Source organism: Nomascus leucogenys, chromosome X (genome assembly GCF_006542625.1).
Source record: "Nomascus leucogenys isolate Asia chromosome X, Asia_NLE_v1, whole genome shotgun sequence".
Taxonomy (NCBI): domain Eukaryota; kingdom Metazoa; phylum Chordata; class Mammalia; order Primates; family Hylobatidae; genus Nomascus; species Nomascus leucogenys.
In genome coordinates this window covers 94,205,743-94,349,921 of record NC_044406.1, presented here as the reverse complement: position 1 = coordinate 94,349,921, position 144,179 = coordinate 94,205,743, and the positions used below count along the sequence as shown (strand labels likewise).

Here is a 144,179-nt window from a genome sequence, read left to right as displayed (position 1 = left end):
GCTGGGATTATAGGCATGAGCCACCACACGCAGCTTAGCTATAAATGTAAGCATTGTGCACTTTCTGCTTTTTTAAAGGCATGTAGCATTCTAGGAAGATAGAGTAGTTCCTTGTGGTGAGTTCCTTGGGTTTACACTTTCTTTTTTTGGGTGTGCTTTTTGCCTCCTATATCCCTGACTTGGAGCTGAAGAAGCTGACAACATGGAAATGCCAATGGGTTTAGACCAAAACAAAGTCTTCTCTGTCTCAGCGAAGGACCAGAAAAAGGGCAGCCTAGAAAGACAGAAAGTTTTAAATGCTGATCACTCCATTGTAGCTACACATCACAAGGAAAATTGTGCCCACCCCCCCACCCCACCCCACCCCACCCCACCCCACACCAGCAAAGCCTGAGTGGAGAGCAGGGACTTCGTGTAATGAGACACCCACCTGCAGCCCCTGCTAGGGTAGGTGTCAGAGAAGTCCAAGTAGGAAGCTGGGACTTTCTTCCCCGCTGAAAGGTAACAATATCCTGCCTCCAGTGGTGTCAGTGGAGACCACGTGGAGAGGCTGGACTTCCACCCCTACTAGGCTGTAATAAGGTGAGCCTCCCCTTCCTTGCTGGGGTGGTGTCAGAAGATCTAGAGGAATGTTGATTTGACCACCACCTAGCAGTAAGAAGGTCACCAGGTTATGGGTGAGGCTTCTTACACACATCTCCCAAATTTTCTGTGATGCTGTTGTAAAATATCTATAATTGTTAAAAGACTCATTTTTTTTCCTTTAGACTCTAGAGTCTTTTTTTAAAGAAGGAGACTGGGTCTCATTGTGTTGCCCAGGCTGGATTTGAACTCCTGGGCTCAAGCAGTCCTTCCATCTTAGCCTCCCAAGTAGCTGGGATTACAGGCACTAGAGCCTTCTTTGTTGGCTTCTATTTTTCTCCTTTAGATATCTCATAACCCAAATTTATATCTTCTGCATTTAATACACTTAATTTCTTCATTGTTCCCTAGCTTTCCTTCCATTCCATAACCTCTCCCACAGTGTCCTTGTCCTCTTAAGACAAACACCCAGGATATTTAAGGCTGGCCTAGTTTACAGCCCCATTGCTTCAACTTCTTGACTATCTGAAGATGGCATTTGGGCAAAAACATATTGATGATCAAAACCTCTGCTAGCTACCATGGCTGCCTGTTCAGTCCTCCTGGTGAGGTCCCTCAGGCACCTTAAACTTAGCAGTTCCTAAACTTCAGCCTCATCTCCTGTGCTGCTCAGTACCAGCATCCACCAGTCACTCAGGCCAGAAAAATGGAAGTTGTCCTTGACTCCTCCCTCTCCTCCAATCCCTACATTGAAACATCACCAACTTCTGTTGAATTTTCCTCCAAAATATATTGTAAATTGTTCTTCTGTCCCACCAGCACTTTTCTCACCTCAGCCACCTTCCTCTCCCACTTGGGCAATGCACAGCTTCCTAACCAAACTCCTTCCTCTACATTTGCCCCTTCCCAACCCATTCTTCACATTACTGCCAGTCTATTTTAAAATCGAAATCTCATCCTGTTGATGCCCTGTTTAAAATGCTCAATGGCTCCTCTTCACTCCTAGGATAAAATTCAAACTCCCTAATGTGTCTTACAAGTAGGGTTCCTGTATAATTTACCACCGAAATCAGGACCCTTTTGAGAGTGAAGGGGGTTGCTGGTAATAAGTATGCAGGGACAACAGACATATGTACACTCTCCTTATACAGTCCCTTATGATCTAGTCTCACCAGCTCACCCCTCATCACAGCTCTTCATCCTACCGGAAAAACACACACACACACACACACACACACACACACACACACACACGCGCCACTTCCTTTGGGGTGTCCAGGTAAACGTGCTATTCTGCCTGCCTGAAACACCCTTCTCTTCACTCGCTCTTTGGCCAACTTCTAGTCAACTACTTCAAAAGTCAAAGTATTTTTCTCCAGGAAGTCTTTCCTGACTCCCAAGGCTGGCTTAGGTGCCCCCCTGCAACCCCCGCACTCCCATAGCATTTTGTTCTTCCCTCATCATAGTACTTATCACACCACATTGTAATTACCCATTTCCCTATCTGTTTCTTCCTCTACATCAAGTGCATCTCAGGGTCAAGGACCATGTTAGGCCACTTCTGCATTCCTAGCGTCTAGCACAGTGCTTGGTGTGTGAAAATGCACTGAGCTATGCCCTTAGGGCGTGCACACATTCCTGTCTGCTGAATGAGTGTGGACTGGGCACGGTGTTGTCCCCTGGTTGCGGAGGACATACAGGGGAAGAGCGGGCCAGGAAGACCGACAGGTGCTTCGGCTGCCGCTCCTCCCACTGCTGGAGCCCCCAGTCCTGTTGCCCTGGGTGCCCCTTCCCTCCATCCTCTCTACTAGGCGCCCCCTAGTGGCAGATGGGCAGGAGTGGCAGGCCCTGTGAACCAGGTGGCGGCGGCAGGAAAGGAAGCGAGTGTGTACGTGGAGGGGGTGTCCTCAGCCAGGAGGCAGCTGTGCAGCCAGTCCTAGGAAAAGCCGGGATGAGGTTTTAGCCAGGGAAGCCCTCCCGTCACCGTGCTCCTTCTCTGCCTCACTGCAGCCCCTCCCACACCACAAAGTCCCCGCCCATTGTTATCATTAGAGGCTCTACCCCAAGAATTTTGAGGGCGATGACTAAAATTGGGCTGTGTGGCTCCAGGCTGCTTACAAGCGGGAAAATCTCTGCTCAGCATATTGCCCAGGAGGAATGGATTGGTCAGACCTGGCTGGCCTGTTTTATCTTCAAACCCTGAATCAGAGCCACACCATGAGTGAGCTCATGGCAACTCTATGGGTGAAGCACCAAGAACCCAGCCGCAGCAGTTAGTGGAAACGCCAGAGGGGGGAGGGGTGGGGACTTGGCTAAGAAGATAAAATCTTGAGCCAGTCAGAAAACAACAACAACAAAAAACACAATGGGGCTGAGGGAATAAGGCCTATTGTCACCCTGTACAGTTTCAGCTATTTCTGCTTCAAAATGAGCTTCCCCTTATTTTTTATAGTTGGCAGCTGAGCTATTGGAGGAATGAATATATTGGGGAAGAAAAGCTCAGGAAAGGGGAAAGATGGGGAGAGAAGTCTGACTGTCAGTGGAGAGTCTCTGGTTTTCCTTAGGGCACGGGGTGGGGGGACAGTAGACCAAGGAGTGGGCATACAGTAGCCCATGAGCAGTGAGGACTAGGGAAGGAGGAGCCACACCCACAGGGGCAGGTTTCTGAGTCACAGGCTCATTCCTGCCTCAGCCTCCCAAAGTGCTGGGATTACAGGTGTGAGCCACCGCACTCACGCACTATTTATTTCCTGGCTCCTAGAACTGAACACTTATTTTAAAAAATAACTTTATAGGACAGGCACGGTGGCTCACGCCTGTAATCCCAGCACTTTGGGAGGCTGAGGCAGGTGGATCACTTGAGGTCAGGAGTTCAAGACGAGCCTGACCAACATGGTGAATCCCCATCTCTACTAAAAATACAAAAATTAGCCAGGTGTGGTGGCGGGCACCTGTAATCCCAGCTTCTCAGGAGGCTGAGGCACAAGAATGGCTTGAACCTGGGAGGCGGAGGTTGCAGCAAGCCGAGGTTGCACCACTGCACTCCAGGCTGGGCTAAAGTGAGACTCTGTCTTAAACCCACACTTTAAAACTTTATAGCAACAAATAGCAGTTGAAGAGTTGTGAAGAGTCAAGTAAATGTTATAAACACAAAAAGAAATGCTCGAGCCAAGATTTTACACAGTATCAAGCTTTATCTGCCATAATTTGAAGCACAATTTGCTTTATTCTTAAACAAGGAGTCTCAGAGTGGTAAAAAAAAAAAAATCTGCAAGAGAAAAACAAGCCTCCAAACACAGTGGAGGCAAAGCAGAGGGAGAATCTCTGGCTGTAGCACTCTTGCTTTTTAAACCACCCCTGCCAAGACAGAAGCCACTTGTTTCAAACAGCAGCATCCATTCTATGTCATACCCCCTCACCTCCCTGCATTCTCAGGACCAGAGAAAAAGCTCAGCAACTCCCTAAGTTGGTGCCTCTATAAAAGATTTTTTTCATCTAAGTTGGGGCTGCTAGTCCTGGTCTTCTTTCCAGATTTGGATACCAAGTGTTTTCTGCTAAAAGTGTTAACTTGTATATTAATCGCATGTAGCCCTTAACAACCTGAAGGCATTAAAATCATAAAAAGCCTGAAATCCCAGAAAAGCATCATTTTCCTATTGCCATGCCCTCCTGCCATCTCATCCTTACTAGTTCTCAGTGTGGGGGAGAACAAAGAGACCTCTAGAAGGGAATCTGGTTATTGGAGGCACCTCCCTTACAAAAAACTTGAAGTGAGGCTGAGGAGAGGAAGCTTTGCATTACTGCCCTGGGGACCACCACTCATAGAGATGTTGAGTAAACATTCTATGTGTGAAAAGCAGCCATTACATTAGGTCAGGAAACAGAGCCAGCCTCCTACCCTTGCTTTAGTCTGTACCTCCATTCTTCAGACAGGTGTTCAAGGGCAATCATGTCGCTATCACAACTAGAGTTTCTTGTCAACTGTGCTCGCTGCAACTCCACTTAGCTTTGGTGCTGCCTCCTCCTCATGCCCTGGCAGGTCTGCTCCTGCTACTATTCCCCACAGTCAAGAACTGCTTTGAGGCTAGGCACCGTGGCTCACGCCTGTAATCCCAGCACTTTGGGAGGCCGAGGCAGGTGGATCACCTGAGGTCGAGAGTCCGAGACCAGCCTGGACAACATGGTAAAACCCCATCTCTACTAAAAATACAAAAATTAGCCAGCTACTTGGGAGGCTGAGACAGGAAAATCACATGAACCCGGGAGGTGGAGGTTGGAGTGAGCCGAGATCATGCCACTGCACTCCAGCCTGAGCAACAGAGCGATTCTCAAAAAACAAAAACAAAAACAAAAAACAGAACTGCTTTGAAAGGGATCAAAGTTGGGGACTGGGCCTTTTTTGAATAATCTCAAAACCTCATCCTAGGAAATGAATGACCCAAAGGGGCCCACAAGAGAGATCTTAATGTCAAAATATTCTGTAACAATGAGACCTGACCCACTGATCCAATACTTTAGGAAATAGCATGATGAGCAAGTGAAGGCATTGGTGCTTCACATCAGCTTCTCCCAGAGCAAAGATCTGAGATTAAAGAGGTCTAGAGGGTTAGAGGCACACATTTCACAGTATACTTTAGTCCCTCTTGAATCACTTTTATCAAAGAGCTAGCTGTAAAATAGATATCCCGATATCCAACAAAAGCAAAAACAAAATAAAAAAAGTAGACCTGGGCTTCACAAATAAGGAAGCACTCTTCATGAAGCTCTGTAGCCATGTAGCTTCCCAAAGTAAAAGAGCACCCTTATTTGATGATGGGCCAAGAAACTCACTTAAGGCCGCCATGGTGGCTCATGCCTGTAATCCGAGCACCTTGCGAGGCCAAGGTGGGCGGATCACTTGAGGCCAGGAGTTTGAGACCAGCCTGAGCAACATGGCAAAACCCTGTCTCTACTAAAAATACAAAAATTAGCTAGGCGTGATGGTGCACACCTGTAATTCCAGATAACCTGTAATCCCTCTGGAGGCTGAGGCAGGAGAATCACTTGAACCCAGGAGGTGGAGGTTGCAGTGAGCCAAGATCGAGCCACTGCACTCCAGCCTGGGTGACATAGCAAGAGAAAGATGAAAGACAGACAGACAGAAAGAGAGAGAGAGAGAGAGAAAGAGAAGGAAGGAAAGAAAAAGGAAGAAAGAGAGATAAAGGGAAAGAAAGAAAAAAGAGAAAGGAAAGAAAGAAGGAAACTTAAAATTTTGGAATGCATAATAATTCATCCTTAAATTTTGCACATTGACCTTCTCAAAATAGTTATTATTTAGAACGGATGAAAGTAAATGCCCAGCCAGGCACGCTGGCTCACGCCTGTAATTCCAGCACTTTGGGAGGCTGAGGCGGGCAGATCACCTGAGGTCAGGAGTTCAAGACCAGCCTGACCAACATGGTGAAACCCCATCTCTACTAAAAATATAAAATTAGCTGGGCATGGTGGCACATGCCTGTAAATTCTAGCTATTCAGGAGGCTGAGCAGGAGAATTGCTTGAACCTGGGAGGCAGAGGCTGCAGTGAGCCAAGATTGCGCCATTGCACTCCAGCCTGGGCAACAAGAATGAAACTCCATCTCAAAAAAAAAAAAAAAAAAAAGAAAGTGCAAACATATGTCAATTACTGATGAATGGAGGGAAATGATCACATTTGGCAAAATTAGTTCAAAATGAATAAATCACAGAAACTCTCCTCCCATAAGGAAATACCTAATTTGGATCTTCAGGAATAAGAACCAGAGATCCACCAGACATTATACATGCTATAATTTAGGTATACTGCACAGAATTACACTCTTATCACATTCTCAGTAAACTCCAGACAGCTTAGTCTTACAGTGAATAAAACTGCTGCCAATGTCTTCTCTTGGTTTAACAATGAAGCTAACGTAGTTTGGAAACAAATAAGAGCTATCATTGGACAGCAAGACATCTATCTAAACCAAACCTTTAGCAGAGAGATCAGTACAGATTATGATACAGACCCCAAATCACACAGGTACACACACTTTATTAGTTTCCTCTACAAGAGACAATAACATCAATCTTTTTTAACAGGAATCTCAGTTCGAGAGGCCAAATAGATCCAAAGAAGGAAGATGAAAATTAAATACTTAAATTAATCAAAAGGCACTACGATACCACCTAAAACCTACTGCCTCAGTGGCAGTAGGCTAAGGAAGAAAAAGCTACAGCACATCATCTAATGTGAATGTTAGCAATTACATAGCAGGAAGCATGTTTGCTTTCCAGAAGACTATGGTACAATGTTCATTTGGGCCCAAGAGGATATTTGGCCAGGAAAGGATCAAGATAGATGAAGGTAAAGCCAAATTGAAAGGGATAGGTACAAAGGAGAATCCAAGCTACATAGTCAAGCAGATGGTGATGGATCAGGCTTCTTCCTCCCAAGAAACATTTGCTGCACTGTGCTGCCTCCCCCCTCAACCACCCTCCACCCCCCACCCAATGTCTGCTCAAGCCGAGCTGCCTGCTCCTGCCTTACAGGGTGCTCAGCTACCAGGACTAGGTTTGGGGTTGCCCAGGGCTCTTGCTATAATTTAGCATAGACCTTGGGGAGAACTGTTCACACATGGGTTGCCTTTGTTGCTAGTTGTTCTCAACAAAGAAAACCCTGAAGCATTCACATGCAAAGTAGTCTGAGCTTCCCCAGTCACAGTCAAACACCCTCATACAACATCCTCAAAAGTCTGAAATCTTGCAGCAGCTGAGCTATAGTTAAAGCTGCAAGGCTCACAGAATTATTAAGGAAGCCAGAATGAGATAATGCAGGTAGGAAGTCCCAGCAGTTAATCTCAATCCGTCTTTCCCCAGTTCGGATAAGCTCTAATATACCTGATGTGGGATGTAGAAAGCTACACTGGAGCAAGCCGGGTCTTCTGCTGAATTTGTCATCAAATACCAAGGGGAAACAAGGGTGGGGTGGATTTTATTCTCAAAAAGCCTCTGAAGTTACTCTATTATAAAGGGACATGGCTGAATAGGTAAGAAACGGATTCTCCATTGTGAGTTCTCCTGATGGCTTCTGCAAGGATCATAGAGATGTCAATCACCTAGAAAGGCAAAGGAAATCATGTTACTATCATATGGTCAGAGATGACTGGCCAATTTGCAGACACTGATGAGCAGCCAGGCAAGTGCCCTTCCTCTTAAAACTGCAACACTGTGCTGTTTCCCTGTCATGAGGCTGCACTCAGCTATTCTTCATAACATTTTTAAGATAGCCACTTAGGGCTGGGCACGGTGGCTCACACCTGTTAATCCTGGCACTTTGGGAGGCCAAGGCGGGCAGATCACTTGAGGCCAGGAGTTGGACACCAGCCTGGCCAACATGATGAAACCCCATCTCTACTAAAAATACAAAAATTAACCAAGCATGGTGTGGCGCATGCCTGTAATCCCAGCTACTCGGGAGGCTGAGGCATGAGAATTGCTTGAACCCGGGAGGTGGAGGTTGTGGTGAGCCAAGATCATGCCACTGCACTCCGGCCTGGGTGACAGAGCGAGACTCTGTCTCAAAACAACAAAACAAAACAAAACAGCCACTTAGGAAAGAGTCGAAATGCTAATTGAGAAAAAACACTGACTCTGGTTCATCAAAATGGCTGGGCACTGTGGCTCACACCTGTAATCCCAGCACTACGGGAGGTCAAGGTGGGAGGATCACTTGAGCCCAGGAGTTTGAGACCAGCCTGGGCAATATGGTGAAACTCTGTCTCTACAATAAAACAAAAATTAGCCAGGCGTGGTGGTGGTGTATGCCTGTAGTCCCAGCTACTTGGGAGGCTAAGGTAGGAGGATTGCTTGAGCCTGGGAGTTTGAGGCTGCGGTTGAGTCAAGATCAGGCCACTGCACTCCAGCTTAGGCAACAGAGTGAGACCCTGTCTAAAAAAAAATGGTGGTGGGTTCGCATTTAAAAATCCTTCCGAATAGGCTGGGCGTGGTGGCTCACGCCTGTAATCCCAGCAGTTTGGGAGACCGAGGTGGACGGATCACCTGAGGTCAGGAGTTCGAGACCAGCCTGGGCAACATGGAGAAACCCCATCTCTACTGAAAATACAAAATCAGTCAGGCATGGTGGCGCATGCCTGTAATCCCAGCTACTCAGGAGGCTGAGGCAGGAGACTCACTTAAACCCGGGAGGCAGAGGTTGCGGTGAGCCAAGATCGCACCATTGCACTCTAGCCTAGGCAACAAGAGTGAAACTCCATCTCAAAAACAAAAAACAAACAAACAAAAAAACCTTATGAATGAAAAAAAAAAAAGACTAAGTTGAAAAAAAATCCTTAAGAATGATATCACCTGTAATCTCAGCACTTTGGGAGGCTGACACAGGAGGATAGCTTGAGGCTAGGAGTTTGAGACCAGCCTGGGCAACATAGGGAGACCCCGTCTCTACACATAATATCAAAAAAATTAGCTGGGCATGGTGGTGCATGCCTGTGATCCCAGCTACTTGGGAGGCTGAGACAGGATGATTGCCTGAGCCTGCAAAGTTGAGGCTGCAGTGAGCTTTGATTGCGCACCCCAGCCTGGGCAACAGAGCAAGATCCTATCTCAAAAAAAAGAATGACGATAATCCTCCAATTACACATATTAATTTCAAAAAGCTCATAGATTAATGTGAACATTTTTAATTAAGCAAGGCCTTGTTCTTTTAGTGCAAGAGCACTCAAACTTTAGTGTCTAACAATTACTTGGGGAATTACTTTAAAATACTGGTTCCGGCCGGGCGCGGTGGCTCAAGCCTGTAATCCCAGCACTTTGGGAGGCCGAGGCGGGCGGATCACGAGGTCAGGAGATCGAGACCATCCTGGCTAACACGGTGAAACCTCGTCTCTACTAAAAATACAAAAAATTAGCCGGGCGTGTTGGCGGGCGCCTGTAGTCCCAGCTACTCGGGAGGCTGAGGCAGGAGAATGGCGTGAACCCCGGGAGGCGGAGCTTGCAGTGAGCCGAGATTGCGCCACTGCACTCCAGCCTGGGGGACAGAGCAAGACTCCGTCTCAAAAAATAAAAAAAAATAAAAAAAAAAATAAAATACTGGTTCCAGGACCTCTGGTTTTATAGGTCTTAGATGGAGCAAAGGAATCTACATTTTAATAAGAACCTTAAGTCCAGAGCACACTGAGAAACACTAAACTTGGTAGAAGTGTACAATCAGTTTAAAGGTTTCACATTATATCTATAGGGGCCGATAGTTAAGAGTTAGATAAACACATACTGTAAAGTATGGACTTGAAAACTTTAATTTGCATCAGAATCACTGGGAGAGCCTGTTAAAATGTTAAATCTTAGGCTCCATCTTCTAGAGACTCTGAGGTCTAGCAATTTAAACTTTTAAACAGGTGATTTTCCCAAGGCTTGTCAGTTTGAAAAGAAAAAAAAAAAAGGAAAAGAAACAGGTGATTTTTAACTTTTGGATCACAAATTCTGATGACAAGACTAAATCCTTCAGACCAAAGAAAGGTATCTTCAGAATCCAGAGACCTAATTCAACGTAAGTAAGCACCTCCTAAACACTTAGAAAAGTCTTGTTTTGCACAAATCTCATCCTCACCTGTATTTTGGAGCAATGCTTCATCTTGTCCTCCTGAGGTATGGTATTGGTGACTACTACTGCCTCAAAGCATGCGTTGTTGATGCGAGAAATAGCAGGACCGGAGAAGATTCCATGAGTCAAGATGGCATAAACTCTGGTGGCTCCAGCTGAGAGAAGTCTAGAGGGAAAAAATGTTGATTTGGATTCATCTTACTTGTCATTGCAGAATTTTAGTCAGGGAGGAGTATATTAGCCTGCTTAGGCTTCCACAACAAAATACCATATGAAAAAAAAAATAAAAAAAATTATAATGCACAGTGGGTTAGGGGAAAATGTTTTTTCAGGAAAAGAAAATACCATAGAATGGATGGCTTAAATAACAGAAACAAACTTTTCACAGTTCTGGAGGCTTAAAGTCCAAGATCAAGGTGCAGACAAAGTAGGTGTCATGCTGAGGCCTCTTCTCTTGTAGGTGGCCACCACCTTGCTGTGTGCTCAGATGACCTCTTTGTGTGCGAGTGTGAGTGTGTGTGTGCGCGCATGCGTGCGCATGGGGAAACGCTGGCCAGTTCTCCAGCATTCTCTTCTTGTAAGGGCATTCATCCCATTGTAAGGGCTCTGCCCTAGTGACCTCATCTAATCCTAAATACGTGCCCCTCAAGGTAACTCCAAATACCATCACATTGGGGTTAGGCCTTAACATTATATGAATCTGGGGAGGACACAATTCAGTCCATATCGAGAAAGAACTGCACTAAGAACTTATCTGAATAGGTCTGAATTAGTGTAAAAGGACTCTGGCACAGACTGCTGCACTTAACAAAATCCACTTCCTCTTCTTTCTGGGCATATAGCTGAACTACATTTCCCAGCCTCCCTCATATAGTTTAGTGTGGCCATGTGGCTTAATTCTGGCTATTAAAATGTGGGCAGACACAACGTACATCAGTTTTTGGTTGGACTTAACAAAAATCATCCAGGGGTGATCCTCTGTGTCCTTTTCCTTTTCTGGCTGGCCAAAATTGAAATGTCTTCCAAGGTAATCTTGGAAACCCCATGTTAAAGATACAGCATCAAAGACTGAAAGAATCTGAGCTCCTAACTATTGCTTAGAAAAAATGAGTCCAACAAGAACACTTGCATTGGAGTGTGCCATGGACAAGAAGGAAACTATCATGTTAGGGAGTTGATCTGTTATAGCGACTAGTATTCCCTTACTTGTACAAGGATGAAATGGGTTTTATGAATGTTTACTCCAGGATCCCAAACCAAGAATCATTCAGCACCCCAATTTTTTTTTTAGCACCTATTATGTGCCAGGCACTGTGCAAGGCACAGACACAAGAAAGTTTAAAAAAACCATTCTCAGGGCTGGGTGCTGTGGCTCACAGCTGAAATCCCAGCACTTTGGGAGGCTGAGGTGGGAGAATTGCTTGAGCCCAGGAGTTCAAAGACAGCCTGGGCAACATAGTGGGACTCCGTCTCTAAAAAAAAAAAAATAATAATAATAAATAATTACCCAGGTGTGGTGGCACTTGCCTGTAGTCCCAGCTACTCGGGAGTCTGGGACAGGAGGATTTCTTGAGCCCGAGATTTCAAGACTGCAGTGAGCCGTAATTGTACTACTGCACTCCAGCCTGGGTAACAGAGTGAGACCATGTCTCAAAATAAAAATAGAAGTAAAAATACCATTCTAAGAAACAATGCTGCTCATAGTGGCTTGGATTGTTAGTAATGAGGGGCCACTTAAAATCTTAAAGAGTGATGGGATCGAGCTTCAGTTGCAGGAAGATTAGCAAGCATGGAGAGATGGAGTGGGGAGGTGAGAGAACGGTGACTGGCAGTGGAGAACAGAGTGGGGAGGCAATTTAGAACACTGCAGGCAAGAGATGACAAGTAATATAAACATTAACCTATCACGGGATTAGAGTGAAAAAAAGAAGTAATAATGAACAGTAGCAGAAGCAGCCAGTAAAACAGACAGTCGAGAAGTAAGATCAAGGGTTCCAGCTTAGGTAAAATAAAAATATGAGCATACACGCCTGTCTGCTCAGGATTTTTATTTTAACTCGTTAAAACAAAAAACAATCGCATGTAGCATACTCAGGGTGATCAAAAAACTTCGGTAATCAGGCGATGGTTGTCTAACTGTGAATATAGTTAATGTCATTGAATTGTACACTTAAAATAGTTAAAATGGCAAATTGTGTTATATGTAGCTTAGTACAATATAAATTTAAAAAAATAAGAAAATCTGAAAAAAATAAGAGTACTCAACAATTTCTATGTATTATAATTTAAGCCTTGGGTGATAAAAATCTCACAAAGTTACCTATCCCCTCAATTTGGTTCCAAAAGGAATCAGCAGGCTGAAGACATTCAGACAGCAATTGCTAGCTTTTTCCTTCTAACTACCAGCCCCATCAATCCACACTTACTTGTCAGCTGCATGGCAGATTGTGCCACAAGTGTCAGCCATGTCATCCACAAGGATGGCCACCCGATCCTTCACATCTCCCACAAGCACCATGCGGTCCACTTCATTGGCCTTCTTCCGTTCTTTGTGAATCAAGGCAAAGTCCACATTCAGCCTGTCTGCAATGGAGGTCACTCTGCAAAACAGAGGGTGTTCATATGTATGTGCGGCTTCTAAGACAAAAGAAATGGACTAAAGAGGCCAGGGGCGGTGGCTCACGCCTGTAATCCCAGCACTTTGGGAGGCCGAGGTGAGCGGATCACAAGGTCAGGAGATAGAGACCATCCTGGCTAACACAGTGAAACCCTATCTCTACTAAAAATACAAAAAATTAGCCGGGCATGGTGGCGGGTGCCTGTAGTCCCAGCTACTCGGGAGGCTGAGGCAGGAGAATGGCGTGAACCCGGGAGCTGGAGCTTGCAGTGAGCTGAGATCGCGCCACTGCACTCCAGCCTGGGTGACAGAGCGAGACTCTGTCTCAAAACAAAAAAAAAGAAAAAAAGAAATGGACTAAAGAATGGGCTTGTTTTGGGGAGGAGAATACTCCTTGAAACCAATACTTCCCAGGGCTGGAAGAAAGAAAGCAACTATCATTGACTGACTTCTCAAAGGCAAATATCACAAACTGGGTTTTATAAACCAATGCCTCCATATCTCAACAGAAGCTTATGAATGTACTGATCAAACTTAGATGAGTATTCATTCTGGGTAGAGGACAGACACCCTCACCAGTCCTGGGAAGCAGTATAACGCTGACACGCACATTTATTTAATGGATTGGCAGCAGAAGGAATGAGGAAAGAATTAACTAATGCCAGGAGTACACAGACTGTCCCAGTTCCCATCATGGAAGACCCGTGACTGGGGATGTGGTGAGAAGATAACCTGACTGGCAGGAGAGGAGCAGCATCCAGCCTGTTCCAATGCCTGTGCCCTCATCACTTCCCTCAGTGCTGTTGGCAAAACATCTATCAACTGTCACTGTCAACTGTACCTGGACACCAAGCTTGGGAGTTTCTTTCACAGTTGCTAGACAGAAAGTTATACCAATTACCCGGACAAGCTGGGCATCTCACCATTCGGTCTAAAGTATCTTCTAATCAAAGAGAATTCTTATTTTTCTTATTACAAGAGAAAATAAACCAGACTAGGTGGGATAGAAGACAAATTTGTCTTTTGACAAAGTACCACATAATTCAAACAAAAATCTATTCAGTGTAAATGACAGTGAGCTGCCCCAGTGGCATGTCTGTCCGTGCTCCACTGTGCCATCTCCATCATGTGTGAAGCAGCCCGTGCTTGGGGATTTGTCCTGTTTTTTAATGTAGAACTGAACAAACTATAGCATTTTGTCCTGTTTCTCTTGTGACTATGGTCACATGAGTTTTTGCTGGATAAGTGAGAACCTGTGACCACATAATAAGGTTTGAACCATAATCTAGGTAACATTTGTACCTTGATCTAAACCAACCATACCCTGTACTCTCCATTACTGCTGCATAAGCACATAACATCAATGGTAACCAATTTGCTTGGAATGATTACTTATCCAAGGCAAATGCATGATCAATTAGTTCAAGTATCCCAAACCAAACATACTCAAAGGCCAACAAATTCAGTGACCAACAAAGCATAAAAAGGGCTAGAAAAAGTAACTCTCTACACCTTTTGAGGAGAGAACTACTGTACAAATGAATATCACACAGGGATCTCTACCTACTCCCCAAACCCTGCCAAGGCAGAAGTGATAGACACTCAACTGGAAAATACTCCATTACTATAAGACAATGATAATGAAAAAAAAAATCAGGTAGCAATAAGTTGTCTACTAAAGGCAGTTTTCCTATACCCACCTTTGGAAAGAAAATCCTGCCTATTTCAAATGTGACTATTTTCTAAGTCCCATAGAAAGATATGAAAATAATGACCAACAAATTAAATATGACAACTACTAGTTGGGGGGATGTTTCTTAGGCTGTCTCTAGCATTACAGATGGTAACTAGCAATTACATGGGACTCACCAACCCATATATCTGGCTGGATAACAGAACTCAAGTTCTCAGCTTATCAGTTCTGTTGAAGTTACTGAAATAAAAGAGGTTGTTGAGAAACAGTCATTGAAGATTTGAATGGCTTTTAGAAAGTTCTGAATTAGCTCTTCCTAATCATCTGTGTTTTGTAGCTCTTCATTCTATTTCCACAATAAGAAGAACATGTGTCACACTTTTGAATGCATGACTAACGAGTAATCCACTAAGGAAATCAAGAGCTCTTACTCTGCACCATGTGAGCTGCAAAGCACTGTTAACTGGCAATCCCTGGCAATCAGTTTGTTTAAAATGTTAAGATCTTGGCTTTAAATAAAAATGTCACACTTTACTTTCCTTCCTGCTTAATATTTTAATCCCAAGGATCAAAATGATCTAACCAACAGCACTGTAAGAGGAGTGTAAAAGCGAATTTGTCCACCAATATGTGGTTCAATAGCAGCTGCTATTCATTAGAAAACCACATTTTCTACCCTTCCCAAAAGGTTTATAGCTGTATTGCTAGCTCTGTAGCGCCTAGTTACTCGAAAGTTATAGTCAAATCCATAATATGATGATTTAGGACCCCTTTTCTGTCTTGTCTTCCGAGTAGTAACTGAAGACAGTAAAAGAGGAGAGGGTAAAACTATATTCAACCCATGTGCTAGCTACTTACACCCATTCAAAAATACTTAAAAACTGCCACTTGGATAGAAAAACTTCACTTTGTGACACAACCATCTGAAAGATTTTCCCAGTACATTGGGAACAATACTAATTTCAACCATACCTCTTAGCTCCACCAGCATCAGGTGAGACAATAGTGCAGTTCCTCCACTCAGAGATATTCTCCCTTATCCACTTTAGGACAGCCGGCTCTGCATACAAATTGTCTACTGGGATATCAAAAAAGCCCTGTAGAAAGAAGCTGGATCAGTTTTGCTTCACTTTTCTTCTCTTCCATTTATAAGTGCCAAACACAAAGTAGTAACTTGCTCAGAGAATGTCTTACTGCAACATTCAAACTGATGGGAAGGCAGGCCCAGTGTGGTAGATTATAAAAGCCTCCTTGAATCTGGGCTATGTGAGAGAGCCCAGCCAAGATCAGCAAAGCCAGCCCTCAGTCAACCCACAACTGAACATAGGAACGTAAGTGAGCCCTTGTAAAGAACGGCTAAGTTCAGACAAAACCATTAAGAACTGCCCAGTCAACATGCAGACTCAGTGAGTTAGTAAATACTGCTTTATGCCACTACATGTTGGACCGATTTGTTAAGGAGTAAAAGCTAATGGATGAACCAGTTAGAGGTGCTATGGTATATAAACTTAATGGAAGCTACTTATGATAAATAGTCACAATGAATAATTAGAAATCAGGAGATCTGTGTTCTAATTCTAGTTGATACAAATTAGTTGTATTTCTCAATTAAGTCATTCCTTTCCATAAAAGGAGTACAGTCCCTGTCCAATGTACTTCACTGAATTCCCACAAGCTTGAAATGATAATGATTTGAAAAATCTCCTTGAAAAAATATAAAATAAAGGTGGTATTCCACCCCCCTTACTTTGGGTTTATGCTGGAAAGTAGCTCCAATATCTGTGGCTCTAAATTTAAGACCATGAGGCCAGGCATGGTGGCTCATGCCTGTAATCGCAGCACTTTGGGAGGCTGCGGCGGGCAGATCACTTGAGGTCAGGAGTTCGAGACCAGCCTGGCCAACATGGTGAAACCCCATCTCTACTAAAAGTACAAAAAAGTTAGCTGGGCCTGGTGTTGGGTGCCTGTAATCCCAGCTACTTGGGAGGCTGAGGCAGGAGAACCGCTTGAACTGAGGCAGAGGTTGCAGTGAGCCAAGATCGTGCCACTGTACTCCATGAATATTCAAGGGGAATAAGAATGATAATAACAGCTCCTATCTATGAGTATCTGTCATGGGCCAGGCATTATAATATGAATTTAATGTTTTACACTCACAATAATGAAAAAGTATATGTTCAGAGAAATTAAGTAACCTTCCCAAGCTTACAAAGCTAGTAAATACCAGAGCCTTTATTCAAAGTGGTTCTGATCCCAAGGCCTATGCTCTTCCCATAAAACTAGACTGCCTCCCTATCTAACCACCTGAAATGACTAAGATCATGAAGTATGCTTAAGGTGAACACATTTAAAATGTTGTTGATATCTAGTTTATTTCAGATGTACTTGGGCATAATTTTTGGCTTCTCTGCGGTCTTCAGCATCATCAGTCCTTTCCTCCCACCTTTCAAACACCAGTATTTAACTTCCACTGATACCTGAATTTGAGAAGCATGTAGGTCCATGGTGATAATATGATCTGCGCCTGCTACAGATAGCATATTTGCAACAAGCTTGGCTGAGATTGGCGCCCGGCTCTAAATAGAGGGGAGGAAAGAAAAGAAAACCAAAAAGCCAATTTGAAAAACAATTCATTTACTCAAGAAACTATTTATTGTGTACCTACTATGTTAAAGGCACTATGGTACCCAGAAATTCATAGAAGGAGACATGGCCATTGACTTTAAGTGGATCATAATTCAGAACAAATATTAAGTGGAACATCACTATTCCAAATCAGGATACACTTATCAATAAAGAAAATACCTTCCTAACTTTTGTTTTCTTAATGTACACATTTTCATCCTATTCAAGTGTTTCCAATGCTCAATTATTCAAACTAGGCAGACTTTAAAAAATAATTTTATTAAAATCTCTTTCAACACATACATATGTAAACCTTTAACACCTAACATGTCAAGGTTTGAAGATACATCACAGAATAGATATTATAGTTTCCTTTGTAAATCACATCACTACTTACTCATCTGGAAGTCAACTTTCCAACAACTATGAACTCCTCAAATAAAACATACTTGCTGCACTGTAAAATAGCAAAGTCCATGCCTTTTTTTTTTTTTATAGAGACAGAGTCTTGCTCTATCGTCCAAGCTGGAGTACAGTGGCATGATCTCAGCTCACTGCAACCTCCGCCTCCCGGTTTCAAGCAATTCTCCTGCCTCTGCCTCCCAAGTAGCTGGGACTACAGGCACGCAGCGCCACGCCTGGCTAATTTCTTTTGTATTTTAGTAGAGACAGGGTTTCACAGTGTTGCCCAGGCTGGTCTCAAAACTCCTGAGCTCAGGCAATCCTCCCGCCCCGGCCTCCCAAAGTGCTAGGATTACAGGCGTGAGCCACCGCACCTGGCCCATGCCGTTTACTTTATACTCTGTTGGAATAAAAATATCTGACCTTCTTCGAGGCATTGTGTGTAAAATTGGGCATTAATTACAATAGACTTGCAAAGTTTTATGTATATGCCTTATCCTCTAATATACCACGATAAGGTGAGAGATATATATAGTTTATCTATCTATCTATCTATCTATCTATCTATCTATCTATCATCTATCAGATCAAATATTCATATAACAGACTTCAAGTTTTATGAAGAGGTCACAACTAGGATCCCAGTCTTACACTCTGAGAGGATCTACCATAATTTTAAAAATATACTCCAGTACTCCAGAGGAGTTGGTGCTTAGTCTTACTGATACAATTAAAAATACCAGTGAGCTAACTGAAAGTTATATATGTATCACTGTAATAAAATACAGACTACAAATGTGTTGCTTTATACAAACCAATTATATTTCTATTGTTTTGAAGATAGGGTAATACCTAAGAAAAGGGGATTTTTTTAAATTCCCCCTAAATATATATTTGATAATTTTGGAATTTATTTGTGATTTGGGGCAAGTGCTCCTGCTTCCTCTGCTCAAAAAAATAAGATTCTGCTCCTACCTTATCTTTCTTATCCTGCCGGGCATAAGGGAAGCATGGGATGACTGCAGTAACCCGGCTGGCTGAAGCAATCTTGCAGGCATTAATCATGATCAAAAGCTCCATTAAATTGTCATTGATTTCGCCACAACCACTCTGAACGATGTAGACATCCTCTCCACGTACACTTTCACCAATTTCCACACTACGATGAGGAAAGAAAGACAACATGAAATAGATTTTAAACCACTGTACTGTCAGCCCTCCATATCCATAGGTTCCACATCTATGGATTCAACCAAGTGTGGATTGAAAATATTTAGAGAAAAAATTGCACCTGTATTGAACATGTACAGATTTTTTTCTTTGTCATTATTTTCTAAATACAGTATAACAACTATTTACATAGTATTTATATTGTATTAAGTATTATAAGTAATCTAGAGATGATTTAAAGTATATGGCAGGGCTGGGCGCAGTGGCTCACGCCTATAATCCCAGCACTTTGGCAGGCCAAGGTGGGTGGATCACTTGAAGTCAGGAGTTCGAGACCAGCCTGGCCAACATGGCGAAACCATGTATCTCTACTAAAAATACAAAAATTAGAAGGGCATGGTGGCAGGCGCCTGTAGTCCCAGCTACTCGGGAGGCTGAGGCACGAGAATTGCTGGAACTCAGGAGGCGGAGGTTGCAGTGAGCTGAGATCACACCACTGCACTCCAGCCTGGGTGACAGAGTGAGACTCTGTGTCAAAAATAAAATAAAATAAAATAAAATAAAATATATGGGAGGGCCTGGCATGGTGGCTCAGCACTTTGGGGAGGGGGGGCAGGGTAGAAGGAGGATCATTTGAGCCCAGGAGTTCGAAACCAGCCTGGGTAATACAGTGAGACCCAATCTCTACAAAAAATAAATAAATAAATAAAAATAAAGTATAAGGGAGCATGCGCATAGATTATTTCATATGGCCGGACGTGATGGCTCATGCCTATAATCCCAGCACTTTGGGAGGCTGAGGTGGGCGGATCACCTGAGGTCAGGAGTTTAAGACCAGCCTGGTCAACATGGTAAAACCCCATTTCTACTGAAAATAAAAAAAATTAGGGTATGGTGGCTCATGCCTGTAATCCCAGCACTTTAGGAGGCCGAGATGGGTGGATCACCTGAGGTCAGGAGTTTAAGACCAGCCTGGCCAACATAGTGAAACCCCATCTCTACTAAAAGTATAAAAATTAGCCGTGCATGGTGGCACATGCCTGTAGTCCCAGCTACTCGGGAGGTTGAGGCAGGAGAATCACTTGAACCCAGGAGGCAGAGGTTGCAGTGAGCCGAGATCATGCCACTGCACTCCAGCCTGGGCAAGAGAGTGAGACTCCGTCTCAAAAAAAAAAAAATTAGCTGGGCGTGGTGGCAGGTGCCTGTAGTCCCAGCTACTCAGGAGGCTGAGGCAGGAAAATTGCTTGAACCTGGGAGGCAGAGATTACAGTGAGCAGAGATCGTGCCTCTGCACTCTAGCCTGGGTGACAAAGCAAGACTCCATATCAAATATATATATATATATATATATATATATATATATATATATATTTTTTTATATTTATATTACACTATTTCATATCTGCAGATTTGGTCTTGGGACAAATCCCCTGTGGATATTGAGGGATGACTTTACTATACTTCTATAGACAATAAGGTCTAAGAAGAACAGCTTCCCTACTAGTATGCTGTGAATGGTTACAGCTACATGTGGATATTGATCACCCAGGCTTCAGGAGATCCTCTGAAGGAGCCTCTATACCAGAAGCAGTTCACTGCCTCAGTTTACTCCAGTGCACTATACAAATATTGCCATTTTCTATGGTAATATTTTCTAATATTGCCATGTGACAGACATGAAAAAGATGCATGAAATGGTTGGCACGTGTTAGTCTAAAGTACTTACAAATAACCGGACCATAATTTTAGCAGGTGGCCTGTATCTCATTTCATATAGGTACATGTGATGTACATAAAATTTGATGCATTACCTATTACTGTTACAGAGTCCATAAATAGCAAAAGAAGTAGAAATATCATAAGGAGTGAATCACTACTGTTCTATAATGACACTTTAACAGAAGACAGTACCACCTCTACCATATTGGCAATTTACCCAGTAAATATTAAATGTTCATATGCTCATCACTGTACTAGGTGCTAGGGAAACAATGGTGAATAAAATGTGGTCCTTGCCCTCATTCTGTTAACTGTACTCTGGTCCAGTTACTAAGTAACTCCATAGGAATTTACTCTAAGTATGAAGTAGGGCTATATTTTACCACAAAAGTTTCAATGCCCATACTTGGGTCTCTACCAAGTAAAACCTATCATCTAGAAAAAAAAAATCACCTCTTCCTGTTCGCCAGGTTTAAAAAAAAAAGAAAATAATTTAAAAATTTTTAAAAATCACCTTAGTGATACCTCAAACAACACTATATTCCCAATTAATCCTCTAGGTGAAGTAGAGGCATATGTGTGTATATACACAAGTAGATCAGAATGGCTGACAATACCTATTGAACAAGAGAAAACTTCAGTTCAAATCAAAAGGCAATAGAGTCATTAAATAAAAGATCCATACTTCTATCTCACTCTAAGCACTATCTTCTGTGTGGCTTCAGGAACTACCTACTGTCCTATTTCTGTCAAGATCACTTTTACCCACCCTTCTCTCCCCAAACAAAACTTCAAGGAGAACTCCAAAAGGGACTTATATGAAAACTGGCAGAGGCAATTCTATTGCCAGAAGAAGCTGACATAGGAGATAATTACTTATTTATTCCTTTCTAACCCAAGATGAAAGGGAGCTGGGAGTGGTGGCACATGCCTGTAATCCCAGCTACTCAGGAGGCTGAAGCAGGAGGTCTGCTTGAGCCCAGGAGTTCAAGTCTAGCCTGGACAACACAGGAAGACCCTCATCTCAAAAGCAAGAAAAGACAAATGGGGTTAGTTTATATTGTAAAGCAAGAAAAATAAAAGCAAGTGAAAAAAAAATCAAACTAGAAACCAATTAAAATCAGGGAAGCTGAGATTCCTGGCAGCCAGAGCAAAAAAGAAAATGCACTAGTTTAGGATAAACCTTTTTTAAGACTGGACGCAGTGGCTCATGCCTGTAATCCCAGCACTTTGGGAGGCCAAGGCAGGCAGACTGCCTGAGCTCCCCATTTCGAGACCAACCTTGGCAACATGGCGAAACCCCGTCTCTACCAAAAAACACAAAAATTAGGCATGGGGACATGCATCTGTAGTCCCAGCTACTCGGGGGGCTGAGGCAGGAGAATCGCTTGAACCTGGGAGGCGGAGGTTGCAGTATGCGGAGATGAAGCCGCTGCACTCCAGCCTGGGTGACAGAGCAGGACTCCGTCTCAAAACAAAACAAACAGGCAGTGGTCATTTCAAGGGACTTTTGGGACGTTTTCAGTTTTTTTTTTTTTTTTTTTTTGAGACAGAGTCTTGCTCTGTCGCCAGGCTGGAGTGCAGTGGGACAATCTTGGCTCACTGCGACCTCCACCTCCCGGGTTCAAGTGATTCTCCTGCCCCAGCCTCCCGAGTAGCTGGGACTACAGGCACATGCCACCATGCCCAGCTAATTTTTTGTATTTTTAGTAGAGACAGGGTTTCACCATGTTGGCCAGGATGGTCTCGATCTCTTGACCTCGTGATCTGCCCGCCTTGACCTCCCAAAGTGCTGGGATTACAGGTGTGAGCCACCATGCCCGGCCCAGATCTTTCTTTACTACTAGCTCTACCCTTTGCGAGATTTCAAGCTAAAAGAGTCACTTTTAGGTTTTATGTTAAACAACTCTGTGGTTGGGAGGCAGAGGCAGGAGGATCGCTTGAGCCCAAGAGTTTGAGACCAGCCTGGGTAACATAAAGAGACCTCTTCTCTACAAAACAATTTAAAAATTAGTCAGGCATGGTGGCAAGTGCCTGTGATCGCAGCTACTGGGGAGACTGAGGTGAGAGGATTGCTTCAGCCCAGGAGTTAGGAGCCATGTTCATGCCACTGCACTCCAGCCTGGGTGACAGAGTGAGACTCTGTCTCAAAAAAAAAAAAAAAAAAAACTCAGAAAATTTTAATCCTGCTCACATTCATCCTCCATATATCAGCTCCTTGACCAAAATATCCATTTCCCTGGAGGAGAATGAAAGTCAGGCAGGCATATTGATTTCCAATCATGTATCAGAAGCCTATGGCTCTTGTTTCAGTCAAGAACACAGAATATCATCTGTGCTCCAGACATTCACTTGCCAGAGTCAGGATGTTTGCTTAAAAGTTGGAGAACAAATGAACAAATGTAGTTTGACAATTGATATCAGACAGTAAAAGGGACAAGCTATTCCGCTATGTTTTTAAAGCTTTATCATTATCAAGTAAGACCAGAAAACAACATTCTTAGACCACAGCGGCTTATCTCCCTTTACAAATGCCTCAAGTATCAGTCAATATAAAAAATACCCACAAAATTGCTATATTGTGCATGATGTTATTCGATATCACTATTTAGAGGTCTCACCCATAAAATTCTTAGGATTTTTGCCTGGAAGTTTCTAAATAACTTTATGAAAATAAAAACACATAATCCATTGCATATGCCTTTATCCCTCTGGCTGTCAGGAAGCCAAGGGATACAGTTAAAAAAAAGTAACACTAGGCTGGGGCGGTGGCTCACGCCTGTAATCCCAGCACTTTAGGAGGCCGAGGTGGGCAGATCACCTGAGGTCAGGAGATCAAGACCATCCTGGTTAACATGGTGAAACCCCGTCTCTACTAAAAATACAAAAAAAAAAAAAATTAGCCATTAGCTGGGCGTGGTGGTGGGCACCTGTAGTCCCAGCTACTCGGGAGGCTGAGGCAGGAGAATGGCGTGAACCCGAGAGGCAGAGTTTGCAGTGAGCCAAGATTGCGCCACTGCACTCCAGCCTGGGAGACAGAGCAAGACTCCGTCTCAAAAAATAAATAAATAAAATAAAAAGTAACATTAAACTTTAGAAATTGTTTTATGCCAAATAGTTGCCACAATTACTGTAGTCCACAGTTCTATAAGGCTTCTGATACCTACCTTAACAAATGGTTTGTACTTGTGACTATCAAACATATTTCAAATCCTTTCTTGAAAGCAGGTGAGATATTATTTAAAAATTAAATTATCACTGCTAATTAAAACATCAAAGGGCATCTGATAAATATATAGCTTTAGTAGAGGTGATTATTTTATTTTTTTAATTTTATTTTTTTTTTTTGAGACGGAATCTCACTCTGACACCCAGGCTGGAGTGCAATGGTGTGATCTCTGCTCACTGCAACCTCTGCCTCCCGGGTTCAAGCGGTTCTCCTGCCTCAGCCACCCAAGTAGCTGGGACTACAGATGTGTGCCACCACGCCCAGCTAATTTTTGTATTTTTAGTAGAGACGGGGTTTTGCCACATTGGCCAGGCTGGTCTCGAACTCCTAACCTCAGATGATCCGCCTGCCTCGGCCTCCCAAAGTGCTGGAATTACAGGCATGAGCCACCACACCCAGCCAAGGTGATTATTTTAAAAATATACATATTCTAACATCACATAAGGCTTGAATAATAATTTTTTATAAATCACTTATCAAACAAAAAATAAAAATAAATAAAAATCACTTATCAGCATACCACCCAATACAGTCGCGAGTACCATTTTTGTTATTATATCACTTAATAATCAACCAACAGCTCAGCTATTTCTCAAAGCCAAACTTTCTTTTTTTTTTGAGACGGAGTCTCACTCTGTCGCCCAGGCTGGAGTGCAGTGGCTTGATCTTGGCTCACTGCAAGCTCCGCCTCCCGGGTTCACACCATTCTCCTGTCTCAGCCTCCCGAGTAGCTGGGACTACAGGCGCCTGCCACCATGCCCAGCTAATTTTTTGTATTTTTAGTACAGACGGGGTTTCACCGTGTTAGCCAGGATGGTCTCCATCTCCCGACCTCGTGATCCACCAGCCTCGGTCTCCCAAAGTGCTGGGATTACAGGTGTGAGCCACCATGCCCGGCTCAAACTTTTTAAAATTAAAAGCTACTTTCAGCATAGAAGGGTGTTTGTTATAAGGCATGTATCTAATAACTTGAAAAGGTTATTTAACTGTTTAAAAAATGTGGGGCTTTTGAAAAGATCTTACAAAAATGAAATAAAAGCAGAGAAACTTAGAAAGAAAATACATAAATAAAACAAGGTGGTGCAAGTAAACTAGGTGATACTGCCTTGTTTTAATGTGTATAATTCTAATTTCACTTATTAAGACCAATCTTTCCCTATAGTAGTACTATAACATACAGACTTTGACCAAGTCTTAAAAAGTCCGTGAATTGCACTCCCATTATACAGCTTGGTTCAACAAGTCCTCTAAAAATCTTAACCTTATTCTTATGGTTTCTTCTAAGTTATGGCAGTGATTGAGAAGAACACTTGTGCCTAAAGCCTGTTTGCTCCTAACATAATCTATTAGGTGGAAAAACCTAGTTCAGCAATTTAGAGAGTAATACTCCTTGTTCTCTCCCTCTAGTTAATGGAGTGTTCTCCAAATGGCTTTGGGCCAATCATTCTCTCAGCTGTTTTGGTGAGGCCAGAAGACTGGCTATGTCTATCCAATGAGTGAGAAAACTAGCTTCTCTTTTCCCTTTCCTTTAAGGTCAGGCCTAAGTGTATCCAATTGAAATGGAATGCAGGAAACACCAAAAGTGAATCTAAAAGGTGGAGAGTATTCTTAAAATCTGAAGAATTTAGATTATGGAGATATTGGCATGTGCAAAATACATAGGATTAACTAACCACAACCAGAAGATACAGTTCTCAGGAAAACTCTAGGCAACCAAAGTTCAAGTCTTCCTCCTCGCAGCTCGTACAGAATAACCAAATAAACCAAAGTTATTTACAAATATTGAAGAGAATAGTCAAAATTTGAAAGTATCTAAAAGTTTTTAAAGCCAGGCGAGAGATCTTGTCAGCAAAAATTTAAAGGAACAATAATACCCAGAGCTGGGCAAGTTACTCTGCATCTTACTGTAGTTCCCTTCTCCGTAAAATAGGGATAGTAAGAGTTATTCCTCATAGCAGTTTTGAGGGGATTAAATACAATGTATACTAAATGCTTAGCATGGAAACTAGCACATCTTAGGCATTCACTATACATTAAATATTATGGCCGGGCACGGTAGCTCACATCTATAATCCCAGCACTTTGGGAGGCCAAGGTTGGGGTGATCACCTGAGGTCAGCAGTTTGAAACCAGCCTGGCCAACATGGTGAAACCCCGTCTCTACTAAAAATACAAAATATTAGTCAGGCGTGGTGGCACATGCCTGTAATCCCAGCTACTCGGGAGGCTGAGGCAGGAGAACTGCTTGAACCTGGGTGGCGGAGATTGCAGTGAGCTGAGATCGAACCACTGCACTCCTGGGCAACAAGAGTGAAACTCCACCTCAAAAAATAAATACATAAATAAATATTATTAATATTGTATTATTGCTGATGAGACAGATTGGTTCAACTTTTCTGGGGAATAATTTGGCAATAGGTATCCAAAGCCTGAAAAATGGTATCTACCCTTTAACTTAATAATTACCTTTCTAGGGATTTATTCTAAGGAAATAATCAGAAATGGTCAAAGATTTATGTTCATGGATTTTCATATAAAAGCATTAGATCAAAAACTGGAAATGTCCAATAAGAATTTGGTTATATAAAATTATGGCATAACCATAAGGTAAGACTATATAGCTATTTAAAATCACATAAACTAGGCCACCTCAGTGGTGCATGCCTGTATTCTCAACTACTTGAGAGGCAGAGGCAGGCAGATCACTTGAGCCTGCGAGTTTGAGGGTGCAGTGTGCTATGATTGTGCCTGTGAGTAGCTATTGGACTCCAGCCTGGGCAACATAGTGAGACCTCATCTCTAAAAAATAAATTGAAATATTTAATAATAAAAAAAGAAAATCATATATACTAAATATTAAAGGGAGAAACTGTTCAAAATATATTGCTAAGTGAAGAGAGCTATAAATGTGTTAAACATTCTTGAAAAAGTATATCTTACACAAATATCTGGGAGGTCAGAAATGATAATGTGACATTTATGTCAGGTGGTGGAATTAAGAGGCATATCTTCTCCCTTCCATGTTCTACATTTTCCACATTTTCTGCAATATTATCACCACCCCTTCTTGTCAACATTTACTGTTGTACTTATTATGTTTTGGACAAGATCCTAAGAACTTTACTTCTATCTCATTTAATCCTCCTAACAACTGTACGGGTAGGTACTACTTTACAGATTAGATTATTGGGGCAAAGAAAGGTTAAGGATTCAGATCCAAGTTCTCTGATTTCAGCACTTTAACACCCACCCGCGTGTGTGTGTGTGTGTGTGTGTGTGTGTGTGTGTGTGTTTCCTAAATAACTAGACAGCCAAGGATGATCCTTATGTTAGAACAAAAGCTACTCTGCTCAAGAGAGCATCAACCAAGAGTCACCTGGGGGAGCAGTTATAGGGGGCAGTTACCATTTCTTCAGTGTAGGAAAAACAAAGATAGGGGGAACTCCACAAAAAAAAAATATGTGATTATGTTCAATGAAGATTTCAGAATATCTAGGAAACAAGAAGCTAATGATTAAGCCAGAAACAAGAAAATCTAACCAGTCAGCAATTATCCATGTTGGACTTAATAGAAATCAATCAGTAGAAAACTAAGTTGTCCTCCCCCTCTCCTCTCCTAATATAGACTTAGGTTCTGGGGTACTGCATTCTGCAGAGGGCAGAAGGATTAACACAAGGAGAAAATAAAGCTTTCATGCCTTCACATTTTTCCTAGACGCAAAGGAAAAGGATTAAATATCCACAGGGGCCAAAGAAAACCTCTAAATGAAAAACATTCTTGTCCCCTAACTATATTGCCAATCACAAAGTCTAGTCCTGTTTGTATTCTTTATTAAGGCCCACGAGCCATAATGGTTTGGAAAAATCTAAAGACAGCAGTTTGTAAGCCTCTTTTAACTAAGGTATTGCCTGGTTACAGATGGCAATGTTTACACTACCATTTGCATCACAATCAGTAGCACAATAATTCGGTTAGAAGCTGTTCATTATCGATGACATTACTTTATCAGCTGGGTCTAAAACAGATAAGGCGAGTTAAACTTGGAAATCAGTCCAAAGAAAGCAAAAAAGTAAGCAAAAACATTCAGGAAAAAATATTCGAAATATTCTTATCTGATTATTAGGTGAAAACTTTCCCCTTAACAGATCTGTAAGATTGTGGGCAGGGCTCTGATCTAATCGACAGGCTAACAATAAAATACAAATTACACCTATCAGAAACTAAAGATCCCACACTTAGGTGGAAGGGGCACTGAAATAATCAGGTAACCAAGTCATCTCTAAAACAGTCCCATGGTGCCGGTAGAGGGTGTAAGTCGGAGTCGAGGAAGCAAGTTTTACGGCAAGGCAATGGAAAAAATGCAAGTTGCAATGCACTGTCCAATCCTGGTCTTCCACTACATTACCTGTCTTCAATTATCTTTAACATTCAGGTATAAAATTGTTTCCTAAATTCCCTACACAGAGCTTAAAGAAGGAGCCAAGTCCAGGATGGACTCGGTTACTGAAAAATACGCTTTTGTATTATCTGTACCACTAGCTGCACTGGGGAAGGTCAAACATTCCAGAATTGAGATTTCCAAGATTTTTTGGATGGCTCAAGCTGAGATGCTGGCTATCAAGGATGCAGAGTCAACGCATCAATTTAACAAATCAACTAGATTTATGGCTCCAATTACTCAGGTAGATGATTCATAAGATGAGAAAAGCCAACGCTTGCTGATCTAAGGGAAGTCGTAATAATTTTGGCGCCTGCAGTACACAATGTCGGTTTCCCTCAACACCAAGCCGAATGGACCAACACCATTTCGAATTAAAAAGCTGCTTATTGGACTCTAGGAAAAGAAAGACCAGGAGAGCTCAGTACGCAGGTAGGCTCTCTAAATACAAGCTAGTCTAAGAGCTGAAGCAACCCAGTCCAGCCTGGGTGGCTCAACAGCAAAGCCAAGCCACGTGTCCCTACCGCCCTGGCTAAGCGTCGGTCCCCTCTCGTCGCTCTATGCAGCCACTATCTATTGGGTCCCCCAGCCCTTGCCCTCAAATGCAGAAGCTTTGCCTCACACTCCATCTTTTGACTCCACCCCACCGCACGGTAAGAATGAACGTGACCCTCCCGCGAGAGGTAAAATAACGGAAACAGCCCGTGGGGTAGGCTAGTCACAGAGCTGCACCCTCTCCCCCCATCCCCCAGTCTGAGCTCAAGCGGCGACCCCATCCCTCCTATCCTCCGCTGCCTGGGCAGGTGAGGTCTAGTCGGGGTCCCAACTTGGTCCTTACCAGGTCTCCTGGTTGCTGAATTTCTTAGTCACCACCTTGCCTAGCTCCAGGCCCAGGCGGTCAGCAATTTTCTGAGATAAGTCCTGGTGGGAGCTGCCGCTGAAGATTTTGATATTCGGCATCCTGGCCAACTACCCTAAGCACTCCGCTAAGCGATCACGGCTGCTGCAGAGACCGGAACCTAAGTCGGCCAGAGACTCAATACTAAGCGCTTTGCGTTGCTACTCCGCCATCTTACATTCCCGCCCGGCGCGCGGCTCTAAATTACCCAGACCGGCGGAGGTGGGGTCAGCGGCGAAGTCCACACCCCGCTGGCAACGATTAGCTAAGAGGGAGCGAAGGGCGGGGTTTGGTCCTCGCTGTAGCTCTGCCTCCTTCCGATTCTCTCAGGTATTGGCTGAAGAGCATGAACGGGGGCGAGACTAACCCATAGCCCGGCCCCCTGTAGCTAGGCGGTCGGGGACAGGAGACGTTCGACTAGGGGTGGAGGGATGCTGGTGACGTCTGGGGCCAGATCGTTCCCGCTAGCGGGAAATCAACCATGCCTGCTTTTTTATTTCCCCTCCCTCAGCGCAGGAAAGTAAGTCTGGCTCTGGTTTACAGTTTCCGTTAAGAAAATCTGTTTATCAGGATGACAGCCACGAGTTTGCATGTTTCTGAACACATTTTTTATCTCTTTATAAGGATGGGGCTGAATTAAAACACTTTTACATCACAGAGGTGCATGCAAAGAGTTTGCTTGCCCATTGTAATTGCAGTGTCGCCTTTGCCTGCAAGACAGTTTCCAAGGGGGAAGTGACTGAAGGCATGCCACCTGAATCATCCAAGAGGCACTGCAAGAGAAAGTTGTTTTGTTTCTAGTGCAGCAACCAAGTATGTTGACACAAGTGAAGGAGGATGGATTTTCCAAACTATCTGGACAATAAAGATTTAACTTTTATAGCCCTTGGAAAGGAAAGAAAGTATAGTGTTCTATGGGACTTCAGATAAAGAGCCCTGAAGGGATTTGAAAAAACCTGGGTTTTTGTCCTGTCTGCCACATGTAAGCCTCAATGTCATCATCTACATGTTGCTAATGTGGCCTTTTACACCATGTTTTATTATTTTTATAGTGATACTTGTTAATTGGACCTAAGTGAGCCGTTATTCTTGCACCACGTTTCCATTAAGCATATTTCAAGCATGGGTTAGGAGAAGATAAAAATCATACAATTCTGGAATCAAAAGTGACCATAGTGCTCATAACTACCAAATGTAAAAATAGAAGGGACCTCAGAGATCATATAGTCGTTTTACATATGATAAAACTGAGATGGAGGTGGGAGAGGGATTTATCTAAGTGGCAAAGGCAGAGAATACTCAAAGCAGCATCCTGTCTTTGTCTTACTGCCATTTTCAGCAGTGTCCATGGAGGACTTCTCTTTCTGACCTTTTGTTGCACTTTTACAAGCTCAGAAATTTAATGTAGGCCCATGTATATAGGAATACTTGGAGAAGGAAGTAAACTGCAAGGCAGAATATTAGTAGTCTTCCATCATACGTCATTCATCAAATATTTACTGAGTGTTCTATTGCATACAAGGCAGTGTGCTAGGCATTGAGGGGACTACAAAGTATTTGCCTCAAGGGATTCATTCATTCAATAAATATTTAGTGAACATTCTTTATGTGCTAGGCCCTGTGTATTGACACAAGAATACATTAGTAAACAATTAAAAATACCTTGCTCTCATGGAGTTTACATTCTCAAACAATAAACATGTAAATAAGCAAAATAGATAGTATGTCAAATGGCAATAAGTGCTGTGGAAAAAAAATCAGGCAAGGAAAGTGGGATAATGTGCCAGAGTGTAGAGGAGAGGAGTACAATTTTAAGTAGGGTGGTCAGAGAAGACCTGTCTTGGAAGGTAACGTTTGGGCAAAGACCTGAAGGAGGAAAAAAAAACCAAAAAAATGAGCCATGTTGATATCTCGATAAGCAAAGAGAACAGCAAGGGCAAATACCCTAAGGCAGATGTATCTCGCTTGTTTGAGGAATACCAATGCGGGGCGAGTGTTGTGTGGCGGAGGTGGAATGTATCTATAAGAGAAAAGGAGGAAAGTGAGGTCAATGAGATAAGAGTGATTGGAGGCCGGCCGGGCACGGTGGCTCACGCCTGTAATCCCAGCACTCAGGGAGGCTGAGGCGGGTGGATCATTTGAGCTCAGGAGTTCAAGACTAGCCTGGGCAACATGGCGAAACCTCGTCTCTACAAAAAATACAAAAATTAGCCGGGCGTGATGGTGGGCACCTGTAGTCCCACTGAGGCAAGAGAAATCACTTGAACTTGGGAGGCAGAGGTTGCAGCAGTGAGCGGAGATCGCACCACTGCACTCCAGCCTGGGCGACAGAGTGAGATTCTGTCTAAACAAAACAAAACAAAACAAAACAAAACAGTGACTGGGGGACTCAGGTGGGCGCGATAGCTCATGTCTGTAATCGCAGTACTTTGGGAGAACGAGGCGGGTGGATCACTCGAGCTCAGGATTTGCAGACCAGCCTGGGCAACATGGCAAAACCTTATCTCTACAAAAAATACAAAAATTAGCTGGGAATGGTGGCAAGCACCTGTAGTCCCAGCTTCTGGGGAGGCTGAGGTGAGAGGATCACTTGAGCCTGGGAGGCAGAGATCGCAGTAAGCCGAGATTGCACCACTGCCCTCCAGCCTGGGTGACAGAGAGAGACCCTGTCTCCAAAAAAAAAAAAAACAAAAAAGTGATTGTGGGGAGAGTGCTGATCATGCAAAACCTTATAGGTTATTTTAGTGATTTTTGCTTTAACTGAGTAAGAATTTTTAGCAAAGAGTGACATAATCTAACTTCCCTTTTAAAAAGATCACCCCAGCTACTGAGAACAGAGTGTAGGAGGCAAGATAGGAAGCAGGAAGACCGATTAGGAGTTAACTTCCAAAGAAAGTTGATAAGACATTTATACAAATAATTACAAAGCACAGACAATGTAATATACTACCATAGAGAAGCCTGTGCTTGGATAATGTGGAGGCTGCTGTAACAAGGAGTCTCTAAAATATAGCGGCTTTAGTAAGACGAATTATTTCTCTCTTGCATAACAGGCTGGCTGGTCTAAGCCAGTGGGATGATTCTGCTCCATGCTAGGTCGTGGACACATCCACATTCTAGCTCAGAGAAGAGGTCTAGGCAAGGGATTTTCTTTTAAGCAAGTGAGATGAAATTTGTCCATCCCACTTTCTGTCACATCCCTTTGGCAAGAGCTCAGTCACAATTCGCACCTAACTGCAAGAAAGACTAGGAAATGTTTTGTTAGGTGGCCCTGTTCCCAGAAAGAAGAGAGAATGAATTTTGGGTATGCAACTAGAAGTCTCCCATAAGGCCCAAACAAAATGCTCTGCAGGTACAGAGGTAGAAGATATCACCTCTGCATGGAGTATCCTGGGAAATATTCTTGGAGGTAGAAGCACACGAACTAGGCCTTGATTGATGAGTAGGGTTTTGACAGGCAATGATTGAGAGGAGGTGGATCTCCCAGGCAGGAAGAAAAGATGAGGAAGCAGAGAGAGGTTTTGAAGAAGAGAAAATGGTTTAGTTTTGCTGGAATATCAAGTACCATATTGGGACTTCATTCCGCAGGCAATAGGAAGCCATTGACTGTTCTGGAGTAAGAGCATGACACGATCATAACTGTGCTTTAGGTAAACTTTTCTGTGTAGGGTGAAGAATAGGGAAGAGATTGGAGGCAGGCAAACCAGATTGGGAGAGCAAGTTAGTAATGTTACTAACTATGCCAGTAGCTGTAGGGTTTAAGAAGAAGAATGATAAAGACATTGTGAATCTCAACCTTTTAGAGATTATGGACCCCTTTGAGAATTTTATGACCACTATAGATCCTCTCTCCAGACACAAGTATTCCTCATTTTATCGCACTTTGCTTTATTGTGCTTTGCAGATACTGCGTTTTTACAACTTGAAGGTTTATGGCAACCCTCTATTGAGCAAGTCTATTGATGCCATTTTTCCAAGAGCATGTGTTCATTTTGTGATTCTTTGTCACATTTTGGTAATTCTTGCAATATTTCAAGCTTTATTATTATTATTTTATATCTGTTATGGTGATCTATGATCAGTGGTCTTTGATGCTACTATTGTGATCGTTTTGGGGTGCCATGAACCATGCCTATATAAGACAGGGAACTTAATTGATAAATGTGTGTGTTCTGTGTTCTGACTGTTCCACTGACCAGCCGTTCCTCCATTTCCCTTTCTCTGCTCATGCCTTCTTATTCTCTGAGGGACAACACTATTGAAATTAGGCCAGTTAATAACCCTGCTATGCCCTCTAAGAGTTCAAGTGAAAGGAAGTGTTGCACATCTCTTACTTTAAATCAAAAGCTAAAAATGATTAAGCTGAGTGAGGAAGACATGTCAAAAGCTGAGATAGGCTGAAAGCTAGGTCTCTTGTGCCAGTCAACCAAGTTGTGAATGCAAAGGAAAAGTTCTTGAAGGAAATGAATGGTGCTACTCCAGTGAACACATGAATGATAAGAAAGCAAAACAGCTCTATTGACAATATGCAGAAAGTTTGAGTGGTCTGAATAGGTCAACCCAGCTACAAAATTCTCTTAAGCCAAAGCCTAATCCAGAGCAAGGCCCTAACTCCCTTCATTTCTATGAAGGCTGAGAGATGTGAAGAAGCTGCAGAAGAAAAGTATGAAGTTAGCAGAGGTTAGTTTATGAGGTTTAAGAAAAGAAGCCATCTCGCCTGTAACCCCAGTACTTTGGGAGGCCAAGGTGGGCGGATCACAAGGTCAGGAGATCGAGACCATCCTGGCTAACACGGTGAAACCCCGTCTCTACTAAAAATACAAAAAATTAGCCGGGCGTGGTAGCGGGCACCTGTAGTCCCAGCTACTTGGGAGGCTGAGGCAGGAGAATGGTGTGAACCTGGGAGGCGGAGCTTGCAGTGAGCCGAGATCATGCCACTGCACTCCAGCCTGGGTGATAGAGCGAGACTGTGTCAAAAAAGAAAGAAAGAAAGAAAGAAAGAAAGAAAGAAAGAAAGAAAGAAAGAAAGAAAGAAAGAAAGAAACAGAGAGAGAGAGAGAGAGAAAGGAAGGAAGGAAGGAAGGAAGGAAGGAAGGAAGGAAGGAAGGCAGGCAGGCAGGCAGGCAGGCAGGCATCTCCGTAACATAAATGTGCAAGGTGAAGCAGCAAGTGCTGATGTAGAAGCTGCAGCAAGTTACCCAGAAGATCTAGCTAAGATTATTGATAAAGATGGCTATACTAAACAACAGATTCTCAATGTAGATGGTAAAACGTTCTATTGGAAGAAAATGCCATCTAAGACTTTCACAACTAGAGAGGTCAATACCTGGCTTCAAAGCTCCAAAGGACAGATTGACTCTCTTGTTAGAGGCTAATGCAGCCATTGACTGCATCAGCCAATGCTCATGTATCATTCTGAAAATTCTAAGGCCCTAAATAATTAGGCTAAATTCTACTCTGCCTGTGCTCTATAAATGGAACAACAAAGCCTGGATGATAGTACATCTGTTTATAGCATGTTTTACTGAATATTTTAAGCCCATTGTTGAGACCTACAGCTAAAAACAAGAGAGATTCCTTTCAAAATATTACTGCTCATTGTCAATGCACCTGGTCACCTGAGAGCTCTGATGGAGATGTACAAGGAGATTAAAATTGTTTTCATGCCTGCCAACACAACAACCATTCTGAAGCTCATGAATCAAGGAGTCATTTTGACTTTCAAATCTTATTTTTTAAGAAATATATTTTGTAAGTCTGCCATAGATAGTGATTCCTCTGACGGATCTGAGCTAAGTAAATTGCAAATCTTCTGGAAAGGATTCACCATTTTATTTCATTTTATTTTTGTGATTGAAAACAACAACTATTTTATTTATTCACAATTCTGCGGTCAGGAATTTGGGCAGGGCTCAGCTGAAATGTTCTTATGCTTCATGTGGTGCCAGTTGGGATATCCTATAAGGTTGCAGTCAGGGTCAGCTTCACAGGCATGCAACCTGTGTAGCTGCAGAGAGCCCCACACTCAGAGGGACCTTGCAGTTAGTTTAATGCTCTGCTGTTGCCATCTTAAAATTCTAAATAACTTTTGAACAATGGATCTTTCATTTCTATTTTGCACTGGGCTCCACAAATTATGTAGCTGGTGTTGGTTATAATCAGATGGTGGCTGGGGCTGGAATATCCAGGATAGCTTCATTCACAAATCTAGGGTCTTAGCAGAGTTGGCTGGGAGGCTGGGACCTCTCTGTCTCTCTCTCTACATGACTAGCTTGGGCTTCCCCACATGGCAACTGGATAAAAATATTCATAAGCCTTCTATGTTATGAGTTTTTTCTTGTTGTCACCTCCTCCTTTTTCCAGGGTACATGCTGCTGCTGGATTAACCCCATAGAAAGTTTCAGTTCATATAGGGACACCAGATTCACCATTTTAGATACCATTAAGATTCATGATTCATGGGAGGAGGGCAAAATATTAACAGGAGTTTGGAGGAAGTTGATTCCGGCTCTCCCAGATGACTTTAAGGAGTTCAAGACTTTAGTGGAGGAAGTAACTGCAGATGTGGTGGAAATAGCAAGAGAACTAGAATTAGAAGTGGAAACTGAAGATGTGACTAAATTGCTGCAATCCCATGATAAAATTTGAATGCATGAGCAGTCATCTCTCTCTCTCTCTTTTTTTTTCCTTTGCTTATGGATGAGCAAACAAAGTGGTTTCTTGAAGTGGAATCTACTTCTGGTGAAGATGCTGTAGGCATTGTTGAAATGACAACAAAAGATTTAGAACATTACATAAACAGTGGCAGGGTTTGAGAGGATTGCGTCCAACTTTGAAAGAAGTTCTGCTGTGGCTAAAATGTTATCAAACAGCATTTTATGCTACAGATAAATCTTTTGTGAAAGGAAGTCAATCAATGTGGCAAATTTAATTGTTGTATTTTTAGAAAATTTTTATAGCCAACCTACCCTTTAGCAACTGCCACCCTAATCAGTCAGCAGCCCTCAATGTTGAGGCAAGATCCTCCACCAGCAGAAAAGATTACTACTTGCTAAAGGCTTAGATGATCATTAGCATTTTTTAGCAATAAAGTTTTTTTGTTTGTTTGTTTTTGGTTTTGGCTTTTTTTTTTTTTTGAGACAGAGTCTCACTCTGTCACCCAGGCTGGAGTGCAGTGGCATGATCTTGGCTCACTACAACTTCCGCCTCCTGGGTTCAAGCGATTGTCATGCCTTAGCCACTTGGGTGGCTGGGATTACAGGCGCGCACCACCATTGGCTCATTTTTGTATTTTTAGTAGAGACAGAGTTTCGCCATGTTGACCAGGCTGGTCTCAAATTCCTGGCCTTAAGTGATCTGCCCACCTTGGCTTCCCAAAATGCTAGGATTACAGGCATGAGCCACCATGGCCAGCCTACCATAAAGTATTTTTTAATTCAGGTATTGATATGGTTTGGATATGTGTTTCCTCAAAATCACATGTTAAAATATAATCCCCAGTTGGAAATTGTTCTGGTGAGAGATGTTTGGGTCATTGGGGTAGATCCCTCGTGAATGGCTTAGTGCTGTACTTGCAATAGTGATTGAGTTCTTTATTCTGAGTTCATGGGAGATCTGGTTGTTTTAGAGTGTGGCACTTTTCCCCTTTGTTCCCTTGCTTCTGCTCTTGCCATGTGACATGCTGGCTCCCTGTCACCTTCTGTCATGATTGGAAGCTTCCTGAGGTCCTCACCAGGAGCAGATGCCAGCACCACACTTCCTATAAAGCCTGCAGAGCTGTGAGCCAATTAAACCTCTTTTTCTTTATAAATTACTGAGACTCAGGTATTTATAGTAATGCAAAAAAACAGCCTAATATAGGCACGTACTTGCTATTTTAGACATAACGCTATTGCACACTTAACAGACTACAATATAGTGTAAATGTAATTTCTATATGCACTGGGAAATCAAAAAAATTCATGTGATTTGCTTTATTGCAATGTTTGATTTACTGTGGTGGTTTGGAACTGAGCCCACAATATCTCCAAGGTATGCCTGTAAATTATTATAGAAGCTTGAACTCATTAGTTTAAAACTAAACACAGGCCGGATGCGGTGGCTCACTCCTGTAATGCCAGCACTTTGGGAGGCCAAGGTGGGCGGATCACAAGGTCAGAAGTTCGAGAGCAGCCTGGCCAACATGGTGAAACCCTGTCTCTACTAAAAATACAAAAATTAGCCAGGCATGGTGACATGCACCTGTAATCCTAGCTACTTGGGAGGCTGAGGCAGAAAAATTGCTTGAATCTGGGAGGCAGAGGTTCCAGTGAGCTGAGATTGCATCACTGCACTCCAACCTGGGTGACAGAGCAAGATTCCGTCTGGGCGGTGGGGTGGATTAGGAACTAAACATTCCATTAGGGCAAAAACTAAGTGCTGTAATCTGATTGGCTAACTGTAGAATGTAAACGTGTGTGGAAAGAATGTTATCTTTGCTCCTTATTTCTCTCTAGAAAGATAAGCACAATCAGGGTATGTGGACAAGGAATTACCCTGTGAGAGATTTAATTTTTTATTTTTATCTATCTATCTATCTATCTATCTATCTATCTATCTATCTATCTATCTATTTATTTTGAGACAGAGTCTGGCTCTTGTCACCCAGGCTGGAGTGTAGTGGTGCAATCTCGGCTCACTGCAACCCCAGTCCGCCTCCCAGGTTCAAGCGATTCTCCTGCCTCAGTCTCCTGAGTAGCTGAAATTACAGGCACCCATCACCATGCCCGGCTAATTTTTTGTAGTTTTAGTAGAGACGGGGTTTTGTCATGTTGGTCAGGCTGGTCTCGAACTCCTGACCTCAAGTGATCCACCCATCTCAGCCTCCCAAAGTGCTAGGATTGCAGACATGAGCCACCTCGCCCGGCAAGAGATTTAATTTAAATCTCTTTGAGGAGATTTGAATTAAAATACTTCAGGAAAAAAAAATGTCCTCAGCCAGGCGTGGTGGCTCATGCCTGTAATCCCGGCACTTTGGGAGGCTGAGGCAGGTGGATCACCTAAGGTTAGGAGTTCGAGACCAGCCTTGTCAACATGGTGAAACCCCGTCTCTACTAAAAAAAAAAAAAAATACAGAATTAGCCGAGTGTGGTGGTGCATGCCTGTAATCTCAGCTACTTGGGAGGCTGAGGCAGTAGAATTCCTTGAACCCAGGAGGTGGAGGTTGTAGTGAGCTGAGATTGTGCCACTGCACTCCAGCCTGGGCAACAAGAGCTAAACTCCGTCTCAAAAAAAAAAAAAGAAAGAAAGAAAGAAAAAGAAAAGACGGCTGAGCACAGTGGCTCACGCCTGTAATCCCAGCACCTTGGGAGGCCAAGGGGGGTGGATCACGAGGTCAGGAGATCGAGACCATCCTGGCTAACACGGTGAAACCCTGTCTCTACTAAAAATACAAAAAATTAGCCAGGCGTGGTGGCAGGCACCTGTAGTCCCTGCTACTTGGGAGGCTGAGGCAGGAGAATGGTGTGAACCTGGGAGGTGGAGCGTGCAGTGAGCTGAGATTGCACCACTGCACTCCAGCCTGGGCCACAGAGCGAGACTCCATCTCAAAAAAAAAAGAAAAAAGAAAGAAAGAAAAAGAAAAAAACCTCAAACTTTTAGGGACGGATGAACATGGACAAATTAGACCGTCAGAATAGGGACAATGTATGTGTCAGGTAGGCATTAAGCTCGTAAGAGGTTTTTAAAAACTGGCTAAGTTACATGTAAATCATGGCGAGTTCTGTAAATTTGATATACTGTCATTCAGAAGAAATGTGCTGAGTATCTATATACCAGGGCCTCTGGAGGGTGCACCTACAGAGAATTAACACTACACTATCTTTTCCCTTGAGTGAAGCAGGCAAGACAGATACTTACAGAAATAAGGTTAATAATGGGGGCGTGAGAAACATGATCATATTGAAAGAATCTGGGAAGGGTCTTGCAGAAAATGGGTGAGGTAAGACCAAAGATATTAACCTGAGGGTACAGAGCAGGGAGAAGAGCTTTAACAAAGGCCATGGGCAGGTGAATGTATGTGTGGGGTGAGGCGAGGAAGGGTGTGTTCAGAGCTCAGGCAAGAAAGGCAGCTAGAAGCCTGTGATGGTCAGATTTTTTTTTTTTTTAAGACGGGCTTACTATATTGCCCAGGCTGGTCTTGAACTCCTGGGCTCAAGTGATCCTCCTGCTTCGACCTCCCAAGTAACTGGGACTACAGTCATGTGCTGTTGCACCCAGCTGATGGTGAATTTTGTGTGTCAACTTGAGTAGGCTGTGGTCCCAGTTATTGAATCAAACACTGGTCTAGGCGTTGCTGTAAAGGTATTTTGTAAATGTGATTAGCATTCATAATGGGTCGACTTTAAGTACAGGAGATTTTCCTAGTTAGTCTGGGTGAGCCTGATCCAATCAATTGAAAAGCCTTAAGAGTGGAACTGAGGTTTCTGTAAGGAAAAATAAATTTCATGTGTGGACTGCAGCTTCAGCTACTGCCCAAAATTCCAGCCTGCCCTTCCTGATGGCCTGCCCCATGGATTTCAGACTAGCCTAGCCAGGCCCCACAATGATGTAAGCCAAATCCTTACAATAAATTTCTTAATATATGTCTCATACTGGTTCTCCTTCTCTCTCTCTCTCTCTTTTTTTTTTTTTTTTTTGAGATGGATTTTCACTCGCTCTTGTTGCCCAGGCTGGAGTGCAATGGCACGGTCTCGGCTGACTGCAACCTCTGCCTCCTGGTTTCAAGCGATTCTCCTGCTTCAGCCTCCCAAGTAGCTGGGATTAGAGGCGTGTATTTTTGGTAGAGACGGGGCTTCATCTTGTTGGTCAGGCTGGTCTCAAACTCCTGACCTCAGGTGATCCACCCACCTCCGCCTCCCAAAGTGCTGGGATTACAGGTGTGAGCCACTGTGCCCAGCCTGGTTCTCTTTCTGTAGTTGACCCTGACTGATATAAAACCAGATTGTGGAGGGCTTTGAATGCCAGTTTGAAAGTGCTGAGTGCAGTCCGGATGAGGGGAGCTCTGATCTAAGACCTAGAAGGAAAGGGAAGGGAAGAGCATTGATAATTCTAAAAAATGCTGAGGGATGCCCTCTTGCCCATATTTCATATTTCCAACTAACTCCAAAGCTCAGGGCCTCTGGGAAAATTATGTAAACACCCTTCTCAGTGGAAGGGCTCCCACCCTCTCCTCACCCCGTGGGGTGTTTCGGTCTGGCTGGCTGTACCTCCCTTTGAGATTCCAGGCATTATAGGAGAGTCTAAATTCATCTACTTGTTCCAGTCAGTCATTTCTTCTGCAGGCATTTCTTTTTGTTGCTGTTTATTTACTTTTTTTTTTTTTTTTTTTTTTTTTGCTGGGACATGATATTTATGTATTTATTTATTTATATGACAAGGTCTCACTCTGTTGCCCAGGCTGGAGTGCAGGGGTGCCATCTCAGCTCACTGCAACCTCCGTCTCCTGGGCTCAAGCAATCCTCCCACCTCAGCCTCCCAAGTGGCTGGGACTACACACGTGCACCACCACACCCAGGTAAAATTTTATTTATTTATTTGTAGAGACGGGGTCTCACCATGTTGCCCAGGCTGGTCTCAAACTCCTGGCCTCAAGTGATCCACCCACCTCAGCCCCCCAGAGTGTTAGGATTACAGTTGTGAGCCACCGCACCCGGCATTCTGCAGGTATTTCTTTTTTTTCTTTTCTTTTTTTTTTTTTTGAGACCAAGTCTTGCTCTGTCACCCAGGCCGGAGTGCAGTGGCGCGATCTCGGCTCACTGCAAGCCCTGCCTCCCGGGTTCACGCCATTCTCCTGCCTCAGCCTCCCGAGTAGCTGGGACTACAGGCGCCCGCCACCACGCCCGGCGAATTTTTTTGTATTTTTAGTAGAGACGGGGTTTCACTGTGTTAGCCAGGATAGTCTCGATCTCCTGACCTCGTGATCTGCCCGCCTCGGCCTCCCAAAGTGCTGGGATTACAGGCGTGAGCCACCGCACCTGGCCTTCTGCAGGCATTTCTTGGGCAGCAACTGTGGACAAAGTACTGTACAGTGCTCAGCTTCCAGATTACAGAAATGAATAAAATGTGGCCCTTACCTCCAAGAAGCTTTACAAACAGACTTGTCGAGCACTAACTTTAACAGCAGACAGAGAGAAAGAAGCCCCCTCCTCTCCTCCCTGCAGGACCAAATCATCATTTTCTGAGCCTGCCACTTTGATCCCTAGCACAGTGGGCTTCTTGCAGCCCAGTGGAAGATTTGACTAGCTGGGCTTCCTTTTCATCTTCAAGCAACCTGGCCCACTCCTGGGTATTAGCATTTCTTTCAGGGTATTTTCTCTTTTCTATCTCCTATGTCTGCTCCAATTTTTCCCTCTCGAAGCTAGTGTGACCTGCTCTCATTGTTCATATTCCCTCCTTGGCCTTGTCAGCCAACCCCCAATTCAATGCCAAGTGGTGAGCTTTCAAAGGCCACTACAAAGTCTATCACACATATAGAGACTGCCCATGCTGCAGCCCATGCCAGCCTCACCACCTCTCAGGAGTTGGCCCTTCTATTGGGGCACAGACTCCCCATCTTTTTTTTTTTTTTTTTTGAGACAAAGTCTTGCTCTGTCACCCGGGCTGGAGTGCAATGGCGGGATCTCGGCTCACTGCAACCTCTGCCTCCTGGGTTCAAGCGATTCTCCTGCCTCAGCCTCCCGAGTAGGTGAGACTACAGGCACGTGCCACCACACCCAGCTAATTTTTTGTATCTTTAGTAGAGACAGGGTTTCACTGTGTTAGCCAGGATGGTCTCGATCTCCTGACAGACTCCCAATCTTACATTCTCTGAGTCTTCAGCAAGAATGCAGGCTGTCTGAGGGCAGAGGCTATATAGCTCTTACAGTCTCTAGCATAGATCAGCCTCAGAGAGGATGCATTTTAAACACTTAAGGATTTGAATTGAAAATCTGGATTGACACTGACAGATATCTCAGGAAGTGACTTTATTTATTTATTTATTTATTTATTTATTTATTTATTTATTTGAGACAGAGTATGGCTCTGTCGCCCAGGCTGGAGTTCAGTGGCACAATCTCAGCTCACTGCAACCTCTGCCTCCCAGGTTCAAGCGATTCTCATGCATCAGCCTCCTGAGTAGCTGGGACTACAGGCACGTGCCACCACACCTGGGTACTTTTTGTATTTTTGTTTTAGTAGAGACGGGGTTTCACCAGGGGTGACGGGGTTGACCAGGCTAATCTCGAACTCCTGACCTTAAGTGATCAGCCCGCTTCAGCCTCCCAAAGTGCTGGGATTACAGGCGTGAGCCACCATGCCCTGCCAGGAGGTGACTATTAATGGCTTCTCCAAAGACTTCAACATAGGAGTCCTCTGAAAGAGCAGAGGACTTATACATGTAAATCATAGTTTTATTAATATAAGTCTATCTTAAAATGAGTCCTGTTCTGGAAGATTTTTCTCATAAAATGAAGCTGGCTTGTTTTACCTTAGATAGGATTTGGCTGAAACCTTTAGATGTGCCTCACTCTTCAAGGGTTCCCGCGAGTTGGTTTCTTGTGAATGTAGGTGTTATTGTACAAGGTCAGTATGACAGGGAGCTAGAATCATGTAGGGATTTAAAATATGGGAGGTTTCAGTCCTTCTTGACAGAAGGTGATTAGATAAAAACAGCAGGGCCAAGTGAGCTTTGTAGTTTGTTCTGGTGCTTAAGTTTTATGAACTGGGGAGTTCTGCCAGTTTAATTACTGACTTGGGGAATGTTGGGTGATGCTGGAAGTACTTGCCTTTGTTTAAAAATGCTTAAGTGAAAGTATGATGAGAAAAGGTGCTTTTTAAAAGCTAATAGACCCTTTAGTTCAGCCCATTCATTTTATATAGTAAGAAATTGATAGCCAGAGAGTGGAAGTGAATGCCCAAGGTCACACAGCTAGTTTTTGGAAGAGCTGCAAGTCGAATCAAAGTCTTCTGGCTCATGGTGTAGGGCTTTCGCTTGCAGCTTTGTTACAGAGCCAAGCTAATATGGGCTCAGGGCTGCAGGAACTGCAAATCAAATAAAAGTCTCTTTCATTGTTCAGCAGGAGAAAATCTGTCCAGTTTCTTCTTGGTTCCTTGAGTCTTTTCAGGTCCCTGGAGGCATTGTACATTCTTGCTGCGCCAGGTTAGGAAAGGGGCAGGGATGCTTATCTTTGCTGCCTTGCTTTACTAACAATTCTGTCCTTGGTGACCAAGGCCATATCGGCTTTTTTTGTCTATAAGTCAAACTAGGAAGCAGGAATTGCATTTACTTCCAAGAAACTGCAAACGGCTTGCCCATACTGCAGATTTATTCTCAAATTTATATGAGTGAATCAGGGAGGGGCAGTTGCGATCCTTAGTTTATAAGGGAGCAGGCTGAGGGATTGAGTGATTAGGGCTCTAGAGAAGGCAGAGAGAACAGATGTTACCTCAGTGGCTTGGGCACTCCCTACTGTCATAATCACATAATTGAGAGAAGAGATTTCTGACAGCCACATTACCAAGGTAACACAGGATGCATATCAATTTAAAAAATCATGACCGGGCGTGGTGGCTCACGCCTGTAATCCCAGCACTTTGGGAGGCTGAAGCGGGCAGATCACCTGAAGTTAGGGGTTCGAGACCAGCCTGGCCAACATGGTGAAATCCCGTCTCTACTAAAAATACAAAAGTTAGCTGTGTGTGGTGGTGGGCTCCTGTAATCCCAGCTACTTGGGAGGCTAAGGCAGGAGAATTGCTTGAACCCAGGAGGTGGTGGTTGCAGTGAGCAGAGATCGTGCCATTGAGAGAAAGAACTGCACTCCAGTCTGGGTAAAAAGAGCAAAACTCTGTTTCAAAAATTTTTTTCTTTTAATGCAAAAATTCGCTGGGTGTGGTGGTGCGTACCTGTAGTACCTGCTACTTGGAAGACTGAGGCAGGAGAATCACTTGCACCTGGGAGGCGGAGGTTGCAGTGAGCTGAGATCGTGCCACTGCACTCCAGCCTGGGCAACAGAGCCAGACTCCATCTCAAAAAAAAAAAATTAGATTCATTGCATTCTGCATTGGATATGAGTATATCTGACATTGCAGGAAGCCCTTATGCCCAGCACAAAGTGCTTTATTCAGTTAATCAGATGGCTGAAGTTCATTATGTTGCCCTGGCAGAGAAAATGGGGAGATGTAGTTCAAAAGATACAAAGTAGCAAATATGTAGGATGTAGGATGTAGGATGAAGTCTAGAGATCTAATGTACAACATGTAACATGTCTATGAGACCAGTTTTTGCTTGGGGAGAGGAAGAGAAAAAGGTAGGTTTTTGTTGTTGTTGTTGTTTGTTTTTGTTTTTTGAGACAGAATCTCACTTTGTCACCCAGGCTGGAGTGCAGTGGCACGATCTCGGCTCACTGCAATCTCTGTTGCCCAGGTTCAAGCGATTCTCCTGCCTCAGTCTCCTGAGTAGCTGGAATTACAGGCATGCACCACCATGCCCAGCTAATTTTTGTCTTTTTAGTAGAGACAGCGTTTTGCCATGTTGTCCAGGCCGCTCTCGAACTCCTGACCTCAGATGATCCATCGGCCTCGGCCTGCCAAAGTGCTGGGATTACAGGTGTGAGCCACCGTGCCTGGCATGACTATTCTTTAAAAAAAAAAAACAAAAAACCCAAAACCAAAACCAAAACCCTTTCCTATTAAGCCTAAATGTTGAGGAAAAATTAGACATTCAAGCTTCCTTTATTACAGCTGCTTTTAGCAAGGAGGATGAGGATGGAGGAAGAGCAGGAAGATGTCAGAGAAACATGTGAGGGGTATTGGCCAAAGGCCAAGATGAGCTTTGTGTTCACCAGACTGTGTCCACTGAGGACAGGGATTCTCCATTGAGGAAGTGAGCTGGCTTCGCAATTTCGAAAAAAAGGCCCAGGGAAAAAGAGGTCTTGCATGTCCTTTTTGAGGGAAACTGACTGAAAATGGCTTTGCCTGAGAGCAATGGATATTTGGAGAAAACAGTCCCCCAAAGCTCTGCTAGCCAAGTTTCTACTTCCAGGCCTTTGGTGCAAGCTTAATTAGTTTCTGTGGACCAGCTGCAAATGGGGCAGTTCGATTTGCAATTGTTAAGCTTGTACAGCTAAGACTCAGGATTTTTACAGCTGCGTTTTCAGCACCACCTCATTAATCCTCACAGCCATAGAGGGAGGCTGAAGACTCAGTCATCTTCATTTTAGAGGAGAGGCCCAAAGAGATAAAATGACGTATACCCCATCATATGGCAAGTCAGTGGCTGGGCTGAAAAATAGAAGTGAGCCCTGATTCTAGGGTGAGCTGCTCAGCCTAGCCCACACAGCTTCCCTGCTTTGCTTGCTCATTGCAGATGCAGAAATCTCCGGCTGGTTCCCCTCAGTCTGGGCTTGGGGCTGACCTGCTGCTAAAGTGTGTGATAGGCAACAGTTGGGGGGCAGGGGCAGGGAAGGGGAGGGAGCCTTTGATAATGCTGCCCCATCTCCTCTTGGTGTCCCTTTCTGACACCCTGTCACTTCAGGTCTTTCTCTTTTTTTTAGATACAGGATCTTGCTCTATCACCTAGGCTGGAGCGCAGTGGCAGTGTGACTTCCTGGGCTCAAAGGATCCTCCCACCTGAGTCTCTTGAGTAGCTAGGACAACAGGCATGTGCTACCATGTCTGGCTAATTTTCTTTAAAGAGATGGGGTCTTGCTATGTTGCTCAGGTCTCCAACTCCTAGGCTCAAGCGATCCTCCTGCCTTACCTCCCAAAGTGTTGGGAAAACAGGCATGAGCCACCTTACCTGGCCTTTCCAGGTCTCATATCCCCGAACAAGCACTTGACCCCTACCCTGTGCCCAGATCCATGGAAATAGACGGGTCCCAGCTATCCTCCCCTTGAGGCTTATGCAACCAGCTGGCTCATCTGATGGGCCCCAAGTGTGTCAATACTTCCATCCAGGCATGTCTATTAGTCGAAGAGAGTGAACTTGGATGCTAGGTAGATGGCTATGGGAATGTCACCGAAAGTATCAGACACAAGACTCAAATGTCTTTGAAATGGTATGTATCTTTAAAAGGCATTCATGTTTGCATTCCTCACATGATACTTTTAGATAAAAATATTTAATGTGGGCCAGGCGTGGTGGCTCACGTTGGTAATCCCAGGACTTTGAGAGGCCGAGGTGGGCAGATCACCTGAGGTCGGGAGTTCGAGACCAGCCTGACCAACATGGAGAAACCCTCTCTCTACTGAAAATACAAAATTAGCTGGGCATGGTGGTGCATGCCTGGAATCCCAGCTATTCGGGAGGCTGAGGCAGGAGAATTGCTTGAACCCGGGAGGTGGAGGTTGCAGTGAGCTGAGATCATGCCATTGCACTCCAGCCTGGGCAGTGAGAGTGAAACTCTGTCTCAAAATAAATAAATAATAATAATAATGTGTCATCAGAATGATAACTTTCCTCCAAAATCTTGGAGAAAAATTCAAATGTGTCAGGAGTATGGGCCACATTGTAACTGTGGCTTTTTGTGTCTGCCAGCACATTGCCACATACTCTGGGGGGCTCAGGCCCCAGGTGGAGGAGCACAGGGAGTCCCATAACAATGGGCAGATGGTACAGGATGAGGGGACCACCTGGGAGCCACCTGCATATTTTGAAGGCTGCTTTTTGGACATAACGCTCAACCCACAAATTTCCATGCACATATACTGTTTCATCCCTGGCTCCCTCAAAGAGGCATGAGGCACAAGAGCAGACCAGTGAAGATAGGTTAGGGGACAGGTGGGCTTGCACTCACACTTCAATGTTATAGGCCATCTGTTACCCATGGGTTGCCAGGACCCTGAGCAGCAATTACAGGTCATCTTCTGATGAGTGTGGCTGCATGCATGCCTCTGTTTCTGGGAGAAGTGATTAGCAGGTAAGGTTGAAGCCAGGCGTGGTGGCTCATGCCTGTAATCCCAGCATTTTGGGAGGCTGAGGCAGGCAGATCACTTGCGCCCAGGAGTTTGAGACCAGCCTGGGCAATATGGCAAAACCCTGTCTCTACAAAAAAATAAATAAATAAAAATAAAAATCAGTTGGATGTGGTGGGTGCCTGTAGTCCCAGCTACTTGGGAGGCTGAGGTGGGGGATCACCTGAGCTCAGGAGGTCTAGGCTGCAGTGAGCTGTGATTATGCCACTGCACTGCAGCCTGGGTGACAGAGTGAGAACCTGTTTAACAGCAACAACAAAAACCCCACAAAGGTAGGTTCCTCCCTGCACTTCCAGATGCTGCGGAGAATGACCCTGGGTCCACAGAAAGGTGGGGTCGGGCTAAGTACTGTAGGGTAGTAGTTGAAAGCATGATGGGCTGGGTTTGAAAACTGATAGGCTTACCACTTACCAGCTGTGTGACCTTGGGCTAGTGATTTGTCTAGGCCTCAGTTTCCTCCTCTGATAAATGGAAATGATAACAGTACCTCTCTCAAAGGATTATTGTGAAGGTTAAATGAGATCATGTGTGTAAAGTACTTAGCAAGGTATCTAGCATATGGCAAGTGTTCATACACAGTTGTTTTTGTCTATTTAAGGGCAAGGTTCAATTTTTCTGTGTTGTGGAAGACTCCCAACATAGTACAGATGCATATTCCTTTTAGCCAAAGCGTTGAAAATGAGAATGAGGAATCAATACCCAGAGGGAAGGACATCACAGACAGGAGAGCAAGAAAAGCTAAACCTGAGCTTATTCCTAAGTGGTAGGTAAAAATCCTGCAGCTGAAAACATCACACAGACACTAGAACATGTCCCTGTTATGCTGGGGTGTGGCATCAACCAATGACTTGGTGCATGGATGCGTAGGCGTTTGTGGGTGTCACTAGAAACGCTCATGTGAAACAAGCAGTTCTGTACCTGCAAGAAGGCAGCCTTCATCGTTTCCACTTTACAGTGGCTTCCAGCCGGTCAGGACATTGAACCCAAGAAACCTGCCTGGAGTCCAGGACATTTCTCCAGGGACCAAGACTGAATCCTGAGAGGTCATTTCCTCCGACTCCATGAAGGACGTCCTCCTCGCTCCAGATGTACACCCACAGTCTGGCTTCCAGGCTGCAGGATGAGGAATGGCATGTGGCTATTACCTTGGAATCAGATGTGGTTATTACCCTCATCCTACTGGCTGTTTGGAGGAATTCGATCCTAAGACATAAATGTATGCCCCCTCCCAATGCTGGCAGTTGAGCCTCCCCTGCCTCTTTGGCAGCAAAAATTCTGGCAGAGGCAGGTTTTCTCAATTCATTGCTGATGAAATTACCTATTATCCACAGTGCCTTCACAACAGCTTGAAAAAAATGTGACTGTGCCAGCACCCACTGGCATTTTGGGTCCACGCCAATAGTATGAACCCATTTTCCTTTAAGTGGCTGAAGTCAGAAAGGCAGGAGTCAGGCTCTGGGACACTTGGATGGGGTGACTGGAGAGCATCAGCTTCAGGTTCAGATTGAGGCCAAAGATGGCAAGGAAGACGCTGGTGGGAATATGGCCTTTCCCTGCACTCCCAGATACTGCAGAGAATGACTCTGGGTCTGAGGTGACTGTCAGTCACCTCAGGAGAGTTTCAGGAGCTTTTGGAAAGTAGTTGGTGAAACTCAGCTGAGTTGGTGGGGCATGGAATGATGGCCCCAACTCCTCATCTTTTGATAGGAGGATGCCAGGCTGTCTAGCCATGTCCAACTACACCGCCCCAAATCAACCACTCCCAGAGGAGAGAGAGCCCTTTTCACTCACACACAAGTCTGGGATGGCTCTCTCATGACAGTCGTCTCCTTCAACGCTCATTCTACAAATATTTGAATACTACTGTGTGCCAGGTACTGTGTGGGTGGGTACCCAGGGTGTAAAACTAAATAAAAATGTTTTCTGACCTTAAGGAGCTACCAGTGTAGTTAGTGCAGGGCCTTAGAGCTCCCAAGTTTTCAGACTGTCCAGTTGGATCATTTTGAGTGGCAGTGGGCTTCAGTTTATCATGGCATTGACTCGCACTGAATCCCAACCTTAGTGTTGTGGGACAGTATGCCTGGCAGGCAGCACCTGGAAGAGCTCTGCCTCTAGTCCAAGGGCTGCTGCCTGTGGTTCCCTCCCATGTTTAAAGAGGAGCTTTGGCTTGATGTTGAGGAACATGCAGAGAATCCCAGCCTGACTGTGCTGCCCCTGACTGTGCTGCCCCTGGCTCCTCTTCAATGCTTCGCTTCCAAACCTCTTTAGCCATAACCTTTGCAGACATGGAAAAAAAGGAGTCTGTAGGCCGAGTGTGGTGGCTCACGCTTGTAATCCCAACAGTTTGGGAGAATGAGGTGGGTGGATCACCTGAGGTCAGGAGTTCGAGACCAGCCTGACCAACATGGTGAAACCCCGTCTCTGCAAAAAAAAAAAAAAAAAAAAAAAAAAAAATTAGCTGGGCGTGGTGGTGGGCACCTGTAATCCCAGCTACTTGGGAGGCTGAGGCAGGAGAATCACTTGAACCCAGGAGGCGGACGTTACAGTGAGCTGAGATGACGCCATTGCACTCCAGCCTGGGTGACAGAGCGAGACTCTGTCTCAAAAAAAAAAAAAAAAAGAGTCTGTTATCAATCTTTGGAAGTGACTAAGTAGGATGGATCACTGTACACAATTGTGTAGCTTGTATACCTAGCCAATAAGGCAAGTCAGGCTGGACAGGGCTGAAATTACCAAGCCATGTGCCCATCACACAGAGGGTGTCATGGTGGGGGCATGGGCAGCAGGAAGAACCTTTTTCTAATTTGGACAAAGATGCCTCAGGCTAGTGAAGACCTGTAAGTACCAGAAGAAAATTAGGAAACAGGAGAAACAAAATAATTTCTCACCCTTGGGTAACTCTGAAGAGCCAGAAGGGTTAGCTCTGATTAGGGTCCTAATGCTTCCATACTACGGAAACAATCCCTCCTTCCCACCCCACTACATGGCCAGAGGCTGTTGCCAGGGATTGCATAGCCTAAACTGTGAGGCAGTCAGGCTGCACTCTGAGAGCAAGAAGGCACAGTTCAGAGGGAGAGGCCCCATTTCCCAACCCCAGTCTGAGGAGTGGCCTAAAATCCTAATTCCCAGGCCATCTGATACACTAGGCACAGAGCACACTGTTTCTCCACACACTCCCCCACACCACCTCCAGCCCTTCAGCTCTGAGGTCACAGCCATGGGGGCCAGGTGAGCCAGAAGCCTCGTGGTCAAGAGAAAGAGGTAGACAATTTCCAACTCCCATGAGAAACAGGCTTCAAAGAGGAGCAAAGGGGATCCCCTGTGTGTTGGGGAGGTGGGAGGAACAGAGTCCTTAGCTGTCATCACCCACCAGTGCCCAGTACATAAGAGCAGGGGCCCAGGATGAGCACACAAAGGGCCACCACCAACCAACAATTCAAGGACACAAGGACACCCACAAAGACGCACCGCAAAGACTTATTGGGATAGTCAGATGAATAGATTTAATCATTCTTGTTTGAAAAACAAGACATAAATTAGTATATATATATATAATTTATATAGTTTATGTAGTATATATACTATATACAGACATTAGAAAATGTTTCCTCTCCATGAGGCTGAGGGAGAGGTGAAGGATGGTGGTGGAATGACACAGGCAGGGGCTGAGTGGCGGAGTTGGGAGAAAAAGACCATTTCAGCACTCCAGCTTGCAGTGGCTGAGGGGAAAAGGATTCCCCATTGCCTGCATCTCTCGCCCATTCAACAACTTGGTCCTGGGGGAGGAAAAGCAAGGAAGTGAGGGGCTGGATTCTGCAGAAGAAACTCCCCTCCTCCTTGCCGGGAGAACTCACCACTCAGGGAGACTTTATTGCACTAGGGGCTACCAAGGATGGGCAGGGGTTAAGCACAGTGTACATCTTTATAAAACTTACATCAGAATGAAAGATTTCACATGGGCCTCTGACACAGTGATGAAACAGAGGCAGACACAGGGCACAAGGGTGTGGGAAATGGGAAGATATGGAGAGGCGGATGAGAAGCAATCTATACAGAAGAAACATTGGCTTTCTTTGTTCCCTACAGTGGGACAGTTGGTAGGGACTCCGTGTCTTCACTCCCAGGAAGGTTGCGGGGGTGGGGGGAGGGTTGGCAGCGGTGGTGGCGGTGGTGGTGGCAGCGGCGGCGGCGGCGGCAGCGGTGGTGGCAATAGGAGGTGTGTGTCAAGGTGGATGTTAAACAGTGTGAATTCCCTTCCAGATGACTCCAGAGAGGGAGAAAGAGGTGCAGGACTGCACCGGGTAAGGCGCTCAGCTTCTTTTCTTAGAGAGACAAATCCACAGGGTCAATACACAGCCAAAAGCATATACTCAAGATTAACATATCACGCTAGCTTCCAGAAGTTTAAGATATAGTCATCAACACCCCCCACCCCTACCCCTTTCCCCCCTCCCCCCACCCCCCTCCCCGATCCACAGCTAAGTCAAACGCCGAAGGACAGTCTGTCTGGTAGAGAGATGTTGAGAGAGGAGCCTCATGCCTGCAGCAACAGCCCCTGCGCTGGGCTGGGCCGGGCTAGGCGGGCTCCTAGGCCTGCACTGGGTCTCCCCAGGCAGACGTTTTCACCAGGTACCTTACCCAAAACGAGTGGGGTGATCCCAGATGCTTGCTCCCTAGTGGACTGAGCTGCCCTGCCCATCAGCGAGGGGCAGGGCACTTTGGGGATGGCTGGTGTGGAGCTACTGGACCTGGAGGTGAGGGCTCCCCAGGCTGCCGGCCAGCTGGGCGGCTGCAAACAGCCTAGTGTGGCTGTTTTCTGCAGACATCTCACCCAGGCACAGGCCTCAGGGTGGCACCTGCCAGGTGAGTGTGAGCCCAAGGTGGTTGGGCACATCTGGACTGAGCGCCCTCTCCCCTCGGCACGGCAATGTGGCCTGCTGCTACTGCCACTGCTCCCAGCAGGGGAGCTGATGCCACGAGGAGCTCAAAGCCTGAGGGTCCGCTTGCTTCAGGCTCTGGCTCCCCCAGCGCCCAACACGGATTGAGCAGGAAGTGAGCCCGATGTCACCGCTCAGCCCCAGAGAAGAGATAAAATACAGCTCTGCTGTGAGCAGAGTGAAGAGGGGCCTTTGCCCTCACAGTGAGGCCCAGAGGCCAGGGAAGGGGTGAGGACACCCAGGGCGGCAGCTAAGCCTGCAGCCCTTAAGAGAGAGCCTCAATCAAGAGAGTTTCCACTCCCTGGAGACTGATGGGCTCTTGGACCCTGACTGGCCCAGCAGACACAGACACACTCACCACAAGATGCAAGGACCACAAAGCTCAAACCTGGGGCCATGGTTGGGGAAGGGGGACAGGTGTGGGCAGATGCCCTACTTAATAAGGGTTTTTAAGGAGTGGGTGAATGTGCTCATAACAGTCGCCGAAGTTGGGGAGCCTGGTGGATGCTCTGTGGCTGCCCCTGCAGCTGCTGCCACCTGCTGCTGCTGCTGTTGTTGTTGCTGCTGCTGCTGCTGTTGTTGTTGTTGCTGCTGCTGCTGGTTGAGGTTACGGGCTGTGGACTCCTCAGCTGCACGCAGCAGGAAGGTGTAGTTCCTCACTACCTCTTCTACCTTGGCCAGCAGCTCTTGGCGCTGGGCCTCGGAGCGCACAATGAACACCAGCCGCACGAAGGTCTCAATGAGGCTGCTCAGCACCTGGAAGCTGCCCGTGATGGCTGCCAGCATGTGAGTTGGGCTCTTGTCCACATTGGCCACACGGCGGCAGGAGGCCCGGAGCTCCTTGAACTTGAGAGCTAGCTCGAGCTTATACTCGGAGATCTGAGAGACATAGGGCTTGGGGGCACGGGCCTCGGGGCTGGCCACACACTGCCGCAGGACTGTCAGCAACTCGTTGGTGTCCAGCCGGGCAGCCAGGAAGCCATCAGGGAGGCCATAGGCATGGGCCCGCAGGGCATTGATCTTGGCCAGGCTCCCCTCGAAGGTGGACACACGGAGGTCAATCTCCTGAGTGCGGGAGGCCTCAGGGCTGCTGCTGCTGCAGGTAGCAGCATCCAGCACCTGCAGGGTCCTGCTCACCACAGGCACCACCTGCTCGTCCAGCTTCATGCCAGGCAGGATCTTCATGGGGATAGAGTAGGAGAGCTCATCCTTGCCATCACTGGCATCATCTGCCATGTCACACTTGCGGTAGTAGAAGCAGTAGCGGATGGAACAGCACTTGCTGCTCTCACTGTCCTCATCTAGCTCGGCAGGCTTCCGGTACACCTCCTCGGGCAGTGAGAACACGGCCATCTGTCTGGGGCCTTTGGTCTCTGGGGCAACCTGGACGTAGAAGGGGTCTCCCAGTGTCGGTGACTCCAGAGACCTGCTTTTGGGACCCAAGGCTATGGGGAGGCTTGTCTCTACCTCCTTGGCCTCCCTGGGCAGCATGCCCAGGGGAGGATGTGGGTAGACATCCGAGGTCAGCGAGGCCCTGTCACCCTGGTCCAGCTCACTGATACTGTAGCGGCGCATCAGTTTCCTGTAATTGGGAGCTCCCAGACACTCGCCCCCCGAGGCACACGTGGTCAGGCACGAAACACCACTCTCAGGGTCCGATCGGCACTCTCGGGATTCCAGGCTGGTAGAACGAATGCGCCGGACATTGATGGGGCTGCTGAGGCTCACGCCTGGGCCAGCCTCTGGCTGCCTCTGGCTAGGGAGGACCCTGTCCCTTTCCCTCCCCCGGAGGCTGGGCACTGGTGTCTGGGTGGCTTGTGGCCGGCCCCCCCGGCAGATGCGCTTGCAGTCGCAGCTGCGCCTCTGCTCACGGGACATGCCAGGCCCCTGCTGCACAGGGCTGCTGCGGAGCTGGCAGCTGCAGCGGCCAGGTGCTGGAGGTTGCAGGTACTCAGTGCCTGGCAGCTCCCCCTGGCTTGGTGGCTTTAGAAGTTCCTCAAGGAACTCCAGCTCATACTGCTTTACCTTCTGCAGTTGGGCCTGCCGCTCATCTGTCTCCTTCTTCTGGCGGGTTGGGAAGGTGGCAGAGAATAAATTGCGTAGCCGGAAAGGACCTCGGGATGACTTGGGTTTTGCAGGGCCTTCAGAGGTCGAGTGGGCTCCATTGAGAGTTGTTTCAAGCTTCCTAGAGGGCATGGTGCTCACCTGCCGACTGGCAGCCTGAGACCTCAGTGGGCTCTGGCCTCGAGGTTGGCAGCTGGGGCTCTGGCCTCGAGACTGGCTGCTGGGGCTGTGGCCATGAGGCTGGCAGCTGGGGCTGTGGCTTCTTGACTGGCAGCTGGGGCTCTGCAGAGCTATGGGGTAGGTAGCTCGGGGAACCAGGCTGGTCTCTTCGAGCTTGCTTCTTTTTGGTGTGCTCTCCAGCTGCACCTTCTCCCCTTGGCTGGAGATGGTGCCCTGCTTCTGCAGGGTGGGCTTACCACCCTCTGGTCCGCCTTTGCCTACCGCCTCCCCTGTAGCTTGCTTGCCCACTGACTCTCGGCTTGTTCGCAAAAGATAGCTTTTGGGAGGGAAATTTTGAACAGGCAGCCTGTCCTCTTGTTGGGAGAGGTGCAGGCTGTCAGACCGGCTGCCTGTGGGTGCTCTGGGGCTGGAAGAGACCTCTGCGCCCAGCTGATGCTGAGAATTCCGTGAGGTCTCTGGAGCACTGGGGCTAATTTTGAACTTCAGATTCTTATTGGCACTGCTGCTCATCATGCTAACCTCTGGCCTCCCCATGCTGGCCTCCAGCCTTCTCTCACCCCTGCTGGGGGGGTTCCCCAAAGCCCCACCAGCAGTGACTAGACTCTTACTGTGAACCACTTGCTGTAGAGCGGCCGAGATGATGGCAGGGGTCACACTGCCCTTTGGGTCCAGGATAAGCTTGGGGCTCAACCTGACCTCCTTGGGCAGGTTGTCCCTCAGCTCAGAGACCTGCTCTTCACTGAGGGATGATGTGGCTGCCCTCAGTGACATTTCTAGGCCTGCCCTAGTGTGGCCAGGCCCTTTGTCCTCAGGAACTGGGGACAGCAGACTCAGATTCTTCTGTTCACTGAGCTGTGGGGACAGTGCTGGGTGCACTGCCAAGGAGTATGTTCGTTCTCCCTCTACCTGGCCCTCTGACTGGGGCAGCTTCCTCCGAGCGCCAGGGGGGCCAGGACTCTTGCCTGTGGCAATGGGTTGGAGAGATGAGTTGGGATCCGGGCGCCCGAGAGAGTAAGGGGCGGTAAGAACGGCCTGGGCTGCACAGCTCTGGATCCGGAAGGGCAGGTCCTTGCGGGCAAGGAGGCTGTCCTTGTTGAGGTGCTGGGCCAGGAAGTAGGTGGTGTTCTGGTGCTGCTTCATGGCCGACATCATCTCTGACATGTCTGTGAGCTCTGAAGAGTTGGTTTCATGACCCGAGTCCAGCGATGATTCAGGGGTGATTGTGGCCAGCACAATCAGACCTGGAGGAACAGGGATAGGGCTTGTTATGCTTACTGAAATCAAGTTCTTTTCCAGCTCTACACGGTTGTCCCTCAGTATCCATGGGCGATTGGCTCTAGGACTCCTGAAGATTCCAAAACTTGCAGATGCTCAAGTCCCTGATATGAAATGGCATAGTATTTGCATGTAACCTATGTACATCTTTCCATGTACTTTAAAGCCTCTCTAGATTACTTATAATACCTAACACAATGTAAATGCTATGTAAATAGTTGTTATACTGTGTTGTTTAGGGAATAATGACAAGAAAAATATGTACATGTTCAGTATAGACATATTTCTTTTTTTCAAATATTTTCGATCTGCGGTTGGTTGAATCAGTGGATGCAGAACCCTCAGATACAGAGGGCTGACTGTATAGGAAGTGCATAGAAGCCAAGGTTAGCCAGCAGTATTTCCAGCTGGAAAAAAACAGTCAGGCCTGGCGAGAATGCAGGGCTGAGGGTGGGAAGAGTGGAGGGGAGGGGACAAAGAGGGGCAAGCTATAAGAAGGGGATGAAAGGCTGGAATCCAAAACAGAAGCAAAAGAGGTGGCGAGAGGATCTGGGCAGTTTTATGGCAAATTACCATGCAAATCACATGCAAAACAGCATGCTAATCACAACTATTTTTAGATTCAACAGCTAGGAAATTTTTGTTAATTGTTCTAAAGAGGGGCTGGCAAAGAGAGGTCTCTCTCTGTCCCTCCTCATCTGGCCAGGCCTGCCTACAGTCATTGCAGCTGAGGCCATTTAGCTGAGCTTGTCCTCTCTCCAGCAGCCACATGGGACTCAAGCCTAGGAGCAGCTAGCACTCTCTCCAGACTCTAAGCAAAGGGAAATGCCAGCCCTGGGGGCCAAATACATGGGGGCTGCCCAATGTCAAGGGTGTCCTCACACATGGAAAAGGCAGGCTCTCTCTGACCCCAATCCCTCGTGGTCCCTATTCCTCCCTATTCCTTTTCTGTTGCTGTGTCATTTACCTCTTCTCTTTCTTTTTCTTTTCTTTTTTTTTTTTTTTAAGAGTCTCACTCTGTCACCCAGGCTGGAGTGCAGTGGTGCAATATCGGCTCACTGAGAACTCCGCCTCTTAGGTTCAAGTGATTCTCCTGCCTCAGCCTCCTGAGTAGCTGAGACTACAGGTGCGCACCAGCCCACGCAGTTAATTTTTGTATTTTTAGTAGAGACAGGTTTTCACCATGTTGGCCAGGCTGATCTTGAACTCCTGACCTCAAGTAATCTGCCCACCTTGGCCTCCAAAAGTGCTGGGATTACAGGTGTGAGCCACCACGCCCGGCTCTCTTCTCTTTTTTTAAGGTGTATGTATATGGAGGGACATATGTGTGACTATGGGTATGTGTCTGACGTGTGTTTGTCTACAAGATGGACATACATGTGTCTATAACAGGGAACAGCATGCATGTTGTACGGTTCTCCTATGAACTAATACTCAGTAACAATAGCTACCACTTACTGAGGCCTTACTGTGTGCTAGGCAGTGTTTACATGCTTTGCATGAATGATCTCATTCAATCCTTATGACAACCCCATGTGATAGAACTTTTATAAAACCCATTTAAGATGACGGAATGAGGCTCAGAGAGAGTAAGTGCCTTGCCAAAGGTTACACTGACAATGATTGAAGAAACCAGGACTTGGGTGCATCTGATTCAGAGCCCATGTTCTTAGGCAGGATAAAGACCTCAGCCATGAGCAGTGATGGCCCTTGGCTCCCCTGGTCCCAGGTCACTAGGTAGTGAGTTGGTCGTTTTGCTTTTCTTTCAATCATGTGCATGCTGGATGTTCTGTTCTTCACCTGTCTTCTACATCTCTCACAGTTTTTCTCTGATCCTCCATCCTGGCCTGCATCCATAGCTGTCATGACCCCAATCCCTGGGATCTATCTGTAAGGCATTTCCAAAGAGATGCAATGACGAGAGCCAGAACTCTAGCTAGAGCTGAGCAGCTGCTCCCTGCTGAAACATCGTTGCTCCTCTGACCCTATCTAAACAACCTTTGGTACATCCACTGCCCTGACATACCTCAGTGACTCCGACACCTATTTGGGAAGACACAATGTTACCTACTGGCCCTTCTTGGACAAGAGAAGGGGGTGGAAAGAGGGAGAAGGAATCGGTCATTACCTGCAGTCTGTGGGGGTGGTGGGTGTTGTCCATCCTCGGATGCAGCCAGGGCTTCCAGAGCCTGCAGAGTGGACACCAGGGCGTCATCTAGCTCCTGGGCATGATCTCGAACTGTCCGGGTCTGCACACTGTCAATCAATGTCACTGGAATCTCATCGTACAGAAGCCCACGCAGGTGGCGTCCTTGTTCCTGGCTCTGGACAGCCCGGCGCTTGGGGTCATCCTCATCAGAGCTGTTGTCTCGGAAACCAGGGGGTGGGGCAGCAATGGCTGGCAACAGAGAAGTTGTCTCATCTTCTTCCTCCTCCTCCTCCTCACTCCCAGGTGGTGGGAGGGACATCAAATCTACTATATTGTCACGAGAGGAGCCAGGCTTCCCACCTTTGCGAGGGCCCAGCTGCTCCTGAAGTTTGGCTTTGCAAGAGTCACAGTAGAAATTCAGGGCTTCAGCCCCAAGGGAATTGTCCAAGGTGTAGGACCGGGCCCTGCTGGCACAAGGCTCGTGGTCTAGGCTAGCTGCATCAAAGTCATCAGGGACTACCTCATAACCTTGGCCAGAGCTTTTGGATGTGGGGTCAGACTTGGTTCGGGGCCTGGTCTCCTCAAAGAAGATTAGGTTCTCATTGACATCTGTCCGGCTTTCCTGCTCCTTCCTTTGTTCCCGCATATGGAGGTAGCAGAAGCTGACAAGCTCAGAGTCGGCAGGCGGGGGCGTGCAGCGGCTCGACTTCCTGGGGCTGGTGCCCACGCTGCCCACATAACTACTCTCCTTTTTCCCCAGGTGGCCCCCAGTGACAGGGCGGTGGGCGCTGTGCATGTAATCTAAACCCAGAAAGAGAATCAACAGATGAGTCCTGGTGCCAAGGATTGTGAATGAGCTCCCTTGTCGTCTCTGGCCCATGTCTCTGCAGCACAACCGAGTGGCAGGTCCCAAGACAAAGCATTACCTGGCTGCCAAAGATTAGGGGTAGGGAAGTTGATGAGCTATGTTACTGCTGACCCTAAAAGTAGAGTGAATAGAGTCTAATAACCTGAGCTGCTAATAGCCCCATCACCTCTGAAATGGGAAAAGGCATGGGGTATGGTAGGGGTGGGGGTGAACACCCTGGTTTAGGGCCTGGTATCTGGGCATAGCTGGACTCTTACATGGATACCCTCTATCTGAAAGTCAGCTGTAAACGTATGTCCCACTTGGAACTGTTCCTGCCCCTGTCCCCACCCCTTTTCAGAGCTTTTCCAACCACCAGTGCTCTGTTGTTCTTGTTATTTTGAATCTCTTCTAGCAGAAGGAAATAGATCTGACAAGTTACTAATGCTTTAGTCAGAACCTGTTAAACAGGCTACATATAATGCCCAAGAGTTTGCATTTCAAAGAGGCCTGTTGATGGAGGGATCCTAAAAGAATAATGCTCTATATTAGAATTCCAGGGTCTGAATGTGTAAAGTATATGGGAGATATGCTGGGATGCGCATATGTGGGAGGAGGGCAGGGAAAGCATTCTTATAATTCTTCAAATTTTATTCTTTTCTGCATTCATGCAGGGCCAGCCCTACCTGCTACACATACATGTGGCAAATGCTCTCGTCAACCGCTCTTAATGATGGTAGGTGTGTGCATCTGAGAATTATCTATAGCAAATGCTTTAACTGTGAATACCTTCTCTCACTGTTTTTGGAGCTCTTCCCCATTTTATCTGTGAGAATATACTCGGACAGCAGACAGACAGATGACAAACAAGCACTAACTTAGGCTAAGGTCCTAATATACATGATCCCACTTATTCTTCATAACAACCCAGTGAGGTAGTTATTATCATTATTCACATTTTACAGATAAAGAAACTGACTCGCCTAAGGTTACACAGACCAAGTGGTAGACTGGATTTCAGCCTAGGTCTGAAAGACTTCAAAACCCATGTTTTTAGCCATTACCCTTATAACTCATCATTGTGGTCAAGATGCTGGAAAACAAGCCTTTGAAATGCCACTCAAACTCCAGTTTGACAGAGTCAATATGCCAGTATTGCCTTTCACTAGAAATTACATCTATGACAAAAGTACCGCACTGGCACGTAACAATAAAACCCCCAAATACAGGAAGAAAAAACTGACAGAATTGAAGGGAAAAATACACAATTCAACAACAGTAGTAGGCGACTTTAATACCCTACTTTCTTTCTTTTCTTTTCTTTTCTTTTTTTTTTTTTGAGACAGAGTCTCACTCCGTTGCCCAGGCTAGAGTGCAGTGGTGCAACCTCGGCTCACTGCCGCCTCCACCTCCTGGGTTCAAGTGATTCTCCTGCCTCAGCATCCCGAGTAGCCGGGATTGCAGGCGCCTGCCACCACGCCCGGCTAATTTTTTGTGTTTTTGGTAGAGGTGGGGTTTCACCATGTTGGCCAGGCTGGTCTCAAACTCCTGACCTCAAGTGATCCACCTGCCCTGGCCTCCCAAATGCAGGGATTACAGGCGTGACCCACCACATCCAGCCAATACTCCACTTTCAATAATGGATAAAACAACTAAGCAGAATATCAACAAGGAAACAGAGGACCTGAACAATACTATAAATCAAACTAGACCTAACCAAAATCTACAGAACCATCTACTTAACAGCAGCAGAATATACATTATTCTTAAGTGCATACGGAACACTGTTGTGTATAAACCATATGTTAGGATATAAAATAAGCCTTACTAGATTTAAAAGGAATAAAATCATACAAAATATATTTTCTGAGCACAACATAATTAAATTAGAAATCAGTTACAGAAGGGAGTCTGGGAAATTCACAAGTAGAAATCAAACAAAACACTTTTTTTTTTTTGATACAGGGTCTTGCTCTGTCACCTAGGTTGGAGTGTAGTGGTGCAATCTTGGCTCACTGCAAACTCCACCTCCTGGGCTCAAGTGATCCTCCCACCTCAGCCTCCCAAGTAGCTGGGATTACAGGCACCTGCCACCACGCCCGGCTAATTTTTTGTATTTTTGGTAGACATGAGGTTTCACCATGTTGGCCAGGCTGGTCTCAAAATCCTGGCCTCAAGTGATCTGCCTGCCTCGGCCTCCCAAAGTGCTGGGATTACAGGCATGAGCAACCGTGCCCAGCCAAAACACTCTTAAATAACCAGGCTATCAAGGAAAAAAATCACAAGAGAAATTAGAAAATACTTTGAGATTAATAAAAATGAAAATACAACATACCAAAATTTATCAAATCTAGCTAAAGTCGTTCTTTTTTAAAATTTTTTATTAATTTATTTTTTGAGATGGAGTTTTGCTCTTATTGCCCAGGGTGGAGTGCAATGGCACAATCTCAGCTCACTGCAACCTCCACCTCCGGGGTTCAAGCGATTCTCCTGCCTCAGCCTCCCAAGTAGCTGGGATTATAAGCATGTGCCACCATGTCTGGTTAATTTTGTATGTTTAGTAGAGATGGGGTTTCACCATGTTGGTCAGGCTGGTCTCGAACTCCTGACCTCAAGTGATCTGCCTGCCTCAGCCTCCCAAAGTGCTGGGATTATAGGCGTGAGCCACCATGCCCGGCCTAAAATAGTTCTTAAAGGGGAAATCTGTAGCTGAAAGTGCCTACGTTAAAAAAGAGGAAAGATTTCATATGAATTACCACAAACTTCCACTTCTACCTTAAGAAACCAGAAAAACAAGAGCAAACTAAGTAGAAAGAATGAATAAGACCTACTATTTGATAACGCAATAGAGTGATTACCGTCAATAATAACTTAATTGTACTTTTAAAAATAACTAAAAGAGCCAGAGTAATCAGACAAGAGAAATAAATAAGGGGCATCCAAATAAGTAAAGAGGAAGTCGAATTGTCACTGTTCACAGATGATGTGATCATATACCTAGAAAACCCCGAAGACTCATCTAAAAAGCTCCTAGATCTGATAGATGAATTCATTAAAGTTTCAGGATACAAAATCAATGTACACAAATCAGTAGCACTGCTATACACCAACATTGACCATGCTGAGGATCAAATCAAGAGCTCAACCCTTCTTACAATAGCTGCAAAAAAAATAAAATACTTAGAAATATACCTAGCCAAGGAGGTGAAAGACCTCTACGAGGAAAACTACAAAACACTGCTGAAAGAAATCACAGATGACACAAGCAAATGAAAACACAGCCTATGCTCATAGGTGGGTGCAATCAATATTGTGAAAATGACCATACTGCTAAAAGCGATCTGCAAATTCAATGCAATTCCCATCAAAATGCCATCATCATTTTTCACAGAACTAGAAAAAAAAATCCTAAAATTTGTGTGGAACCAAAAAAGAGCCCACATAGCAAAAGCAATCCTAAGCAAAAGAACAAATCTGGAGGCATCACATTATCAGATTTCAAACTATACTACGAGGCATTGTACTGGTATAAAAATAGGTACATAGGCCAATGGAACAGAATAGAAAACCCAAAAATAAACCCAAATACTTACAACCAACTGATTTTCAACAAAGCAAACAAAAACATAAAGTGGGGAAAGGACACCCTTTTCAACAAATGGTGTTGGGACAATTGGCTAGCCCCATGTAGGAGAATGAAACTGGATCCTCATCTCTCACATTATACAAAAATTAACTCAAGAGAGATTAAGGACTTAAATCTAAGACCTGAAATCATAAAAGTTCTAGAAGATAACATTGGAAAACCCCTTCCAGACATTGGCTTACACAAGGATTTCATGACCAGGAACCCAAAAGCAAAAGCAATAAAAACAAAGATAAATAGTTGGGACTTAATTAAACTAAAGAGCTTTTGCACAGCAAAAGGTACAGTCAACAGAGTAAACAGACAACCCACAGAGTGGGAGAAAATCTTTGCAAACTATGCATCCAACAAAGGACTAATATCCAGAATCTACAAGGAGCTCAAACAAATCAGCAAGAAAAAGACAAATAATCCCACCAAAAAGTTGGCTAAGGACATGAATAGACAATTCTCAAAAGAAGGTATATAAATGGCCAATGAGCATATGGAAAAATGTGCAACATCACTAATTATCAGGGAAATGCAAATCAAAATTACAATGCAATATCACCTTGCTCCTACAAGAATTCGCCATAATGGCCAGGCACGGTAGCTCACGCCTATAATCTCAGCACTTTGGGAAGCTGAGGTGGGCAGATCACAAGGTCAGGAGTTCAAGACCAGCCTGACCAACATGGTGAAACTCCATCTCTACTAAAATACAAAAATTAGCCGGGCATGGTGGTGCATGCCTGTAATCCCAGCTACTCAGGAGGCTGAGCCAGGAGAATGGCTTGAACTCGGGAGACGGAGGTTGCAGTGAGCCAAGATCGTGCCACTGCACTCTAGCCTGGGTGACAGAGCAAGACTCTGACAAAAAAAAAAAAAAAGAAAAGAAAAGAATGGCCATAATTTAAAAATTAAAAAAAATACATGTTGGTGTGGATATGGCAAAAAGGAACACTTTTACACTGCTGGTGGGAAAGTAAACTAGTACAACCACTATGGAAAACAGTATGGAGATTCCTTAAAAAACTAAAAGTAGATCTACCATTTGATCCAAGAAGTCATTATATGAAAAAGACACTTGCACATGCATATTTATAGCAGCACAATTCACAACTGCAAAAATATGGAACCAGCCCAAATGCCCATCAATCAACGAGTAGATAAAGAAAAATGTGGTACAGTTGGGCACAGTGGCTCATGTCTGTAATCCCAACACTTTTGGAGCCGAGATTGCACCACTTCACTCCAGCCTGGGTGACAGAGCAAGATTCCAGCTAAAAACATTAATAAATGAATATTAAAAAAATTTTTTAAATGTGGTTGATGAGATTGGACACATTCAGGGTGGTATGGCTGTAGACTAAAATGTGGTAAATATATACAATGAAATACTACTCAGCCATAAAAAGGAATGAAATAATGGCATTTGCAGCAACCTGGATGGAGTTGGAGACCATTATTCTAAGTGAAGTAACTCAGGAATGGAAAACCAAACATCATATGTTCTCGCTTACAAGTGGGAGCTAAGCTATGAGGATGCAAAGGCAAAAAAATGATAGGATGGACCTTGGGGACTTGCAGGGAAGGGTGGGAGGGGGTGAGGAATAAAAGATTACACACTGGGTACAGGGTATACTGCTCGGGTGATGGGTACACCAAAATCTAAGAAATCACCTCTGAAGAACTTATCCATGTAACCAAACACCACCTGTTCCCTAAAAACTATTGAAATAAAAATAAAATAAAATAACTAAAAGAGTATAATTGGATTGTTTGTAACACAAAGAAAGGATAAATGCTTGAGAGGATGGATACCCCATTCCCCATGATGTGCTTATTTCACATTGCATGACTGTATCAAAACATCTCATGTACCCCATAAATATATACAACTAATATGTACACACAAAAATTAAAAACAAAACAAAAATAAAGGCAAAAAAAGAAGAGCAAACAACCCAAAGCAAGTGGAAGGAAATACATAGAGGATAGAAAAAAAAATAGAGAAAATCAATGAAACTAAAAGTTGGTGCTTTGAACAGATTAGCTGGAAAGATCAAACAAAAAAGAGAGAAGACTCAAATTACTAAAATCAGGAATGAAAGAAAGAATATCACTATTGACCATACAGATATGGAATTGATTATAAGGGAATATGAATAAGGATATATCAACTGGATAACCTAAATGGTATGGACAAATTCTTAGAAATATACAACTTAGGCTGGGTGCAGTGGCTCACACCTGTAATCCCAGCACTTTGGGAGGCTGAGGTAGGTGGATCACTTGAGATCAGAAGTTCAAGACCAGCCCAACCAACATGGTGAAACCTCGTCTCTACTAAATACAAAAAATTAGCTGGGCATGGTGGCACATACTTGTAATCCCAGCTACTTGGGGGGTTGAGGCAGGAGAATAGTTTGAACCCAGGAGGTGGAGGTTGCAGTGAGCCAAGATTGCACCATTGCATTCCAGCCTGGGCAACAAGAGCAAAACGCCATCTCAAAAAAAGAAAGAAAGAAAGAGAAAGAAAGAAAGAAAGAAAGAAAGAAAGAAAGAAAGAAAGAAAGAGAAAGAAGGAAGGAAGGAAGGAAGGAAAGATAGAAAGAAAGAAAGATACAATTTGCCAAAACTGATCAAGAAGATAGAAAATCTGAATAGACAATAAGAGGAAAAGAAATTGAATTAGGATAGGAATTAAAACTCCTCCCTCACCCCCCAAAAAAGTCCAGGCCCAGGTGACTTCACTAGTGGATTCTACCAAATGCTGAAAGAAGCACTTATACCAGCCTTTCACAAACCCTTCCAAAAATCAAAAGAGGAGAGAACACTTCTTAACTCATTGTATGAGGCCAGTACTACCTTGATACCAAAACCAGACAAAGATGTCACAAGAAAACTACAGACCAATGTCTTTCATGAATACAGACACAAAATCCCTCAACAAAATACCAGCAAACTGAATTCAGCGACATCTAAAAAGAATTATACACCATGACCCAGAGGTGTATAAATACTAATAAACTGAATCCAGCAACATATAAAAAGAATTACATACCATGACCAAGTGGGATTTATTGCAGTAATGCAAGGTTGCTTTAACATCCAAAAATCAATGTAATACACCATGTTAATAGACTAGAGGACAAAAACTACATGATCATCTCAATAGATGCACAAAAACATAAATAAAAACATAAATCTAACACCCTTTCATAATAAAACACTCAATAAACTAGGAATAAAAGGGAACTTCCTCAGTATGATAAAGGTTATCTATAAAAAACTCACAGCTAACATCATACTTGATTCAAATGAAAGGATAAAAGCTTAGATCAGGAAGAAGACCAGAATGTCTGTTCTCACCATTTCTTTTCTTTCTTTCTTTTCTTTTCAGTCTGGGGTCTGTCCAGATGTTCTCACCACTTCTATCCAACACTGTACTGACTGAAAGTTCCAGCTGGGGCAATTAGGAATTAAGATGAAATATAAGACATCCAGATTGGAAAGGAAAAAGTAAAACTATCTCTTGCAGCATACAAGCTCAATGTACAAAAAATCAATTTTTTTTGTATTTTTATTTTTTGAGATGGAGTCTTGCTCTGTCGCCAGGCTGGAGTGCAGTGGCACAATCTCGGCTCACTGCAACCTCCCCCTCCTGGGTTCAAGCGATTCCCCTGCCTCAGCCTCCTGAGTAGCTGGGACTACAGGTGCACGCCACCACACCCAGCTAATTTTTTGTATTTTTAGTAGAGACAGGGTTTCACCATATTGGCCAGGCTAGTCTTGAACTCCTGACCTCAAATGATCCACCTGCCTTGGCCTCCCAAAGTTCTGGGATTACAGGCATGAGCCACCATGCCCGACCTCAATTCTATTTTTATACACTAGCAATGAACAACCTGAAAATATAATTAGAAAGCCCTTCTATTTACAGTAACATAAAAAAGAACAGTTACAAATATACTTATTTTTTATTATTTAAACCTTATTTTACTTAATAATTTGTCTTTTTAAAATTCGACTTTGTCTTTTAACTAGTTATGAATTTAAAAAGGAGGACAAGGCGGGGTCAAGATGGCTGACTAGAAACAGCGGCAATCAAGTTTCTCATGGAAAAGAACCATAATAAGCATGTGAATCCTTTACTGGCAACCAACATATCCAGGTTCTCTCATCAGAACTGACCAGGAGGTCAGCATGATCCATGGAGAGGAAGGAAGAATAGTGTGGTGAGGTGGCCCACCTGAGAGCCACACAAGGCAAAGGAGCCCCCATCCCCCAGCCAAGGGAGGTGCCTCCTTGAGCGACATCTCCAGGCGCAGGAGTGAACCAGATGAATAGGGCCTGACGTGAACTCCCAGCAAACAGCAGCAGCCCTACAGAAGAGGGACCTGACCATTGAAAGAAAAACAAACAGAAAGCAACAACAGCATCAACAACAACAGCATCAACAACAACAAAAGCTCCCACCAAAACCCCATCCAAGGGTCTTTGAGGCTTCAAAGATTGAAACTACACAAACTCATGAAAATAAGAAAAAGATCAATGAAGAAAAGCTCAAAACTCAAAAGGCCAGAGTGCCTCTTCTCCTCCAAATGATCACAACGTTTTTCCAGCAAGGGCACAGAACTGGATGGAGGATGATAAGAACGAATTGACAGAAGTAGGCTTCGGAAGATAGGTAATAAAAAACTATGCTGAGCTAAAGGAGGATGTTCTAACCCAACGCAAAGAAGCTAAGAACCTTGATAAAAGGTTAGAGGAGCTGCTAACTAGAATCAGTTTAGACAGGAACATAAATGACCTGAGGGAGCTGAAAAACACAGCACAAGAACTTCATGAAGCATACACAACTGTTGATAGCTGAATCGACCAAGTGGAAGAAAGGATATTAGAGTTTGAAGACCACCTTGCTGAAATAAGGCATGCAGACAAAACTAGAGGAAAAAGAATGAAAAGGAATGAACAAAGCCTCCAAGAAATATGGGACTCTGTAAAAAGACCAAACCTACGATTGATTGGAGTACTGCAGGGAGACAGGGAGAATGGAAATAAGTTGAAAAACACACTTGTGGATATTATCCAGGAGAACTTCCCCAACATAGCAAGACAGACCAACACCCAAATTCAGGAAATACAGAGAACACCACTAAGATACTCCACGAGAAGATCAACTGCAAGGTTGGGTGCAGTGGCTCACGCCTGTAATCCCAGCACTTTAGGAGGCTGAGGCAGGCAGATCACCTAAGGTCGGGAGTTTGAGACCAGCCGGACCAACATGGAGAAACCCCGTCTCTACTAAAAATACAAAATTACCCGGGTGTGGTGGTGCATGCCTGTAATCCCAGCTACTCGGGAGGCTGAGGCAGGAGAATCACTTGAACCTGGGAGGCAGAGGTTGTGGTGAGCTGAGATTGTGCCATTGCACTCCAGCCTGGGCAACAAGAGCGAAACTCTGTCTCAAAAAAAAAAAAAAAAAAAAAAAAAAAAAAAAGAAGAAGAAGATCAACCACAAGACACATAATCATCAGATTCTCCGATTCTCCAAGGTTGAAATGAAGGAAAAAATGTTAAGGGCAGCCAGAAAGAAAGGCCAGGTCACCTACAAAGGGAAGCCAATCAGAATAACAGCGGACCTCTTAGCAGAAGCTCTAAAAGCCAGAAGAGACTGGGGGCCATGCTGGGTGTTGTGGCTCACGCCTGTAATCTCAGCACTTTGGGAGGCCGAGGTGGGTGGATCACTTGAGGCCAGGGGTTCAAGACCAGCCTGGCCAACACGGTGAAACCCTCTCTCTACTAAAAATACAAAAACTATCTGGGTGTGGTGGCATGTGCCTGTACTCCCAGCTACTCAGGAGGTTGAGGCAGGAGAATCACTTGAACCCTGGGGACAGAGGTAGCAGTGAGCCAAGACTGTGCCACTGCACTCCAGCCTGGGCAATGGAGTGAGATCCTGTCTAAAAAAAATATTGAGGACCAATATACAACATTCTTAAAGAAAAGAATTTTCAACCCAGAATTTCATATCCAGACAAACTAAGCTTCACAAGTGAAGGAGAAATAAAATACTTTCCAGACAAGCAAATGCTGAGGGATTTTGTCACCACCAGGCCTGCCTTATAAGAGCTCCTGAAAGAAGCACTAAATATGGAAAGGAAAAACCGGTACCGGCCACTGTAAAAACACACCAAAATATAAAGACAAATGACATTATGAAGAAACTACATCATCTAGTGTCCAACATAACCAGATAGCATCATGATGACAGGATCAAATTCACACATAACAATACTAACCTTAAATGCAAATGAGCTAAATGCCCCAATTAAAAGACACAGACTGGCAAACTGGATAAAGAGTCAAGACCCATGGGTGTGCTGTATTCAGTAGACCCATCTCATGTGCAAACACACACACAGGCTCAGAATAAGGGGAAGGAGGAAAATTCACCAAGCAAATGGAAAGCAAAAAAAAAAAAAAAAAAAAAAAAAAGCAGGAGTAGTAATCCTAGTCTGTGACAAAACAGACTTTAACACAACAAAGATCAAAAAAGACAAAGAAGGGCATTACATAATGGTAAAGGGAACAATTCAACAAGCAGAGCTAACTATTCCAAATATATATGTACCCAAAACAGGAGCACCCAGATTCATAAAACAAGTTCTTAGAGACCTATGAAGAGACTTAGACTCCCACACAATAATAGTGGGAGACTTTAACACCCCATTGTCAATATTAGACAGATCAAAGAGACAGAAAATTAACAAGGATATTCAGGACTTGAACTCAGCTCTGGATCAAGTGGACCTAATAGACATCTACAGAACTCTCCACCCCAAATCAACAGAATATATATTCTTCTCAGTGCCACATGGCACTTATTCTAAAATCGACCACATAATTGGAAGTAAAACACTCCTCAGCAAATGCAAAAGAAATGAAATCATAACAAACAGTCTCACAGACCACAGTGCAATCAAATTAGAACTAAGGATTAAGAAACTCACTCAAAACTGCACAATTACATGGAAATTGAATAACCTGTTCCTGAATGACTCCTGGGTAAATAATGAAATTAAGGCAGAAATCAAGAAGTTCTTTGAAACCAAGGAGAACAAAGAGACAATGTACCAGAATCTCTGGGACACAGCTAAAGCAATGTTAAGAGGGAAATTTATAGCATTAAATGCCTACATCATCAGAAAGCTAGAAAGATCTAAAATCGACATCCTAACATCACAATTAAAAGAGCTAGAGAGGCAAGAGCAAACTAATCCAAAGGCTAGCAGAAGACAAGAAATAACTAAGATCAGAGCAGAATTGAAGGATATAGAAACACAAAAAAACACTCCAAAAAAAAATCAATGAATCCAGGAGGTGGTTTTTTGAAAAAATTAACAAAATAGACCACTAGCTAGACTAATAAAGAAGAAAACGGAGAAGAATCAAATAGACACAATAAAAAATGATACTACTGACCCCACAGAAACACAAACTGCCATCAGAGAATACTATAAACCCCTCTATGCAAATAAACTAGAAAATCTAGAAGAAATGGATAAATTCCTGGACATATACACCCTCCCAAGACTAAACCAGGAAGAAGTTGAATCCCTGAATAGACCAATAACAAGTTATGAAATTGAGGCAGTAATTGATAGACTACTAACCAAAAAAAGCCCAGGACCACACGGATTCACAGCCAAATTCTACCAGAGTGTAAGTACAAAGAGGAGCTGGTACCATTCCTTCTGAAACTATTCCAAAAAATTGAAAAGGAGGAACTCCTCCCTAACTCATTTTATGAAGCCAGCATCATCCTGATACTCAAACCAGGAAGAGACACAACAAAAAAACAAAACTTCAGGCCAATATCCCGGATGAACTTCAATGAAAAAATCCTCAATAAAATACTGGCAAACCGAATCCAGCAGCACATCGAAAAACTTATCCATCACAATCAAGTTGGCTTCATCCCTGGGATGCAAGGCTGGTTCAACATATGCAAATCAATAAATGTAATCCATCACATAAACAGAACCAAAGACAAAAAAACACATGATTATCTCAACTGATGCAGAAAAGGCCTTTAATAAAATTCAACATCCCTTCATGTTAAAAAATCTCAACAAGCTAGGTATTGATGGAACATATCTCAAAATAATAAGCTATTTATGACAAACCCACAGCCAATGTCATATTGAATGGGCAAAAGCTGGAAGCATTCCCTTCGAAAACCAGTACAAGACAAGGATGCCCTCTCTCACCGCTCCTATTCAACATAGTATTGGAAGTTCTGGCCAGGGCAATCAGGCAAAAGAAAGAAATAAAGGGTATTCAAATAGGAAGACAGGAAGTCAAATTGTCTCTGTTTGCAAATGACATGATTGTATATTTAGAAAACCCCAACATCTCAGCCCAAAAACTCCTTAAACTGATAAACAACTTCGGCAAAGTCTCAGGATACAAAATCAATGTGCAAAAATCACAAACATTCCTTTACACCAACAATAGACAAGCAGAGAGCCAAATCATGAATGAGCTCCCATTCACAATCACTACAAAGAGAATAAAATACCTAAGAATACAGCTAACAAGGGATGTGAAGGGCCCTGTCAAGGAGAACTACAAACCACTGCTCAAGGAAATAAGAGAGGATACAAGCAAATGCAAAAACATTCCATCCTCATGGACAGGAAGAATCAATATTGTGAAAACGGCCATACTGCTCAAATTAATTTCTAGATTCAATGCTATTCCCATCAAACTACCATTGATGTAGTTCACTGAATTAGAAAAAACTACTTTAAATTTCATATGGAATCATCGAAGACCCTGTATAACCAAGACAATCCTAAGCAAAAAGAACAAAGCTGGAGGCATCGTGCTACCTGACCTCAAACTATACTACAAGGCTACAGTAACCAAAACAGCATGGTACTGGTACCAAAACAGACATATAGACAAGTGGAACAGAACAGGGACTTCAGAAATAACACCACACATCTACAACCATCTTATCTTCATTGAACCTGATAAAAACAAGCAATGGGGAAAGGATCTCCTATTCAATACATGGTGCTGGGAAAACTGGCTAGCCATATGCAGAAAACTGAAACTGGACCCCTTCCTTACACCCTATACAAAAATTAACTCAAGATGGATTAAAGACTTAAATGTAAAACCCCAAATCATAAAAACTCTAGAAGAAAACCTAGGCAATACTATTCAGGACATAGGCATAGGCGAAGATTTCATGACAAAAATGCCAAAAGCAATTACGACAAAAGCCACAATTGACAAATGGGATCAATTAAACTAAAGAGCTTCTGCACAGCAAAAGAAACTATCATCAGCATGAACAGGCAACATACAGAATGAGAGAAAATTTTTGCAATCTATCCATCTGACAAAGGTCTAATAACCAGAATTTACAAGGAACTTGAACAAATTTACAAGAAAAATAATCCCGTAAAAAAGAGGGCAAAAAATATGAACAGACACTTCTCAAAAGAAGGCATTTACACAGCCAACGAACATATGAAAAAATGCTCAACAACCAAAAAAACAAACAAACAAACAAAAAAAACAGGGCCGGGCATGGTGGCTCACACCTGTAATCTGAGCACTTTGGGAGGCCAAGGCAGGCGGATCACCTGAGGTCAGGAGTTTGAGACCAGCCTGGTCAACATGGTGAAACCCCATCTCTACTAAAAATACAAAAATTAGCTGGGCATGCACCTGTAGTTGCAGTTACTCGGGAGGCTGGGGCAGGAGAATTGCTTGAACTCAGGAGGCAGAGGTGGCAGTGAGCCGAGATCACGCCACTGTACTCCAGCCTGGGCAACAGAGTGAGACTCTGTCTCCAAAAAAAAAAAAAAAAAAGAAAGAAAAAGAAAAAGAAAAAAAAATGCTCAACATCATTGATCATTAGAGAAATGCAAATCAAAACCACAATAAGATACCATGTCATGCCAGTCAGAATGGCGATTATTAAAAAGTCAGGAAACAATAAATGCTAGTGAGGCTGAGGAGAAATAGGAATGCTTTTACACTGTTGGTGGGAGTGTAAATTAGTTCAAACATTGTGGAAGACAGTACGATGATTCCTCAAGGATCTAGAACCAGAAATACCATTTGACGCAGCAATCCCATTACTGGGTATATACCCAAAGGAATATAAATCATTCTACTATAAAGACACATGCACACCTATGTTTATTGCAGCACTATTTACAATAGCAAAGTCATGGAACCAACCCAAATGCCCATCAGTGATAAACTGGATAATGAAAATGTGGTACATATATACCATGGGATACTACGCATCCATAAAAAGGAATGAGATCATGTCCTTTGCAGGGACATGGATGAAGCTGGAAGCTATCATCTCCAGCAAACTAACAGAGGAACAGAAAACCAAACATCGCATGTTCTTACTCATAAATGAGAGTTGAACAATGAGAAAATATGGACACAGGGTGGGTAACAACACACACCAGGCCCTGTTGGGGATGCGGGGGCGAGGGGAGGGAACTTAGAGGACGGGTGAATAGAAGCAGCAAACCACCATGGCACATGTATACCTATGTAGCAAACCTGCACATTCTGCACATGTATCCCAGAACTTAAAGTAAAAAGAAAAAAAGAAAAAGGAAAAAAAGAGAAAGAGAAAAAAACAAGACGTGCAAAATTTGTACACTGAAAACTATACAACATTTATGAAAGAAATTAAAGGAGATTTAAATAATTGGAATATATTCTCTGCTCATGGATTGGAAGACTCAATCAATATTGTTATAATGATAGTACTTTCCAAATTGATCTATAGATTCAACATAGTCTCTGTTAAAATCCCAGCTGACTTTGTCAAAATTGACAGCTAATTCAAGAATTAATATAGAATCACAAGACACCCAGAATAACCAAAACAGTCTTGAAAAAGAAGTACAAAGTAAGATGACTCACACTTTCTGATTTCAAAATTCACTACAAAGCCATAGTGATCAAGACCGTAAAGTGGTGGCATAAGGATAGACGTATATATCAAAGCAGTAGAATTGAGAGTTCACAAATAACCTCTCACATTTATGGTGAAATAGCTCAATTCAAAAATGGAGAAATGATTTGAATAGATATTTCACCAAAGAAGACACACAAGTGGCCAATAAGCCCATGAAAAGATGTTCAACATCATTAGCCATCAGGAAACTGTAAATCATAAACATAATGAGCTACCACTTCACACACACTATGACAGACATATTAATAAATAAAAACATGGCCAGGTGTGGTGGCTCACGCCTATAATCCCAGCACTTTGGGAGGTCAAGGTGGGTGGGTCACTTGAGGTCAGGAGTTGAAGGCCAGCCTGGCCAACATGGCAAAACCACAACTCTACTAAAAACACAAAAAATTAGCCAGGTGTGGTGGCACATGCCTGTAGTCCCAGCTACTCAGAAGGCTGAGGCAGGAGAATTGCTTGAACCCAAGAGGCAGAGGTCGCAGTGAGCTGAGATTGTGCACCTGCACTCCATTCTGGGTGACAGAGTGAGACTCTGTCTCCAAAAAAAAAAAAAGATGGACAGTAACAAGTGTTGGCAAAGACATGGTTAAAATTTAACACTCCAATATTGCTGATGGAAGTGAAAAATGGTACAGTCTCTTTAAAAAACAATTCGGCAGTTCCTCTAAAAGTTAAACATGGAGCTACCATTTGACCAGCAATTCCATTCCTAGGTATATACTGGAGAGAAAGGAAAACATATGTCCCCATAAAAACTGTCCCCATATAAACATGAATGTTTATAACAACATTATTCATAATAGTCAAAAGGTGGGAAAAAAATGTCTATCAACTGATGAATGGATAAAAAAATGTGGTATATCCATACAATAGAATGTTATTCATCAATAAAGAGGAATGAAGTACTGGTGCATGCTGCAACATGAATGACCCATGAAAACATGCTAGGTGAAAAAAGCAAGTGACAAAAGACCATATTTTATTATTCCATTTACACAAAATGTCCAGCATAGGCAAAGCTATAGAAGGAAAGTAGACCAATGGTTGCTTAGGGCTGGGCGGTGACTAGGAGGGAAATAGGGAGTGACCACTAATGGGTACAGAGTTTGTTTTGGGAGGGGCAAAAAATGTTCTAAAATTAGATTGTGATAATGGCTGTATAACCCTGTGAATATATTAAATATATTTAAAAAATTGTATTGTGCACTTCAAATGGGTGAATTTTATGGCCTCAAAATTATATCTAAACGAAGCTGTTTATTTATTTATTTTTAAAGCACAGCTCTGGGCACATGATGAACTCTCAGTCTTTAAAAAAACAGCAAAAGACTGGGCATGGTGGCTCATGCCTGTAATCCCAGCACTTTGGGAGGCCGAGGCAGGCGGATCACCCGAGGTCAGGAGTTTGAGACCAGCCTGGCCAAAATGGTGAAACCCTGCCTCTACTAAAAATATCAAAAAATTAGCTGGGCATGGTGGTGGCCACCTGTAATCCCAGCTACTCAGGAGGCTGAGGCAGGAGTATAGCTTGAACCCAGGCGGCAGAGGTTACAATGAGCCGAGATCATGACACTGCACTCCAGCCTGGGCAAAAAGAGCGAGACTCTGTCTCAACAAACAAACAAACAGAGCAAAAAAGGGTAGTCTGTATTGTGAAGGGACTTTATGTGGTTTATCTCACACAATCCTGTCAAATTCCTCATGAGGTAGGTAATAGTATTATCCTCATTTTACATATGAGGAAACTGAGACTAAGTTTCTGGCATTTAGTTATGATCACATAGCTAAGATATGGCAAAATAGGGACTGGAACCCAAGTCTCTGTGACTTCAGATCTCAAGCTCTTGCAATTTTCCATAGACCATGTTGCCACTTTAAATATAGAATCAATGAGTGGGGTTGGTTCAGGCCTTACTGGGCTTTACTGTATCTAGGGAACTCTAGGTCAGTTGGGGAAATATTTAATTACCCTCCATCCAGGCCTCTGAGACTTAGGGAATAAGTGCTCCAGAGGAGCAATCAGCCAGGAGTATGAACTATAAGTTCATGATGTCTCTCTACACCAAGACATTGTCCACAGGTCCTGGGGATGTACCAGGTGCTAACTACCTATGAGACAGCTGAGCAATCAGGAGAGCCAGCCTGGCAATAAGCTGCCATCAAAGGTGGCTCCCAGTGGCATGCCCAATAAGCAGATTGTGACTCCTCTCAGGCAGAGGCTGGAGTTCTAAGGGTGGCTTCCCTCCCTGCAAGATGGAAACATCTCTAAGCACTAGACTGCCAAGGCCAGGTAATGCCCTGTCCACCACTTGGTACCATGACTTCCAGATCAGAAGACAAAATGTGCCCAAAGAATCCCAAATCTCCTCCTGGCAGAAGATTAGAAGTGCCAGTAAAATGCCAGGTGCGGCTGGCTGATGGTTCGGGACAGTATGCCTCCCAGATTGCAAATATGTTGTAAATTGCTCATCAGCTTTCCCCAAGGGGATTGCCCTAATCTATCCCTCTGTACTCAGTCACTCAGAAGACTGACTAGAAAAAAATGCTTGCAAAGAACAGGACAGTGATTCAACTGGAGTTATGTTTGAAAATATATGCAGCTTATTTTTATATATATAAATATCCAGTCTGTGTGACATTGACTCAGCCAGCATTCTAGTACTTGGCCCTGCTCTATTCTATAGTCCAATAATCACTGGTCATAATGACGACCTAGAGGCCTTGCAAGAATCTCATGTTCTTTCTGAATCACCCAAAACAAGTCTACTATGTTCAGTCTTACTTTAGTACTCTGTACATTTTGCTGGGTTTTAACTACATGAAAATTGGTAAGCCACTCATGGGATATATAGTAGCCGTTAACCAAAATATTCAATTCATCAGACCAAACTATTTTCTAACCACGGTAGAAAACGTAGAGTGAGTTCCTCCAACTGAGGCTCTCAAAGCCTTTTTTTCCTGGATTACCCCAGGATACAGAGAGCTCAGGGCTGCAGAAAGATGGTAGCTGCCTTTGGATTGCCCACAACCTCATTACAGATAGAGAACTGGCATTTTTTTGGACCTTTCTCTAAGCTCAGAGCCTTTCTGGGCCCTCAAACCCAGGCGCTGCTCTGTTGTATCTATTGAATCTCTTATATATAAAGGCAAAAGTACTTACGTTATTGGACTTATCCTCTTAATCATCTGTCAGTATTTCCCCTCTACTAGATTGTAAGCTATGTGAGGGCAAGGATCATAAGGACTATGTCTGTTATTCATGGCTGCTTCTTCTGCACCTGGCACATGACGAGTGCTTGATTTGTTAAGTGAATAAGTGTAGTACCTTTGGTGAAGCTACTGATAAAGCCCAAGAGGGAGTCCCTTCCCTACCATGTCCCCATTCTCCTTTTTTTTCTGAGACTTGAAGGAAGGTGATGTTTTCACTTTCCCAGTTGCTGGTTTAACTTCATCCTTCAGGCCCAATAGGTTGAGCCCTGAGTTGGACTTGCTGACAACCAGTAGCTGCTGTGGGACAAGAATAGAGCTGGCCAGACCTCTTCCTCCCTTTCCTGAGAGACCAGGACCTAACCGGGCTGTGGCTTTGGACCCTGGGGGAAAAGCCCAGATAAGGTTGGGAGGATGCCTATTCCCTATTGGCCTTTGTTAAGGAACAACAGTTGGCACTGGGGCTTCTGTTCTGGGATGAAAGTAAGGGCTGGTGTAGGAAACTGATTTCAACTTTGGACCTCGGTCCTAAAAGTCTACAATATCAGGAACTGATAATCCCTTCACTGTAACCTGAGCTGAGGTCTCCTCAGTTGTGCCCTTCCCTTCTTAGTGGCCATGAGACAAAATGTGCACACCGAGTCCTAAAACTTTGCTGGGGCAGTGGCAGCTCAGTGAACTCAGGTAGAGCTGTGAGGCTCACTCTGCCCCACTCCACCCACCAAGAGCACCTAAAAATAACGGGGCCCAAGATTTAAACCATGTACCTAGGGAGATGATACCTAGTTCAAGTTCTCATGTTTCTGGCCAGAAGAGATGGGGAAGGAAGAGCAGAACTTTCTGTAGGTCTCTGCCCCTGAGCTGATTATTTCTACCCCAAGAGGGAGAAGTACCGCAAAACAGAGACATCACAGTGGTCCATCTGGCTCCTGCATGGACACAGAGGCCCTGTGCTAGAGGCAACCTGAGCCCCCATCATTCTGCAGGCCCAAGGCGGATCTCAGAAGTCAGGAAGGTGGTGGGGGGTGGGGTGTTTTAAAGCCACACCTAGCCCATAGAGAATGCAAGAAAACAGATTTGCCTTTGGAAAAGCAACATGGAATGTTCGAATGTGTTCAGTGAGGCTGCAGGAACACAGGAAGCACATATCCCTCTTGTGCTTGGTGTCACTATCCCCAGAGCAAGGGGAATACTTGGGGCCAGCATTGGCTAGGGTGCTGATGGGATGACAAAAAACTGTTAGGTAGGGTGGGACTACAGAGCCACCTCCAGTGCCTTCTGAAAGTGGATTCCCTCCAAATAATCTTCACTGTCACATTTGGTCTTTGGCTGGGCTCCAGGTTCTTCACTTTGTCTTCCCTTTTCATTTTCTCCCTCTCTAGCCTGTTCAGTAGGAGGTATAGTTTACTTGGATGTGATTAGAGAGAGGAAGACCAGAAGTGACAGTGATAGTGCTAATGCTGGCTTTTTCTTCATTCGGCCATCTGTAGGTTTGCTAGTATGGCCGCCTCTTCAGAGCTGTTCACCTGGAGACTTACAGCAACTCAGCCCCCTGGTTTCTTACTATCCTAAGTCAGCTCCTTTGCTTTTCTATGTGGAATCTCCTTCATATGCCTTGGGGCCACCTATCCTTTCCCAAATCTGTGTTTGGTGGATTGCCATTCAGTTCCAATGGACAATGTCATGAGATGAAAACTTAGGCATGTCATGATGATCGTGATTAAGAGACAAGAGGTGAGAAGATGTGTATGGGAGGGGGGTGTCCACAGCCTTCTAGGTCTGGGCCATCCATCAGGAGTGTGCGTCTGCTCTCAAACACCTCGATCGAGATCTGATCTGACTACTGTTGTTTGTTTGTTTTTGAGAGGGAGTTTTGCTCTGTCACCCAGGCTGAAGCACAATGGCGGGATCTCGGCTCACTGCAACCTCTGCCTCCTGGGTTCAAGCAATTTTCCTGTCTCAGCCTCCCAAGTAGCTGGGATTACAGGGACCCACCACCACACTTGGCTTTTTTTTTTTTTTGAGACAGTCTCACTCTGTCACCCAGGCTGGAGTGCAGTGGCATGATCTCAGCTCACTACAACCTCCGCCTTCTGGATTCAAGCGATTCTCTTGCCTCAGCCTCCCAAACAGCTGGGACTATAGGTCCACACCACCACGTCCAGCTAATTTTTGTATTTTTAGTAGAGATGGGGTTTCACCATGTTGGCCAGACTGGTCTCAAACTCCTGACCTCAGGTGATCTGCCCACCTCAACCTCCCAAAGTGCTGGGATTACTGGTGTGAGCCACCATGCCTGGCCTATTTTTTGTATTTTTTTTTTTTTTTTTTAGTAGAGACAGGGTTTCACCTTGTTAGCCAGGCTGGTCTCAGACTCCTGACCTCAAGTGATCTGCCTGCCTCGGCCTCCCAAAGTGTGATATAACTACTCAGAAAACCACAGCCTTGAAGAAAGAAATAGTCAAGCAGCAAGGGCAAGTGGGTTGAGAGTATTCAGCATGTGAGGAGAGCAAACTACTGGATGTCAGTCTCAGCTTCACCTATTATTTCTGGGTGCTAGGGTTGGGGAGCACTTACTGCATCTACATGAGCCTTAGGTCTAATATGTGAAGTACCTGTTCTTTGAGCCACCTACTTTTCATCAGACCTTTATATTCATTTTCATCTTCACTTCAACTGAGCCAGAACACCTGTAAATTTCCTCTAGATCTCTGCACCACTAAGTTTGCCTTAGATCCAATGCAACCATTTAATTGGCTCTATTTATCCTGTTTACTATTTTAATAATACATTCATTGGCTGACTCAATCACAATGTTGTCACAGGTATCCTTTGTGGAACAAGTACATGTGAAGGCCAGCTGTCTTTCCCACTGGGCTGTGCCAGCTAGGATATAGTGGTACAGTGTTGGCTCCTGGCAAAACAGGCACTGTTGGCACGGGGTGAGCACTAAGGCAGAGAAGCTCTTCCCTCCATGTCTCCAGAGTCCAAAGGGCCTCTGGCACAGCAAAAACCAACCGAGGTTGAGCCCTACCTGCCTTGATCATTGGAGGTGGAAGTGGCTGGCTGGCAGGCCTGGAGAAGACCATCTTCCTGGAATCCAGCAAGAGGCGGCAGTACCCCGCGATCAGGCAGGCAAAGTTGGTGGCTTCAGGCCACTCCATCAACAGCACTAGAGGCTGCAGAAAAGAAGGGAAGAAACATGAAGACATGAGAAGGAGGGAGGCAGATGCATTTTCAGAGGCATGGTAGCTAGGAAAAGATGACTTGCGTAGTTAAAGGAACCATACTTTCTGAACCAAAAATTGAGGCACATGGCTTGACAAATAGTTTATTCTGATTTGAGAATTTCTTTGTATTAACCTCTTACCCAGGTATCAAAATTAAATCAACCTTTAATCATACATTTAATGAACCACCTTTGCTGAAAAGGACTAAAATTATATAACCTCATGTGACTGCTGTGTAGCTGTATTTGTGTTTGCCAGGGCTCAGCAGATACACAGGCCAGCCGGGAGAGCGGGGGTAAAGCTGGGAATCTAGGTTAGACTTCAGAACGGCCTAGAACACCCTCGATTCTAAGTCCCTTGGGTGCAAGAGCTATGTCTTGCTCATCTTCACATGCCCCTGTAACACCCAGAACACCTCCCTGGACATGGAGGAATCTCTGTGGAATCAGGCCGTAACTCTGCCTTTTGGGCTAAAGTCTTTCTGGCCTGCAGCTCTGCTCACAGCGTCATGCTCGGCCAGGCGCAGTGGCTCATGCCTGTAATCCCAGCACTTTGGGAGGCCGAGGCAGGAGGATCATCTGAGGTTAGGGGTTCGAGACCAGCCTGGCCAACATGGTGAAACCCCGTCTCTACTAAAAATACAAAAATTAGCCTGGCGTGGTGGCAGGCGCCAGTAATCCCAGCTACTCCAGAGGCTGAGGCAGGAGAACTGCTTGAATCAGGCAGGTGGAGGTTGCAGTGAGCCAAGATGGTGCCACTGCACTCCAACCTGGGTGACAGAGTGAGACTTCATCTAAAAAAAAAAAAGAGTCATTCCCTATCCCCTTTCCTTTATTTCCCTGTGTCCTTCAGATGTTGTTAATTGGTGCTTATTAAAAGAGCTCCTTGGTCAAATATGTTTGTGACATTGGGTTAAATAACACTATGCAGATAGTTTTACTATGAGAATTCATAAGACTCTTTAATATACAGTTGTGCACTGGGAAACCTCAGAAGAAAGGCTTTAATATTCTAAGTTTTCTGAATTTATTAGACCACGAAGATCTATTTTTATAGAACATCTCATGGTAACAAGGTTGTTGTTGTTGTTGTTAACCCACCTTGGGAAATACTAGCATACATTGTTGACTTCTGTTCCTAACTCTAAATCAGTCAGATTAGTCCTGGGGTTAACCGGTTAACTGCTTCAGAGACCAGGCAATGCTATTCAAGAAAATCAGCACTCTTTCAAGAAAACCTCCTAGTATCTGTATTATAATTTTAACTGTGGCTTGACCAAGTTTGAGTCAGACTGAAGTCAGCCTTGGGAACATTCTCCTTGGAATAGGGCAGTGGTTTCCAGATAAAGATCATTGAAGACTGGCTAAAGAGGGAGCCATGGGGCTGTGGGTCACCCAGACCAGGCATTAATAAATAGGAGAATTAGGCAGAAGAAATGAGGCCCTTCTCTGACCAATGAGGAGGCTACTGCAACAGTCTAGGAGAGAGGTGGTTAGGGCCTCCACTAGGGTGGTGGCTGGTCCAGTGAAAAGGAAGGGACATTATGAAGACCTGACAGAACTTGATCACTAACTAGATTAGCCTTCCTTGGCTGAATCACCATTACCTTGGGCTCAATTCTGATTCTAAACCAGCTCAGCTGTTAGCTAAAGTTGCAGTGGTTTTCTTTTTCCCAGGATTCCAACACAGAGCCTGAGTTGAATATTTTGTAGTTCACATAGGCCAGGGGTCAACACACATTTTCTTTTTTTTTTTTTTTTTTTTTTTTTTTTTTGAGACAGAGTCTTGCTCTTTCACCCAGGCTGGAGTGCAGTGGCGCAATCTCGGCTCACTGCAAGCTCCGCCTCCCGGGTTTACGCCATTCTCCTGCCTCAGCCTCTCCGAGTAGCTGGGACTACAGGCGCCCGCCACCACGCCCGGCTAATTTTTTGTATTTTTTAGTAGAGACGGGGTTTCACCGTGGTCTCGATCTCGTGACCTTGTGATCCGCCCGCCTCGGCCTCCCAAAGTGCTGGGATTACAAGCGTGAGCCACCGCGCCCGGCCTCAACACACATTTTCTATAAAGGGCTGGTGAGTAAATATTTTAGGCACTGTGGGCCACACGGGCTCTGTCACAACAACTCTGCCATTATCCATAGTGTGGAAATAGCCACAGATAATCTGTAAACTAAACAAACAGGCGTGACTGTGTTCTAACAGAACTTTATTTACAGAAACAGGCAGTGAGTCAGATTTGGCTCATGGGCCATAGTTAGCCAACTGATCTAGAAGTGAAACTTCTTTTTTGCCTTTTTTTTTCTTTCAATAGAGACAGGGTCTTACTATGTTGCCCAGGTTTGTCTTGAACTCCTGGGCACAAGTGATCCTCCTTGGCCTCCCAAAGTGCTGGGATTTACAGGCATGAGCCACAGCGCTCGCTGAAGTGAAACTTCTTTACAGCTAGAAACAATTGTATTCATTCATCACACATCTCAAGTTATTACATTTGCTAACAGCAATCACCTTCTTTGGAAATTCTTCTCTTGGCTTCTGTTTCTGTGAGTTGTGTTCTGGTTCTGTAATCTGACCATCTTCATCTCTCTCTTGGCTGGCTCTTCATGTGCAACCTCCTCACCCTAGCTATATCCTAAGCTCAGTCTAGAGCCCTCGATTCTTCTCCATCAGGGTGTCTGCTTTAACCTCTATGCTGGCGATTCAAAAATCAACATGCCCAGTCTACTCCTTTGAATTCTTTTCCTATTGCAGAAATCATATGGTGCTATATCTATACCACACAATCTTGTGTTGGATCAAATACTAACTTGAATTCTTTCATAGTTGTTGTACATTCAATTACAATGCATGCCACAATAAGGCATTTGGACTCTGCCCCAACTTTAAGGCAACAAGTTAGTGATGCTCCTATGGAGTTCGTGCAATACCATTGGGAGGAAAAAGGAACAGTTTGTACCTTGAGGAGCAATGGCTTTTTTTTCCAGTGATAAAGGGGCCAGATACAGGTATTACTTTTTAGTCATTATTAGGAAGGGGTAGAAGGGACTTTCGTGCCTCCAGTTAATGAATGTTTCTCAGTCACAACAGAATGGCCAAACTTGCATACAACAAAATAAAGACAAAAAAGTATGGAAAGGAAATGAACTTGGGGGGCAGGGAGTCAGATACCCCTTCTTGCTGTCTTGCTGCCACTGTAGCCCTGCCACTGATGGCAGAAGGATATACAGATACAGAGGTTTGAGTGTAAATGGCGGCTACCAGGAGGGCCCAAGACTCACTAGGCTTGCCTCAGGTGTATTCACATCGCGGCCATCCCTACTGCCACTGCTTCATTTCAGGACCTTATCATCTTCCTGCCAGATCAAAACTCCTCAAGGTATGTGTGAGTGGATGGCCTGTGTGCTGAGATACTGAGCCTCTCGGCTTCTCAGTCCTATTGCCTTTGGCCACAAGCTGCCTCATCTGGTATATATATATGCCTCATTTGTTTGTATGTTTTGTCATATAAATTGTGACATTTCTCATGATATGGAAAAGGTTGGGACACACTAACCCAAGAACCTCCAATAGCCTCCTGACTGGCCTTTCTCCCTCTAGTTTCTACCCACTTGATTACACTTCACCTCCATATGGTTGCCTGAAGATTCTTTTCTACTTTATTATTATTATTATTATTATTATTATTAGTAGTAGTAGTAGTAGTAGCAGTAGTAGTAGAGACATGGTCTTACTATGTTTTCCAGGCTGGTCTCAAACTCCTGGCCTCAAGTGATCCTCCCACCTCAGCCTCCCAAAGTGCTGAGATTACAGGCATGAGACACCCTGAATGACCCTGAAGGCTTTTTTTTTTTTTTGAGACGGAGTCTCACTCTGATGCCCATGCTAGAGTGCAATGGCAGAATCTTGGCTCACTGCAGCCTCTGTCTCCTGGGTTCAAGCGATTCTCCTGTCTCAGCCTCCCAATTAGCTGGGATTACAGGTGTGTGCCACCACATCTGACTAATTTTTGTATTTTTAGTAGAGATGGTGTTTCACCATGTTGGTCAGGCTAGTCTCGAACTCCTGACTTTCAGTGATCCAACCGTCTCAGGCTCCCAAAGTCTGAAGGCTCTTTCTAAAGCACAAGTCTCACGGTCACTTAAAATCTTCAATAGCTCATCACCTGTAGAAAATCCAACTGCCTTACAATGGCATACAAAGCCCTTCAGGACCTGGACCCAACCTCCATCTCCAACCATATCTCCCATTAACTCCACTGGTGCTCCCCTCCCATCACTGTCCCTCACCTTATACTCCAGCAATTACAAATACAGTTCCTCATGTTCCTTCACATCTTCATACCTTAACCTATGCTGTTCCCTCTGGCTGAAATGCTCCTGTGCCCTGCTTTGTCCACCCAACAAGCTGCCATAAACTGGCTAGATGCCTCCTGGAGAACATGACCAAGTGAAAGATGCATCCACTCATTCCAGAACTAGGCCAACCTAGTTCCTGCCCTCATGGAGCTTACAATCGAGCAGGAAATAAGACATAACCCAAATCAAATAACCATGCAAATAAATATGATTTCGAGGTGTGATAAGCACTTTGAGGAAAACGTATAGAGAGCTACCCAAACGTAGAATGTCCTGGAGTGGTACGTGGGTGGGTAAGTGTGAATGTGTGCGTGTGTGACTAATTTGGTTTCAGACGCTGGAGACAGCTTTGAGAAAATAGCATTGGCTGACAAATATAATATGAGTCCATTTGACCAAAGTAGAGGCTGAATGGCTGGCTGACTAATGAGCTGGCCGGCTGCAGGGCAGTCTGACTCACTCATGCCCTGGTTGACAAGCCAGCTCAGGACAGACAGAATGCCTAACAGCCTCACATTCTGACCGCTGAGCTGCCTGGCTGGCTGTTGGCTGGCTAATGGACAGAATTACTGACTGGAGGCTGGGAGAATGGCTGATTGACTTCATTGTCTGACCACTGCAGTTTCCCCTCTTACCCCCAATATAGCCCAGTGCTAATAATAAAACAGCACGAAAGCAAAATCCTGTGCACAGAGAGGGCCAAGCACAACCCCAGCTGGCTCAGCACAGCACAGCTCATCAGGAGCCTCTCCTTGGCATCCCCAGACAGCAAACCTGGCCCCAGCATGGGCCAAATGCAGCTCGCAGTAAAAGGAACACAGATGCACTTTTTGCGAAGAGAAAAATGAAATTTTTGCCAACAGGTAAAAATGAAATCAAAAGCAGGCAAACAAAAAGGTTGGACAGTTTCCTTAGAAACCTTCAAAAACAATTTTTTATTTTAGATAGGATTTTAGTGATCATGACGTGTAATGTAACGCTTGTCCCTACAGACAGCACTAGAGAAATAAAGCTCAAACATGAGAACAGGAGACATACTGGGCCACAAGATACCCCTTGGGACATTCCTTTGATGATTTCTTTTTCCACCTTATGTGCTTCTGTGGTAATGGGGTATGGTAATGGCCCAGGTATGCCTCAGTCCCAGGCTGCCATCTCTTGAAGAAAGATATTTGAATACTACCTCATGTTTGCTCCACTAAGAGCAAGTAAGCTGAGTGAAAACTAATTAATATGCCCAGGCCATCTTCAAATGTAGCATGAGGAAAGGAGAATGGAGTTGGAGGCATGAGCCAGCCAGAAGAAGGTACAGCAGGGATTAATTTGACATGCTCTAGCCACATCTCCTTCCCAGGGTGCCCTGGGAGCTATCAGGCACTTAGCACTCTGAGATGCCAACTAGGAAAAGGATTTTCCCTGGGGTAGCCTTCACTCACTCTAGCATCCCTGAAAACAGGAAAAGGATGGAATCCAGGGGCCTGGAGGGGAAGGGTAAAAGACGATGGTCTAGAGACCCAAGGGATCAGTATATTTGGTTCTTGCCTCCACAGCACTGGGAAAGGCTAATTGGGCACAGCCAGCCAATTTGGGGGCAAGGCAGAATATCACTTAAGGTGGTGGTTCTCAGGCCAGATACAAATTAGAATCACCTGGAAGTGGTAAAGACCTGTATACCCCTGGGCCCCAACCCCCCAGAATTCTGATTTTAAATGGTCTGGGAGGAAGAGTCTGGGCATCCAGTGGTTTTTAAATCTCTACATATGATTCTAATGTGCAGTCAGGGCTGAGAAGTACTTTAAATGAATCATCTTAATTTCACCAGACCCTTATAGAATATTACCAGACCAGAGTGGCCTGTCTAGGGGGAAATGGGCCAAGTCTGGTTTCTAACTTCCATGTCCCCTGTTAAGGATGTTCAGACAGTCCTTCTTCAGTGTATCCTATGCAGTTGTGTGCTGGTAAACATTTCACAACCAGTTCTTTCTTTCCTTTCTTCCTTCCTTCCTTTCCTTCCTTCCTCCCTCCCCCACTCCCCCCTCCCTCCTTCCCTTCCTTCTCTTCCTTCCCTTCCTTTCCTTCCCTCCCTTCCTTCCTCCCTCCCTCCCTCCCTTCCTTGCTCTCTTTTTCTCTCTCTCTCTTTCTCTCCTTTCTTTTTTCTTTTCTTTTCTTTTCTTTCTTTCTTTCTTTCTTTCTTTCTTTCTTTCTTTCTTTCTTTCTTTTTCTTTCTTTCTCTCTCTCTCTCCTTCCTTTCTTCCTTCCTTCCTTTCTTTCTTTCTTTCTTTCTTCTTTCTTTCTTTCTTTCTCTTTCTTTCATCTTTCTTTCTTTCCTTTTTTTTGACTGGCTCTCGCTCTGTCACCCAAGTTGGAGTGCAGTGGCATGATCACGGCTCACTGCAACCTCTGCCTCCCAGGCTCAAGCCATCCTCCCACCTCAGCCTCCTGAGTAGCTGGGATTACAGGCGCAAGCCACCATGCCCAGCTAATTTTTGTATTTTTAGTAGAGACGGAGTTTCGCCATGTTGGCCAAGGTGGTCTGAAACTACTGGCCTCAAACAATCCACCCATCTCAGCCTCCCAAAGTGCTAGATTACAGGCGCGAGCCACTGCGCCCGCCCCACAGCCAGTTCTTTCAAGTAGTAATTTGTAGCACTGGCCAATTTCCCTGGTGTACATACACCCACCATAGCTGCTTTCAAACCATTAACGTGATGGCACTGAACAAAGAGATGGGGAGAGATGTGCCCAGCTGGCTCTGATGCACTGTGTGAGCCAGCTCCAGCACACCACTGGCTCGGTGGGTAGATTCTTACTGAGCCCAGGGAAGCCATTCTCTAGTAAGAAGCTTCCCAACCCTGCTCTCCCAATTCCTTCCCAGAGCCACCTCTCACTAAACACAAATATTGCTGATATAAAGCACCTCTAAGAAGCTTTCCTTAATACCCCCAGCCAGAATTTTGTCCTCCCCTGTACTCCCCTAACATGCTTTTGGTAGCTCTCCTATGGCACTTCCTTCTGTGTGCCATGTATTTGTGCTTTTTTTTTTTTTTTTTTTTTTTTTTTTTTTGAGATGGAGGCTCGCTCTGTCGCCCAGGCTGTAGTGCAGTGGCACAATCTTGGCTCACTCCAACTTCCACCTCCTGGGTTCAAGGGATTCTCCTGCCTCAGCCTCCAGAGTAGCTGGGATTACAGGTGTGTGCCACGATGCATGGCTAATTTTTGTATTTTTAGTAGAGACAGGGTTTTGCCATGTTGGCCAGGCTGGTCATGAACTCCTGACCTCAGGTGATCCGCCCGCCTCAGCCTCCCAAAGTGCTGGGATTACAGGCGTTAGCCACCGTGCACAGCCATATTTGTGCATTTCTATCCTACAAGCTAAGTAAGCTTCTTGAAGGCAGGGAGCCATGGTTTTCTCTCTCTCTCTCTCTCTCATTTTTGTGGAGAACGGGGTCTCACTATATTGCCCAGGCAGGTCTTGAACTCCTGGGCTCAAGTTATCCTCTCACTTGTGCCTTCCTAAGTTCTGGGACTACAGGCATGAGCCACTGCACCCAGCAAGCCATGTTTTTTTCTCTCTTTTAATTTTTTTTTTTTTTTTTTTTGAGACGGAGTCTCACTTTGTCCCCCAGGCTGGGATGCGGTGGCATGATCTCGGCTCACTGCAACCTTTGCCTCCCAGGTTCAAGCAATTCTCCTGCCTCAGCCTCCCAAGTAGCTGGGATTACAGGTGTGTGCCACCACGCCCAGCTGATTTTTTTTGTTTTTTGCATTTTTAGTGGAGATTTAGTGGAGACAGGGTTTCACCATGTTGGCCAGGCTGGTTTCGAACTCCTGACCTCAAGTGATCTGCCTCCCTTGGCCTCCCAAAGTGCTGGGATTACAGGCATGAGCAACCGTGCCCAGCCTCTTTATTAAAAAAAAAAAAAAATTCTGTGTTTAGCATGCTTCCCAGCAACAGCAAGTTCATACTAAATGACTGTCAAATCTAAACCTTGATCTTTTTTCTCCATCTTCCCTTTCTCCTTTCACCACAATATCATCCATTTTGCTTCTGCTGGGCACATAGTACCATTCTTCAGAGTACTTGGGACCCATGAAGTAGGCAGAAGGGCTAGGTATAATAAGACATGTGCATTGTCTGTGCAAGAGTGGTATGCAGGGGAGAATATGCACCCACATCTTACTGATTTCGCATGTTTCACATCTCCTCTTTTTTTCTCATTACCACTGCTGTCCCTCCAGCACAGGTCCTTGTCCCTTCACTCCTGGACTAGTGCCATGATCCCCTCCTCACTGCCCTAGCTTGACATTAGCTTTGCTCTCACCCATCTTGCACCCTGGTCCAAATCAACTTTTATTTGATCACCCTTCTGCTCAAAGACCTACTGTGGATTCTCACTGTTCTACCACATTGAATCTAAATTCCACAGATTGGCCTTTGAGGCTTTTAACCAACTTGTTCTGCCCACCCCCAATCTCTGCAATCTCTTTTCTCGTTATTCTCCTCTCCAGCCAAGCAACTATGCTTATCGACCTGCACATATGGCTTGCTTATTTCTGTGCTTGCTCCTTGCCTTTGAACACATCCCACTTCTCTCTGCTAATTCATGCCTATCACTTCAAGATCCAGCTTAAAACACCCTCTTGTGGGAAGCCAGATCTGATTAACTCCTTCCTGTTCTTTTTTTCCATATTCCACATCACACTTGTCTGTAACATTTACTTCATATTACTTTTTCTTTACTGATGTTTTGCTTTTGAAAAAATAACAGGTCTCATTCATTGAGTACTTACTGTGTGCCAGGCAGTATGCTAAGACATTTTATGTACATTTTTTCATTTAATACTCACAACAGGCCGGGTGCAGTGGCTCATGCCTGTAATACCAGCACTTTGGGAGGCCGACTTGGGAGGACTGCTTGAGCCCAGGAGTTCAAGACCAGCCTGGGCAACATAGCAAGACCCCCATCTCTAAAATTAAAAATAATAATAATAATCCTGACAAAAACCTTTTGAGATAGGCATTCCATTTTGCAGTTGAGGGAATCGGGATTCAGAGAGGTTAAGACACTTTCTGAAGGTCACACAGCAAGGCTGGGATTTGAGCCTTGTCTGATTCCAGAGCTCTATACATGTTCTGATATTGTGCTTTTAAGGCAGGTCATGTGTCTTTGTGAATCTAGTCTCCCCAATGACAATGTAGCCTCTCCAGGGCAGCATTCATTCCCATAATTGTCACTGGATCACTCCTAGAAATAAGCATAGTGCTCCTCACTCAGGCAACACCCACTGATCCCCTGTTCAGCCTGTTTCCTCCCAGAGCTCTGGTAATATAGGTCTCAAGCCTGTGCATTCTCAAAGTGGTTGCATTACACAATCACCTAGGAAACTGAAAAAAATAAATAAATCCTGATGCCTGGGCTTCACTCATGACCAAAGAAATCATAATCTCTGAGAGTAGGACCCAGGCATCTGTTTTTTTCTTAAAGCACTTAAGGAAATTCTATTGTGTAGTCAATGTTGAGAATCACTCAGAACATAGAAGACTCAGTTGGAAAGCTGTGTCTCTATTTTAAACTCCTTTTATTTCTCAGGAAGCCACATCTCCCCTGCATGCCTTGTCTTCCCTGCCCCCTTCTCTGCCCGTCCATTTGGCTTTTTACCCAACAACATCTGAGGAGTGCAGCAACCATTGGTTGAGGAGGTAGCCGCAAGCCAATTAAACATCGGCTCCAAGCCAGTTCCTAAACCAATGGGAATCCTGTGAATCACAGGTGGAAAAATCAACGTATTAAAGCTTTCTGGGTTTCACAAAGACAAAAATAAAGCAAATAATTTTCTCTTTTAGAAACAGCAAACACTCCACCTCTTAATCTGCTACCAATATCTCCCCCTGGGAAATCGTTTAAGAAAGGAAAGTTGCAACTCCTCTAAGAGCTTCCGCCAGCTGGCAGGCAGGCCTGCCCCCCACCCACAGTGGTCACTGGTATTCAAACAGGAGAGCTGTGGAGGGGGTGGCTGACCAAGACTGCCAGACTTTGCACAGGCGACAGCTGCTTGCCAGTCCGAAAGAGTTGATCTATGGGAATGAATCTAAGGTTCTGGAAGGGCTGGACTCTGGAAGGTGAAATAAGGACAAGGCTCTGCATGTTCCCCTTCTTCCCAGGCCCCCTCTGTTCTGTTCACATGCTCAGACACCCTCTCTTCAATGACTCAAGGTGCGTGTCCCTATGGCAGGGCCGCCCAACTGCTGTGCACATGGAATGGGTAGAGATGGGCCAAGATATTCATTCCTATAGTTTCTGGGGCAGCCAGGCAGAACCTGGGGTGGACAGAGTCTCTGGTCTCTGGGGCTGCTACATTTACCCCAATGTTCCACATGAATATAATTTTCTTTTCTTTTTTCTTTTCTTTCTCTTTCTTCCTATTTATTTATTTATTTATTTATTTTGAGGCAGGGTCTCACTCTGTTGCCCAGGCTGGAGTGTAGTGGTGCAATCACAGCTCACTGCAGCCTTGACCTCTCTGGCCCAGGCAATCCTCCCACCTCAGTGCCCTGAGTAGCTGGGACCACAGGTGTGTGCTACCATGCCCAGCTAAGTTTTGTATTTTTTTGTAGAGACAGGGTTTCATCATGTTGCCCAGGCTGGTCTCAAACTCCTTGGACTCAAGTTATCTGCCCACCTTGGCCTCCCAAAGCGTGGGATTATAGGCATGAGCCACCATGCCGGCCTGTGAATATAATTGTCTATGTGTGCTATGATATGAGAAAAATGGGAAGCAGTGGCCTGGGGGTAGCTCCAAGTTCTCCAGTTTCCCTGCCCTGTGCTGAGGAACTGTCTCAGGCTGATCTGACTCTCCATAGCATTCCTTAGTGCTGGCTGACCTTATTATGTGGTCAAAATGGCATGTCCCAGAGGGCTGAGAAGAGACAGATTAGCCCAAAGAGTCCCAGGGTTGAACCACTTCAGAATTACTGAACCTCACCTAACAGACCCCAATTCTCTTTTCTAAAGTTTACTTCTTCCTCTATTCCCAAGGCCTGTTCCTGAACAGAAGGAGACACTCAAAGCAGGGCTTACCTTGGCATCCATGATGCTGGTCTCCACCCGGGCCACGCCCTGGTTCTCCCGGAACAGCTGGATCTTGCTGATCTTGCTGAACTCGGACAGCACAGTGGTGAGGTTGGTTTTGAGGTCAATAACATGGCTGATGCCATGACGGGGTCCCACCAGGAGAGTGGTGGCCGACTGCTTCTCATCCTGGTGGCCAAGAATGGCAGGCAACATTCACAGAAAGAAGGGTGGAAGAGGTGGGGAGAGGAGACAGGAGGAGGAAATAGAAAACATGCATTGGACTCTGCTAATGGGATGTGAAAATATCTGGGGCTCAGTGCCACAGTAAGACAACCTGGAGGGGAAAATGGTCTGGGACAGAAAATGGTTCCTGGGATAGAGCCCCAGATTATGGGTCCAAATGAACACCTTAGCCTCAGCAGCAGGTTGAGTAAAGTGCACAGGCAGAAGGGCTGGCTCTAGCAAAATCGTGAAGTAGGTGAGGTTTGTTTGGAGGCCTTTGGAGCACCCTCCCCTTCCAAGCCCCAGGGACTTTCCATTTGTTGCTGCAGGCCACTTGAGGCCCCCACCCAGTGTCTGGTCTTTACCCTCCCCCTACCAACAGCCACTCAAACTTGCACTTCTCACCCAGGCCAAAAACTAAACTGGCACAGCAACTCTGCCTAAGGTGTTGAGGGTTGATTGAGTACTTCATGGCAGCCTCCCTCCTTAAACAGAGATTTACCTTTTAACGGGCACTCCAGTAGGTATGGCCAATAGAAATTTTAGCAGTGGTAGGTGGGTGGAAGAACGATTTGACAGTGTATGAAGGAGGTGGGAGGGGACAGTGGGCTTTCAGTGTTCTGCAAATCCCAGTATATAAATGGCTACCTCTTGGCCTGAAGGACTGGATTCCCTTAAGAGGTCTTGACAGACTCCTTGGAGGAATCAAGCTTGGGTCCTCTGGCGGCCCATTCCCTGGTATTAGCATCACCCTGAGGAACCTCTTGTGCCTGTCTATAGGCACTTTGATAAGTGGCTTTCCACCGATGTGCCGCACTAGCTGACAATACGCTCCTGGGACCAAGACAAGCACCTGGATCCAATTAGCAAGGTGATTTGAATTTCCTTTCACCAGGGTAAACTAGCCTGGGGGGGCACAGTCTTAGGGTGGGACCAGCTGTGCCCTGCCCCAGAGCCTTGTTCCTGCAGCAAAGGTGCCGAGCAAGCAGGGGGAGAAGTAGAAGGACTCAGGAAACCTAGGGTAGGGGACTGTGGGAGTATGTGGAACAAAAATGAAATAGAGCAGGGGTTGCCTAACCATGGCCCATGGGCCAAATACCACCCACCACCTATTTTTTATGGCCCAGAAGCTAAGAATGGTTTTTAGATTTTTTAATGGTAGGGAAAAAAATCAGAAGAGGCATGTTTTGTGACATGTGAAGAGTACATGAAATTCAAATTTTCGTGTCCATAAATAGTTATTGGCACATAGCCACACCCATTTGTTTATGCATTGTCTGTGGCTGCTTTCATAATCTGACAGCAGGGCTGAGTAGTTGCCACAGTTGCCAGTATCGCCCGCCTGCAAAGCCTAAAATATTTACTATCTGGCCCTTTATGGAAAAAGTATGCTGTGCCCCCAAATCAAGGAAGAGGAACAAAAAAAGGTCATGGAGGGATACTCAAAACAAATATCTCCTCCCACTTTATTGTTTTAGCAGAGGCAGGGCCAGGGAGGTAAGAGGTAGAAGGAGGAGGAAGAGGAAGGAAGGCCTTTAGAAATATTTGCCCCCCCTGCCCCCACACCCAAGGACAAGAGCCAACAAAGGGCTCCCTCCCCACATCCCCCCATCCTGCCCCACTGACCAGGCCTACAGTGTTGAACAAAACGCCCGTGAAGGTAGGAAGTTCATTCAGAATTCGTAGATACTGGAGCTTTGCCTGAATTGCAGAGCCCTGTGGAAAAACCCATCCAGAAATATGAGAAGCCTGAGGTGCACAGGAAAAGTAAACCCATGTTCTCAACGAGGAGTCTCAACATCCTAGGACAGACACCAGTCAGCAAGTGACACTGTGGAGATGTGAAGATACCCTTTGTAAAACAGCAGCAAGGTTCTAGTTTGGACAGCTCTTTCCTCTAGTATCTCATCTCCCTTTCTAAAATCTTGTCCTACCTCCTGATCTTCATTCCTAAAGTATCCAGCTTACTCATTTTGTTTTTGGTTTAATTCCAACTAACTGACGCCCCACCTAATCCATACCTCTCTCCTGAGATCCTTCAGACCCCTAGAGTCATGTAGATGCTGGTCATTCCCCAGCTGGGGGTCCCACTCAATACCTTTCATACTAAGCACTCCTAAGTCCCAAGCCTGCACTTCAGGCACCTGGTCTCTATCAGCATCCCCTGGGCAATCGAGCCAGAAACCTGTGAGTCACACTGGACACCTCCTTAATCGTCTCATGTGAGGGCCAGCAGTTACCAGATCATCTGGATACTTACCCCCTAGCTCCTTTTCCAATCTATCCATCCCTCTTCTCTAGCCAGTCATTGCCTTGACATTCCCACCAATGTCAGGGTGACAGCCAGGTTACCTTCAGGACTGACACTCATTTCCCTCTTTCCCTCAAGTGCCTCCACACTTGAAAGTTTTAGAGGGAGCATCCTAAAACATAAGTTTAATCACATCAGCTTCCTGCTTTAAACCCTTCAATGGCTCCCAGCTGCCTAGAGGATGAAGTACAACCTCTTTCCTTGGCACACAAGGCCCTCCATGAACTGACTCCTGCCAACCTCTCTGGCCTCTCCTCTTGCCCCTACCTTCACCCCTTGCACACAGCTTGCATTCTCTGTACTTGCTTAGGTTGAATGATTTGCATTTCTGTCCTTGCACCATGGTTTCTCATATTTCTGGGCCTTTGTACAGATGGATCTCCCTGCCTGGGAAACACTTCCTCCCATGACCCATGCCCACGGATTCATCTAGACAAACTCTTATGTGTCTTTCAAGACCCAGGTCTGGCCTTTTCCACCTCCCTCAGGCTGGGCTTAGTGTTCTTCCTCTGTGCTTCCAGAGCACCTGTGCCTAATGCACTGTGTTGGGACTGACTAATGTGTTTCCCCATTAGACTGTGCCTGACTCAGGGGCCAAGACCAGGCCCTCTTCATCTTCATATTTCCAACCCAAGCACTGGGGTGCCTTGAAAAAAATGTTACTTGAGGAGATGGTGGTGAGCACTGATGCTCAGTTGAGAAGAAAACAATCTGATTAAATATTCACAGCAAGGTGGGAATGGCTTAACTCTCTGGGGAAATTTGCATCTTAAAAGAGAAGCTAGTTGGTAATGCAAGAAATCTGGAATGGGAGGAATGTATGGGGGCGATTGCGTCCCATGTGTACATCTGCATGCTGATTCTAGTGCGTCTTACCACTCTCCTGCTTCTTGGGCAGGAAGCACAGGCAGATTGAATCTTACAAAGCTAAGAAGCTGCTGCCGGGCTTGGGAAAGCAGACAGTGGGAGTCCCTCAGAGCACTAGAAAGTGGAGGCAGTAACCTGATCCCTCGCCATTCCACCCAGTGACCCATTCTCCAGGTCAGGTCTTGTGCCCCCAACTCTCCCCCTTTCCCCTGGGCTGGGGTTTTGTCTCCCAGAATTCCACACCCTAGGACTGATGAATTAGAGGTACAGAGGTACGTTTCCTTTTTTTACATTTTTTTAAATTATTTTTTTAAAAGTAAAGACGCTGTCTCACTATGTTGCCCAGACTGGTCTCAAACTCCTGGGCTCAAGTGATCTTCCTGCTTTGGCCTCCCAAAGCACTGGGATTACAGGCATGAGCCACCACACCAGCCTAGTCATTTCCATGGAAAACATGTGCCTCCCTAGGGTCTAATGCTTTCCACATGATATATGCTCAGTCGGCACTGACTAATTGGTGAAAAGGACCTGAGAATTATCTCCTGCATCTTGGCCCCTTTGCTTTGAGGACCCTGAGCTCTCTCAGTGATGTGTCACTCAGCTGTCTCTTTGGGATGCTCAGCTTGGGGAAGACTCCTCTCCACAACTGCCCCCACACCTGGCCAAGCCGTATGTGCACCTGAGTCAAAAGCAGTGGTGAGGATCCCTAGAGGACCAGACTTTGCTGGGAAACCAATCAGGATCTCCCTGCGGCCAGTAGTGCCTGGAGCACCATGCCCAGTGGCCTACTCTGGATACCTTGGTGCCGCAGGAAGGATGTGTTTGGTGAGCCTTCAGTTGCTGAGAGAGAGATTTCCGGAGGTTCTTCTCTTTGATGCCCTGCAGGAGGGAGGGGGGAAGAAAGGGTTCCAGGCCCCACTCCTTCCTAAAAGCAGAAGAAAAGTAAGAGATTAGTGAGAGAGGCAAAGTGGGACACAGAGAAGATGGTAAGACAGAAATAGACTGAATCTGAGAGGTAGAGATGGAGGAATAGAGACTGGGAGAAAGAAAAAGGGACAGGGACAGGAAAATAACATTAGCCATAGCTCCCTAGTAGAAACTGTAGCTCTAGGGCTTCACAGTCTAGATATGAGGGACTCCAATTCTCACTCTCATCCCATGCCCTACATTTCTGAAAAGCATAGCATAGCTCAACCAGTGTACCTTTTCCCTATGCAGCTATTCGCCCCCCATCCCAAAGGGCCCCAGCACAACTCACTCCACATTCTTGAGCGAGATCTTCTGACTAGGTCGAGTGGCTGAGACAGTGATATAGATGTGGAGCGCAGCAAGGCCCAAAAGCATCTCTGGCTTGGGATCCATTCCAAAGCGTTCTCGAATAACATCATTCCGACTCTGTGAGAGAGGGCAGTCCAAACCCATCAGTTGAAGGAGACATTCCTTCCCCACCCCCGATCTACTCCCTTACATCCCAGACAATACTCATAGTATCAGTAAGGCATGCTAGATCAAGGGACAGAGGAAGGAGCTCCCCTTGGAGCAGAGACAACAGAGGAGGCTCAGGTCTCAGAGACACTGCTCACTTCATTCAGCAGATACTAGATAGCCTTCTTCTCAGTGGCAGGGGCACACAATGGCAAGGTACAAGCAGACAGTCCAGTTCACTGCAAAAGTGAGACATGGCACCACTCCCTTTCTTTCCTCCTTTTATAAGAGACTTTCCTACTTTTTTTCGTGGGGGTTATACTCACCCCCAAGCCATACAAGGCTCCTTTACTAGCTCGGATGGAAACAAGGGGAGAAAGATACTGGGAGGGACTCTCCACAGGGCCCTGGCCCAGAAGCCCAGGATGAGAGCTGAATTGCAGGGATGGGGGAGGCATTCTTCTTCTTGGTGTCTGAAGGACAAAAATGTTGATGAGTCAATCTTCCCTATGCTATCCTAGAGGAGGTCTCCAGGAACTACTGGCCAAGGGTATGACAACCCCCAAACGCTGAGGGTCACAGTCCCAGCTATCAATGAGTCAGCCTTGGTTAGACCAGTTGCCCATTTTGTTAAAGTGGAACCAGTATGGACTAAGGGACTAGGGAGCCACAGTGATATCACTGTAATATAGGAGACGGTGGAAAAGGAGTACATCATCAATATATACATACATCATCAATACATACATCATCATCAATGATCATCTATGTAGAAAATCACAAAAATTACAAAAAACTACTACTACTTTCTACTATGTAGAAAATTACAAAAAACTACTACAACTACAATTTTCCCTTGGTATCCATGGAGGATTTCTTCCAGGACCCCCATGGATACTGAAATTTGTGGATGCTTAAGTCCTTTATATAAAATGCTGTAGTATTTGCATGTAACCTATGCAAATCCTCCTGTATACCTCTATCATCTCTAGATTACTTATAATGCCTAATACAATTAAAATGATATATAAGTCCAGGTGCAATGGCTCATGCCTGTAATCACAGCACTTTGGGAGGCGGAGACTGGTGGATTACCTGAGATCAGGAGTTCGAGACCAGCCTAGACAACATGGTGAAACCCTGTCTCTACTAAAAATACAAAAATTAGCTGGGCATGGTGGCGGGCGCCTGTAATCCCAGCTACTCGAGAGGCTGAGGCAGGAGAATCACTTGAACTCAGGAGGTGGAGGTTCCAGTGAGCCGAGAGCGAAACTCCATCTCAAAAAAAAAAAAAAAAAAGTGCTATAGTGCTATGTAGGCCAGATGCTATGGCTCATGCCTGAAGTCTCAGCACTTTGGGAGGCTGAGGCAGGTGAATCACTTGAGGTCAGGAGTTTGAGACCAGCCTGGCCAACATGGTGAAACCCTGTCTTTATTAAAAAATACAAAAATTAGCTGGGCGTGGTGGTGCATGTCTATAGTCCCAGCTACTTGGGAGGATGAGGCAGGAGAACTGTTTGAACCTGGGAGGTGGAGGTTGCAGTGAGCCGAGATCATGGCACTGCACTCCAGCCTGGGTGACAGAGCAAGACTCTGTCTCAAACTAAAATAAAATAAAAATGCTATGCAAATAGTTATTATATTATATTTTTAAATTTTGCATTTTTTATTATTGTACTGTTATTTTTTATTGCTTTTTGAATATTTTCAAAATCCACAAATACGGAACCTGTAGATATGAAGGGCCAAATGTAGTGAGTTTACCAAGGCTTCAGGATATAAGATCAATACAGAAAAATCAATTGTGTTCCTATTCTCTTAAAAATAAATCTTTTTGTACAGAGATGGGGGTCTCACTATGTTGCCCAGGCTGGTCTTGAACTCCTGAGCTCAAGCGATCTTCCTGCTTCAGCCTCCCAAAGTGCTGCAATTACAGGCATGAGCCAACATGCCCAACCCCAACTCTATTTGTATATGCTAGCAAGAAATAATTGAAAATTGGAATTAAAATCAAAATCATTTACAATAGCATCAAAAAATATGAAATAATTAGGGACAAATCTGACGAAACATGTGAAAGACCTATATACTGAAAACTACAAAATACTGCTGAGAAAAATTATAGAAGGTATAATTAAGTGTAGAAATACTGTGTTCAGGGATTGGAAGGCTCAATATTGTTAGGATGTCAATTGTCCCCAAGTTGATCTATAGTTTCAACACAATCCCAATCCAAATCACAGCAGGTTTTGGTAGAAATTATCATGGTGATTCTAAAATTCACATGAAAATGCAAAGGACCTGTAATAGCCAAACCAACTTTGAAAAAGAACAAAGTTGGAGAACAAATATCTCCTGATTTCAAGAATTATTATAAAGCTCCAGTAATCAAGAGTGTGATGTTGACATAAAGACAGACAAGTAGACCAAAAGATCAGAATAGAGAGTACAGGAATATTTTTATATATATATATACGTATATATGTATATATATACGTATACATATATACATATATATGTATACGTATATATATACACGTATATATATACGTATATATATATACATATATATATACAACAGATTTTTGACAAAAGTACAAAGGCAATTCAGTGGAGGAAGGATACTCTTTTCAACAAAAGGTGCTAGAACAATTGGATATCCATATGCAAAAAAAAAAACACACATGAAACTTTGATGGATACCTTGCACCACATACAAAAGTTAATTCAAATGGATCATAGGCCTAAATATAAAACTGTAAATGATAAAACATCTAGAAAAAAAAGAGGAAAATTCTTGTAACCTTGGGTCAAAGATTTTTCAGATATGACACCAAAAGCACTGTCCATAAAAGAACAAATTAGCAAACTGGACTTCATCAAAATTCACACATTTGCTCTGTGAAAGACATTGTTTAGAGACTGAAAAGGAAAGCTACACACTGGAAGAAAATACTTGCAAATAATATATTTAACAAACGGCTTGTATCCAGAATATATAAAGAACTCTCAAAACTCAATAAGAAAACAACCCAATAAAAAAGCAGGCAAAGATCTAAACAGACACTTCACCCAAGAAGATGCATGGCATCAAATAAACACATGAAAAGATGCTCAACATCATTAGTCATTAGGAAAGTGCAAATAAAAATCACAATGAGATGCCACTATGCACTATCAGAATGACTAAAGTAAAAAAAGGATACTGAAAATACCAAGTGCTGATAAGGATGTAAGAAAATGACTCTCATACATGGCTGGTGGGAATGAAAGATGGTACAACTACATTTGAAAACAGTAAAGTTTCTTTACAAAATTAAAGAGGTCTAGCATATGCTCAGACCATTACACTCCTAAGTGTTTACCCCAAAGAAAAGAAGGCATATGTCCATACAAAGACTGGTATGTGAATGTTCATAGAAGCTTTATTGTAATAACTAAAACCTGGAAACAACCCCAATATTTATCAACAGGTGAATTAATAAACACATTCTGGAACATCCATACCATGAAATACTACTTGACAATAAAAATGAATGAAATAATTGATACATGCAACAACACAGATGGATCTCAAAATCAGTATGCTGAGCCAAATAAGTCAGATCAAAATAAGTGTACATTCCATGTGATCTCATATCTATATAACTCTAAAAAGTGCAAACTAATCTATAGTCACAGAAAGCAGGTCAGTGGTAGCCTAGGGCTGGGAGGGATGAATTACAAAGTGGCCTGAATAAACTTTTGGGTGTGTTGGATATGTTCAATATTTCGATTGTGGTGATGGTTTCAAGGGCATAAACATAGGTCAAAACGTATGGTATTGTGTACTTTAAACATGTACGGTTTATCATTTGTCAATTAGACCTCAATAAAGCTGTTACATGTAAAAAAGAAAGAATACAGCTGAAGTCCATATCATCATGAAGCAGAAGGATAGGATGGACATGATCTTGTCACTAAATTCTAAAATATTCAAACCAAGGCAATCCTTGGAAGCTTGAATTAAGAAATTCAGGGCAAAAAAAAAAAAAAAAAAAGAGAACTAAACTTACAAAATTCACAGAGCAACCACAACTCATTGTCTCCTAGAAGGTTGGTAAATGAACCTGAGGCTGTTTGGGAAACGTTCCTAACATTTTAGGTTGTCAAAACAGTCAAAAGGGACAATGACAATGTCTCATAGCACCTCCCTGGGTATTACCATCAGAGACAGATGAAGTTCGAGGTTTTTTTCTCTCATTAAGAGCTGTTGTATGTCCTATGGGCACCTAAAACTCAACATTTCCCAAAATGAACTCATCTTTTCCCTAAACCCATTCCATTGTCTGTATTCTTGAACTTGGGGAATGATACCACCTCTACAAGACACTCATTAAGTTAAAACCTATCCATTCTACCCTTTAAATCTCTCTTGAAACCCATCCCACCTCCTTCATCATAGCCCTGGTTCTAGCCCTTGTCATTTCTTCTGGATAACTGCCATTGCTCCCTAGCTGGTGTACTTCCTTAGCACTGTGTGGTCTTTTGAAATTGCTCATCTGACCAGGCTATTCTTCTCTTTTAATAATTTCTGCTCTCCTACTCTCCCGCAGAATTTCTTTACTTTGGCTGCACATTAGGATCACTTGAGGAATTTAAAAAAATACCAGTGTTTGGACCCCACTCCCATAGATTTTGATTCAACTGGTCTTGGATGGGGCACAGCATTTTCCCAAAGCCTCCCAGATAATTTTAATGTGCATCTAAGCTTAAAACCACCATCATAAAACAGAGGTTCTCAAAGTCTTTTGGGCATCAGAATCCCCTGGAAGGCTTGTTAAAACACAGAGTACTGAATTCTACCTCCAGAGTTTCTGACTCAGTAGGACTGGGCTGGGGCCTAAGAATTTGCATTTCTAACAAGGTCCCAGTTGATGCTGATGCTACCACTCCAGGAAGCATGAAATTGCAAAGAATCTATAACAGCCACACTTTAAGAACCGCCGCCCAGCCTCAATCATAAAGTCTATGCTTGCCTTGGCGTACCAAAAGCCTTTGATCACTGCTTCCTGTCTCTCCAATTTTATTCCCTACTCCTCTTTACCTCACATCCCGTATTCTAGCCATAAAAAATCACTCATGGTTATCTCATGATCCCATGCTGTTTCATGCCACCATGGCTTTGTAAATGCAAGGCCCTTTGCTTAGAGTATGCCCCCTCCATTCCATCTCTCTACACAGCAAACTCTCATTCATTCTTCAAGGCTAAGAGCATGCATATATCACTTTTTCCATGAAGCGTGCACCATCTGTCTTGCGTAGAGTTGGAAAAATGCTTCCTGAGTGCCCTCATCTTCATTGCACCCTGCTGCTGTCATATTTATTGACGCACATATAAGCTCTAGTGAGCCAGGACAGTTCTTTATTCACTTCTGATTGCTAGTACCTAGCATAGGGCTTAACCCAGAGTAAGCGTCTAGTAAATGTTTCTGGATAAACTGAATTGGGAATCATCTCATACTGGAGCTAGGTATTGGGGGTTGGGACCCGTTGAAACCCAAATGGGCTTGTTAAACTTTAGGATCCCGTGAGGATGCCAGAGTTACTGGGATTGCTTGTTTCTGAAAACTGATGAGATCTGAGTGGACAAATAGACAGGACTTTGAGCCACAGCCAGCTCAGGTCACCAGGCCAGCCAACTTGGCCATGGCCTACAATGGTAGCAGAAAAGGAAGGAAAGGGCCTTCAGGGCTACCTGGAGGTTGGAAAAACTTATATAGCTACTTCATTGTGATGGCAGAACAGCCTGCCTGCTTCTTTGTCTACTGGTCTGTCTGTGTATCCCCAAGCCAGACTCTACCTGGATGTATAGGTACTCGAAAGCAGCAGGATCCCGACGCAGCAGCTCCACAGGGTCTTTGGGAAAGAAGCTTATTCGGAAGAGACATTTCATTCCGTGATAGTGTGTCCGCTGTACCACCTGAATTCCAGGGATGAAAGGGGAGAAGAAAAGAGATCTGGAATCAATGGCTGGGGAGTTGGGCAGGCAGCTCAGTGGCTCCTTAAGGTGGGGCTTGGGGCAGAGCTAAGCTGTTGTTTCCTACTCTGTCTCCAACCTGGCTGATTCCACTTATCCTCAGAGGAAAGTAGTGGGGAGTCAGGTCTTTTCTACACTTCTGACCCAAAATACAAGGAATTTTCAAATCACTTATCTAGGACATGACTTTTATCAACCATTGGGTCTAAAGCCCAAGACACTAGGCAGGAAGGGAGGGCTCCTGGCAATGGCTCAGACTCTTTACTTGCTGTGGGATTCATGCCTTTACCTTGCAGAGGGGCTCAGCCTCAAGCAGAGTAAATTGCGGATTAGAGTAAATCGAAGGTTTAAAATATTATTTCAAGGTACAGATGAAACATCTTGGCACTGTATTGAAAATTGTTGAACCTGGGAATGGGTAATAGGGTTAATGATACTATATTCCTCCTACTTGTGTGTATGTTGGAAAGTTTTCATAATAAAAAAGTTTAAAATCCCATTTGGAACAACAGACCAACTGAATTCAAAGGGTTGCTTGGGGGTGAGGGAGGTGCTTAGGCCTCCCTCCAGGCAGGACGCCCACAACCTTTCCTTCCCACCAGTGAGTCTCTGTATTGCATTTGGCTGAGAGCTAAACTTGAATCTCTCTTTCCAAAAATCCTTTCATCTTTTTGTGTCTGATTTGGGGTTTTGTTTGGCTTTCATGTAGGCTCTGAAAAGGTATTTCTTCCACTGTGCCTCTCCAACTCTGTCCCACCCTACTTGGTAGTACTGATTGGCTTTGATTGCATCTCTGACACTTCTTGGTGCTTCACTGTTGATGAAACGCTATCCAGGAATCCTGGATTTCCCTAGCCCTTTTCCATATGGTGAGGGCTAGAAAGACCGGATACTTTTTCCTACTCTACCTTGTAAATTGATGTGGGTGACATGCCGCCTATTTTTGGCCCTACTCAGCCAATTCCCAACTCCCACTTGTCCTAGGATAAGTGGGAGTTGGGAATTGGCTGAGTAGGGTCCACTCCCTGACCCTCCCATAACAGCCTTCATGCAAAAGGCCAAGTTTTCTCTCAGGAAGCAGAAAAATCTATCATGTGGGGTTTCCAGGAGACAGAAGACTTGCAACTGCTCCTTATCTCAGCATTCTGGGTGCCATGTGGTGAATCACCCCATACTCTTCCCCCTAGAGACCAAGACTAATGATCTTCATGCTCTTCTCAGCTCACAAAGGCCAATGCCAAAAGCCTTCTGGAGGTGGATAATACCAGCTTTGGGTGAGAACTGTGACTTCTGGGAACCGGCTGAGCATATCATTATAAATTTTCCAGACAGGGAGTGCCTTGGGTCTTCTCTACTAGAGGCCACATGCAAAGCTATCTGTAAAAAAGAGTTACTTACATAAGCCAGGGGTTGCTTGTCCTGAAGAAGCAGAAACTTGTGATTCTGTTCTGGCCCGGCATACTCAAGGACAAGAGCAAAGTGCTCAATGTACCTCAGGGAAAGGCGGTCCTGTAATGTTACCATCACATCCTGTGGGACCGAAAAGAGCCTTGAGAGGGAGATTAGTTCTGGCCCTAAGCTATTCTAAGCACCAAACATGGGAGGGGGGATTAAACACCAAGAAAAGAAATATAGTCCTGGAGAGAAGGCTGCAACACTGGCCTTTATGGTAGCCCAGGCTCTGTGATCCACAATGAGGAAAGTGACCCATGAGTGCTGCTCAGAGGCCTGGGCCCTGGGGAGAGGTGCAGGGGGTTAGAGATAGGTGTTTCTGAATTTCACCTGGGCAGGCATATGGCAAAAGAAGGTCATGTCTCTCCCTCCCTGACTCTCTCCTTCCATTCAACAAATTATCTTTTAAACGCTTACTAAGTGCCAGGCACTGTGTTGGTTCTCCCTTCACCTTCTCTTATAAGTCACAATATCCACTTGGGATAGTCTGTCAACTCTTAGGAATGAACAAAAGCAAAAGTGACATTTATATGATTAAAAAGCATACTATTTCTGGATTCATAATCTAAATCAGATGACTTGAGTTACTGGCAAAATGTTCATTTTTGACCATAACTGGATTTTATAGATGATCAATTTAGCAACTTGAAAAATGTGTCCATGCAGAGGAACTATGTCATGTGTTTTGTGTACAGTCATAAATCTGACTACTTCTGGGTTCTATCTGCTCTGCTGCCCTACTTTTAATATTAGGGTGTCTGAAAACATTTCAGTAGGGTTTGCACAAATGTCAGTTCTGAGACTTCTGCCACTGATTTGCTGTGACTTTGGCTTATACACTGGGCTCCAATGTGTGTGTTCATGGAGTCAGCATCTCTCAGCCCCCAAAGGCTGGAAAGAATCAAACTTGGGAATATGAAACATCTTTACAACTGCAGTTGCCAAACAAGCCCCTCAGTGAACACTGAAAGACGTTCAGTTATTCAAATGTTAGGCTGGAAATTGGTGGGTACTTCAGAGCATCTCTTGTGTTGTCCAAGTAGACACAGAGGCGCCAGTGTTGCTGGGGCTCTGTCAGGGACAGATGAGGTTTTCTTTGCAGTTTGGCTGCACTGGGATTGTGGACAGCCAATCCGGCGATTGCCAACTGGTGTTACAAGTGTAACAGCCCCTGTGCCAGGCTGTCAATTCACCCAGGTACCTCTCTGGGACAAGTGGCTTGGCAGCCTGTCAAAGCTCCAATAAGTCGCCAGCACACCCTTCCTGGAGTCAGATTGAGATCACAAGTGAGGGGAACACTGCTGTATTGGAAGGCTGGGGCTATCTGGAAGCCACAATGGTGCTGATGATGTGAGGTGGGAGAACTTCAGAGAAGACTCCAAGGGGAAAGAGAGGGCACTAAACACTCCAGTGTGGAGACAGAGTCCACAATGGACATACCATCCCATGAATAAACCACCAAGGAGGATTCTGACACAAAGAGATATTCACATCTGGAGAAGGCACATTTGGACACCTCCTGGGTGGTCTAGTTCTGTTTCAATGCCCCCTCCCATGCCCCCTTCAATAGCCAAAAGAACATTCTATGGCACCCTAAGTCGTATGTTTTGGTCCTACGTCCCCTGGGGGATCCACCTAGGCCTAAGCCTTTCAAAAAAATTCTCCATTCAGGGACTGTCCCACTCCCTGCAGAATACTTAGCTTCTCCAACCCTAAAACACAAAATGCCAGTAGCACACCAAATGATTGGGATGACCTAAAACATCCTTAGACACTTCCAAAAGCTCTCTAAGAGTGGGAAGTACCAATCCTGGTTGAAAATCACTGGCAAGACCCATTCTGAGCACCTGATAACTCCTCTTAGCAAACGTTTGTTGGTCCAAGAGTTTCTTTACTTATAGGATTGCCTTGGTCCCAGTATGGGAACCACAGGGTACCTGTGGACCAAGCTAGGTTTTCTGGGTAGACACTGTAGCTGCCCAGCAGTTTGGGCGGCATTAGTTGCATTAAAATACTCATTCTGGGGATGGCATTCTCTTTCTGGAGAGAGTCCAGAAGATGCAGGAATGGATATTTCTGTCCCAGAGCAGAGTTGAATCTGGGGTGAATCATATCATCACTTCTATTCCTAAGGATTAGAGGAAAGTCACTAGGACTTTCTGACACCTGGCTGAGCTGTAAAGAATCACAGCTCAGTAATTGCTCTTCCTGTGAAAAGAACAGCCAAAGAGGCTGTGGCTGGACATTTCAAATCTTGGTTCAGTGCTTGAGATCAGGTTGTTATTTAAAAAGGAAGGCATAACTAAGCTAATCTCCCAAGAGACTGTGTTTATTTCTGTGCATAAACTTGTGTAGGTGTTATTGTATCAATATAAATCACTTTTGCTTTATAAATGGCTTAATGATCTTCATATTGCTTAGTTCTTAAAAGTCCTGAAGGACCCCATGTAACACAAACACAAAGCAGTTCACAAGTATAAGTGCACACACACGGTTTAACAATTATTAGCACACAGTTGGGCATGCAAACTTCTACCACCACTCTCATCTGGGACTGTGCATTTTTGCAGCCTTGTGCTAACAAGCATCCAGAGCTTACTCCAGTGGCAAGCAGCTATGTGCAGACTCAGAGGAATACAGGACACACAACCGCATGTACTCTGGAGAGGGCAATGCTGACCAGGGGGAGGAGACTGTATGTACCTTAACAGTGGTCCGACCATCAAATGTGAATGACTTGATCTGCCCATTTTCTAAGAAAACCTTCAGGACGTTGGGGATTAGGAGGAGAGCTTCCTTCTTCATCATTTTCTGTGAACAAGCAGGGAAAGGACAAGGAGAGGGGCTCATTTAGAAGGAGGTACGAAGCCAGAGGAAGGGTGTGAAAAAGGGGAGAGAAAAGGTGATGGAGACAGAGAGCCAAAGGTGTAGGAGGACAGAGACAGAGGAAAGAGCAGATCAATAATACATGGGGACCAGAACCAAATTCCCCAACAAGACACTGAGCCATAACAAAAGCCCGCCTCCATTTGACATCACGGAGCACCCACACTCTACTGTAGTTCAAACCTCCACAGATCAGAGCAAAGGGATCACCGCACACCCCCTGAAGGGCTGATGAGAGGCCTCCTTTGGAGTCTACCTCACCCACCTGATCTTATCTCTGACATTTTTTTGAACACCTTCTACAAAGCTTCTAAACTGATCTTATCTCCTGATACCTCCCTTTCCCTGAGGCCCTTCACAAGCCAAGATCATGTCCTGTCAAGGCCTTTGCTCTGCCTTTTCCCCTCCCTAGGCCCTTTCTGACCTGGCCCCTGCCTAGTCTCCACAGTCACGTCTTGCTATTCCTAGTACCCACACCTCTTTCACACCTCCATACCTCTGATGATTCTTCATTATTCAGGGACTGTCGCCCTCTCTGCACAACACTTAGCATCTCCGACCCTGAGACATGAAGTGCCAGTAGCACACCAAAGCATTGGGATGACCTGAAACACCCTCAGACATTTTCTTTTCTTTTTTTTTCTTTTTCTTTTTTTGAGACGGAGTCTCGCTCTGTCACCCAGGCTGGAGTGCAGTGGCGTGATCTCGGCTCGCTGCAACCTCTGCCTCCTGAGTTCAAGTGATCCTCCTGCCTCAGCCTCTCTAGTAGCAGCTGGGATTACAGGCGAGAGTCACCACGCCTGGCCCTCAGACATTTTCAAAAGCTCTCTAGGAGTGGGAGGTACTGACTCTGATTGAGACATTCTTAATAAAAATTCATTAAATAAAGACTGTTCTCTTTCTCTGAGGACTCTAAAAGAAAGAAAGAAAGAAAAAGCTGTTCCCTCTGCCTTTCTCTTTTCCTCTTTGGCAAACTCCTATTTATCCTACAAAACCCAGCTCAAATATGTATTCTGTAAAGCCTTGGTCTAATATCATCAGATACCTGGACCTGGTCTTTCCATGCATTCCTATAGCAATTTATGCACACTTCTCACAATGCTCTCACCTGGGCCTGGACTCCCCCAGGTCCAGACCTGTGATGAGGCTGCTATGGTCCATACTGGCGGCAGCATGGAGGAGGGTGCTGTTGTAACATCAGGTAATTTCACGAGTGCAGCGAGAGTTGGAAGATTGATGTCTGTCTCTCACCCAGACAAGAGCCTCACACTATGCCTGGTGGCCTGTCCGAGAGAATGAAGTAACTCTAGGTGGGTCCTAGCTACTCTGTGGCATTTGCATTCAGATTAGACTGGAGTGGGGGGCATTGTTACGCCTGTAGACTAGCGTATTTTGTTTTGTTTTGATTTGTTTTTGAGACAGGGTCTCACTCTATTGCCTAGGCTGGAGTGCAGTGGTACAATCACAGCTCACTGCAGCCTCAAACTCCTGGGCTCAAGTGATCCTCCTACCTCAGCCTCCCAAACAGCTAGGACTACAGGCATGTGCCACTACACCTAGCTAGGTTTTTGTAGGGACAAGGTCTCACTATGTTTTTACTTTTTGTAGGGACAAGGTCTCACTATGTTGCCAAAACTCACCTATATCATATTTTTGAAGGATATTTGTCTTTCACAATCAAATGGTGAAATGAGAGCACAAAGACCATGTCCTATTTATCTTTGTAGTCCCAACACTAAACAAAGTTCCTGGCACACATTTGGTGCGCAATAAATGGCTGCTGAATGAATGGGCAGTAGGTGCTTGATGTGCACTTACTGAATGATCACTCTCATCCCAACCATTTCCCCCATTTCCCTGGGCCAACATCATCATCAGTTCTATAGGAATGGAAAAGCTGCAGAGATAACCAGATTCCTTAATTCACTGGGCATTCATTGAACCTCTACTGTATGCCCAACACTATGCTAAGTCATGAGAGCTACAGGAGATTTAAATCCAGCCTTAAATTCTTGTTGTAGTGACTTGGCACACATACACATTATAAAACCAAAACAAACCAACAGGTATAAGATGGCTAAACTTTCCTAGATAAGGCAAATTGGATTTTGATTTTGAAGGAGACAGTGGGTGTGGATGATTTGAGAAGCCAGATGAGAACAGTCTAGACCTAGAGACTGTCGTGGATCATGGACAAAGCATGGAAAAAGGAACAAGCAAATCCTCCTGGGTTGGGGTACGGTTGATAGTGGTGAGGAGCCAAGAGACAAGCTTGGCTGTGGTCAAGCCAAGGTGGGAAGTGATGGGATATAAAATTGGAAGAGTGTGACTCCCTGGTCCCCTCCCTGATCTTGAGATGCCTTGCTCCTGCCAGGCCCAGAGGCCCTGGATCCCAGTGGTGGCAGGTTTTATTTAGCACACTGGGTTGGACTCAGATAATTACTTAATTGAATTTGCTTAAAAATAGAGTTGGCAAGGAACACCCACAAGATTTACTTTTGCTCTGGCTGCTTAATAAAGCCTTGGAACACGAAAGGAAAGGGTTGATAGGAGAGCCTGGAGTCACCTGGGCCTGGACTCCCCCAGGTCCCGACCTGTGATGAGGCTGCTATGGTCCATACTGGCGGCGGCATGGAGGAGGGTGCTGTTGTAACATCAGGTAATTTCATGAGTGCAGCGAGAGTTGGAAGATTGATGTCTGTCTCTCACCCAGACAAGAGCCTCACACTATGCCTGGTGGCCTGTCCGAGAGAATGAAGTAACTCTAGGTGGGTCCTAGCTACTCTGTGGCATTTGCATTCAGATTAGACTGGAGTGGGGGGCATTGTTACGCCTGTAGACTAGCTGTGCCTGTAACTTAGCTGTGAAGTATGGAGAGGGGAATCATGGTGGAAGAAGGAGAAAGCGGAGAAGGGGAAGTAGAAGGGAGAGGAAGAGAAGAGAGGGGAGGGGAGTGGGGAGGAAGGGAAGGAGTTCTTCACTGGGTGGCCTGCCCTTGACTGATTACTCTGCAATGTTGAGATGGGATAGGATGCGCCTGTTCATACTTCCCAAATCCAAGTCATACGTCCTCTGGGTTTTCAAGCACTCAGAATGCAAATATCCTCCTGGTGACTTGGACCTCGGGGTCTGTTTCACCCTGATTTGCAGGGACTCCATATTACTCCTTTTCCTCTCTGCTCACCAATTATCACTTCTCTTAAACCTTTTCTTCTAGGATTGACACAGATTCCAACCATCAATTATTCAGACAGCTTGCCCAGTGGGGTCCTGTAGTCCCCTGGGTTTGCCAGCCTTCCTCATGCAGAGATGGAGGAGGGCATAGGCTGAGTTTGGGAATGAGAGTCAGGGAAATGGAGATGGAAGACATCTGTGTCCTCTATCCCTTCTGCTCACTAACTCTGCCTCAAATAATACAGAAGTGCCTGGCACCCTGCTGATTTCCCTGCTCTGGGCCTGCTATCTTCTCCCAACAACTGTGGCTGTGCCTCAGTACGTAAATGCCAAGGGCCTCCAGACAGCTCTGCCCATCATAGCTATCAAAAGCACACAAGTGCCTGTTAGCTCTAGCTATCCCCTCTGTCCCCACCGGGTTATCACTAACTTCTGCAGATTCCTGAGGGACTTGGCCAGAATGCATGACTGCTTGACACACTTCTTGTCTGCTCTTCACCTGCCTCTTCTCATTTGCACATCTGGAGCTGACAGTTCATTGCATGTAAACCTCCCAAAGCAGTAAGAAACACTGTGGCTGGCCAAGACTCCCCAAATTGGCAGCTGCATGGCATGGGCTGTCAAATATTACCTGTTCTTCGAAACAATACCACCCAGTAGTAGATTTTGTATTGTCTCAATCTGAACCACTTGTCTCCCTCAACATTGCTGAGAGGTATTTGGTAGCAAGGAACAGGTATTTATTTTGCCTCCCCTCTGGTGCTAAGAACATAGCAGGTGCCTAATAAAAACTTGGTGACTTAATGAGAGTCTGTATCATTTCCCTTAGGCAACTTTACTCATCACTGCATAGCCTTTTTCGGTCAAGATATGGAGTTGCAAGATCACTTAAATGTGAAGAGAGCTCAATTTCACCAGCCACTCATTCCCTGGGTCTTCAAGAAGCCATTATTTCCTTCCTGTTTCTATCAAGTAGCAAAAGATGTTTATGGAGCACTTGCTCTGAGTGTAAGCTACTGTGTTAGGGATGGAAATTTCTCTAAGCATCAGAAGGATCTTGAGTGAATCAATATATATTCCTTCTCCCCACAATGCCTGGGGCCTCTCTGGATGTCACATATCCCTCTTCACTCGCTACTTTTCCCCCTCCAGCACCTGGACGCTCCCACTCTAACCCATTAGGAAAGCTGTCCACTATAAGAAGCCCCAGAGCAAGAGCTTGACAGCCAGGCAGATTATGGCCAGGGGCTGAGGAGACGGAGCTGAAGCTACACTTACTGCATCTGTTTCTCCGACTGCCACCTGCTCAGAAAATCGAACCTTCACAGGATTGGACCTCAACTTGGCCTTCTTCGCGGCACTGATGAAAGCAGATTTTGGGGACTGGAAAAAGAACAGAGAGATGGTGAGTTCTCCATATCTAGGGAAAGCCTAACCTTTGTCACGTCAGAGTTAAGATGTCCCAGTACAGGTACACTTTGCATTACTGATCAAGGAGTCAATAAACAAATATTAATTACCTATTAGGTGCAAGGCAATGTGCTAAATGCTTCCCTATGTAATTGGTGTGTCCTGAAACAGCTGGGCATGAATTGAATTTGGGTAGATTGAACCCCATTATTAATACTCTAGGCCTAGGGGAGTTTGCAAAAGTTCTTTAGTAATAACATACATTGAGTTTTTATATATTTGGTTTTCTTAAAGTGAGATAGACCTAAAGGGTGTCTTTTTATTATTATTATTATATCTGAATATAAGCATCCCAAAGAATTTACAGAAATGATCTTGTTTACCTCACAGACATGCCCTGCCCCTAGGAAGGAGATGCATAATAAATACTATTTTAGATGCGGGAGAAAGGAGACCTAGCACTCCAAAAGGATTTATCCACAGTTACTACATTATTGGGGAATAAAGATGTGAGAGATTTAACCCAAGTCTCCTGGCTTTCTAGTTTTGGGCTCTGCACCACTTTGTTTATCCAGTTCTGTAAGAAATGCCCAAAAAATTAGCCAGGCTTGTGTTTATTTATTTATTTTTAGACGGAGTTTCACTCTTGTCGCCCAGGCTGGAGTGCAATGGTGCAATCTCGGCTCACTGCAACCTCTGCTTCCTGGGTTCAAGCGATTCTCCAGCCTTGCCTCCTGAGTAGCTGGGATTACAGACATGTGCCACCACACCCAGCTAATTTTGTATTTTTAGTAGAGATGGGGTCTCACCATGTTGGCCAGGCTGGTCTTGAACTCCTGACCTTAGGTGATCCACCTGCCTCAGCCTCCCAAAGTGCTGGGCTTACAGGCCACCATGCCTGGCTGGCTTTTTAGTTCTTGAAAACTCTCCCACAATTTTATCGGAAGCATGATTAGCAAACACTGGAAACTAAGCCTTTCCTGGGTGCCCCTTGGATTCTAGCTCCCTGCTGAGCTCCGTAAGGCCCAGCAATTAGGAATACAGGAGTCGTGCTGAGGGGCATCCTCATTGTCTTTGGGGGGCCGTTTATTCATTCATTTGACAAATTTAGCAAGGGCCTACTACATGCCACACAGTGTTCTAGGTGATGAGGGATAGAGCAGTGAATAAGACAGACAAAACTCCCTGGCCTCATAGAGCGTCCATTCCAGCAGGAATAGACAGACGATAAATATCTTTTAGGTAGCAAAGAAGGACTATGAGGAAAAATAAGGCAGGGTAAAGGACTACACAAGAGAATGAGTGAGTTAGAGTGGGAGAAGTGAGGGTATTATTTTAGCGATTTTGAAATACATAATACATTATTATTAACTATAGTCACCATGCTGTGAAATAGATCTCAAAAACTTATTCCTCCTGTCTAACTGAGCCTTTGTATCCTTTGAACAGCATCTCCCCATTCCCTCCCAACCTTAGCCTCTAGTGATCACCATTCTATGCTCCACTTCTATGATTTTGACTTTTTTAGATTCCGCATATAAGTGAGATCATGTGGTATTTGTCTTTCTGTGTCTGGCTTACAATAATAATTATTATTATTTCACTTAGGATAATGTCCTCCAAGTTCATCCATGTAGTAGCAAATGACAGGATTTACTTCTTCTTAAAGGCTGAATAGTATTCCATTGTGTATTTATACCACATTTTCTTCATCCATTCATCTGTTGATGGCAGACATTTAGGTTGTTTCCATATCTTGGCTATGGTGAATAGTGCTGCCATGAACATGGGAATGCAGATGGCTCTTTGGCATACTAATTTCAATTCCCTTGGATATACATCCACAAGTAGGATTGTGCGGGTTATATTTTTAATTTTTTTTTTTTTTTTCTGAGAAGGAGTCTTGCTCTGTCGCCCAGGCTAGAGTGCAGTGGTGCGATCTTGGCTCACTGCAACCTCTGCCTCCCCAGCTCAAGTGATTCCCCTGCCTCAGCCTCCCGAGTAGCTGGGATTACAGGCAGGCATCACCATGCCCAGCTAATTTTTGTATTTTTGGTAGAGATGGGGTTTCACCATGTTGGCCAGGCTGGTCTCGAACTACTGACCTCAAGTGATCCACCCACTTTGGCCTCCCAAAGTGCTGGGATACAGGTATGAGCCACGGCTCCCGGCCACTGTGGGAGGTTATTTTAGACAGGATGGTCAGGGAAGACCTCTTTAAGGATGAGACATTAAGCAGAAACTTAAGGAAGTGAGGGAAAGCCACCAGGTTATCTGGAGAAAGGCTTCTGGGCAGAAACTACAGTAAAGGCCCTGAGGTGAATTGAGGTGTATGAAGAACAGCAAGGAAGGCCAAGGTGGCTGGAGTGGCGTGATGGAGGGGGAGCAAGAGGGGAGATGCTCAGAGAGGCAGCTGGGGGCTGGGTCATGTAGGACCTTGTAAACCACGGTGAGAACTTTGGATTTCACTCCACTAGAGGGATTTGATTGAACAGAGTCTGATGTGCGTTTTAAAAGGAAGCCTCTGGTTGCTGTGTGGAAAACAGAGCGTAGGAGGGCAATGGCAAGAGCATGGAGACCAGTTGGGGGTCTCTAAGTACAATATTTGTAACTGCAATAATATGGTTGAAACATAATGGAGGCTTGGGCTAGGATGGTAATGATGGAGTTGAAAAGTGAGTGAATTCTGGATATATTGTGAATACTGAATTAGGATGATATGTTGACTGATTGAACATGAGAGTGAGAAAAAGGGAGACTTCAACTGAAAAAATGGACTTGCCATTTACTGAGATGAAGAGGACTAGGGAGTGAATCAGGTTTGGGGTTACTTCAAACCACCATGCCTATGGGCCTTGCCATGGAGCCCGAGTCCTACAATCAGGAATTTCTTTGTGTTAAGGCCCTGAAGGTCCCTGCCAGCTGGGAATACGCTAAGTTATTATCTACCATTTACACTGCAGTTGAGATTCATTTACCAGATCAGCCACAGGAGGGCAGGGCCCTAAGATACACATCAGAAACAAACGTCCTCATTGTGTCTTAGGCCCTGGTCCCAGCTGTGTTCTCTGTCAGAGCCAGCAATCTCATTCCCACAGAGGGGAGACTGCAAAAAACCACTTGTTTCACCTGAGTCTAACAGGAACTCAGGCAGTGAGTGTCAGTCCTGGCTGCATAGTAGAAATGCTGGGAGGAGCTTTTAAAAATCCTGAAGCCCAGGGCCCACCCCAGACCAATTACATCAGAATTCCTGGGGGTGAGGTCTGAGCATCAGTATTTTTTTCAAGTTTCTGATGATTTCCAAATGCAGCCAAGATTAAGAACCATTGAGCTACAGGAACCTTAGACTTCTCATCCTGAGCCAAAGGGGCAATTTGTTGGCAGCAGACAATATAGCACAATGAAATCCAGAGCTGGAGATCGTTGCAGAAAGTGATCACAGTATTGATTATACATGGAGTTGATAAATGCCTTTGTGTGTTGCACAGCCTGGTGCTCCAATCCTGAGCAGGGGCTTCAGGCTGAGGCAGAAGCAAGAGAAAGGGGCAAGATAGAAAGATCTGTAGCTATGCTCAGGCAGCTGTGTTTGATTCCATCTCCACAGTCATCCAAAGTTCCACCAAGGTGCCACAAACATGAGGCAAGTGGAATCTTTCTACCTGACAGTCACCTCTCTTCTCTGCCATCATCTGCCCTCAGATGCCTGCATGGCACAGTGTGTAGAATGAGGCATCTCTAGAGACCTGAATGGGCCATGCAGCTCAACCTTCATTTTCACATGTGAAACAGAGGCCTGGGAAGAGTATATACTTTACCCAAAGTATTGAAATAATTGAGTAGCAGAGCCGAAACCAGAACCCAGGTTTCCTGAGCCTTTGCTTAGTGGTTGTTCCCCCACAGCAGGCTAAAGCTGGGAGTCCTTTCCTGGTCTTTCATCCACTGGTTCTGGTTCTACCTTGGTGTTATGTAATGGACTCAAACAAATGAAGAACCCCAACTGGTATCCTTTTATGTATTCACCACAGTGAAGAGGATGGCATCCTTGCTATCCCTACCAAAGATGCAAGATTAGATCCTGTCCTAGAGAGTTTCTGTTTGTACCACTGAAAACAAAGATTCAGTTAATTATAGGCACAAACCACAAAGGAGAAAACGAAATTGCCAATATTTTCAGGGATTATAATCATTTCCAGGTGTCTGTTTCAGAGTTATTTTCAGCTTGTTTATACTTCATTCCTCATTGACCCTTGTCCTGTTGGTCTCTAAGATTCCATCCTATTCTCAGTCTTCAGCCTTGATGCTGGTGACTCATTCATTACCAGCTGGTCTCTGCTAGATGTCATGGAGTCACATCTAGCCTTATGCTCAGACACAGGTGAGGCCTGCTTTGCAGTGATATGAGGGGCCTCTCAGAGGCCTCCATGTCCCAAAGCATCTTCAAAGCTCAGCTGTGGGGCTTGAAGTTCGTAATATTAGGGGCACTCCTTTGAATTACAATGTTGAGAATTGGGAAGGCCCTGGTCAAAATGTGAATGCGGTAGCAGGAAGGCATAATACACTTCAGGGGCCAGCAAATTACAGGCCTACATAGGCCAAATCTTGCTCACCACCTGTTTTTGTAAATAAAACTTTACTGGAACACAGCCGTGATCTTCATTTATGTATTGCCTATGGCTGCTTTTGTGCCACCACATATGGCCTGCAAAGCCTAAAATACTTATTATATGGCCCTTAAGAGAAACAGTTTGCCAACCTCTGCACTAATTCATAACCATGCACTAACCAGCTGTTTTTAAAACGTGTCCGATGATAAGAATCACTGAGGAGTGGTTGTTAAAGCACAGATGCCTAGGCTCACACCAGATTTTAAAAGTTAGAATCTCTGGAAGAGTGGGGCCCAGAAATTGACATTGTTGAAGACATCCCAATCCATTAAGCCTAGATTAATTGAGCACCTTAAGGCTGGAATGTTTGAGCTCTTCACTGACCCTATTTTTTTTCTCCAAGCAACTGGGAATCTCATTTTGCAACAGGCACCCTTTCTGGCTAAAACGAATTTTGGCTTGAAACACGAGACTAGAATTGCTAAGTACCTCTGGGGCCACTGCAAGCCGCTTGAAGCAAATATGAAGCCAGCAGCTTGGTGGAATAAGGAATAGAAGAGAGTCTGCCTTTCCCTCAGCGCAGAATTCAGCAGCTGGTTATTTTTTGACCATTTTTTAAATTTGTTGTCTGTATTAGTACAGATGTCAGGGTTGTGATCACTCAAATCTTGACCAAAGTCAGGTATAGGGCCAAATATTTTAGAGCAAGATAGGGTCCCGCTTTGGTAACAAAAAAATGAAACTCAGGTTCTTGAAGCTTTGACTGATTCGCCCTTCTGGCTCACTGCCTTTGACACCTGAGCCTACTTATAATCAATTCCTATAGCAACCACTGTGGGAGCCTAGGACAATGGAGGACCATCCTGGGAACCAGGGGGCCTTCCTTCCCACACTCAAGACTGCCTGGACATGAACATAACCTCTGCCTGACTTCCAAAGCCCGCCACAAACTACACCTGGCTCTCTAACCACCTCTCTCCAAGATCACCTTTTGCTGTACTTGGTGGTTCTATCCACAGCTCCCTGCACACACTGGGCTTGTTATCACTCCTGGACCCACCTCATGCTGTTTCCTCCCTGTCCCCATCCTTCAGGGTCTAGAGTGTCCCTCTGACTAGCTAAATGCCATCACTTTACAGCTTAGTTCAAACTCTTTATCCTCAATCCTTCCCCAACTCCTCAATTCCCCTTCTTGGATTTCCTATAGTACTCCTGTTAATCCACACTGCCATCACTCACATCCCCAACCAGGCTGTATAAGCAGAGATGCCATTTTACGGTAATATGTCTCCCCCTAGCATCAAGCACATAGTAGACATGGCATAAAATATATTAGTTGATTGCTAAAATTAGTAATGAATTAGTTCATTAATTCAGCACATATGGTTGGAGTATCTACCATCTGACAAACACTATACGTCAGGAAGCTCTGTAGAAAACCAGTTTCTCTGAGGTGGTTCCCATGATTTTGGCTTTCTTTTTCTGGGCAGGTAGCTCCAAGCAGAAGGGATTCCAGTTCTGTAAGTACAGGCTGTTTTCAGAACCAGAAAACTAGGGTTTCATTTGAAACAGATTATGCTTGCTTTATCAGGGTCATTCTTGGTCATAATCCGGTACTTCATCCGTTTAAAAATATTTACTGAGTACCTACTGTGTGCCAAGGTCTAAAGGTTTTAAGATTAATAAATATCCAGTCAGTCATGAGGACTAGTTGGTAATTCAAAGATTAAGGAACACCCTTAAATACACAGAAGCTTATTAAGTGGCTATCTATGCAGTATGGTTTGAGGGGCCCTGGGAAAGAACTCCTGTGACCCCTCTCCCCAGTTGTCTGCCATGCTATGAGTCACTCTTACAAGGAAAATGTCATCTGAAAGAGACTCCATATCAGAATCATTTGGTGAGCCTTTTCAAAAGACCAATACCAGGGCCTCATCTCCAGAGCTTCTAATTCAATGAGTCAGGGCAAGAGCCCAAGTATCAATATTTTCATGTTTTCTTTTTTTTTCTGTCTCTGCTGCTCGAATGAATCAGAAGTGACTATTAATAGTTTTCAGAGCTTCTCAGATGGTTGTAATGGATAAACAGGGTCAAGAACCATTACCAGGCCAGGTGTGGGGGCTCACGCCTGTAATCCCAGTACTTTGGGAGGCCGAGGCGGGCAGATTACTTGAGGTCAGGGGTTCAAGACCAGCCTGGCCAACATGGCGAAACATCGTTTCTACTAAAAATGCAAAAATTAGCCGGTATAGTGGCACATGCCTGTAATTCCAGCTACTCGGGGGGCTGAGGCAGAAGAATTACTTGAACCCAGGAGGTAGAGGTTGCAGTGAGCTGAGATGGCACCACTGCACTCCAGCCTGGGTGATAGAGCGAGACTTTATAAAAAAAAAATTACCAGCCACAATATGCAGGAGGAGGTATTAAGCCATTATCAGCCACAGAATGTAGGAGCTATTAATAGAAGGAGACTTGCAGATTGTCTGGTCCAGTGGGTTTTTTTGTTTGTTTGTTTGTTTTACAAATATAGACTCCTAGGCCACATCCTGGACCTATTAGGAGGTTGTCTTCTGGAAGTAGTGGTAATCAAACTTTAACATGACAAGAGTTCTGTAATAGGTAGCAGTCTCCTTGCACCCATGAGATGCCAAGTGCCTGCTGTGGACACAGTATTATTTTCTGTGATGTAGGGGGTATAACATTAAACACATATTGGAGGTCTTCAAGAAGGTTTCAGTATAGCTAAAGAGAGAAGATCTGTCAATGGAGACTTGTTAAGGTGGTTACGTTCTACAACATTTCCATGAACATTGAATTAGTGAATACTGAACTGTTGCTCCAATATTTCACATAAATTATGGTGTTAAAATTTAAAAACAACTCATCCTAGTAGCTTCTATGTTCTTTATTTTACAAAGAGAAAATGAAGCTCAAAATTGTTAAGTGACTTGCCTGAGGCCACTCCACTCACAGGTGCCAGAGTCAAGATTCAAACCCCGTCCAACTGGCCCCAGAACTGCAGTTTGTTTCTTGCACTACACTGCACTGCCCCCTGTCGTCTCCATCCTCTGATTACCTCTGTATGAGAACTGACACAAGAAGGCAGAGCATCACCTTGTCCAACCTCGGCTGGAACGTGTGCATTGGGTAAATCAAAATTTTCACACTCTGCACATGTCTGCAAATGACCAGGAAAGTGCCGTGAGTATTGATTTTGGGGGTTATAAATAAATTTTTGGGAGTAGGCAAATTTGCAAATAGGGAATCTGCAAATAATGAGGATCGACTGCACATGTATGTAAGGCTGACATTCAATTGGGATGCACTGGGATGGCCATACCAGTTGTAAAATACAGAGAGATTCTTTCACACTGATTGGTAAGTAGACACTGCCCTATGCTTCCTGGATGCCACCTGACCTCTCCCCCTGGACCTCCTTACAAATGTAGATCAACTACAGGGTTAACATCTGGCACAATTAGGAGGCCTTCAAGACTCTGCTCCGGTGCTATTACTGGCTTATATTTTGACTGGATTGGCTCCTACTGCACAGGTCATTAAATGTTTTGACAATTAGCCCTGTGTGTGTGTACTCGTCCACTTCTATGCTCCAAGGATTTAGAGAGCACAAGACTGAGAACTAGAATGTAAGCTCTGTGAGTGCAGGGACCATGTTTGTCCTGTGCACTGCTATATTCCCAGCCTAGAAGAGTGTCCAGAATAGTAGGTATTTAATAAATGCTTGATGAGTGAATGAACAAATTAGGGAAATGCTCATTGAGATTAGTCAGGCAAAGCTGTTTGGAGAACATGAGTATCAAACAAGGTCTTAAAAGAAACAGACATGTATTAGAAGAGATGTGGAATAGCACAAGGACAAAAGTCCACAGGGCAGTAAGACCTAAGAAGGAAATGTACCTAAGAAGGAGAAGGAAATCAGCCTGGCCGCAGCAAAGGGGCCATGGGTTGGGACCTGCAGAGTGAGCAGAACAGGGGGTAAGAAAATGTTGGAGGCACTGGGATGGGAAAGTTGAGATAGAGATTGGGGTGAGTGTTACGCCCTTTATTCTGCACCTAAGTTTGGACACTTGAGTTTTGTTTAGGTTGCTTTGTTGGCTGGAAACTGGGTTTTCTTCATTCCTTCAACCAATATTTATTAGCACCTACTCTGTGCCAGGTACTGGGGATACAGCAGTAACAAAACACAGTCTTTACCCTCATGGAGCTGACATTCTAATGAGGGACAGAGACAATAAACATGTAAATATAATATCTCATGGGAATGTAAAATGGCACAGCCACTTTGAAAACCAGTCTGGCAGTTTTTTAATAGGCTAAATATACACTTACTATTTGACCCAGCAATCGTACTCTTGGGCATTTATCTCAGAGAAATGAAAACTTATGCCCACAAAAATCCTGTACACAAATATTATAGCAGCTTTATTTGTAGTAGCCCAAAACTGGAAATAACCCAGATGCCCTTCAATGGGTACATGATTAAACAAACTGGTACATCCACGCCATGGAATACCGTGGGGTACTACTCAGCAATAAAACGGAACAAAATATTGATACATGCAACAAGCTGGATGAATCTCGAGGACATTTTGCTAAGTGAAGAAAGTCAACCCCCAAAGGTTACATATTATATAATTATATTTATATATTATTTTTGTTTGTTTTTTTAGAGAAGTGGTCTCGCTCTGTTGCCCAGGCTGGAGTACAGTGGTGCTATCATAGCTCAAAGCAGTCTCCAATACCTGGGCTCAAGCAATCCTCCTGCCTCAGCCTCTCAAGTAGCTGGGACTACAGGTGTGCACTACCACACCTAGCTAAATTAAAAAGAAAATTTTTAGAGACGAGGTCTCACTCTATGCTCTTCAGGCTGATCTCAAATTCCTGACCTCAAGTGATCCTCCCATCTCAGCCTCCTAAGTATCTGGAATTCCAGACAGAAGCCACAGTGCCTTGCTTCCATTTATATAATATTTTTGAAATAAAATTAAGGAAATGTAAAGTGGTTGACAGGGATTGGGTGTAGGGGGTGAAGTGAGTGTGGTTATAAAAGGACAACGTGAGGAATCCTTTTGGTGACAGACTTGTCCAGTGACTTTTTTAAGTTTTAAATTTTTGTGAGTACATAGTAGGTATAAATATGTCTAGGGTACATAAGATACTTTGACACAGGCATGCAACGTATAGTAACAATATTATGGTAAATGGGGTATCTTTACTGTGTTGGTGGATACATAAACCCACATGTGATAAATTCACATTGAATCATATACATATGTTGTATCACTGTTGATTTCCTGGTTTTGCTATTGCACGTAGTTTTTGTTTTGTTTAGCTTTTTTTTTTTTTTTTTTGAGATGGAGTCTCACTGTGTCACCCAGGCTGGAGTGCAGTGGTGCAATCTCAGCTCACTGCAACCTCTGCCTCCCAGGTTCAAACAATTCTCGTGCCTTAGCCTCCTGAGTAGCTGGGACTACAGGTGCGTTCCACCATCCCAGCCTAATTTTTTTGTATTTTGTGTAGGGACAGGATTTCACCATGTTGGCCAGGCTGGTCTCAAACTCCTGGCCTCAAGTGACCGACCTGCCTCGGCCTCCTAAAGTGCTGGGATTACAGGTGTGAGCCACTGCACCCAGCCTATTGCAAATAGTTATGTAAGATATAACCACTGGGAGAAACAGGGTAACAAGTACATGGTATATCTCTGTGCTATCATTGCAACTTCTTGTGATCTATAATTATTTCAAAAGAAAAGTTAAAAAATATAATATTTCAGCTCTGATGAAAAAGTAAGCAGTATCAGAAGATACTGAAGGTAGATGCTATTTTAGAAAGGGTACTCAAGGAAGGCTTCTGCAAGGTGAGATTTGAGAAGACCTGACTAACAAAGTAAACCCACACTGGGTCTCTGATCACAGTAGTAAATTCTAACCACACACCAAGCATGTTTTAGTGGGAGAACTGGTGGTCGTTTTCAAGACAGGAGATTGGGAGGTTGGGACTGACTGCCTACTGCCCACTAGGCAACTGCACACGTGCAGCAAAGTGGTGGGGAGGGGACTATTGGTAACAACAATGGAGTGGTGGGGCTTGCCTGCCCAGAGACAAGAGAACTGGAATTGAGAAAGGCCTATCTGCCTGGGAGCATTGTGTGTACATATGTGAGAGAGCACATGAGTGCGTGCATATGTGAGTAGTGTGTGTATGTATATGTATGGGTATGAGTGGGTGAGTGTATGTGTGTGAGTGTACGCGTGAGGATATGTGTGAGTCTATTATGCATGAGGTTGTGAATGAATGTGTGAATGTATTGTGTGTGTGTGTCAGTGTGTTTGTATATGTGTGTGAGTATGTGAGTGTGTGAGTGAAGTTCACACTGATGCAGAAGAGGTCTAGGAGCTGGGGGCCATGGGGAGAGGCAGTTAGTTTGAACCAAGATTGATTTGAATCCTGCTCTTGCCTGGTGAGCCCAAGCTGTGCACCTGTGTTCCATTCCTCGCTGTGTCATCTCTCTATGGAAAATCTTGCCCCATCCCTCAAGGTCCAGCTCAGGTGTAGCCTCCTCCTTGAAGCCTTCCCTGATTTCATGTCCCTCACCCCCAACAGATGTGACCTCTCCTGTGGCTATACATTGAGGGTACGGCATCCATGCTGGAGTGCAGAGGACTGTTGGGGACATTAATAAGGGGACAGGTAGGCTGGAGGTAGAGTGAGGGCTCTGAATTTTCAACATGGAAGTTGTGCACCTGGGTTTGTGCATTTAAGTTAAGATTGCTATAAGGATACAACCAATAATGGACACTGAACTTTCTAAATCCAACTCTTGAGGAGAGGGGCTAGAAATTTTTACTTTTAATAAGTAGTCCTGGCAACTATTATGATCAGGCATGTTTAGGTAACACTGTTCTACTTTAAATCTCTCAATGTACAGATGATGAAACAGGTCCAGAATGGGGAACTGACTCATCCAAGGTCACACAGCTAGTTAAGTGACTGTACCGGGACAAAGATGAATCTGTTTGTCCAAGTGTACCCCCCAGCAACTTTATATTAAATTCTCTCACATATGGTGCTGTGTCTCATACATTGTAGGTAACTTATATGAATGAATAAGATTGGCACCTATCATCGTCCAGGACTTTATGAGAGTTCACTTTGGACAGATACATTTTAATGGAGTACAGCCAAAAAGAAGTGGAAACTGTATTTGGAATTGAGGCAGTGGGCAGCTTAAGTGGGTAAAGGAGAAGGCACAGGACAGAACACAGCACAGCACAGCCCTTCAAAATCCTCAGCTTTGGACATGAGCAGAGACATGCTGTTAAGAAGGTATTCTTTAAGTTTGCTCCTAAATCCTTGGCTCATATGTTGGTTGTAGTCTCTGAACCCCCAACCCCATCACTGTTGCTTTCCAATATGGAAATGTCATCTCTTCTCAGTCAGAAGGAAGGGCAGATGGCAAAGAGGCTCACTCACCTGATGAGTGTGCAGAACTGTAAGAACGATGAATTCCTTAGCGCTCCTACAGAGAAAAGAGGGAATAGGAGAGTAGTGTATCACGCACTAGGTATTCATCTAGTACAAGAAGTAACACCAGAATCTTCCCCTGGCTGCATTCAGGTATATGGATTAGGATAGAGGGCAATCTGAGTGTCTGCATGGACACTTTACCTCCCATTTGTGGAGGCCGACACAAACCATCCATATTAATTCACACAGGCATCCGAAGATGGTATAACCATTACCTCTGGGGTTGTCATTTTTTAGGTCTTCTTTTCATATTCCTTCTCACATACTCTCTGTAGGAATCTCCAAACCTTAGTAGCAATTTTATCTGTAGACTACAAAATTCTCAAGGAAAACTAAAAGCCTGCATTATGGAACTCAAAGTCAGAGAGTCCTGGGAACCATGTACAATGATTATTGGTAATTTGGTATTTAAGTGAGAAGAGAAATTCAAAGGAAAAACCCAAAGGAGGTCATTTGGTCACCATGACTCATACTCAGCAGATTTGTTTTAATTGAGGGACCAAAAGAGAGAGCCAGGGAGCAACAGATGGAAGCCAAAACTCTCCAGATAGCAAATATTCAAAAGAATGAAGAATATGAAACTCTTCTGGCAAGAATTATGCCAATGATCAAACAGGCTGTGAAGTATGAAAATTGTCTCCCAGGAATACATAATCTTTTAAAAGAACTAAAAGAAATGGAAATAGTTTGCCTTGAAGGAGCTTCCCCTCTCCTTGTTGGCCCTTTTCAAATATTTATGTGAACAAAGTCATTTAAGAAGTAGAGTGAAGCTGCCCTTGATTCTGGATATTCAAGAAATGCCAAGGCCCGCAGCTCAAGAACTTTGAACATCTCCCACATTTGGTGAGGCAAATTACAGGTATTAATCAGCCCCAGGGTTTGGGAAGTTACCAGAAGTAAAGAGTTATGCTCCAGGAAAAATACTAAAGAAAATCCTTTATCTTGAACAGGGAAGGGGCATAACATAAGTTGGATTATGTGACTCGTCTCCTCCAGCCCCTTGCCATGTCTCCTCATTTCATTTATAACAAAGCCACAGTCCCTATGGTGGCTTCAAAGGTTCTCCATTATCTGGACTTATTTTCTACAACTCTCCTCTTTCCTTACCAACTCCAGTCCTACTGGCTTCTCCCCTGTTCCACAATTGTGCCAAACACACTCCTGGCCTTAGGGCCTTTGCACTGGCTGTTCTCTGTCCAACACCTTTTCCTCCTTCAAGTCTTTCTTCAAATGTCACCTTTCAATGAGGCCAACATTGACCCTACTGTTTAGTTACATTTTGCACCCCTGTGCCCAGCATTCCTGATCCTCTTTACCTAGATCTACTTTCTATTCTTAATAACATTTATCAGCTTCTAATATGTTGTAGAACTACTTATAATCTTTTCTGCTTATGATGTGTCTCCTTTCACTAAAATGTAAACTCCAGTGAGCCAGGGATCTTTGTCTGTCTTATTCACTGCTGTATCTTCAGTGTGTGGAATAGTGCTTGGTGCATCGAGGACAATAATAAATACCGGCTGATTGACTGACTGACTGACTGAATGAATGAATAATCCACTGGCTCCCAAGGTTATCAAGAGTGTGCTCTGCTTTAACCCTGAAAGAGCTCTGGAACCCCTCACGAAATCAGCATACCTTGTTCTAGAGTGCAAAGATATCTACTAAAAACAAAGCAGTGACTTCCGAGGGACCAGGCTGAAAAAAACCCCAACATGCCCTAATAGGATAGAAAGAACTCACCTCATATTGGTGTGGTAGCAGAGGGTGGAGGGTGGAGGGTAGGGAAATGCAACAGACAACTGAACTTGGAGAAGAGTCAAAGAAAAGGTCATTAGGGACAGACACATTTCATGGTATTGAGCTGGAAGGAGCATGCCAAGGAAGACATGCTCTGGACTTCAGGAGGGAACATTCCAAAGCCCTCCAGAGCTAGTTAGAGGGTGCTGTTCCATACACAGAATGCTATGTCTGCCTTTGAAGGCAAGGGAAGAGCTCTGGGACCAGGTGGGCTTTTGGGAGCCCGGAAAGATGAGTGGGATGAAAACACTCTGAATCAGGAGGACTTGAAGGAGATGGAGGCAGAGATGAAGTCAGACTATGCAAGGGGGTGAGAGAGAGGAGGAGAGAGAGAGAGAGAAAGAGAGAGGGAGAGAGAAAAGGAGAGTGAGAGAAAGAGCGAGCATGTACATGGTTCCATTTGTAGTGAGATAGCCAAGCTCCCCCAAACTGAGGTTAGCCCGTGCAATTTGGAGCCTTTACCTCTTATTCTCTAATTCCTTTTCAACAAATCTATGCCAGGGTGTGTTTATGTGGTGTGAATGTGGGGTAGGAGAGTGTGTATGGTGTGTGTGTGTGTGTGTGTGTGTGTGTGTGTGTAATGTGCGTAGGGGTAAGGGACAGGTAAAGACAATGTGATTACTCTCCATGTACAAACAGTGGTAATCCCACAACATTCCTTTTGTCATCTGCTCCCATCTGGGGAGGGCATTTAGGGGCCACAAACATTATGGACAGTATCCACATTGGGAGGTTCTCTTCCTCAACCCACTGGCCAGGGATTCTGAGTTTTTTCTGGAGTGGGGGAGTTGGTCAATGTCTTGCTTGCACTGTGCATATCTAGGATATTCTTTTAATGGCTTGATTCTCATCTGTCACTTGGTCTGTCCCACTGGACAAAAACAAAGGGGCTGGGGTGAAGAGATTGTTCGGGTGGAGGGAGGTAGAGGTGAGACTCCAGCAGGGAGTTCTTTGCGTCTGTTCACATCATTGGAGATGCTAAGCCAGTGTGTATGAAGGCTCCTGCTGACCCTGAATAGCTGGCCCCTGAAGTTCTGGGTTAGCCAGGAGCCCTGTATAGGGCTTCTCTGCCTGGAAGGATTCTACTGTCAGAGCGAGCGGGGATAGTGGTAGCCCCATGTCACTGGTGAGTCAGGGGTGGGGATACTGATCAGCTCCTGCCAAGAGGCCCCTGTTACCTGATAAGTTCTATGAGCCTCTCCCTCGGGGCTTCACTCACATCTTCCTCATTAATAGCCACAATCTGGTCACCAGCCAGGAGCTTGTTCTCAGAGGGGCCTCCTGCAAAGGAGAGGAGAGAGGTGTGAGGGCTTAGGGTTACTGCTGGGAAAGTCCAGGTCTGGGCAAGTCCCCTGTGCCTGTAGGAGCTGAAGCGGATGCTGAGGCCTGGAGATGGTGCAGGCTGAGCTGTGGTAGTGTAGGGGGTGCTATTCAAGCTCTCTGCTACTGTTGCTGCTGCTGCTGCTGCCTATAAGCAGATAGAGGGCAGAGGAATGAAGACAGAGAATGGAGTGGACCTCCTTTAGTTCCATGCCAAGAAAGACATGCTCTGGACTTCAGGAGCAAGCATTCCAAAGCCCTCCAGAGCTAGTTAGAGGGTGCTGTTCCAAACACAGAATGCTAAGTCTGCCTTTGAAGGCAAGGGAGGTGCTCTAGAACCAGGTGGGCTTTTGGGAGCCCCAGAAAGATAAGTGGGATGAAAACACTTTAGCTGGGCATGGTTTGGTAGCAAATGGTCCCAAACTCAGGTGAGGTCAATAAACATTTTACTGGCTTGCTTCTTAACGAGGAACACAGACTTCCATTTCATAGGTGGGACTTGCTTAGGTACAAAGAATGACTTCCAGACTACTGGAGGTGGTCAGGTGAAAGGAGGAGGAGGAAGGATCTTCCTACTTGAATATTATTCATACTTACTAGTCTGGAAGGACTTAGGCATTCACTTGTCTGAGGACAGAGGAAAAAGACCTAAAGGGTTATTTTTTTTTCAACACTGAGAAATGCCACTGTCCAGTAAATGAGGGGAACAAAGCACATACCCTTGGGCAGTTGGATATTTGTTTTCTCTCCCTCCCATTTCTTTTCTTTTCTTTTTTTATTTTTTTGAGATGGAGTCTTACTCTGTCACCCAGGCTAGAATGCAGTGGCGTGATCTCGGCTCACGATAACTTGCGCCTCCCAGGTTCAACAGATTCTCCCACCTCAGCCTCCTGAGTAGCTGGGATGACAGGTACACTCCACCACGCCCAGCTAATTTTTGTATTTTTAGTAGAGATGGAACATCATCATGTTGCCCAGAGTGGTCTTGAACTCTTGACCTCAGGTGATCCACCCACCTCAGCCTCCCAAAGTGCTGGGATTACAGACGTGAGCTACTGTGCCTGGCTCTCCTTCCCATTTCTACTGCAAGGTTAAGAAAGCAGACCTATCTGAGGGCTGTACCTTCTTCGTTGGGGCAAAGGGTGAGGGTAGAGGGGTACCACAAGGCTATGCTGCTTCTGATGTTTAGCAAAGATCTTCTTGGAGAAAAGCTTCTCAGAGACTTGGGGAGAATGAGAAGTCAGAACCAGCCCGACTCAAATTTGAAAGAAATGTTCACTGACATGACCCAGTATCAAACCAGCCTTGACTCTTGTTTGTGTCCACCTTGAAGGGCCAGATCCCAACTTCTCCCTCTCTCTCCAAAGAAGGGGGCTGCCCAAATTCCCAAAACATGGACATACACAACAAATACATCACTTGAGCACAGCTCAATGGCTCTGGAGTGTAGAACCTATGTGCTGAGGATGGCTGTGCCAGCACAGGCAGCAGGATTCATTGCTCGAGGAACGATTGCCCTAAACACACTAGGCCAAGTCTCCTGACAGTGCACTGGCTTCAGGAGCAAAGTGTGGTGGCTAACAGAACACTCTTTACAGCCAGACAGACCTGGACTCTAATTCCAAATCTGCAATTCACTGGTTATGTGACCTTGGGCAAGACATTTAATCTCTCTGAGTCTCTCTTACCTCATCTATAAAATGGGAAAATAACAGTACATATGCATCATAGAAATGTTGGGAGGATGAATGAGATGATAAATATACAGCACTTAAAACAGCTGATTGATGTTGCTAAGAATTGGATAAATGATAGTTATCATACCATCCAAGGGACAATTCCTTAAACTCATTTCATTCCTTCTATCTACTTCTGCCAAAAATGCCAGTCTCTTAGGTGGAGGCCACTCTATCTATCTTCTTCTTCCTTTCCCTCCCCTCCCTTTCTTCCGTCTAACAGAAGAGGTCCTCATGGAGCTCAACCTCCTTTATGGGCCTTGGCCCTTTGATGGCACTGGTAACATCAGTCTACTACTGCTTTCACAAATGGTTTGTTGGCTTGATCAACCATAATTGCTCCTCTGTAGGATACTGTTTTTGTCTTTATTACGGCCTCAAATAAAGAACCAAACAAGTCCTGTGCATTCAGGAGCCACCTGGGCCAGAAGCAGCACTATGGGTCAGCCTTTTATAGGGCTTTTATAGGGCTATGCATGCCAGCCTCATGGCTTTTTGTGGTCCGTGCCTGGGGCTTTTCTTCTCTTCACCCCTCCAACTCCTTCTTCATTGTTGTACCTTTGGCAGCTGAACCCCTCTAGGCCTGGGGGCTTCCTTCAGCTGTGCAGATTCTGTCTTATTTGAAGTTAAAGTAGGGGCTCCTGGTGGTCTATTACTGAGTGTTAGCTGGTCCCTCTTTCCCAGGATAAATTTGATTTCTGATCAGAGATTCAAAACCCTTTTGCCAAACTGCATGACTGACTCCGGAGCCTTAGGTTAGCCACGGACTCGTGTACTAAATTGTTGTTGTTGTGTGTGTGGGTTTTTTTTTTTCCTCTGTGCCCTCTAGTTGAAGAGAGAGCTTACAAAAATCTTTTTCTTCCCCTTGGAGGATTGCAAAATTCATCCAATTTCTGCAAGACCAGTTTGTACTCTGGCTGCTCCTCTTGACTGAGCGAGAAACTGTTGTAAACATCTAAAGCCTCAGGCCCAGCAAGTCAGGAATAAAGCTCCATTCCGTCTGTCTTTTTTGTCAATGCCTAGCAGATTTGAAACAAAACAGTACTTCAGTCTTTTCCCATTTCATTCATGGTAGCAGGGCTTCGTAGCTTAGGTGGGGCTTTGCTTGTTCCATCCCACATGGTCCTTTCAGGCCCTACTTCCCCTGCATGGCATCAAACAGGCCCAGGTGCAAACCCTGACTCTGTTGCTTTATAGCTGAGTGACACTGGACAAGCCATTTCTCTTTCATTATGCTCAGTTTCCTCGTTTGCAAAATGGGAATGATATTACTTATTTACCTTGCAGGAGTGGCTGTGAGAATTAAACAATATTATGTAAAGCACATAGTAGATGCTTAATCAATGGTAGATGTTTGTTACTGCCACTCAAGCATTCAGATATTCCATTATCCTCTCCTCTCCTATCCCACCTGTGGTCTGTATCTTGATTCTGGTCTTCAATGGCTGACCTATTCCATGAGTATGTACATGTCTCCATAGCCTGATGGTTAGGTTCTTGAGAACAGGAACTGTGTCTTGTACTTCCCGACAACACTGCTGGGCTTAGAGTAGGCAATCTATAGATACTTGTTGAATTAAATAGAATAGGTACATTTTTTTTTGCAAGACATTATGGTTCTTTTATGAATGTTCTATGCAAAGAGAAGCTTTATTAAGACCCAGACACTGTTAAGGAATCAACTGTAGCATTTTTCTAGGGCCCCAAACAGCCTCAATGGTTGTGTCTATCAGTCTTAAAAGGCCAGCTCCCTCACACAGTTATTGGTTGGCAAGTCTCCAACCATTCTTCATGAATTCTTCAGCAAGACAGTTAGAATGCTTGGAAGCTCTGCTTTTTGGGAAGATATGTGGGTGTTGGGAGACAGGAGTCAGGGCTAGGGGGACACTCTGAGGGACACCTACCTGGCCTCACAGATCGAACCACCACAGGCCTCTCACTGCCAGCCACGAAGCCAAAGCCATATATAGGGTCTCGGTGAATGGTCACTTGTCGCAGTATCTCTGCTGGCAGCTGCTCACATTCCATATCATTTGCACTCTCTTCCTGCATCACATGACTGGGGAAAAAGGAAGGTGGGAGCAAAACAAGATGCACAGGGAACTAAGCCTCAGAACCAGCAGGGAGAGACGCCGGTTAGGGTTCTGGCCCTGGCACCCAGGAGTTTACAGCTTAGCTTCCTACATCCTCTGGAGCCAACAGAGATGATGACTGCCTCATATTTCAGATTGGAGAAAGAGAAATCTAGAAAGTAGAAGCTACTGTCTTTAGGGCTAGAGTCAATAGAAGAAACTGATGTCATGAGCCTGAAATTAGAGTCAGACCCTTCCTCTCAGATATTGGAACTCCAGAAGGAACCCAATGCAAATATTCTGCAGAAGTTAACTGTCATTCTCCACTGACTTAGCTATTAACTCCCTAAAGGAAACCAAAACCTTGCAGGAAGAGACCACAAGACAGGCAAGTAAATGGCGGAAGAAATGTGAAGTTGTTCCAGAAGATGGAGCATCTTCATGAAGCCCTGATGCAATATTTTTAAATTTTTTAAAAATTTTTATTTTTTTTTGAGACAGAGTCTCACTCTGTCACCCAGTTTGGAGTGCAGTGACACGATCTTGGCTCACCACAACCTCCGCCTCCCGGGTTCAAGCGATTCTCCTGCCTCAGCCTCGCGAGTAGCTGGGACTACAGGCATGTGCCACCACGCCTTGCTAATTTTTGTATTTTTAGTAGAGGTGGGGTTTCGCCACGTTGGCCAGGCTGGTCTCGAACTCCTGGCCTCAAGTGATCCTCTCACCTCAGCCTCCCAAAGTGCTGGGATTACAGGCGTGAGCCACCATGCCTGGCTCGTCTTGATGCAATTTTAAACTTGAATATATCTTACGTTATATACAAAAATAAATTATTTAGGTAGCATATATAAATAAATGTGCTAATGTCTGGGACCAAAATTGTCCATAATGCCAACTTCTTTCAGTTAATGAGACACCTGGAAAAGAGTTCCTGTTGGCTAGAAGGGGAGCTGCATCCTGGGGCTGCCAGCAGGCCTGAAAGCCCAGAGGAGCTGGGAGAAAAGAAATCACTGCCCTAACACTGGGGAGAGATTACACATTGTTCTCCCGATTCACACAACTTAAGTGACTAAAGCTTAGGAATTCCACAAGAGCTTCATAAATGTTCTCCATCAAGGGCCAGGGGAGGCATACTGCAGGCAAGAAGGGGTCTGAGTGTAGTATTCAAATGAAGAGCACTGAAGAGTAAGGGTGTAGGGACACTGAGGCCTGTGATGGCACTGGTGCCAAGGCCAGGGAAGGAGGTAAAAGGAGGAATGGATGGTCAAGGAGAAGGGCAGGGCAAGTGGAGATGGAGGAGAGAGGGCCAGGGCCAAGTGACCCAGAGCCTTAGCTCGCTCATCTGGCACCACTACAGCCCCAGACTTTTAGGCCTTCTAGATAGATGGATTTAAGTTTTCTAGCCTCAGTATGTGTATTTGCTAAAATTATGGTTCCAGGCAGAGCCCTTTGGAACAAGATACAGAGGGCCAGTAGCTGATTAATGAAACTAGTATAAGGTTTGTAAAAGAAGTAGGAGGTTTTGACACTCTGAGAGCAATGCAATTCTTTTTTTTTTTCTCTTTTTCTTTTCTTTTTCTTTTTTTTTTGGGATGGAGTCTCCCTCTGTTGCCCCAGCTGGAGTGCAGTGGCACGATCTCGGCTCACTGCAACCTCCACCGCCCAGGTTCAAGCAATTCTCCTGCCTCAGGCTCCAGGAGAGTAGCTGGGATTACAGTCACGTGCTGTCACGCCTGGCTAATTTTTATATTTTTAGTAGTGACATGGTTTCACCATGTTGGCCAGAGGCTGGTCTTGAGCTCCCGACCTCAGTCGATCCACCCGCCTCGGCCTCCCAAAGTGCTGGGATTACAGGTGTGAGCCACCGAGCCCAGCCAAGAGGAATGCAATTCTTTATTAGCTAAGAATATCAAATTCATTAGTAGCAAATGCTTCAAACCATTTAGGTTATTTATCAGGACACAGTTTCAGTAATTAGAGAGAAGCTTTAGGACTATTGATAGGGGAAGGGGAAAAGATTTAGAATAATTGTATAAAAGAGAAATTCATAGTCCAGCAAAGAACTCTGAAGTTGTCTCTATCATATGAGATCTCTCCGGCTATACCTCATGCTGGCTTGGAGTCTGTCTGTCACCCCTTCAGGAGGTGGAAGGGGATGCTAGGATGAGGTCAAGTCTCCAAAAGGCAAATTCAGAAACTTGCTCCTTCCCTCTCACAGCACTAAGATAAATGGTCACTTTTCAATAGAAAGTCACTCCAAAGCTGGAACGTGGCTGATTAGTGTCCTGGACGGGCACCCTCCTGGGACAGGGACCCTCTGAGGGTGGCCACAGGCTGGCGCCTCTTTCATTTTGGCTCCTGGTGGCAGGCAGGAGCTTGTCCTTGAAGGGAGCCAGAGAACATCTTCCTGCAGCTGCCGTCTTGCCTCACCCCCAGGGCTATTTGGAAAATGAGCCCTTTGCTTCGTGCCACCCGAACTGGTTGGCACTAAAAGGACTTCTTGGGATGGCACCAGCTCATTTCCGACATGGGCATCAGCCAGGGAAGGCTGTGCAGACTGTGGTGTGGGAAGCAGGAACTCCGGCAAGGAAGACAGACACAGGTGTGCTGCAGAAGAGCTTGGGATACTGTCTTACGCTCAGCGCTCCCCCTTGATCCCTGCCACTGCAGCCTCCCCTTTGCCCCTTTTTCCTCTTTTGAAGCAGAGGACATTTCAGTTTCCATTGGGCCTTGAGGTACTACCACTTCTGAAGAAAATGGGCACCCCTGGAGCCAGAGGAATCAATAAGCAAACAGCCTTTTGTGACACAAGTGCTTTGCTTTACTCTTTTGACTCATATTAATTAATCAGCAAGTATTTATCGAGTGCCTACTCAGACAGTCCAGCACTCTGGGGGACACAGGAGAAGTGACAGGTCTCTGCCCTCAAAGAGCTTTCAGTCTAGCTGGGGGAGAAAAGACAAGTGTGCATACTGAACAAGAAAATTACAGTGCTGAGACTCGTAGATGAGATCTACAACTAAGTTCCAACTTGGGTGTTCAGAAGATGGGGTGGAGAAGCTGGAGAAGACTCCATGGAGGAAGTGGGGATTGTACTCGCTGACCAAGAAAGGGCAGAGGTGGGGATAGAGGCAAGAACCAAACTCTGTCCATAGGTGCATTCCATCTTCCCGCAGGAGGCCCAGCTATGTGGTTCATAGCTGCAGGCATGTCTCCAGGTGTGGCTGGAGCACATTCATCCCTGGGTTGTCCCTAACTGAGCTGGACTAACTGCCCTTAACTGCCTTCAATTCTGCAAGCAGCCCTTTCCTCACACCACTCCCAGGTATCTTGGGACAGAGGAGAAACACCTCCATTAACAGACCAGAAGGCCATTTTACAATTCAAATGGAAGTTATACCTTCCCTCCTGGGGTTTGCCTTTTTCAGTGTCTGCAGCTCAGTCCCTCTGAAATTTGCTAAGTGCCTGGAGACTTGGGAGTGACACTGAAGGCAAGCAGTGATGGATGACAGGAGCTCAGCTGTCCATGGGTCACATGACTATCCTCCTGGGGGAAACAGGCAATTTGACTTTGAAAGATGTTTGGCTTCTGGTCCCTTCAAATAGGGCATCCCTGAACAAAATTGTGAAGCAGCCAATGCTTATCCCCCACCCCCCGCCACCACACGAGGTTTGTTTCTGAGGCCTGCTATTTGCTTCTGTTGTTTGCCCCAAAGTATGTAGTGCCTTCATTCTCTCCCCTTCTTACCAAAGTCCCCAAAGGCATTCCCTCACCTTGTGCCAGGCTTGCTCTCTCTATTTAGTGACCTGGGTAAGGGCCTAGCCTTTCTCTTCTGCCCAGTGATAACAACATTTTATATTCGTGTGGTTCTTTTCATTTTTACACTCATTACTTCATTTGAGAAAAGATGCTTTCACATCCATTATCTCCGCTGTCCTGCCAAATAGGCTAGGTGACTGTCCCTCCTCCATCCCAGCCTTCTAGGTAGGAGATGAAGAGGCACAGACCCACAGTGGCTAAGCACATTGGTGGCCCAGCTGCGGCCACACCTCTATGCTAGGACCCGCAATTGAAGCACCCCCTACCTGCTCCCACTCAGGGTCCTGGACCCTCTGGCTATCCAGAGTCTCCATTGCAAGCTGCCCCAACCCTACAGTCAGCAGCACTCTATGTCCTAGCCCAGCCTGTATGCTCAGCCCACATCATAATTAACCTGTCTCTGAGCCTGTTCACTCTGCGTTGTTGGGAGAATGAAATGAGATCATGGTTACAGAAGCACTTAGGAAGGTTAAGCATATCACACAAATGTAGAGGTGGTGATGTTATTGATAGCATTATTCGGGGTGGCTGGAGGAGCAGGGAAAGGGAGCCAAATATAAACTTCACCCGCTTCAGACAGCCAAAGCCCTACCCCCAACTCCTTGCTTCTAAGAGACAGCCCCGCAACGCACTCTGTCCGCTCATTCTCCCAGCAGCTGTTTCCCTGACCCAACTACCAGACAACCTGGCTCCCTCTGGATGCCCTGATTCCTCCGTGGGCTAAACTGATCCCTCCATCACTGTCCAAAGAGGGACTGGTAGCTCGAGCTCATGCTAACAATTGTTGCTAGGCAGATGTGGCTAAAGGACAAATGAACCGAGAAGAACATGGAATGATTCTAAGCTGATGCTGTCTCTACTTGTGCTCTCATGCAGGAAGATGGAAATGTAACAGCTAAATTTCCAGGCATCCACTTTTAGTTCTCCAGCCCTCCTTGCCTTTGGCTCCTTTTTCTTTACATTTGGTTGGCTCCTTGGGGAGTCTTGTCACTCCCCTCAAGACTGGCAGGATTTGGAACCATGTGGGGCCAATTAGCCCTCTGATTCTGGTAACAGAAGCCTGACTCTACTGGAAGCCCTAGAGATCCAGCATGGTAGGCTAGCAGCTGGGCCCCCATGAGATGCAACATTCCCCTGGTGGCAGAGATGGCAGCCCATCCCCAGCGCTGTGAAGTAGCTGCTCTGGGTGCCCTTTTGTAAGGAGCTTGGGCACAAACCTTTCTTCCTGTAAAGGAGTCCTTGCCTGTTATTTTGGCTAGCTGCTCCTTATTCTAGTAGTGCTGCTCAAACGTTAAAGTACATACAAATCACTTGGGAGCATTGCTAAAATGATTCTGATGCAGTAGGTCTGGAGCAAGGTCTGAGACTCTAACAAATTCCAGGGTCGTGCCCAAGCTGCTGGTCCACAGACCACACTTTGAAAAGCCAGGACTGAAAAGAGTGCTATTTTTAGACAACGGAAGAGCTACAGTCAGGTGGGAAAACTGAGGTGCTTTTATTCCACTGGGTTATGGCATTGAAGGCCTGGGTTAAAACATAAATGTTATCTTTTGTGGACACATAAATTCATGCAAACAAAGGACTTGCTGGTTGAATCAGATTTACCCCAGGAGAGAACAGGGAGGGCTCTAAACTGACATGAAATAAGACAGATATGGTTGCACTGAGTAAAAGTAGAGAGAAGATCTGAAAGACAGGGCACTGTTTAAGTCCAACTGAAGAGTTTGGTCAGCAGAAAGATAGCCTGAGAACAGTGGCATCTGGGAGGAAAGTGAGGAAAATGCTGAAAAAGGGGACAGTGCCGAAAACAATAATAACAGCTGCCATTTACTGAGGACTTACTATGCTCCAGGTGCTGTCCACAAATTATGTCACCCAATTTTCACAATAACCTCATGAGCTAGGTGGTATTATGTCCATTTTACAGACAAGGAAACTGAGATTTGGGAAGAGAGATTAAGTAATTTGCTGAAGGATATACAACTATATATATTGTGTGGCACCAAAATGTGAACCCAGGTCTGCCTAACTCCAGGGCCAATCATATTCCACAATTTGTGCCAAGAACCTGTGCATAAAGTAGGGGTTTTGTTGTTGTTGTTGTTGTTTTGTTTTTGAGACGGCGTCTCACTCTCATTGCCCAGTGGAACCATCACAGCTCACAGCAGCCACGACTTCCTGGGCTCAGATGATCCTCCCACCTCAGCCTCCCCAGGAGCTGGGACTACAGGTGCATGCCACCATGCCTGGCTAATTTTTTTTTTGTATTTTTAGTAGAGATAGGGTTTTGCCATATTGGCTAGGCTGGTCTCGAACTCCTGGGCTCAAGCGATCCACCCGCCTCAGCCTCCCAAAGTGCTGGGATTTCAGACATGAGCCACCACACCCAGCCTAAAGTAGTTTTCTAGAAGGCAATGAGATAGGCTTCATAGGAGGATTCAGCAGACTACTCTTCCCTGAGTGAACTGAGGGCCGCTTCAATGCTGTCTGTAAGAGCAGCCTCCCTTGAAGCCCCCCCCACCCGGCGGCTCACCTATCAGAGACTCCAGCCCCAGAACTGGCTTTCTACATGCCTCTAAGCCCACTCTCCCATATGTGAGACTCATCCCATAAGGCCTTGCCTTTCTGTTCACTTCAGTCACCACCAGAAAGAAGTCTACTTGCCTCTGGTCCTTAGAACCCTGACTTTCCTCCCCATAGCAGTCTGTTTACACTCTTATACCATTTTTCTCCTCCCTTTCAAATCCTTCCAGTGTGTCCACTGGAACTCTCAGTCAACAACAAACTCTCCTGTAACCTCAATTTATTCTTGGAAAGTGTCCTTCACCTTCTTTCCCAGTTGAGACCTGTGTATTCCTTGAGGGCACCACTTCCCCACCAGCCCTCTCAAATGGAAACTGTGGTTTTTGGTTTTGCTGTTTTGTTTTTCTTTTGCAAAATTCAAGTCCTCCGGGACCTGCAGGTGAGATAAGTGTCCTCCTTGCTTGCCAATGCTGCCTCCAGGCCATTACTCCTCCTTCTCTTTCTGCAAAATATCCTGCATCTTTGAGGAACCTGCCTGCTGCCCACCTCTACCACTGTCTTTCTCCTCATTGTTATCTACAGATTTCCTGAGTTGGTCCCACATTCACTGAGGACTTTAGTTCCCAGTCACATGTGATCTTTCCTTCCACTCCTTAAAAGAAATCATGGTAAAATATCCATAACATAAAAGTTACCATTTTAATCATTTTTATTATTGATTGATTCGATTGATTGAGACAGGGTCTCACTCTGTCGCCCAGGCTGGAGTACAGTGGCAGAATCATAGCTCACTTCAGCCTTGACCTCCCAGGCTCAAGCAACCCCACCTCAGACACACAAGTAGCTGGGACCACAGGCGTGTGCCACCCTGCCTATTTTTTATATTTTTTTGTAGAAATGGGGTTTTGCCATATTGCCCAGGCTGGTCTTGAACTCTTGTGCTCAAGCAATCCACCCACCTCAGCCTCTCAAAATGTCAGGATTACAGGTGTGAACCACCATGCCCAGCCTACCATTTTTAGAAGTGCAGTTTTACAGCATTAAGTACACTCACATTATTATGCAACCATCACCACCATCCATCTCCACAACTTTTTCATCTTCCCAAACTGAAACTCTGTACCCATTAAACAGTAATCCCTCATTCCCCCTCCCTTCCCAACCCATGGAAGCCACAATTCTACTTTCTGTCTCTATGAATTTGATTACTGTAGGTATTTCATATAAGAGGAATCATATGATATCTTTTTGTGACTAGCATATTTTGCTTAGCATAATGTCTTCAAGGTTCATCCATATTGCCGCATGTGTCAGAATTTCCTTCCTTTTAAGACTAATAGTCCATTGTACATATGTATCACATCTTATTAATCTGTTGATGCATATTTGGGTTGTTTCTACCTTTTGGTTGTTGTGAACAATGTAGCTATGAACACGGGTGTACAAATATCTGTTGCAGCCCCTGTATTCTTTTGGGTACACACCCAGAAGTGGAACTGCTGAATTGTAAGGTAATTCTATGTTTTACTTTTTGAGGAATCATCATACTGTTTTCCACAGCAGCTGTACCATTTATGTTCCCACCAGCAATATACAAAGGTTCCAATTTCTCCACATTTTGGCCAACATTCCAATACTTATTATTTTCTGTGTTTTTCTTTTTTTTTTATAATAGCCTTCCTAATGGGTATGTCCACTCCAACTCTTGATATCATTATTGGTGAATTCAACATCCACAGGGTGACGAGGAGACCTCTAACAATTGCTTCTTCCACTTCACTCACTCCATGATCACCTACCTAGACTTTGGGTTATCAGATATTGCACTAACCCCAAATCTCAATGCCCAATATCCCACTCTCTACGACACCATCTGTTCTTCCAGTTTACCTCCACAAGGGCTCCCACTGCAGGAAGCATCTGAATGCATCATGATCACCTATTCACTTCCCACTTGATATTCCCTTTTCCTGGAAATCTCTTCTCTCATTTTTCACACAGCTGGCTCTTCATCCTTTAGGTCTCAGCTTAAATGTCACCTTTTCATAGATGCCCATCTGCCAGCACTTTCTCCTGCTTATTACCCTTCTTCCTCTCCTTCAAGTTCCTTTTTATTTTCACTTCTCTTCATGTCCAGCTTAGAGTTCCTGGTCTATCATTATGATCATTCTCTTCCAAACACCTTCAACTTCCTTACTTCCTCTTCCCCTGCTATACCTCATCCCTCGATGAACTCAATTCTCCATGCCTGCAGTAGCATGAAGTAGCTGAAGGGGTAGCTGAAGGGTGCTGGAGAAAAATCACACAACTGGGTAGCTGGATTTCACTTTTAAATCCATGGGTATAGGCTCTCAATGCTGTCTGGCCATTTATCTCCCTTCCTTCCTTCCTTCCTTCCTTCCTTCCTTCCTTCCTTCCTTCCTTCCTTCCTCCCTCCCTCCCTCCCTCCCTCCCTTCTTTCCTTCCTTCCTTCCTTCCTTTCCTTCTTTTCTTTTCTTTCTTTTTTTTTTTCCCGAGTTTCGCTGTTGATGCCCAGGCTGGGGTGCAATGGCACCATCTCGGCTCACTGCAACCTCCGCCTCCCAGGTTCGAGCAATTCTCCTGCCTCAGCCTCCTGTGTAGCTGGGATTACAGGCGCCTGCCCCCACGCCTGGCCATTTTTTGTATTTTTTAGTAGAGACAAGGTTTTGCCATGTTGGCCAGGCTGCTCTCAAACTCCTGACCTCAGGTGATCTGCCCTCCTCGGCCTCCCAAAGTGCCGGGATTACAGGCGTGAGCCACCACGCCCGGCCATGGTCAACACTTTCTCTGTCTCTAAAATGACTATTTCATCGCTCGCCCTCTCTCCTCCATCTTCCTCACTTTCCCATTTTCCCCAAAAAATCTCAGCTGACGACCTCATCCCATAGATCACTGAAAAAAAAAAAAAAAAACCGAAGCTATCAGATGAGAGCTCCTTCATCTTACCGCCACCAAATCTATGCACTACCCTGTCTACATCTGTACCCATGTTTTATTTTTTCCCTATTAAAATGGAGGTACTGGTACCAAAACAGAGATACAGACCAATGGAACAGAACAGAGCCCTCAGAAATAATGGCGCATATCTACAACTATCTGATCTTTGACAAACTTGACAAAAACAAGAAATGGGGAAAGGATTCCCTATTTAATAAATGGTGCTGGGAAAACTGGCTAGCCATATGGAGAAAGCTGAAACTGGATCCCTTCCTTACACCTTATACAAAAATTAATTCAAGATGGATTAAAGACTTACATGTTAGACCTAAAACCATAAAAACTCTAGAAGAAAACCTAGGCAATACCATTCAGGACATAGGCATGGGCAAGGACTTCATGTCTAAAACACCAAAAGCAATGGCAACAAAAGCCAAAATTGACAAATGGGATCTAATTAAACTGAAGAGCTTCTGAACAGCAAAAGAAACTACCATCAGAGTGAACAGGCAACCTACAGAATGGGAGAAAATTTTTGCAACCTACTCATCTGACAAAGGGCTAATATCCAGAATCTACAATGAACTCAAACAAATTTACAAGAAAAAAACAAACAACCCCATCAAAAACTGGGCAAAGGATATGAACGGACACTTCTCAAAAGAAGACATTCATGCAGCCAAAAGACATTTGCTCATCATCACTGGCCATCAGAGAAATGCCAATCAAAACCACAATGAGATACCATCTCACACCAGTTAGAATGGCGATCATTAAAAAGTCAGGAAACGACAGGTGCTGGAGAGGATGTGGATAAATAGGAACACTTTTACACTGTTGGTGGGACTGTAAACTAGTTCAACCATTGTGGAAGTCAGTGTGGCGATTCCTCAGGGATCTAGAACTAGAAATACCATTTGACCTAGCCATCCAATTACTGGGTATATACCCAAAGGATTATAAAACATGCTACTATAAAGACACATGCACACATATGTTTATTGCGGCACTATTCACAATAGCAAAGACTTGGAACAAACCCAAATGTCCAACAATGATAGACTGGATTAAGAAAATGTGGCACATGTACACCATGGAATACTATGCAGCCATAAAAAATGATGAGTTCATGTCGTAGGGACATGGATGAAGCTGGAAACCATCATTCTCAGAAAACTATCACAAGGACAAAAAACCAAACACTGCATGTTCTCACGCATACATGGGAATTGAACAATGAGAACACATGGACACAGGAAGGGGAACATCACACACCGGGGACTGTTGTGGGGTGAGGGGATGGGGGAGGGATAGCATTAGTTGATATACCTAATGTTAAATGATGAGTTAATGGGTGCAGCACACCAACATGACACATGTACACATATGTAACTAACCTGCACATTGTGCACATGTACCCTAAAATTTAAAGTATAATAAAAAAAATGGAGGATGTTTCTTTTCTTCTATCATGGCGAATCTCCTTACTTATGTTCTGGTACCATCCCCTCTCATCTTCTCAAGGATTTTACTCCTTTGGGCATTCATTCTCTTCCCTAAATTACCAATCTCTCCACCACTCCAGAACCATGCTAGCATGCTGATGGAAATAAACCATCCTTAAGAAAACAAACAAAATACACCTCCCTCTACCCCACAATTCCCTTGCAGTGTCTGCCTCATTTTCCTCGTCCCCTTGGCAACAAAATTCCTCAAAAACGTTTTCTACACATATGTCTCCACTTCATCTCTTTTTTTTCTTTTAAGGACATTACATTAACGACACAAGACTTCTTCATCTCTTATTTGCTCCCCGATCCACTATCCCCTGGCTTCCACATCTATCACTCTGCAGAGTTGCTCTTGTTAAGGTCCCCAGTGGCCTCCATGGTCATCTCTCGGTCCTTACCTACTCAACTTCTCAATAGCTGTAGACACAGTTAGCCACTGCATCCTTGCTGAAACATTCTCCTCTCTTGGCTTCTAGGACTACCTCAAGACTGTCCTCCAACCTCTCTGGCCACTTTTTCTTAGTCTCCTTCATGGGCTTCTCATCCCCTACTTAATCACTAGATACTGGGGTTCCTTGGAACTCAGTTCCAGGCCTTCTAGTCTCTCTCTACTCTCTTTCCTAAGGTGATCTCATCCAGTCCCCTGGTTTTAAATACAATCTATATTCAGACAACTCCCAAATTTGCATTCTAACCACACCTCCTCTGTGAGCTCCAAAACTCATATACTCTGACATGTTTACTTTTATGCCTCACAGGAATCTCAAACTTATCATGTCCAAAACTGAACTCTTGATTTATTTTCCCTCTCAAGCCTAGGCTTCCCTCATCCTTCCTCATCTCAGCATATGGCACCATCATCTCTTCAATTACCTAAGCCAGAAACCTGAGAGTCATTCCTGAGGCCTGTCTCTCTCTTTCCCTTACCTCCCCACCTAGTCCCTCAGTATTGTATAACTATTGTCAGCTGTTAACTTGAAAACCCATCCAAGACCAGGCACAGTGGCTCACACCTGTAATCCCAGCATTTTGGGAGGCTGAGGTGGGCAGATCACCTGAGGTCAGAAGTTTGAGATCAGCCTGGCCAACATGGTGAAACTGTCTCTACTAAAAATACAAAAATTAGCTGGGCGTGGTGGCACGCACCTGTAATCCCAGCTACTCGGGAGGCTGAGGCAGGAGAATCACTTGAATTCGGGAGGCAGAGGTTGCAGTGAGCCGAGATCGCACCACTGAACTCCAGCCTGGGTGACAGAGCAAGATTCTGTCAAATAAATAAATAAATAAATAGGAAAAGACAAAAAGAAAGCTCATCCAGGATCTGACCAGCTCTCTTCCTCTCCATGGCTGTCACCCAGTTCCAGCCACCATCATCTCTCCTGTGAGTTGCTGCAACAGCCTCCTTACTGGTCTCCCTGTATCCACTGCTGCCCCCTTCCAAGTCCGGTCTCTACAGATATTGCAAAAAGTCCATATCAGATCCTGTCACTCCCCTGCTTAAAACCCTTCAGACATTTCCTACTGCAAGCGAATAATATCCAAACTCCTTTTGTGTGGCCCACAAGGCCCTGTGTGATCTCTTTCTGCCCTACCTGCCAACTCCCCCACCCCTCCATGCTACTCTTCCTCTTGCCTACAATCTGGCCCTCCTGGCCTCCTTTTAGTTTCTCAACACACCAAGGTCTTTGCCACCTTAAGGCATTTCCACTTGGTATTCCTTTTTCCTGGAAACCTCTTTTCCCATTCTTCATAAGGCTGAATTTATCCTTTAGGTCTCCACTTAAATATCACCTCCTCACAGAGAACTTCCCTGGAAACTTTACCTTGGTTATTCTCTACTATTGTAACCTGTTCATTTCATTCTGGAGACTCATCACGATTTGTAGTTATAGATTCACTTATGTGATTATTTCGCTTTAAACCCCATAAAAGTAAGAACTCTGTCTTTTTTCTACAACAGTATATCTCCTCCATTTGATGTGATACCTGGCACACAATTAAGTGCTTAGTATTTTTTAAATCAACCAATGCATGAATAGAAGTGAATTTGAGGCATACAGATTAGAATCCTCTGGCCATTCCACGCAGTTTATTATCAAATGCCTACTGCTTGTGTCTCAGCCTGTGAAAGGCAGGTTTCTGAATGGGAAGTCTGGCCCATGGGAGAAACCCCTCAACATCTCTGTGCAAAGACAAAGTCAGAGAGAGAATGCAGTCAAAGAAAGAGTACAGGGAGGGCTACAAGCTAAGAAGGAATGGGAGACGGCATGGCTCCAGCCTTTTTAGGGGAGTGACAGTGGGAAATCCAACAGCTATTCCTTCTCAGGGAAGGAATTTTTTAAGGGTAGACAACTATCCTTTCAGAATGGCAAGGGGCAGGAGGATGGGCAGGGTGACTTTGAATAGTCCTTCCCACTCTGAGAGTCCCTGGGTAGATGATTTGGTTACTTTCCTAGGGCTTCCTCTCTATTTCCCTTGCAGGTCTTCATGGCCCTGCAACTTCCTCTTCAGCTGAGCTTGGAGAGGCATCTTCTGGAAAACATAGTGGTATCTGGATTCTTTTTCTGGTTGTCCAAACAGTTGCTTTTCCCCAGTAGGCTGGAATGGAGACACCTGTCACCCATTCTAGCAGGTCAGGAGGGAGCAGGGGGAGAGACCAAGGTCATCTTTCCTTTCACAAATACCTGGAAGCCTGGAGTCACCTTGCAAAAGACCAACCCCATAATGCTTCAGAGAGGGAACTGCAGAGGACCCTCTATACAGCTGTCCCCTCCCCTGTCCCCTCCTCCCTCCTGGAGCTATAGTCAATATATTCAGACATGTTGTCTAATAGGTTCACACATGCTCCTAAACCCTCCCTGCTGAGGCTGCCAGCCAGGTGACAGATGTGAGGGCTGTGCCAGATGTGAGGCTGCTGCCATATGGCACTGTGTGTCACAAGGTCTGAAGCTGCTGCCACTGAGCTGTGGAAGAATTAGTGGGGAGATCCTTGTGTTTTAGCCTCCACTCACCTGTCACTGGCAGAGGCAGCGAGGGGGAACTGGAGCAATGAAATATTCATAGGAGCTTGAAGGAGTTGTCATGTCACACCAAAGAGCACTGGGCACCCTAGCCCCCACCCTCCATGTACCACACCAACTAATTCTGAAAGAGGCAGAGACATATAGGGATTGACTGAGCCAGAAGGGGAGAGATGAGGAATGAAGGGAAAGACACAGTCAAGAGGGGAAGACAGCTGAGCAGGAAAGGGGACCAGGCAGAGCAAAGGAGGAGAGGAAAAGAGAGGCCATGAAAACGAGACAAAGAGGAGAAATGAGACAAGAGGAGGGCCTTGCAGACAGTGAAGAGGAAAGTTTAGGCTTGGGGAAGGCAAGCACTGCAGAAGCTATGCAGCCACTTCTGATTGTCTTGGCTTTTTGGAGGTGCTCTCCAGTTCCTCACCTGCTCTTTTATTTTTTATTTTTTATTTTTTATTTTTATTTTTATTTTTTGAATAAGTGAATACTGGATTTTAATTACATTTTAGACCAAATAGACCTAACAAACATATACAGAACACTTCACC

General features: G+C 44.8%; 2 protein-coding genes across 2 annotated transcripts; both read right to left on the bottom strand.

Annotated features, from left to right (window-relative positions):
* Nucleotides 1-6,613: 6,613 nt before the first annotated feature.
* On the bottom strand, nucleotides 6,614-29,252 carry PRPS1 (phosphoribosyl pyrophosphate synthetase 1). Its single transcript, XM_003262164.4, has 7 exons — nucleotides 28,930-29,252; nucleotides 18,510-18,693; nucleotides 16,985-17,083; nucleotides 15,480-15,604; nucleotides 12,624-12,797; nucleotides 10,204-10,363; nucleotides 6,614-7,696 (listed from the first exon to the last, which is right to left on the bottom strand). The coding sequence occupies exons 1-7, from the start codon at nucleotides 29,049-29,051 to the stop codon at nucleotides 7,604-7,606; spliced, it is 957 nt and encodes a 318-aa protein (XP_003262212.1). The 5' UTR covers nucleotides 29,052-29,252; the 3' UTR covers nucleotides 6,614-7,603.
* Nucleotides 29,253-50,460: 21,208 nt separating this feature from the next.
* FRMPD3 (FERM and PDZ domain containing 3) lies at nucleotides 50,461-133,936 on the bottom strand. Its single transcript, XM_030806514.1, has 17 exons — nucleotides 133,889-133,936; nucleotides 130,937-131,022; nucleotides 129,635-129,789; nucleotides 127,100-127,216; nucleotides 125,853-125,955; nucleotides 122,821-122,866; nucleotides 110,591-110,695; nucleotides 105,956-106,063; nucleotides 103,199-103,330; nucleotides 101,624-101,743; nucleotides 95,615-95,751; nucleotides 95,155-95,281; nucleotides 92,805-92,894; nucleotides 90,963-91,142; nucleotides 79,337-79,481; nucleotides 57,565-58,386; nucleotides 50,461-55,402 (listed from the first exon to the last, which is right to left on the bottom strand). Exons 1-17 carry the CDS (start codon nucleotides 133,934-133,936, stop codon nucleotides 52,350-52,352), a joined length of 5,574 nt encoding a protein of 1,857 aa, XP_030662374.1. The 3' UTR covers nucleotides 50,461-52,349.
* Nucleotides 133,937-144,179: the final 10,243 nt, after the last annotated feature.

Excerpts from the sequence above, each read along its gene's own strand:
- PRPS1 (XM_003262164.4), bottom strand. The coding sequence starts at position 29,051 with ATGCCGAATATCAAAATCTTCAGCGGCAGCTCCCACCAGGACTTATCT. Across the intron at positions 15,605-16,984 it reads TACATGCTTCTCAAATTCAG|GGCTTTTTTGATATCCCAGT; the intron begins GTATCAGTGGAA and ends TTCTTTCTACAG. Across the intron at positions 12,798-15,479 it reads GATGCTGGTGGAGCTAAGAG|AGTGACCTCCATTGCAGACA; the intron begins GTATGGTTGAAA and ends TCTGTTTTGCAG.
- FRMPD3 (XM_030806514.1), bottom strand. The coding sequence starts at position 133,936 with ATGGAGACTCTGGATAGCCAGAGGGTCCAGGACCCTGAGTGGGAGCAG. Across the intron at positions 91,143-92,804 it reads TGTTCAACACTGTAGGCCTG|GATGAGAAGCAGTCGGCCAC; the intron begins GTCAGTGGGGCA and ends CTTGGCCACCAG. Across the intron at positions 55,403-57,564 it reads ACCACCCCCACAGACTGCAG|GTCTGATTGTGCTGGCCACA; the intron begins GTAATGACCGAT and ends CTGTTCCTCCAG.